The 141318-nt window shown below is 45.9% G+C and overlaps 8 protein-coding genes across 10 annotated transcripts in view; 5 read left to right on the forward strand and 3 right to left on the reverse strand.

Moving 5' to 3' along the window:
• Positions 1 to 11682: 11682 nt before the first annotated feature.
• C1H9orf43 (chromosome 1 C9orf43 homolog) lies at positions 11683 to 36031 on the reverse strand. The gene is made up of 14 exons (XM_032903220.1): positions 35332 to 36031; positions 28505 to 28657; positions 28249 to 28393; positions 21542 to 21596; positions 19789 to 19889; positions 18303 to 18363; positions 16816 to 16979; positions 16018 to 16165; positions 15624 to 15681; positions 15298 to 15341; positions 15058 to 15103; positions 13686 to 13840; positions 12490 to 12562; positions 11683 to 12153 (listed from the first exon to the last, which is right to left on the reverse strand). Exons 1-14 carry the CDS (start codon positions 35390 to 35392, stop codon positions 11924 to 11926), a joined length of 1494 nt encoding a protein of 497 aa, XP_032759111.1. The 5' UTR covers positions 35393 to 36031; the 3' UTR covers positions 11683 to 11923.
• A 70-nt stretch (positions 36032 to 36101) lies between these two features.
• Pole3 (DNA polymerase epsilon 3, accessory subunit) lies at positions 36102 to 39409 on the forward strand. The gene is made up of 4 exons (XM_032903208.1): positions 36102 to 36262; positions 36357 to 36442; positions 36754 to 36872; positions 37105 to 39409. Exons 1-4 carry the CDS (start codon positions 36197 to 36199, stop codon positions 37269 to 37271), a joined length of 438 nt encoding a protein of 145 aa, XP_032759099.1. The 5' UTR covers positions 36102 to 36196; the 3' UTR covers positions 37272 to 39409.
• Positions 39410 to 40880: 1471 nt separating this feature from the next.
• Positions 40881 to 51056, forward strand: Alad (aminolevulinate dehydratase). Its single transcript, XM_032903234.1, has 12 exons — positions 40881 to 41099; positions 46341 to 46528; positions 46985 to 47035; positions 47523 to 47619; positions 48278 to 48413; positions 48518 to 48601; positions 48691 to 48779; positions 49301 to 49356; positions 49439 to 49526; positions 49618 to 49704; positions 49995 to 50124; positions 50915 to 51056. Exons 2-12 carry the CDS (start codon positions 46416 to 46418, stop codon positions 50974 to 50976), a joined length of 993 nt encoding a protein of 330 aa, XP_032759125.1. The 5' UTR covers positions 40881 to 41099; positions 46341 to 46415; the 3' UTR covers positions 50977 to 51056.
• A 6866-nt stretch (positions 51057 to 57922) lies between these two features.
• Hdhd3 (haloacid dehalogenase like hydrolase domain containing 3) lies at positions 57923 to 61563 on the forward strand. Its single transcript, XM_032903244.1, has 2 exons — positions 57923 to 58368; positions 60613 to 61563. The coding sequence occupies exon 2, from the start codon at positions 60759 to 60761 to the stop codon at positions 61512 to 61514; it is 756 nt and encodes a 251-aa protein (XP_032759135.1). The 5' UTR covers positions 57923 to 58368; positions 60613 to 60758; the 3' UTR covers positions 61515 to 61563.
• Positions 61564 to 63371: 1808 nt separating this feature from the next.
• On the reverse strand, positions 63372 to 85204 carry Bspry (B-box and SPRY domain containing). The gene is made up of 6 exons (XM_032903255.1): positions 84813 to 85204; positions 81281 to 81379; positions 72454 to 72684; positions 70973 to 70998; positions 65810 to 65934; positions 63372 to 64698 (listed from the first exon to the last, which is right to left on the reverse strand). The coding sequence occupies exons 1-6, from the start codon at positions 85161 to 85163 to the stop codon at positions 64172 to 64174; spliced, it is 1359 nt and encodes a 452-aa protein (XP_032759146.1). The 5' UTR covers positions 85164 to 85204; the 3' UTR covers positions 63372 to 64171.
• A 12284-nt stretch (positions 85205 to 97488) lies between these two features.
• On the forward strand, positions 97489 to 115592 carry Wdr31 (WD repeat domain 31). 3 transcript variants are annotated; one of them, XM_032903266.1, is made up of 11 exons: positions 97489 to 97584; positions 100806 to 100902; positions 105356 to 105506; positions 105932 to 106064; positions 107102 to 107176; positions 108506 to 108650; positions 108751 to 108851; positions 110232 to 110299; positions 111566 to 111707; positions 113495 to 113657; positions 115389 to 115592. In XM_032903266.1, the coding sequence occupies exons 3-11, from the start codon at positions 105391 to 105393 to the stop codon at positions 115547 to 115549; spliced, it is 1104 nt and encodes a 367-aa protein (XP_032759157.1). In that variant the 5' UTR covers positions 97489 to 97584; positions 100806 to 100902; positions 105356 to 105390; the 3' UTR covers positions 115550 to 115592. The 3 variants fall into 3 exon arrangements, with proteins under 3 accessions (XP_032759157.1, XP_032759173.1, XP_032759165.1); XM_032903282.1 differs by having other exon boundaries at positions 105935 to 106064; XM_032903274.1 differs by having other exon boundaries at positions 97530 to 97588.
• An 18821-nt stretch (positions 115593 to 134413) lies between these two features.
• Positions 134414 to 135446, forward strand: Rnf183 (ring finger protein 183). The gene has a single exon (XM_032889686.1). The coding sequence runs from the start codon at positions 134414 to 134416 to the stop codon at positions 134984 to 134986; it is 573 nt and encodes a 190-aa protein (XP_032745577.1). The 3' UTR covers positions 134987 to 135446.
• A 3201-nt stretch (positions 135447 to 138647) lies between these two features.
• Positions 138648 to 141318, reverse strand: part of Prpf4 (pre-mRNA processing factor 4) — an 8077-nt gene continuing 5406 nt past the window's right edge. The window contains exons 5-8 of the mRNA XM_032903296.1: positions 140734 to 140856; positions 140511 to 140618; positions 140314 to 140432; positions 138648 to 139863 (exon numbers count right to left, since the gene is read on the reverse strand). Of these exons, the coding sequence (XP_032759187.1) occupies positions 139670 to 139863; positions 140314 to 140432; positions 140511 to 140618; positions 140734 to 140856 (544 nt within the window). The 3' untranslated portion in view covers positions 138648 to 139669. The remainder of the gene's footprint in view (positions 139864 to 140313; positions 140433 to 140510; positions 140619 to 140733; positions 140857 to 141318) is intronic.

Consider the following 141318-nt stretch of genomic DNA (forward strand, 5'->3'; position numbering starts at 1 on the left):
CCTGGATATTTGATATTAATCAATCAGTACTAATTTTTGTAGAATGGAATAAGTTTTTAGATTTTTAAAAAAATTTTTATTAGATATATTTCTTTACTTGCATTTCAAACGTTATTCCCCTTCCCGGTTTCCTGTCCATAAGCCTGCATCCCCTCCTTTCCCCCTCCCCTATATGGGTATTCTCCCATTACATCCCCCTTACTACCTCTCCCCATATCCCCTGCACTAGGGGTCCAACCTTTGCAGGACCAAGGGCCTCCCCTTCCACTGGTGCCCCAACAAGGATATTCTCTGCTACATATGCAGTTGGAGCCCTGGGTCAGTCCGTGTATAGTCTTTTGGTAGTGGTTTAGTCCCTGGAAGCTCTGGTTGGTTGGCATTGTTGTTCTTATGGGGTTGCAAGCTCCTTCGACTCTTTCAATCCTTCCTCTAATTCACCCTAAGGGGGTCCTGTTCTCAGTTCGGTGGTTTGCTGCTAGCATTGACCTTTGTATTGGACATGCTCTGGATGTGTCTCTCAGAAGAGATCTATATCTGGTCCCTTTCAGCATGCATTTTTTTAGCTTCATCAATCTTATCTAATTTTGGTGGCTGTATATATATGGGCCACATGTGGGGCAGGCTCTAAATGGCCGTTCCTTGAGTCACTGCTCTAAACTTTGCTTCCATATCCCCTCCTATGGATATCTTTCCCCTTTTAAGAAGGAGTGGGAGCATCCGCATTTTGGTCATCCTTCTTGAGCTTCCTGTGGTCTGTGGATTGCATCTTGGATAATTTGGGTTAATATCCACTTATCAATGAGTGCATACCAAGTGTGTTTTTCTGTGATTGGGTTACCTCACTCAGGATGATATTTTCTATTTTTTTTTCTTTTTTCTTTTTTCCGGAGCTGGGGACCGAACCCAGGGCCTTGTGCTTGCTAGGCAAGCGCTCTACCACTGAGCTAAATCCCCAACCCCAGGATGATATTTTCTAGTTCATTCCATTTGCCTATGAATTTCATGAAGTCATTGTTTTTGATAGCTGAGTAATATTCCATTGTGTAGATGTACCACATTTTCTGTATCCATTCCTCTGTTGAAGGGCATCTGGGTTCTTTCCAGCTTCTGGCTATTATAAATAAGGCTATGAACATAGTGGAGCATGTGTCTTTGTTATATGTTAGAGCATCTTTTCGGTATATGCCCAAGAGAGGTATAGCTGGGTCCTCAGGTAGTGCAATGTCCAATTGTCTGAGGAACTGCCATACTGATTTCCAGAATGGTTGTACCAGTCTGTAATCCCACCAACAATGGAGGAGTGTTCCTCTTTCTCCACATCCTTGCCAGCATTTGTTGTCACCTGAATTTTTTATCTTAGCCATTCTGACTGGTATGAGGTGGAATCTCAGGGTTGTTTTGATTTGCATTTCCCTGATGACTACGGTTGTTGAACATTTCTTTAGGTGCTTTTTGGCCATTCAATATTCCTCAGCTGAGAATGTTTTGTTTAGCTCTCTACCCTGTTTGGTTTTTTTGTTTGTTTGGTTGGTTGTTTTTTTTTTTTTTTGGTTCTTTTTTTTTTTCAGAGCTGGGGACCGAACCCAGGGCCTTGTGCTTAAGCGCTCTACCACTGAGCTAAATCCCCAATCCATCTACCCTGTTTTTAATAGGGTGATTTGGCTTGGATTTTTTAAAATGCTTTTCTTTTGGAAACACATATTGAAGTGCTTGTGATTAAAATGAACCTTTCTTCAGTAATCTACCTAAAGGAGGGATAGAAATGAGATGAGATTGACTCTAAACAGGGGCTGCCATCCCTGGGCCCACTCTGCTTGATCACAAAGGAAGTAGCCTACTGGGCAGAGGGACATGGTGATGAACAGTGGGTCATGGACTGGAGAATGAAGGATGAAAAGCGGAGGTGAAAAGATCTGACCTTGCGGGGTTTAGCTCAGCGGTAGAGCACTTGCCTAGCAAGCGCAAGGCCCTGGGTTTGGTCCCCAGCCCCGAAAAAAAGAAAAAAGAAAAAAAAAAAAAAAGATCTGACCTTGCGCTAGGAGACCCAGAGTCTTGCCCAGCTCCATCCCTCCCAGTTGACATTCTCATTCAAGTCACACCTACTCTTTCCACTCCAGGTCCTCACTGTGGATTTAAATTCCTCCTCCTTAAAATTACTACCAGACAACATGTGCAATCCAACTTTTTCTAAAATTTTATTTGTGTTTTGTAGATGTTCATGTAGGCAGATATGAGCCAGCTCATACACATGGAGGACAGTAGACAACCTTCAAAAGCCAGTTCCCTCCTTCCAATACGGGAACTGAGAATCAAACTTGGTCTTCAGACTTGCACTGCAGATATTTTCATACATTGATCCATTCCACCTGCCCCAAATCCTCATTATTACAACAGTTAAGAATTATAAATCGAGATGCCACATATTCTTCTCCTACTTGACCAGTAGTGGTTGTTTGAATGAGAATAACCCCTATAGGACCATACATTTGAATATCTGTCACCCAGTTGGTGGAACTGTTTGGGAAGGATTAGGAGGTGTGGCCTTGTTGGAGGAGGTCTGACTTTGAGGCTTCAAAGGACTTGCACTATTCCCACTGTTCTCTCCCTATCTGTCTCATACTCTCAGATCAAGATGTAAGCTCTCAGTGGTTCCTGCTGCCACATCTTCACTCCACCATCATGGATTCTAAGCCCCTGAAACTCTGAGAGGAAATTAAACACTTTGTTGTATAAATTGCCTTGGTCGTGGTGTCTTGTCACAGCAATAGACAAGTAATTAAGACACCAGTGTATCCTCATGAACTGGAAGTCTATCGTCATTCAGCCTCACAGATTCCTTGAGATACCACACCTGACATCCAGTATAAAAAAGAGCCAACCTAAGTCCACTGCTTATCCAGCTCCCACTGTCATCAGGTAAGTCACATCTGCAGATACCCCAATCCCCATGCCCAAGCTCTGGATGCATCCTCTCTAACTAGCCCTTTCTTAACCATCTCAAACCCAGCAGCACACACTTAGAGGACAGTCTCATGAAAGAGCCATACAGAGGCCATGGAGACAAATGTGAGAGACCATTTATTTAGCCAGGGAATTCTACAGTTCCAGATGTCAGTAGCCAAATACAAAAGAAGAAGTGAGACTTAAAGAAGGTATGCTTGGGAGACACAGGGGCTAATATGATCAGAATAAATTGTGTGCATTATGAAGTTCTCAAAGAATTACATTTTAAAAACAATGCTTATCCTTGGCTTTATAGACTTCTCCTTCCATTAGGAACAACATTAACTAGAAACGCAAAGCAAAACAACAGTAGGTCTCTTTCTAAACTATGTGATCCAACCCAATCGAGGGCCTTTCTTAACAATGCCCCGGGTAGTATGACCTTTAGAATTTTACTCTATTATATTATACAATATTATATTTATTGTTGGACCCTCCTGGGCCCTGTCAGTGTTTGACCCCTGCTGAGCCTTGCTGATGTATGTGGAAGCCTTTTGTTCCTAACAAAGGAATGCCCTGACCTTTCTGTTTGCCCTGGGTGGAACATCTGGGCAATAACGCTGTTAAATCGGTTCCTGTTTTTAGTTCCTTTTTATTTGTTCCTGAGGGCATAAGCCTGCTTTTCCACTGTGCTTTCTGGATTTCTGCACCCAATGAACTTGAGGGATATATTCGGTGAACCACAGTAAAAGCTTTGGCATTCACGTAACACGAATGACCCAGGTATGTGTTTTTTCTCAAACCTTACAGGCCTACACCCAGGTCTCAGTATCATGGCAGTACGGGCACCAACAAGTGAAGGTCCCACAAAGATCGGGAAAGTGAGGAATTCCTGATGGGGTCATCCCAGGTGCCAGCTGGCAAAGTGAAGGAACGTATTGGGTAAAATGGGCCACAAAGTTAGAGCCTGAGTAAGTGGGATACAGTGAAGGACACCTCGGGAATTGAAAGCACGTACAAAGGAAAGTAAAGATTTAGGCCAGCAGTGAGTAAACCTTGTAAACAAAGGGACAAGGTAATGGTAAAGTGTTTTTGTGTATGTGTTCTTTTAGACTTATATTAAAATCTAGAAAAACAAAGTCAATTCTCATAGATGCTTTTAGTCTTTGGACCCTGACTAGAGACAGTTTACACCCTAGACATGGCAGAGAATGGGTTTGAGGAAAAACAGCCCTCCCGGACTCTCTGGAGATGCTTTGGCAAAAGAGAAGGAAAATGAGCTTAAGCTTTTTCGGTGCTCTCCTAAGGACAGAAGGAAGGCGGGAGACACCCTGCCTTCTTGCTGGCTCCTATTGGATAAATACTTATTTCTAGGTCTGGGTCCCTTTGGTGGGACACCATCTAGTTTTTTCCCTCTATGTCTATTGTCTGTCCTTGGTGCACCAAACTGTCCATGTCTGTCAGTTTACGTTTTTGTTCCGTGTCTTGAATGTTGTTCTGAGTTTCATGTTTAAAAGAAAAAATGGTTAAAACTTTATCTGCTGGTCATTCACTCCTTGATTTAGTTTTAACTCGTTTCAAAAAGGGAACAAATAAATAAAAGCAGTTTCAATCGGCCTTTGGAGCCCTGCACCTGTAGCTAGGAGCCTAGGTCAGCCAGAGAAGCTCCCCGGGTGCTGAGTGTCAGCACAAACTGATCTTAAAGGCACCAGCAGCTTCTCAGCTTCTATGGTAATGGAGCTGATGGCTGTTTCTCTTAGAAAAATCTGACTGCAATTATTGGATTTAGCGGGTGAAAAGGTGCTTCTCCTAATATTATTACAGCTAGAAAAAGTAAAAATGGTGTTTGGTCTAAATATTAAAGATATGTGTAGCCACTTCATCTTTGTTTCTGATTGGTTTTAAATGTATAAATATGCTCTACATGTCTTGGTTATAGACTATTGGCTTTTAAGTATTGGGTATGGTTAAAAATTGGTACGGTATTGGGTATGGTAACATTGGTAACAGAAAGTTGGCTTAAAACCGGTAATTCAAATGGAGTCATTCTAGACAACATATGGCGTGAGCCAACCCAGGGAAAAAGGTCTAAATTGGGATATTTTTATGTAATTCTTATCCTAGAAACCAGACCTATAAAAGAATTTAGGGCAATGTCTCTTTGTTGAGGTGTAAGAGTCTACACCATCCTGCGTTCGTGTGCAGGAATTGGCAGCCCAACTTTCTAACATGGGAGTGATACACTTGGTGTTGATTCTGGAGAGACTGGATTTTGCAGGCTAGATTGTTTGTTGGAGGTTGACGTTTGCTTTCCAAAGATGTGGCTGTGCTCTGGTGTTACAGGGAAAACTTGAAGACTGTGGTTAAAGATTGCCAGTGTTACATTGGCTACAGTTCGCAGTTTGATCACAGACAGGCTCAGGGTTCTAACTCACACATATTTGTAATTAAGAAAAAATCAAACTGGTAGAGATTATTACAGGATTTTAAATGCCAGTCATTCACTCCTTGATTTAGTTTTAACACGTTTCACAAAAGGAACAAATAAATAAGAAGCAGTTTCCATTGGCCTTTGGAGCCCTGTACCTGTAGCTAGGAGTCTAGGTCAGCTGGACTATATTTATAGATGGTTCATCTAATGAGAAGGTAACATATATAATTGAACCACATGTTTATTCTCTTGAGTTTTCCCTTCCTTCAGCACAGATTATTAAATTACGTGCTGTAGTCGCTGTTTTTGAAATGTTGAAAAATCAAGCTTTCAATTCGCATACTGATTGCCTGGACCCCTTAGCTAAGGCAATGTCACAATAGAATTATGTACCAGGCAGATTGTGGGCCTTACATAGGAACAATTAGACAATCTCATTCTTTATATCATCAAAATAGTAATAGCTAGAGACAGTAATTTGATATTTTTAGATTTATTTGTGACTATTGACATGTTTTCAGACTTTCTGGTTGCAACTGCTTTAACAGGAGAAGCAACTAAAACTGTAATTAGTCAATACGTACTTTACAAGGAGCGGAGACAGCTACAGCTCCTCAAAAAAGCAACAAGATTCTTAAATGGAGAGATGAGAAGGACATGAGGGATGGTTTCAGCCTTTTGTTTTAGAACAAATACCTACCAACTTGTGGGGACGAGATGTACTCAATCGTTGGGAGCTATGCCCTTAAAACCCTCCATTATTGATGTTAATATTATAGTTAGCGTTAAGTATGACTGGGTTCATTAAGAGATCAGGACGATTGTTGTGCCCACCTCGTCCGGCAAGGAAGACGCAACACGGTTGGATTCTTCTCAACAGCCTTTACTGCAGGACACCTTCTTTGTTGATACAGGGAGGCGGCGGCAGCCAGCCCTAAGGGTTAAAGCTCCAAGTGTTACAGCTCCAAGTGTTACAGCTTTAAGTGTTACCGCGCCGAACGGCAAAGCTGCTTGCCTTATATACACAACAGTATGCTAATATTCTTTCAGGGATTGGTGGGGCATGAGTCACCCCACTGCCATCCCAGCTACTTGTCCTCCAGAGATTGGCCCGGCATGAACCTGCATGAACCTCCATTAACATAGTAACGCCCCAGCCAGACTGACGTCAGGTGCAAAACCCCACGCATGCTCAGTACTGTTGTTAGGAGGGTGCCAGATTCACCTCATTATCATACAGCTGCTGCGCCGCTCCCTACAGACGATGGACAATCCCTAGCGAGCTTCAGAAGGCTAATACAAATCTGATGGTCAGGTTGCCTAATGATTTGACAAACTTGTGACCTTTCTGACAAACAAACCAACATACTGTTGATGTCAGCCAATGGCCTGACCAAAGGAGCACAATGTCCCTGGCCTGCGTAAATGTTTCCCGCTTCCACCCTCTCTCTGTTAAACCTTCTATGGTATAAATTCAGCCTCGGGAAAAAATAAAATTTGTTGCCTTGTTCAGACTCTTGGCTTGGCATCCTTCTTTGAGTCTCTTGTCCCCCATTCTCTCCTAGGTGGTCCCCAACCTCCACTGACTGCCCTGCGGGCCAGGGCACTAAATGATGTGGGCACCCAGCCTGTACGAAACTTGATGTGGAAACAAGGCTTCATCCCAGGGAGAGGATTGAGCAAAAACTTACAAGGCAAACCTTATAGTGTAAGTGAAGAGCTGAAAATAATTAAACATCTTCATGATAAAACAGGCTTTGGAAATTTATCCTAAGGGTCACTGTTAATAAGCCTCCTTATGTTAAACCTTTGCCCATCACCTGGAAGTCAAATGATCAGGTGCGGACTCCACAGTGGCCCCTCTCCTAGGAAAAATTGGAGGCAGCTCATCAATTAGTGCAGGATATTGTCCCTTCCACTTCCCCTTGAAATACACCCATTTTTGTGATTAAAAAAGGGTCTAAAAGGTAGAGATTCTTATAAGATTTAAGAGAAATTAACGAAACTAAGATGCCAAGAGACCTACTCAGCCTGGTCTCCATTCTCCTGTAGCTATACCAAAATATTGGCATATGATAGTTATTGACTTACAGGACTGTTTCTTTACTATTCCATTAGATCCTAAAGATCGTGAGAGATTTGCTTTTAACATTCCTTCCATAGATTTTCAGGAGCCTTCTCCTCGCTATCATTGGGTTGTGTTACCTCAGGGGGATGGCCAATAGACCTACTATGTGTCAGATGTACATAGCCTCTGCCCTAAAGCCTTTGAAGCAGAGGTATCCAGTTATATATGATGCTGATGGTTCTTCCAATAGATAAATAGTACTGCCTATGACAAAACTCTACATCTTAATGCTAATTCTTGGAGGTTTCACAATAGAGTAACTAAAGAACAAGCAGCCCAAATAGTCAGTCAGCGTCCCCAGTGTGCCCCCATTTATTTCCTCTCTCAATTTGGGAGTTACCCCAGATGGTTACAGCCTAATGATATTCAACAAATAGATGTTACTCATATAACTGAGATTCCTTATAATTCTCAAGAACTAGACATTGTAGAACAGGTATTATTATAAAACTTTAAAATAATATCTTAATAAATAAAAAAGGAGTTATATCCCTATCTACCATAAAATTATTTAAATAATACTTTTTATTTTAAATTTTAAAATTCGGATGCCTAGGAACTCTGAGTGTTTATGGCACCCTATAACTAGGCAAACTTATGCCTAGGTGAATCTGAAGGATCCACATATTGGCACATGGCATGCTCCTGTTCGGGTATTTTATATGGGGAAGAGGGCATGTTTGTTTTTTCTGCAGGATGCTGCAGGTGTGCGCTAGCTGCCAGAGTGGCTGTCGAAACATGCTGTTGCTGGGACAAAGAATGATGCTGACCTGTGAGCTTGCTGAGTGTCCCGACAACAGAGACTGCAAAGCTGTTTTGGACGTATGTTCCTGACCCATCTTTACTTGCCTATATCCCAGATTGGACAAGCTGACTTGCTTCAAGCTTGAAGGACAGAGAACATAGAGACTATAGAAAATGCCTTCAGATAATCAAAGAGAAGTTATGATTCTTCTCTTTCCTTTAATATGACAAGTTATTCTGACTCAATCATGGATTGGTCAATCCAATATTGGAAATAACAGTTTTCATTTGGAAGACTGGTTCTGGACATTTTCAGAAACATTTAAAAAATTCACAATTGTCTTGTATGAAGTTACATTTACAGTGGAAAAAACTGATAAAGGATCTAGATTTCGTACAAATGTTAGTACATGTGCTAAAACTTCTAATCTTTTATTTATTGGTCATGTTAAAGTTACTTTTGTTTCTTCTACAATATTTAATGTAAGTTATATTGATTGCACACTGTCTAATTTTGTTACTATTGAAGCCTGGCATATACCAGCTTTTGTTTCATTGCTTGTGAGTATTGTAGGACCTTGATATTCTGGAAAAGGCTTACAAATATTGGAAGAAGTGAGTCAGGCTTTAAGCAGAAGCAATAGGATGGTGGGTTTGATTATTCCTGGTATAGTGGTATAGCTATTTAATTAATAACACTATTGTTTTGACCCAAGAAGTTAAGACAGTTACTTTTGTTATTCATTTAACAAATGTTAATGTTTTGAGTGTTCTAGAAGATTTGTGTGTTTGGAAAAATGGATTGATGATCTTTTGTGTTACCCAAATAGTACTATGCTGGAGATAGTCTTGACTGTTCTTCGCAGGAATGCCATCTGCATGAAGCCTCTGGGAACCAGGGAACTCTGCCCTGGCTGTGCGGATCTCAGGCATGGTTCTATTGCCTGCTGGTCATTCTGGAGAGAAAATCAGCTGATCCTGAACCGTCTATGAGAGAGACTTTGGCATTGTTTTTGCTATTGTACCACCCATTGCCACTGAGGCTGCAGTGTCTGGGATTGCCCTCTCCAAATCTGATGTTAAGGCAAGCACAGTGGATAAACTTTCAGAAGAAATTGCTGAATTCTAAATTTAAATCAACAGTCAGTGCTTTTACAAGAACAGCTTATGGCCCTCGGGTACCGCAGAAGTTGGCTTTGTGGGCAAACAGCAATCCCAGTCCTGGGCAGCAACTAAGCAGGTGTTCTCCTTGGCAGGAGACAATCCCTCTGCCCAAATCTGGCTCAGCCTTTAGGAGAAGTAGCCAAAGACAGGCAGCTCTTTAAGACCAATATGTTGGGCCCTACCTTGGTGTTTCCCTTCCCCCTCGCTGAGCCTTTTAGCCTGCTATAGCAAGAAGTTGTTTACACCCTTGGAAGCTGCTCTTAGCCCTGATTTGGGGCTGGGATTTTCCATGGCACCCTTCCTCCCCACGGAGCCTTCTAGCTTGTTGTTGGTTTTTTTGTTTTTTTGTTTGTTGTTGTTGTTGTTGTTGTTGTTTTGTTTTTTGAGCTGGGGACCGAACCCAGGGCCTTGCGCTTGCTAGGCACTCTACCGCTGAGCTAAATCCCCAACCCCAGCTTGTTGTTGTTAAGAAGTTGTTTTATGCCCCTGATTGGGCCTGGAACTTTCCACCACACAGACTTTTCCTGTTTTCCTGGTTGGGGATTTTCACCTGCCTTGTTGTTTTCTACGGCTTTTGCCTCTGGTATATAAGGAGATCTCAGTAAAGCGTTAGTGGCACTCGCTGAAAACGGGTGACCCGTGTACGTGTTTTCTTTCAATCCCACAGACCTACACCCGATATTCACACACTGGTGGCACAGGCGCCGACACCAATATCCACCTGAGACAGGGGCTCTGAAACTGGCAGAGATTCCCAGAGATGGACAAGTGGTTGGCACTCCAAAGTGTCCTAAGATAGGCGTTACTTAATAAAAAAATATAAAAGGGGAACTTGTCAGACCCTCCTGGGCCCCATCAGTGTTTGATCCCTGCTGAGCCTTGCTGATGCACGTGGAAGTCTTTTGTTCCTAACAAAGGAATGCTCTGACCTTTCTGTTTGCCCTGGGTGGTACACCTGGGCAAAAGAATTTAAAAAAAAAAAAAAAAAAAAAAGCTGTTAAATCCGTTTCTGTTTTTTGTTCCTCTTTCTTTGTTCCTGAGGGCGTAAGTCTGTTTTTCCACTATGCTTCCTGGATTTCTCCACTCAGTGAACTTGGGGTATATATTCAGTGAACCACAGTAAAAGCTTTGGCATTCACATAACACAAATAACTCGAGTATGTGTTTTTTCTTAAACCTCACAGGCCTTCGCTTGGATCTTGGTACCATGGCTGCGCAGACGCTGACAATTTATTATATTATATTCCCTTTACTTTTTATGCAACTTTGAATTTTTAACCAGTTAAAAGATTTCTGGGGTTTTTGGTTTTGGTTTGGTTTAGTTTTTTTGTTTTTGTTTTTTTGTTTTTTGGGGTTTTTTGTTTTGTTTTGTTTTGTTTTGTTTTTGTTGTTGTTGTTGGTTTTTTTTGTTTGTTTGTTTTTTGTTTTTTTCTTTGTTTTTTTGAGGCAGGGTTTCTCTGTGTAGTTCTGGCTGTCCTGGAACTCATTCTGTAGACCAGGCTGACCTCAGACTCAGAGATCCATGTGCCTCTGCCTCCTGAATGCTAGGATTAAAGGCATGTGCCACTACCCTGCTAAAAGTTTTTTTAAAAACTAAAACATGATAGGGGGAAATCCACCTAAAACCAAGTTAGAAAGCTCCTGAGACTCTGGGATTCTGGGTCTTTGTGGACGTTGGCATTTCCCTGCAGACTAGATTTCTTAAAAACTGGAAAGCTAAGGTCTTCAGAGTTGGTATGAATTCTAGGAAAAGAAGAAGAGGGGGTGAGATGTACAGATTAAAAGAGAACAGAGCATACTAAGCAAGTGCAACTTATGGGCCTTGTTTGGATTCTAATATAACTATCATTGGGTTGTGTTACCTCAGGGGCAAAACAACTTAGTGACACATGGAACTTTAAAGATGCTTGGATATTTGAAATCAAGCAATCAGTATTGATTCTGTAGAATGAAATAACTTTTAGATTTTTGGTGCTTTTCTTTTAGAGATAATATTGAATTGTTTGTGGATACGATAAACTTTTCTTCAAATAATGTACTTTTTGGTGGGAATACTACACAGTGATTATCACTCTATACCAGTGCAGGCCCCGCTGTCAAAAAGAACCTTCTCCAGGGACTGTGGAGCATTTAAGGATATTATGGACGTTCCCATAAACTGAACCCAACTTCCCAGCACTGCAAACACTTCTGACAAGAGATAAAGTAGACCCAAAAAAACCAGACATAATCAAGTGCTACCTCCTCTCTTCCTGGAAACAGAGAAAGAGTCTTTGCTAGAAGGGGTTGTGTTTAATCGTGGAAAAGCTGCCTCTATTCCATGGAATTAGACCTTTATCCCCACTCAATTTGGAAGTAAAACATAAATGAAGAATACAGGGTGTCTAGGGCCTGGTCCTTCTGGAGGATCCAAAGAACAATATTCTCTCTTTTCTTCCCTGTGTCCAAGGTTGTTGTCCTCAGAATACCAAGAACTCTTCTGGCTAAGGCTGCCCCCAAGTGATGGCTTGAGCCTAAGCTTCTAGAGATGCCTCACTCTGTGCCCTAGAAAGATGGCCTTCCTCATCTTCCTCCTCGGTGGCCTGAAGAATCCTCAGCAGTTTGAGCTCGGGGTTCCAGCTGATATTGTCCATAGCTGCAGAAAGGCTCTTGGGGTTATTGTCTTTGCTGAAAGACTCGACTTCCAACTCAGTCTCCTCCTCGTCATTAAGGTCCTGGTAAATTGTTTCATATAGTACAGCACCTAAAAGAAGACCCAACCGGGGTTGGGGATTTAGCTCAGTGGTAGAGCGCTTGCCTAGGAAGCGAAAGGCCCTGGGTTCGGTCCCCAGCTCCGAAAAAAAGAAAAAAAAAAAAAAAAGAAGACCCAACCATCAATTGTGTGGCAGATTTCTCCCAAATGACTGTATGTAACAAGTGGCATTTCAGGGAAGACTAGGGTCTCTTTAGGATCTCTCCAAAGGTTAAGAGCTGAGCTCACACCTGCAAACAAGACCCCATGCCTGAAAAGGCAGTCACACCGACTAGCACAGGGTCAGTTCTCCCACCCTCAGGCACTTACTAAGACTGCTCCACTTACTCTCAGGACTGGTGTAGTAGCTGGCACTGTAGTAGCTGCCGAACTCATATGCCATTGGCTCTTCTAAGGAAACCTGAAATTTATTGGGGTAAGCAGAGGAAATATGAATCTAGAGTTTATCGAATTAAAAGAGTTTTCTAAAACACACTTATCTTGGGGAGAAATTAACATCTAAGACAGGATAAAGATTCACTTCCTGGAACAGAAAGCAGCCCCATCTCACACATGCTCTGTTTTCCAGACCAACCAGATGAAGCCAGGGCCCACTTTACCCCATTTCCACTTCTCCCCATTTCCAGAAGTCAACTAAGGGAACCCTGCCTCCAGAGATGGATGCCAGAGCAGCCACTGCTCTCATCGAGAGACATATGTGGTCTATTTTTATGCCAAGGAATTTGAGTGAAATGGTGACTTCTTCAACCAATAAATGGTGTAAGAAGTAACACTGCTTTAACTCTAAGTCAATCACTTAAGGAGCAACTAGAAAAAAATGACTAAAAGTTAAAGAAAGAAAACTAAAGCAGGCTAGAGGGACGGCTCAGCAGTTAAGAGAAATTGTTGCTGTTGTGGAGTTTAGTTCCCAGCAACCACATCAGGAAGCAAACATCTATCCACAATTCCAATTCAAAGTCTGGGTGATCTGATGCTGTCTTGTGGTCCCTGTCAGCACTGCACATCCACAATACACATTCCCTTTCTCTTTTTCTCTCCTTTCCTGTCTGTCTCTGTCTGTCTCTCTGTTTCTCTGTCTCTGTCTCTCTCCTCTCTCTCCCCCTCTATCTCTAGCAATGCACTTATACATAAAATAAAATGTATTTTTAAAAGACAGAAAATGACTAGTTTGTCATTAAGCATCAATAAATCACTTAGAGAGAAATCATAGAAGAGAAAACAGGCAACGATGCTAATAACCCCTCCCAGTAGCACTGAATGACCTCACGTAGGAGAAAAATGACTGTCCAGTCAACTTATAGACTTATTAAAAGAAACAACACATCATGTACTAGGCATGGTGGCATGAAGCCTAGTCATCCTAGGCTACTAAGCAAGTTCTAGGCTAGCCTGGGCTACATAACAAGATCCTGGCTCAAGAAAAAAACTAAACAGATCATCTATGCTTGTACTTCAGGGTAGTTTGCTACACAGTAAGAGATGGGTGAAACTGGGCCCCAGCAGAGACCTTGGTGTATACTCACCTGTCTCTCTAGGGATGTTTTCTCCATTCCCACCTCCCCTTTCAACAGCTTTCGTTCAATTTCACGTCGTGATATTCTGAGTCCTACATGGTCACGGAAGGAATGGTCATGGAAGGAATGGTCATGGAAGGAATCGCTCGACGTGGTATCATCCCCTGGAACAGAACCTGCAGGGGCATGGGCCATCATGAGTGTTGAAAGTTGCTGGGTGTGAGGCTTGTTTGTAAAAAACGTGCGTGCGCGCACACGCGCACGCATACACACACACACACACACACACACACACACACACACACACACACACCTCCTTCAGGAAATATTCTCCCTGCCAAGGTTATCAGAAAATATTCTCCTTGACATGGTTATCAGGGAATATTCTCCTGCCAAGGTTAATGACTCCATGATGATCAGAGACAGCACGAGTCCAGGAAGTTAGGGTGTATCTATGTCCTAAGCAAAAATGGTAAATACTGTGATTTTCAGGAAAGTCCTTAAGGCTGTGGGAAAGAACTCCAAAAACATGAGTTTAAAAAATATATAATCAGATTTCTCAACTATGCAAAATATAAGGATACAATATGAATTATATGAGGAGCTTCATGGACCTCCATTAGGAGCCAATTTGCCAGAAATATATTAAGAAAGGAGAGGAAAAGATTTAGGGAGTTGTGATCGCAGGGTAAGATCCCACCCAGCTAAGTTTATTGTTTGTGCTTACAAAAGTGGGCAGATTCCAGAGTTCAAGGTCAGCCTGGGGCAGAGCTAATTTAAGGCCCATGTATGGTGGGAACAGTGATCTCACAGATGGATCCCACCCAGTTAGCTTTGTCTATGCTTACAAAGGCAGGCAGATCTCTGAATTCATTTGCAATGTTAAGAAAAATGTGCTTGCTGTCTTTTCCTAGGAGTCAAAGAACTAAGGTCAAGAAATTCTGATTAGTGAGATAATCAAAATGGAACCTGGGGTGAAGGGTTGAATTGATATATAAATAAAAGACTAGGCTTTGGTCTGTGAGAACTGAGCTATTTGGATGAGCTATCTGGAGATTTCCAGAGAAAGCTGTCTTGAGCAGAACAGAGGCTGTCAGCTTGTACCCATAATTTGACTTCGAGCCATTTCTTTTGCAGATCTCAAACACCCCCTTCCTCAGAACCCCTCTCCAAGCCAAGGCTGGTGCTTGGCACTGATGGACTTATGTGACTTAGTAACACAAAGCTAGTTCAATCTTCTTATTATTGGCACTTCGCGTCCCACTGTTGGAATTCTAGCTGACCCTAGAGTACCACCCTATTTGGGACATTGTATTTGTCACATTCCAGGACTCTACTTGACTAAGCAAAGGGAGGGTTATAAATGTCAACATATACATACCATACTGTTCCTCAACATCTTGCTTGGCTTTCTTTTTTTTAGCCTCCTGAAACCAACATGAGAAGGAACTGAATTAGGACTTTGGGAAGTAAAGAAAACTTTTTCAGAAAGAAAGAACTCTAGACGACTGTCTGCACAACGTCATATCCACAGCCGGCAGCCAGGGAGAAGCCTCCTCTTAGGTATCCCTTCCCAGCCCACGCCACAACCCCACCCCACAGGCTTCCCTCATGGCTCTACCTGTTTCTTAGTAGAGGTTTTCTCCTCCTGCTGCTTCCAGGAATCTGGTAACCAGAGAAGTTGGCTTAGTTCCCCTCCCCCTCCCCCGACAGCCCACACCTTCTGCTAGGCTACCTACAGTGACTGGCCCCACTACAGTGACCCTCACTCCCTGGCCAGGACCAAGCAAGAAGCTGCTCTGAAACTGGAGTCTCCTGAGTTCTTCACACGCCTCTGTGTGACTGTGGCAGGAGACAGAACTAAACAGGGACTACATGACATTAGAGAACTGTGCAGTGATGAAGGGAAGATGGTACCTGAGGATCCATGCCCAGCAGGGCCCTCACCTCGCTTCAGGTTGTGGCGCAGCTTCTTCAGGCAATCAGGATACCGCAGTGATGGTCTCTGCCAGGGGTGGGGGGGTCATTAACAAAAGGCCATTCTGTGGGTCTTTCTTTGCCCCAAACACACATATCTACCTAGTCTATAAACACGTTTGGCAGCAGGATTGTACCAATGTCCACGGACACAGGAATAGACATTAGAAACAGAGACCAGAAGAACCAGAGGCATCCCTCCCCTAGCCCATCTCCCTGTACTGACTTCCATTTCCATGCAATCCAGCCCTCTTGGGTCCAGAGAAGCAGGACAGAACAAAGCGTAAACGGAAAACCAATTCTGCCTTAAAGACAGATGGGCTTGATCTTGCCGTAGGCCTCCTCTGAGGTATGTAGCTCTTACTTGCAGGGTGAGGCGCTGGACAGTCAGATACATCTTAGATGAGATGGCACTGTCAGGCCGGCTCTTTTCCAGGGGAAGAGACTTTTTCATCTTAGACAACTCCATTTTCACCTCAGGGCAAGCTGTGGATTTCTCATGTGACAAGATGCTAAAGGGGACAAAGACACCCAGTCAGCAGCATCTCTTCCCGGAGAGTGGGGCCAAAGAGAAAGGCGAAAAGGGCTGACATCTGAAGACATTTCTGCCTTGGCTCTAGAAAGGCTTGTGTGGGCTCCCCAGTAACCCATTTCCCACATGACTGGCATGACCATAGATGAGTCTCTTAAAGGCCTGCTGTATACCGGGCTCCTGTGCTTTGTGCCACTAACTCCTTCTGGCACCCAAGGGCAGATGTCGTCACCCTCTTCAGTGTGCAAACAAGGGAGCTGAGCAGAAATGAGCTAAGTAAGCTACAGATATCCACAAGGCCAGCTAAGCTTCACTATACAATTCGAAGGTGTCACACTCCAAACCACACACACCATTCTGCCTCCCAGATGGACAAACATAACTAAAATAAAACAAAACAGAAGGAGAAGATTTTCAAGTGAAAGCACACATAGTAAGCACTGCCCAAGCCCAGTAAGTCAGCACTGGATGACAGTGGCAGTGGTGACTGTCACCCTGCCTGCCAGTAGACACAGACAAGCAGGGTCGGAGCTGGCTCCCTGTTCTCCGCAGAGCACATGGTTTTGCCTTTACTCAGTTTCAATGAAAAGCAGGGTTCCGGCTCTCTCCACATGGCTCTACAATGCTCACCATTCCTTCAGTAGATCCTGCGGAAGCATGTCGACTTGAGCCCATAGTGGTATGGCTTCAGAATGTAATTGCTCCAAGAAGTGTACTGGGGAGGGAGGAGGTACAAGCACTGCTGGGCTCCTCAAGTACCGCCTTCCACGGTAATACAGAGACGGCTTGCTTGTCTGGAACAGAAACAATGCAAAGGACTCTCGGAATCATCCTCACCTGGCCTGTCTCTTCCCGCCAATATCTCCCCCCAACCCCTGACAAATGAAGCTCCTTGATTCCAGACAGGGTCAATTTGATCAAACTAAAAACACTGAGGGCAGTGGGCAGCAAGACTCAGTGGTGAAAAGCCCCACTGCACAAACTGGAGCCCATGATAGAAGAAGAGAATCGACTCCCAAGAGTTGGATGTCTATAACCATAGCACGGCACACATGTGTTCACACACATACACACACACACACACACACACACACACACACACACACACTATGCTGATGCCGATGACAATAACAGCCACAATAAATAAAAACGTTAAAGAGATCAGTGAAGCACCCTCTGGATGTGCCTGTAAGGGCTCCGAGGCCCCTGATGTAGGAGTGGACTGTCCTTTAATGGAGCCAGAATATGATGGCGTATAACTGGGAAGCAGTCGGGGGAGTGGAGTCTGGCTGGCAGCAGTAGGCATCAGGACACATGGTCCTGGTGACCACAGCTCTCCCTAGCTGCTTTCTGAGCTGCCTTCTCTGCAGCCAATCTATCAAGACCTGAGCATCCTCTGCCACAAGCTCCTACCATCCCAACACTGTGCCAGGCACTCGAGGCCAAGCAGCCATGTGAGCTGACAGAAATCTCTTTTCCTGTGAAGTTTCTCTCTCAGGAATTTTGTCGACAGCCATGACAACAACAAATAACACACAGGCCTCCTTCGATTTTTCCCACCTCCTCTCTGACATGCAGGACACCCACCTTCTCCCTTGCTGGGCATCTGACATCCTATTCCATCGAGATCAAGCCAAGATCAATTTGCTTTTCTGGAGAGACCGCTCATTTATCCACCGAGCAAGCCAACCATAACCATGTAATCAGATGCCACACCAAACACTGAAGTGGGAATTGGATATAACAGGAATAGAGCAGACACTACTTGCAAGACACAAGTCACTTTTACCAGAAAGGCAGGTTTGGGTTGGGAACCAAGATTTACTAACACCTGGTCCATTGGAATACTGCCCCATCATATGGGGATTAGCTTTCAGCAGACAGAAGTCTTCCCTGGATGGTCAGTGTTTCCTGTCCTCTCTTCAGAGCATCCCTTCCCTTCCCACAGAGAGTAGGTAGGGAAGGGTTCTGAGGACGTCAGTGGCTGTTCTTAAAGACAAGGTTTCTTTTACCCTTGGGTAAAGGACTTTGTCCATTCTCATAAGAGGGTGAGTTAGGGATGGGAAAACCGTCAACCCTACAGAATCACTTCAGAAGGGATGAAGCGCGGCACTCACCTCTCCCCATTTCTTTCTCCTCTTCTTCACAGACCTGCTGGGAACACCAGCCTTTTCTTGTCTGGAAACAAGAAAAACCAGAACTCATTCCCAGGTATTTTAAACAGAGACACTAAGGATATCTGTGAGTGGCAAGCCTGGAGATGGCAGGCAGCTACAAGTTTTCTTCTCTCATATATCCACCAGTCTAGCCCTGGCCCACCTTCTTTTACATGAAAAACAAACAAACTTCTATGGCTCATGTTGGTGACAACGTAATGAACACACAGAAATGCATGTGTAAGGAGGGGCTATTTGGGTACAAACAGAAAATGGAAAAAAATCTCAAGGTTGCTAAAAATGAGGAGTCTGTTTGGTTATTACGGTTTTAATTTAGTCACTTAATGAGAATTGGAACGTCAGTGATTGTTAAAGAAAAGTCAACACCTTTCCTATAGTAGTCAATGCTAGCAAGCCTCTGGGCCTCCCCTCTGCTTACACACAAGTCTGATACACTGTTCATTCTGTATCGATGCCCTAGGTCTCAGGGTAGAGATCAGAACTTTATATACTGTACTAGGCTCTTTTCTCAGTTTTTGAGGGGAAACAAAACAAAATTTTTAAAAAAAAGTGTTTGTTTCTAAGTGAAAGTCTTCTTTTTCTTACATGTATTTATTGAGGGGACTTGAGGCCACACGTGCCACCGTGCAATGTGGGGATCAGAGAACAACTGTCTCAGTCACTTCTCTCAGTCTACCTCGTGTGTTCCAGGGGTCAAACGCAGGTCAGTGGGATTGGTGGGGAGTGTCCTTGCTTGCTAAGTGGTAAGTATGGGTCCAACACTTATTTCTTAAACCTTATAAACAAATTTAGCTTTGGGAGGAAGGACAGCAAGAGAGCTTAGCAGGTAAAGGTGTCTGTCACCAAGTCTGATGCTGGGTTTGGTCCCTGGAACCCACATGGTGAAAAGAAAGGCGAGTGCCAACTGCTGCAAGTTCTCCTCTGACTTCCTTTCATAGGTCATCCTCTGACTGCCTTGCAGGTTCCTTGGCATACCCCTGCCCCTTAGTAAATAAATGTAAAATAAAAGAAAGTGGAAAGCCATGCCCAACCACCTGAGTTTGGTCTCTGGACTCCATCCCACAGGGTAGAAGGAGAACCGACTTGAACAAATTGTCTTCTGACCACTACACCTGTGCTATGACACGCATGCATGCACATAGATATAAAGCAAACAAATGTAGTAGGTAACCTGGACCACCCTGTCTCTGCGCTATTGATTTCCGTATAGAATCTGAAGTAGAGAATTCCCACAGCATGTCTCTCACAGGACACCACAACAGGACTGCAGCGCAGTGAGCCTCGATCATGCCCTGTGTTTGGCCAGCTGCTGCTCACAATGAGATAGCTAAAAGGGAGATCACCAAGGGGAGGGAGTACACAGAAAACTCAGGGAATTTAAGGAGCATGGGCACCGAGGCCTCTAAGTTCTAGACAAGATACTCACATCATTTTCTTCGCCATTTCTTCTGGAACCCAGGTCACAACCATGTTTCTGTCATCTCCAGAGAAAGGAAGTTTTGCTTCATTCAGATTCAATACTGAAAGCTAGAAACAGATGAGCAATGAAACAGGCGATCTGAGGCCCCGCCTCTGCTGAAACTAAGTTCCGGGCCAAACACTGCCTTGTTATGTTCACCAAAACAAACTGGTGATTCAGAAAATGATTTAAAAAAAAAAAAAAAAAAAGATTTGTGGGGCTGGAGAGACGGCTCAGTGGTTACGAGCACTTGTTGCTCTTGCAGAGAATCTGGGTTTGGTTCCTAGCAGCTACATGGTAATACATAACCATTCATAACTCCAGTTACAGGGAATCTGACACCCTCTTCTGACCTCTACAGGCGTCGGGCAAAGACACAGCACACATACAAGCAGGCAAAACACTCGTACATGTAAAATAAAATACGTAGATTTTTAAAAATTGAATAGGAAAAAAAAAAGAGCCATTTCTAATCCCCCAAATGATCTTCAGAGTATCCCACTCTCCTGTATCAGATACCAACACACGTAATTCTCAAAGGGAAGAACTTTTAACAATAACCTTCCTGGCTTCTCCATGACATTAGTGTAGAATGCATCTCCCATGAGGACAGGGTGCTACCCCTTCTACCAGTCTACTGCAAAACCTTAGCTCCCCTACAGGGGATGCGGACTGAAGGCTGGAAGCAGAGATACACTGGGTACTGGTAACCAAGGTTTCCTCCTGTAGTTTCACCTTACCTATAATTGAAGACACCCAGAGGAGTTAGGGTGTTAATTTCTCCCACCCTTCAGACTGATCACACAGCACTAGGGTTCAAGGAAATCCTGTAGATCATCTAGCCCATATTTCATTTAAGACTTTTTTCAAAGTTATCAAGAAAAAAAGTTTCCTGTTGGTCAGAACTGACTTGGGAAGGCAGAGAGACAGATCTCTGTGGGTTCTAGGGCAGCCTGATCTACATAGTAAGTTCCAAGCCATCCAGGGATACATAGTGAGACCCTCTCTCAAAAAAAAAACCCAAAAAACTAAAAAAACAACAACAACAACAACAAAAAACAAAACAAACAAACAAACCAAGAAGGAAGAAAAAGAAATGAAGGGAGAAAACAGGATAGAAAGTATCAGCATACTTCCCCCATGGTGAAGGCGAAGATTACTCTATGCTGCTTTTGACTGTAAAACCTAACTTTTTACTATTTTTTTAGTTATATAAAATAATGAATTTCATTATTACATTATCATATATGTATATAAATCTCTGTCTGATCATGGATCACAGGTTTTAGAGCTAGAAAACCCAATACTAGACAGCTCTTACAGGCCTCCCCATTTACACCACATCTGTCATGTGAGGAGAAGACCCAGGTCTGGTTCCTAGCTCACAACCATTTATAACTCCAGCTCCAGGGGATCCAAGACCCTCTTCTGGCCTTGGAGGGCACTAGGTACACACATGGTATACACGCATGGTATACACACACACGCAGACAAAACAACCATACAGAGGAAAATAAAAATTTTTAAGAAGCAATAATATCAAAGGCAAAATATCCCCACGAACGAAGAGAAAATGTAGAGGAAGCAACTTTTTTTTTTTTTTTTTTGGTTTTTTTTCGGAGCTGGGGATCGAACCCAGGGCCTTGCGCTTCCTAGGCAAGCCCTCTCCCACTGAGCTAAATCCCCAACCCCAGGAAGCAACTTTTAAACTGTGACTTACTTTGGGAGGTCTAGAATGGCTAGTCGCATCTTTGTCATGTAAAGACTTCCAAGACCTGGAAAATATGAGTTCCAACCATAAAATGAGACAAAGGGTTTCCCCTTTGCCAATGGAACAACCAAGTTCATGCTCTGAAGAGAACCCATCCACTTACTATGAAGGCCCCAGATTTAATGCTGTCATATAAATACAGGTGCCCTACATGCACGTCATACATCGCACTTTATAAGTATTTATCTCCTCCAACTCAATCCATAGCCATACCTGCTCTTTGTAGCTCTACAGAACTAGACACAGTGCCCTAATTAACAGTGTACTAAGGGCCAGCAAGATGGCTCAGGGCAAAGCACTTGCTGTGCAAGCCTGGCAGCCTAACCTTGATCCTGGACACCCACACTGGAAACCTAGAACCCATTCCCAAAAGCTGTCCTCTAACTTCCACATGTGCAGGTCATGCCCAGATGTGTACACACACATACACACTCACACTCACACACACACACACACACACACTCACATACATACACACAGACTCACATACATACACACACACACATACACACACTTACATACACACCCTACACACATCACATACACTCACACACACACACTCACATACACACACCCTACACACATCACACACACTCACACAAACACTCACATATACACACACATCACACACACATACACTCACACACACACACACACTCCCACACACACACACACACACACACACACACACACACACACACACACACACACACACACACACACACACACACACACACACACACACACACACACACTCACACACACACACACACACACACACACACACACACACACACACACACACACACATACACACACACTCACACACATACATACACACACCCTACACACATCACACACATTCACACACACTCACATACACACACACACTCACACACACACTCTCACACACACATTCACACACACACACTCACACACACAAAGAGAAAAGACACCCTCTTATGTTTTTCTATCATTTGCTTCTTATTTTTTAAGACAACTTAATTTATGACTGAAAGAGTAACATGGAGGTATGTTAAAAAGGAAGATTCCACACATCCTGGTTTATGAAGTGTCCTGTGATGAAGATCTCAATTTCCACTCTTATTTCTATTGCTCAGCTTGGTCTGTGCTCACAGCATTCCTGCTCAATGTTCCTGAAGAATGTCCTCTCCTCGGCAGGCCCTGTATTGTTACTCCTATAGTTTAGAGTTTTCCTTCTGCCAGCTTCCCGCATGCAAGCCTCCTCTTCCTCATGCTGTTTTAAGTTCAGGCTGGAGTCTGAGGCTCACTGTGCAGATGGGGTGCCCTAGGCAGGAAGCATTTCCTGTGCTTCCACAGCTCTGGGTCAGCCCTCTTAGGATACTGCCTACTGGTTTTGCCTCCCCAGCCAGGATGAAAGCTTTTGGGCACAGACACCATCTTATTCCCATGCGATAAACAAAATCCTGTGGGATCCCAGCACCCAGCCTGGACCCCCATCACTGCAACTCTATCTGTGAACTGCATACATGACTAAACAAAGGATGCCAGGCCTCCTGCTTTCAAAGGGGTATAAATTCCAGGTGAGCAAATAGGATGTAGTGTGGGACATATCCACAAGCAGGGCAGGAGCCACCACTGCTGGATGACTTCAGCAGAATCAGCACTCAGGGAAAGGGAAGGGGTGAAACTCAGCATTGCGCGTGGAGGAGGACATATTCAGTCATTCAACAGGAACCTGAGCTTCACTCTGTGCCTTACACTGTCGGAGACACTGGAAGGGCTCTGTCCTGGGCCCTCTGATGCTCTTAACCATGAAGCCGTCTTTACATTCCTCAGCACTGACATTTTAGTGAAACGAGACTGTGAACTGATGTCCCCACTCCCAAAGCTGAAGCGACATGAAGGAGTCTATAAGGTTGGATGGCTGATTTTATGATTATGGAGAGTGAGGATGCTACAGGTCCACCGCCAAATTATCCCGGGCTATCTCTCATTCCCTTTATAGCCATTTGCTGTCTAGCCCTGTGTCTGACTTAACATGCTTGGACCCATCAGGTGTGAGCTCTTGAGATGTGTTAACACATCATTAGTTTTCACCCACCCAAAAGCTAAGTAAGAATGTCATCACACCAAGGCACAGTGGCGTATGCCTTTAATCCCAGCACGCAGAAGGTAGAGGCAGGCAGATCTCTGTGAGTTCAGGGCCAGCCTGTTCTACAAATCAAGTCCAGCAGAGCCAGAGCTCTGTTACACAGGAAAAATCCTTACATACCTTCATGCTGTAGTTGTTGTTTGAGACACAGACTCTCTCCATAGCTCTGGATATCCTGGAACTTTTTTTGTAAACTAGGCTGGCTTCAAGCTTTCAGAGCTCCACCTGTCTCAGCCTCCTGAATGCTGGCACTAAAAGTCTGTGCCACACACTTCCATTTTCTTTGAAGTGAGAGCTATGTTTTGTGGCAGCAAAGCAAACAAATCAATAAAAGGCCAAAAAAAAAAAAAAGGCCAAATTAAAAGATGGCAAAGGTATATCTGGGAAACTTTAAATAGGATGCTCACCTCTGTGAAAAAGCAAATCTTAAATTCAAACTAGCTGAGGGAGAATCTAAGTCAATTTCTCAGATGGGCAACTCTGCCCTCAAGGGACACTGGGCAATGCATGGGTGTGTCTTAGGTTGTCATGGCTGCAGGGAAGAGAGTGCTGGCATGCAGTGGATACAGACAAGAACGAAACTCAACATCCACTGACACACAGGCCAGACCCTAGTAACAACTCTCCAATCCAAAGTCATGCTGGATTGCAAAGCCCCAGTCTAGGGAGTGAACTGTAGGTGCCTGAGCTGCAGGGTGGGTATTGCAGAGTACGTGGCAGACAGAAAGGACAATATGGCTGGAACCTATGAACAAGGAAGGCAGACACGCAAGACAACACCCATCAAGAACGCAGGACGAGGGGTTGGGGATTTAGCTCAGTGGTAGAGCGCTTGCCTAGGAAGCGCAAGGCCCTGGGTTCGATCCCCAGCTCCGAAAAAAAAAATAAAATAAAATAAAAGAACGCAGGACGTCCGTGGCAGTATAAGCCACTCCAGGACATAATGAGGCAGAACAGAGGGTGGGAGGACTGCCTGGGTAAAATGTTGGAGACAGTAAGGCACCATCAGAAAAGCCAGTCTGGTTCTGGGAAAAAGTTGAAATCAGAGAGAAAGGACTGTGAGTAAAGCGGTCCTCTAGAGTAATACATAGGTGAAAGGATTGGTATCGACTGAGGACCCCAAGACCAAGTTGTCAGCACAAAGGAGATTTATTTGCACCAGAGGGACAAGAGCAGGTAATAAGAGATGAAGAGGTGATAGAGGACAAGTGAGAGGGGGAAGGGAACAAGGAAGTGGGGAGGAGTATTTGTTCCGGGGGACACAGGTCTGCCCCTGGATAGAGAGGAGACATTGGCATGTCTCCAGGCTTTTGGCTATTTTGTGGGTTCCTTTTCCTTCCACCCTTTTTCACTCCTCTTCTCCTTCCCTTCCAACATCCTAAAACTAGGTAGAAGAGAAAATAGGCTAGAGGGGCAACAGCATCATCAGACCATTTCCTGCCAATCAGGGTGTTGCGTTTCAGGCCAGTTTGATCTTTGCCATCAGGATATCTAATTTCTTCTTCCCATCTCTTTGCACACGGCTACTTGACAAACTACAACAAATGTCAGCCAGCCAACCAGCCAACCAGCCAACCAGCAACCAGCAACCAGCCAACCAGCCAACCAGCAACCAGCCAACCAGCAACCAGCAACCAGCAACCAGCCAACCAGCAACCAGCAACCAGCCAACCAGCCAACCAGCCAACCAGCCAACCAGAAACCAGCCAACCAGCCAACCAGCCAACCAGCCAACCAACCAGCAACCAGCCAGCCAACCAGCCAACCAGCCAACCAGCCAACCAGCAACCAGCCAGCCAACCAGCCAACCAGCCAACCAGCCAACCAGCAACCAGCCAACCAGCCAACCAGCAACCAGCCAACCAGCCAACCAGCCAACCAGCAACCAGCCAGCCAACCAGCCAACCAGCCAACCAGCAACCAGCCAACCAACCAGCAACCAGCCAGCCAACCAGCCAACCAGCCAACCAGCCAACCAGCAACCAGCCAGCCAACCAGCCAACCAGCAACCAGCCAGCCAACCAGCCAACCAGCAACCAGCCAACCAGCAACCAGCCAACCAGCCAACCAGTCAGCCAACCAGCAACCAGCCAGCCAACCAGCCAACCAGCCAACCAGCCAACCAGCCAACCAGCCAACCAGCAACCAGCCAACCAGCAACCAGCCAACCAGCCAACCTGCCAACCAGCAACCAGCCAACCAGCCAACCAGCCAACCAGCAACCAGCCAACCAGCCAACCAGCCAACCAGCCAGCCAACCAGCCAACCAGCCAACCAGCCAGCCAACCAGCAACCAGCCAACCAGCCAGCCAGCAACCAGCCAGCCAGCCACCTCTGTCAGGGATCTAGCATTTATAGATCCTCTGAAAAGAGCCCAGAATTCCAAACATCACACACTTGCAAAACAAAATATCTGCAGCTGGCAAAATCACATCCCTGCTAGGGGACAAGGCAAATCATAGTCGGCTGCTGTGGACAATCTGAAACAGCCCCATATCCCACACCTGGGATTAAAATGAAAACACATTCGTATAATGTCTCTGTGCTTTTAAAGAAACAAAAGTTCTCACTCCAGTGGCACCCAAGAAAATGGCTATGTATAAAGGTAAGAGGGGAGCACCGTGCCAGGATGAGGCCTTTAACTGAGCTTGCTCAGATGAGCGGAAGGGGGCTTCTGCTTGCTGAGCCCCAGTGCTCTGATAGCTGTGCCTCGGTAGTCAGCCTCAGGAGGAGCCAGTGGCCAAATAAGGGGACAGATCTTGCTGACTAACTGTAGGAATGTAATCTCATGGATTTTTTTTTTAGCAATGCAGAGGGAATGGGGGAGAGGGGCAAGGCTGCCAGAGCCAAATCTGCAAGCTGGCTGGAGTCCCTTCAGTAGGCTACAACTCCAGAGTGAGCAAATAAGAAGGAATGATTGAGTGAGGAGAAGGGCAGAGTGTATTCCCAGAAGCTTCCTCTGCTGGTCAGAAAGTAAGTGTTGGAGGAGAGAATGAAGAGCAGAAGCCCACACAAAATCATGTGGGAATAGTCTAGGACAAAGGCTGAGGCAGACAGCAAGAGCACAGAAGGAAACCAGATGCAGCCGGAGCTGACTGGTGAGGGGGCTCTCTGCAGTGCTGGCACATGGGACCCGACAGGAGCAGAAGTGTGTTCTGTGCCTATGTGCAGATGCGGGGCCCTGTGTAGGTCCTGGCTGAATGTGGAGGATGTTTTCCCAGGGCTCAGGTTCTAGCGAATCAGAGAGTAGTCTACCTTAAGCCTAAGAAAAACTACCAGATTGCCTTCATGGACTAGAGAGAAGAAACCACTTAAAAGGTGGCCACTAGTGCTTGGACTTTAGGTAGCAAGGTCTTTGAATTTTCAGTGCTGAGGTTTCCACAGATGCTTGCACTGCAATTTCATGATTCAGCAAAACTGGGTCCCTAGACTCCTGGACTCTGCAAGAGATTAAACCAAAAAACCCCCAGGAGCTTAGTGTTCCGTGCCCCTGGAACACGAGTTGGCAGTTTTCTTTTGGGTTCCTCTTCCCATTCACTACTTTGGATAGGTTCCACTTGGCTGTTTTGTTTTTAATACTACTAGAGATCAACCCCCCAAAAAAAAGAAAGGAAGGAAGGAAGGAAGGAAGGAAGGAAGGAAGGCAGGCAGGCAGGCAGGCAGGCAGGAAGGACAGCATGATCCAGGCCTGGTGGTGCATGCCTTTAACTCCAGTACTTAGGAGGCAAAGACAGGTAGATCTGTGAGTTCAGGATCAGCTTAATCTTCTTAGTGAGTTCCAGGTCAGTGGGGACTATAAAGAGACTTTGTCAAGAAAAGAGGGCTGGGGGGCAGGCAGGCAGGCAGACAGGCATGTGGATACTGCTCTCTGGTGACCTTCAAAGGCTGACAAGGTTGCCCTTGTAGTAGCTAACTTGTGTCCTGACACTTAAAAAATTCATTTGCCCAGTACTTCAAATTGTGACTATATTTGGAGACAAAATCTTTAAAGACATAACTAAGGTTAGATGAGGTCCTGTGGGTGGGTCCTTATCCAATAACACTAATATGTTTATAAAAGGAAATTAGGGTTAAGACACAGCAAGAGCAAGGGCCACAAGAAGACTGAGGGACATGATGCCATCTCTTAGGAGAGGGGCCCAGAAAGAAATAACTCTCTGACTCCCGATTTCAGACTTTGAGCCTTCAGAACTCTGGGACAATGAGTTTCATTAGCTATATCACCCAGCAACAGTACTTCACAATGGCAAACCAACGAAGCTCCAAACCCCCATGCCCCTGGAACACGAGTTGGCAGTTCCCTTTGGGTTCCTCTCCCCATTCACTACTTACTTGGCTGTTTTGTTTTTAATACTACTAGAGATCAAACCTAAAGCCTCGTGCGTGCTGAGCTACATCCCCAGGCCTTGGTGTTTTCTTCTCAGTGTAGCCTTCTCAGAGGCATCTGTGTGGATAAGAGAAATGCACACGTGGGATCTGGAAACACAGTGTGCTAAGGAAAGACTCTGTGATAATTTACCTTCCATGACATTTGGAGGCTGGTTTTGACAATAAAGAACGTTCCTTAGGGAAGGTAAATTCTGATGCTTGACGCTGAACCACCCTCTTCTTGGCCCACAAGCAGGTATCCATGATATTTACAACAGTGAGTGTCGGGAGTTTATCTGAGAAAGGAAGTCAGAGCAAAACATGTAAGCTGCTGCTTGGAGAAAAGAAACCAAACAGAAAGAGTGTAGGGACTTTGTGGAGGAGGAGACAGAGGTTAGCTAACTCACCTTCAATTTCCCAGGCAGATTTGCTGGATGTGTCTAGGATCCTAGGATGGCCCCTCTCAATCCGTCGGAGAGATGCCCAACATTGTGGATGCTGACAACCTGCTAAGGTACAGACGGCTTCATCCCACTGGGACTCGTCCACCACTCTCATAGCTATAAAAAGGTTAAGACAAAGTTCAACCTTGTAGCAGAGAATTAGCAGCCAGACACTAAGGGGTTGTTACTTTTACACATTAGACTGTCATGCCATCCAGACTTCAACTTAAAATAAAGCCATAGACTCTCTATCGAATCCATTTAAGTAAATGGTGGTCACACAAAAAGAAAACAAAGAGCTGAAAAGCAAATATGAAGGTAAAAGCAAATATGAAGGTACCATGAGCTCAAATGGCAAGTCTAGGAGACTGTCTGCAAAATCCCTTCTACATGGCCACATACAGTCGAGTGACATGAGACGGACCCATTCAGCCTCAGTGTCATCTAGAAGATGACAAGTCTGTTTCAGTAACTACAGCAAATACTTTACAGACATCTGAAAGCTTGCATAGTGCACACCTTTAGTCCCGTGCCTGAGCAGACAGAGAGGCAGGAAGACCTCTGAGTTGGAGGCCAGCCTTGTTTATAGAGACAGTTCCAGGACAGCCAGGGCTACACAGAGAAACCAAAGCTAGCCAGATGGTGGCATACACCTTTAATCCCAGCACTTGGTGGCAGAGGCTGGTGGATCTTAAGGTTAGACCAATCTACAGAGCGAGTTCAGACAGTTAGGCTGTATAGAGAAACCCTGTCTTGAAACAAACAAACAAACAAACATGCTTGATGCTCGATGGGTGGAGTGGGGTGGGGTGGGGTGAGGCACACCTTAATGTAAGGGGGAGAGGTTCTGTCGCTAAGGTCTGGTTCCCCAGTTGGTTCTTGACTTGTCAATAAAGAAGGCCAGGGGCCAACTGCTGGATGGAATGTACAGCTGGGTTTCCAGGTCCAATGAGAAAAAGGTGATGCAGGGGAAGAGAGAGGGGCTTTCTCTGTCATGCTTTGGAATGAGAGGCAAACAGCAAACATTTAAGATCTCTGGGCAGCTAAGGCCTGCGGTTTCTGCTACAGGCAGGTGGCCAAAGATGTTTAATTTAATTTAAACAAGGATATTTGATTTAATTGGAACAAGCCACTAAGTTTAGGTCAGAAGGAGAGATGGAGATTATAAATTGGTATGAGCATGCCTTTCCAGTTAGGAGGTATCTGTGTTCAGCAATTGTGCCATGATAGGGAAGCTGTAAAGTGACAGAGTGTGTGTCCTTTATCCAAGGATTCAAGGGTCCTTGGGTGGGGCTGGCAATGAGACCCCTCCCGGAGCAAGGGTCTGGGGGGTTGGGCTGGAGGAGCATAAGGTGAGTAGAAAAGGAGAGCTGGCAGTAGCTGATCCTGGAAATAAGCCAGGTGGAATGGAAGGGAGCCATGAGGGGCCAGAGCACAGCAGCTCTTGGGTAGAGGTGGTATTGTGATTTGTAAAACTACATGCAACACCTTCATCCTAGGATTTAGGGGGCAAAAGGAATTGGATCTCTGTGAGTTCAAGGGCCAGCCTGGTCTACATAGTTAGTTCCAAGACAACCAGAGCTACATGGTGAGACCCTGTCATCTCAAAAAAAAAAAATCATTTTTGATCCAATAATTTAAACTAACTGTCAGAGCCAAATGCTCATACAATCCCAGTGGCCAAGGAGACTGAGGTAAGATGATTAATAGGAGTTTGATGTCAGCCTAGGCTACATAATGTGTTATGAGCTATAGTGTGGGATCTCTGTCTCAAACAAAACAAAACAAACAAACACACACACACACACAAAACAAACAAAACAAACAAACAAACAAAAACCCACAAAAGCAGAGCCAGGAAATGGTTCGGTGAGTAAAAAGCATTTGCCAGCAAACCTGATAATATAACCAATGCACACGGTTGAAGGAGGCAACTGACTCCTGCAAGCTGTTCTTCTGGTTTATACACACACACACACACACACACACACACACACACACACACACACACACACATACACATATACACACACACATACACGCACATACACACATACACACATACACGCACATACACACACACATACACATACACACACATACACACACACACACAGGTAGGGAAGAGAGAGAGAAGGAGAGAAAGGGAGGGACAGGGAGGAGAAGAAGAGTGGGAGGAAGAGAGAGAGAAATATGAATTGATAATATTAAAAATGGGGAAAAACAACAGGACTGGGAGCTGGCTCAGTGGCTGTGCAAGTGCAAGCATGAGAACCTGACCCCAGCTCCCCAGCTGAACCCACATAAAAGCCAGGCATGGCATTGAACCTATAACCTCAGCACTGGAGAGACTGAGGGGGATCCCAGGGCTTGCTGGTCAGCTAGTCTAACCACACCGGCAATCTCACAGTTTAGTGAGAGACCCAGTTTCTTCAAGAAGTAAGATGGAGGGGCTGAAGAGCTGACTCAGCGATTAAGAGCACTGGCTACTCTAGCAGAGGAGTTCAATTCCTAGCACCCACATGGCAGCTCACAACTGTCTGTAACTCCAGTACAGGCAATCTGACACCTTCATACAGACCCACAGGCAGGCAAAAGTCTAACGCATTTAAAGTTGAAAGAATGAAAGAAAGACAGAGAGAGAGGGAGGGAGGGAAAGAGAGGAAGGGAGGAAGGGAGAGGGAGGGAGGGAGGGAGAGAGAAATGAAATACAGACAGTGGAGAAGGGATTAAGGAAGACACTCAGTGTTAATTTTATATAATATATAATATTAATAATATATGTATTTGCATGGTCAAAGGTACTTGCGCACACACATGTGCATTGCAAACACATACATGCACACATAAAATGAAAAAAAATAAATAATATGTATTTGCATGGTCAAAGGTACTTGCGCACACACATGTGCATTGCAAACACATACATGCACACATAAAATGAAAAAAAATAAAAAATAATATCAGCATCCTTTTACCCTTCATTTATCAATACAAAATGTTACCATCTTTGAAAAGTCTTACTAAATTACAACCAGTAGAGACAGGCACAGAACTTTAATTCCAGCATTCTAGGTGGCAGAAGCAGGCAGACCTCTATGAACTCAGAGCCAGTATAAATTTACATAGCAAGTTTCAGGCCAGACAAGGCTGTAGAGTGAGACCCCATCTCCAAAAGAAACCACCAACAAAAACTTAAAAGCAATGAAGTCACAGAAGGGCTATTTAGCTGGTCAAGCCTTTGAAGACTTTCCTCACTTTTCAAACACTGTAATCATCACAAAATGCCCATGCCCTGTGAGTGGGTTTGCTCAGACGGCCATTAACTTTTCATCTCCTGGCTGTTGGCCTTAAGTAACCTCACCCTCCTCAGCCTATTTCCTCATAGGGTCCTACATAAGATTGTAGGGAGCCTGGAGAGATGGCTCAGTAGTTAAGAGAACTAACTGGCTGCTCTCCCAGGGAACCTGGGTTTGATTCCCAGCACACACGTGGTGGTTCACAACCTTCTGTAATGTCAGTTCCGAAAGATTAGATACCCTCTTCTGACCTCCACAGGCACTGTATGTGTGGTACATATATGCAGACCAAACATAAAATAAATTTTATGTGATACCCATAAAATAAAATTTAAAAATTTAATTGTAGGAATACACAGACTAACACACATGCATGCACGCACACATGCACATATCAACAATTAAATGAAAAGAGAGGGGAATAGCAGGACACCAGGGATCTGAAGGAGAAAAATGGGAGAAATGTGGGGCCCTGATTAGGAAGGGAAGGAAAATAAATACAGGTGGAGGAAGGATAAAATAACAGAATGTCTAAAATAGTCACAAGGAATCATACTTTTACTATCTACCTAAAAATACCTATAATACACAGCCATCTGGGCTGAGAGTGCTCCCTGTAGGAGCCACAGACTGTCTAAGAAAAACACACCAATCATGAGAAGCTGTTGGTCAGGGTTGTCCAGGAGACTCCCAAAACATTATAGGCTATTACTATTGCCCTTGGTCACCCCCAAAGGAGGGAAGTAAGTCCCTATTACTTAAGACACAATACACTTCAGACGAGAGGTTCAGATTAACATGAAAGTCTCCTCCCCTGAGGACTGCCTATCATAGTACCAGAAGGCGTTACTCAGGCTTCCAAAGGAGGGAAGCAACCAACAGTACTACCCAGCTATGACGCCTACAAACCACATCAATGACCAGCATGGTGCCATAACTCTAAGGTTGCAACAGAGGCATGCATACCTGGTGGGAAACAAAAACTCTAAAAGATCTTAAGACCCTGCTCAGCACGTGGGAAATCATGCCTGGTACTGAAGTCTTGTCATCTAATCCGGGATAGTGAAGTCATGGATCTTAAAGGAGAACCTACAACCATGCATTTACTAAACCAGCGCAATCCCCAACTACACTCTAAGTATTCGTCCTTTTACCCACAGAAGTGCGGTCCTCACCCCTCATGAAGGAAACTTCTCTTTGCATTTGGCAGAGATCGTTACTGAGAACAACAGCCAATCAAACTGTGGTTATAAAGCCCTGTCCCGACGGGTACATTGACAACACATTTCCTACAGCCCAGGCTCAGGGACTACACTAGAAGATGATAAGGTGACAGGAGCCAGGGGAGCACGGGTTTTGCTGTGAGGCTGTAAACTTCAGAAGCTACGCCCACGAAGCCCCACCAACATAACTGCTTAAACATGAGCTGACCAAGGACAGCACCATCAGACATGCTCACAGGGAAGGAAAGCAGAGGAGGCCAACCCTAGATAAAGAACCACAGGAGATTGAGGAATGCCGGGATCTGAAGAAAGTTTGCCCAGGGAGAAGGGTCATACAAACTGATCATCCAATACCAAATGGTCAGCCCTGAAAACATACATACAAATAACATTATTCTGACTTAACAGTGTGTGTGTGTGTGTGTGTGTGTGTGTGTGTGTGTGTGTGTGTGTGTGTGTGTGTGAGAGAGAGAGAGAGAGAGAGAGAGAGAGAGAGAGAGAGAGAACAAAAAGGAAAAGAGGCAATGAATTTGAAAAAGAAGGGAGGGGTACATGAGAAGGGTATGGAGGAAGGAAAAGGAAGGGGAAATGATGTAATTATATTATGATCTCAAAAATGTTTTGATTATTTTTGTAAAAATTGTACACGCAGGCTGGAGAGATGGCTCAGCGGTTAAGAGCACTGACTGCTCTTCCAGAGGTCCTGAGTTCAGTCACTAGCAACCACATGGTGGCTCACAACCATCTGTAATGGGATCTGATGCCCTCTTCTGGTGTGTCTGAAGACAGCTACAGTGTACTCACATACATGAAATAAATCTTTAAAAATATATTTAAAAAACTGTAGACGCTGGGTTGGGGATTTAGCTCAGTGGTAGAGCGCTTGCCTAGTAAGCACAAGGCCCTGGGTTCAGTCCCCAGCTCCAAAAAAAAAAAAAAAAAAAAAAACTGTAGACGATCACCAACCCCTACATATGACATGTAACAAGTACCCAGTAAATATTACCAGGCTAGGGAGATGCCTTAGTAACTAAAGCATTTGGAAGGCAAAGCATGAGGCCCTGAGTTCAAATATCCAGAACCCACATAAAGCCAGGCACAGCGGACATCTGTGATCTCATTGCTCCTACTATAAAATAGAAAGCAGAGAATCCTCTGAAGCTTGTGGGCTAGCCTGCAATAAGATTCTGTAAACAGCCAAAAGGAGATCCTGTTTTAAGGTAGAAGGCAAAGAAAGACCAACTTCCAAAGTTGTCCTCTGACCTCCACATCAGCACCATGTGAATGTTCATGCTCACACATATCTATGTACACACATTATACATAGAGAGAGACAAGTAAATGAAATTATACTAAGCTATTATCAATCTCCCTTTTAAAGATGCTATGCAGTCACTACGACTACCTTATTGCTCCTAACATATAATTATATTTTATCCCTTTATTTGGTGGGCATGGGTGCCATGGTACACACAAGGAGGTTAACAGGAAGGCCATCCTGTAATGAACCCAGAGACTACACAGCTCACTGAGCCATCTCACCCTGTCCCCTTTTTAACTTTTAAGGACAGTGTCCTTTTCTTCTTCTATTTACACTTATTGACTGTCAAATATATGAGAGGACCTGTTTGGGACATAGAGAATAGCAATAAACAAACACTTGGTTCTAAACAGCTTCTAATTTAAATTAGAGATAGGAATCTAGTGGCCTGGGCTGCACCTGGCCTAGGAGTAATTTATCTTGGCAGGCACTTTTAGCCCATGTCTTAAAAACTGAAATGGTCCTATAATGTTAGATTTCTGGCTTTTCTCCTAGATCAAAATGCCTGACAGCACCAGTTCTAGCTAAATGGTGGCTGGAATTAAGGCTTATGACATCCTTAAGACAGGCCTGTTCTAAGTGCAGAATTCTCTCCATCAGAACAATCCCTTAGCATCATCACCCTAAAACTGTTGGATCGTTTTGTTTTGTTTCTCCAAATAGGAAAATGTTTCTTTGTAACGTCTCCATTAAAAATAGGAAAAAGTCTTGGAACATGTTTTAAGAAAAAAAAAAAAAAAAGAAAAATTAAGAAGGAAATAAGCATTAGTTCTCAGGAGTATTTTTTTTCTGTACTTAATATGAAAATTATACAACTTAAAGCGACATTGTAAATGTTAACTCAAGTGATGATGATTTTGATAAGAAAAATGTAAGATGACTCACTTAATGAATTAAAAAATACTTTAACACGGGTTTTTGAATGAGAATACAATGCATTATTCTTACAGTCAAATGCTTTTCGCCCTTTCATTACCGAACCAGTCCGAATTGAGCTGCGAAGTCTCATCAAGCTTTTGAGATTGCCCAGGTTACTGCTGTCCGAATAATAGCATTTTTTTAAACGAAATTTTAGATAAAACTTATTCTTAATACAATTATCACAAAGTTGTGAAGGGAATGAAATTAAAGATGGACAATTCTAATGCATAATTCGGTGTAGTAGAATTGAATGAAAAGCTACACTGAGTTCCGGAAAAAAAAGGGGTGGGGAGGGCCACTCAAGTGTCCGTAGTCCGCGATTTCGCGGGATCAAAGCAGATTCCAAAGGGCTGTGTTCTGAGCCTCTGGGGGCGGACAATACTGAGATTGCGAAAGCACTCCCAAGTTTTGGCCCCGCCCACTTCTTCTAGAGGCCCCGCCCACTCGTCGGTCCCAGTCCTGCCTTGTCCGGCTTAGTCTACGCCTACCCCTTCCAAACTAAGCACCAGGCCGCACGGTTGCCTAGCAGCGGCACATGGCACGATGGGAGAATAGACGGAAACCTCAGAGAGTCAAACTTAGTTTAGTCCGAAAGCTCCAGCGATGTGTAGTAAGAAACAAGCCTGGAGTGGAACGTCCAGGATGCGGTGGAAGCGGATGGAAACCTCAATGGTCCGAAACAACTGCGACATGGAAAAGCTGGGCTACTCTGGAGACTTGTGGCGGGGTTGATGTAGCAGAGAAGTTGTGGTGCGCAAAGCACTGTGGGACACTGGCAACGTAGGGTAGGACGGAAGCTTCCGAGGGTCATATCTTAGCGACGCGGGAAGTCCAGACACCAGAACTGTCTGCGAGGAGACCTGAGGAGGAGGGTAGGGCCCAAGCGGAGGCAATGGCGGAGAGGCCTGAGGACCTAAATCTGCCCAACGCCGTCATTACCAGGATCATCAAGGAGGCGGTGAGCTGCTCGGGCTGGAGAATGGGTCGAGGGCGGACGTGTGCCAGAAGGTTAACAGAATCCGCATGTGTGTTCATCTCCACTCTCCCTGCAGCTACCGGACGGTGTCAACATCTCCAAGGAGGCCCGAAGCGCCATCTCCCGCGCGGCCAGTGTTTTCGTTTTGTATGCCACATCCTGGTAAGCCGAGCAGAGGCGAAAGGGAGGCGCAGCGGGATCCTAACCCTGCGTTCGTGTCCTGGAACCCACAGGCCCCAGTTCCCTGCTTCACTAGAGAGCGACTCACAGCTCTCCTCCAGGCCTCACAAATTCTGAGGCAGGTTAAACAAGACGGTTGTCGTAGCCCTTTGTACGGGGAAGGGATGAATTGAGCTGTGCCATACAAAAACCCATTCATCTAAGATAAATGTGGCTTTTCCCACCCCATCTCTGGCTGTCTCATGTCCCCACCACTTTGACAAGCTTCTGAAGGGCTTTGCTCTTTCTTCCAGTGCCAATAACTTTGCAATGAAAGGAAAGCGCAAGACTCTCAATGCCAGTGATGTACTGTCAGCCATGGAAGAGATGGAGTTCCAACGGTTCGTAACGCCATTGAAAGAAGCGCTAGAAGGTATCCATGTGCTCTTCTGCTTCTTAAACCACGTGAAAGATGTTCATCCTTTGTTCCCTGATCACCTGATTTCAATACTACTGCCATTAGGTCCCATTCACTGGTCCAGGACTGGTCATGATTCCACTCTGTTGAGTTGGTACCATTTCGAATATGTGATATGGGCCTGTTTATTCCTCTGGTGCCTCACTCAGTTTGTCTAATTAAACAATAATCCCCTGCTTCCTTACAGCATACAGGCGGGAGCAGAAAGGCAAGAAGGAAGCCTCAGAGCAAAAGAAGAAGGACAAAGACAAAAAAGATTTCGAAGAGCAGGACAAAAGCAGAGAGGAGGAGGATGAAGATGAAGAAAGACTGGATGAGGAAGAACAGAACGAAGAGGAGGAGGTAGACAACTGACTGGAGAGAGTGGGCAGACTCTGACACGGTGGAAGGGACCCTCAGATACTGAGATGTATTTATGTGAAGCCTCTCCCTGCAAGGCAGAGCCATCTTCCGCAACGGTGCCTGAGATCAAAATAAAAACTGACCAGAAAGATCAAAGCTAGCTAGCTCTTCCCAAACTCAGAGCGTCTGAGTTACAGAAACCAGCTTTGCTTCATCAGTCTGCAGGTTATGCCTTATTAGTGTAAGGGATTCCGAATGACTACATAGTTTGGCTTGTTTACTTAAAGTGTATAGCTAGCTAGTTTTTGATCCTATTTCCCTGCTCCTCCAAAAAGTAATAACATGTTTCTTGCTGTGTTCCAAGTTGCAGAGTCGCTAACGGGTCGGGGGGGAAATGGGGCTTGGACCATGGTCACCCTGTTTGACTGTACAGTAATTGACAATAGGTATTAATGCTCAGAATGGTTGCTCTTTAGGAAATGACTAAAAAGCTGTGAGAGAATAAGGAAATCTCCTCACTCGATGGTAGCATTGCTTGGCTTCTGGCTTTCTACACTTAGCTTTGTAGTCCTTTAGTGACTGTAGATGCCCAGTGCTCTGGTGTGGCTGCACTCCTAAGACATATACTCTTAAATTCTGAGTGTTGGTTAGAATCTGTCAAAAAAGGGTGCCAACTCCCCACCCCCACCCCCCCAGAGATGAGGATTGAACTCAGGGCCTTGCTAGGCAAGTGCTCAACCACTGAGCTAAATCCTCAACCCCAAGGGTGCCAATTCTTAAAAGCAGGTGGCTTAAACTTGGCAGTAACTCAGTGCCTGCCACTGTAGAACCTAGTGTCACCTCTTGGAAGGTATAAAATCCCAGATTGTCTCTTCTTTAGTCCACCTCTCAGACTATGGCTGCTGCTTTTCATCCCCTGAACTCATAGCAAGTTCCAGAGACTTTATCTCCTCCAGGCACAGCCTTTTTGTCTCCATCTCTCCCGCCTCTGCTTCCCAGCCCTGCTTTCTCCTCCTCTTATTCATTTCATCTTCTAGTCTAGGGACTCTGATAAAGTGCAAGGTCCTCAGATTGTTTCCTCATCTCCTGTCTTTTAAAGAGACTTGAGAAGCACCTCTGACCCTGAAGATGAGAGAAACAGTGCTCAGGAATGTGGCACCACTGCTGCAGCTTTGAGCGTGCCTGTTGGCCTTTCTTTTCCCCATTTAGTGCTCCAAGCACTTTCTCTGTCTTAGTTGTGCACATGAGGCTGACAGGTGATGTAATATAGTTGAACACTGTTTCACTAGTCAGGGAAATACAGGGAAGAGTTTGTTGAAAGTGACTGGAGACTGTTGAGAAGATTTTAATGCTTTCTACAAATAAAGAAATTCTTGTTTAAAATGATGACCCACACAATGTACTTTTGGAGAGGACTCACCAAGACACCCCTCTTTTACCCCCTGACCTCAGCACACATACAGAGTCCTGTGTCTTCTTGGATTACCAGCAGGTGAATGAGTAATCACAATTTAAGGGCACTGCTCTTCCTGAGATTCTCCTGGTTACTTTGTATATCTCACTAGCTCCCACTTCCTAAGCTCTCCCCTTGTCTAGCATTGTTCTAAGTGCTTTCAAGTATCAATTCCTATTCATAGATGTTGCCTCTATTAGCTCTCAACCACAGCTCTGTATCTCCAGTACACACAATTCTCAAGTCATATTCACAAAGAACCCCAGTGGTCCTTTGGTTTATAGGCTTTTTCCTTCACAGCAGAAACATTGTTTAATTCCCATAAGCACAGTGCTAGACCTACTCTTCAAGTCCCATTTATAATCCTGTGACTTCCTTTGAACTCAATTTCAAATGTATAACTATATGCCAAGTAGATCTTCCTAGAATATACCTTTGCTTTCAGTGAGATCAAATCCATAGTTAAACCTGTTATTCAAGGCTTGTGTAAGAAGGGCTTACCCTACCATCTAATCTCCACTCTAAGGCTGTCAAGAATGGAAGGGGCTCAGTCACAGCGTGTTCAAACAAAACAAAAACCAAACTCTTCCATGTGGGGTTTGTCCTGCCCAATCGCTTAACTATAACATTCTAAGAGAAACCTTTTCTGGGAATGGAGGTTTGGATTTAAAAGTAAAGAATTCAACATCTGGAAAGACTCTGAGGTCATCCATCAGTTTTTTCTCAATCACACCTACATCATCCCATAATGGCATCTGGACTCTGAAGGTTTTCCATCAGACTTTCTCATCTCTTTAAACAACGTGCTTCATGAACAGAGACTAACCTGGATCTGGGCCATGGAAGAGCTCTTGTTCTAATCCATTCGAAACTACTTGGAGGCTATGAAGAGATGGCTCAGCAGTTAAAAGCAATGACTGCTCTCCCAGGGGACCAGGGTTTGGTTCCCAGCACCCACATGGCAGCTCACAACTTCTATAGCTACATGCCCTCCTGTCACTGCAGGAGGTTGGTACAGAGCCATGCATGCAGGCAAACACATCTGTACACATAAAGACAAATCCTTTAAAATTGTTTTGTGCCCTAGCCCCCTACTTTTACCTATGGGAAGTTAACACTGTTTAAAGAGAAAGTCTGTAAGGTATTAGAGCTAATCTATGATCACTGAGATGATCCAGTGGGCTTTGGCCTTCTGTTTGTGTTTTAGTAAATGTTGTAAACGGTTAGGATAACTTTAGACTTACAGAAAAATTACAAGGAATGTGGTTCTTATACCCTTCACCCAACTTCGCATGTTAACAACTTGAAGTCCAATTTTCCTAGTGAATTATTAAAAACCAAAATGAGATTCACAAATCTTAAACTTTTTAAAATGAAGGTTGGATGGTACTTAGGACATTTACAGTATTTATCGCACGACTACTCACTTACACCTTCAAACTGATTTTACCACCTCCCCAGTAACCAGTCACTCCCCAAGTCTCCCTCCACTTAGGCCCCTTATCACCCACCACAAGTCTTTGTGGGAGCCCCATGAACCTCACTAGTCCCCATGCTCCAGTCCCCAGACCTTTGATCAGGATGTTTGTTTATTAACTGTTTGCTTTGTGGTTTTGCTTTTTTGGTTGGGCAAACAACTGTCACCTAGTGTCGAGATTAAAGGCATGCACCACCAAATCTACTCCCTTTGGTTAGACTTTAATATACCCATTATATATATAATCCTGATAGCCTATCACACTTGGATAGTTAGTTTTCTTGGCTTTTTTTTTCCAATGTTTTTCACATCTCTTAACCCATGACAGATAGGGGCTGGATAGTCAATTATGTAGACTAAATCTGGACAGTCAGTCTGCTGCTGAACTCAAATTTAAAGCACTCAGTCAGCCAACATGGATTTATCATCTGTATTAGGCATTACCGAGGTGTTTTAATGCCTTTGACATCCAATCGTTCTTTTTACCAGTGAGCAACGCAGTGAATATTTGCTGGAGGCTAAGAAAAGACCTTCAAGTGAACTTTGGGATGAGTTCTGGATTGCAAGCCAGGGCCCTTCCCAGAGGCTCCGACTGCCCACGTGGACCCCCTAGGGCCTTCCCACTTCTAGTGAGGCCGGAGCTGGGGGCGGGGGAATGGGCGGGCTCTCAGGCTCTCCGGAAACTGTGGATTGGCCAAGATTCCAGCCCGCTAATCATGGATCTGACCACGCGAGCTGATCAAGGATCCTACTGCCCCGAAGGGAGTGTAGGCTGCGTTCCCGTAGGGGCGGGCGGTATGGGAGCCGCTTCCGGGTGAGCCGCCCCGCCCCCACGTGGGCTTGCGCTTTTAGAGCGGGAGAGCGCTGTGTCAAGAATCCGGGCTCGGAGCGGTGGTCAGCAGCGTCTCTGGTAGGTGAACGGGTGCCGGCCTCTAGGAAGTGGGGACTGGGAGGACGACCCCAGAACAAAGCGAGGTGCACCCCAATGGCGCTGTGTTCCCGAAGCGCTAACGCTGCAGCGGAGACGCTGTCCCTATGCACCCACTGGAGGGGGCGGGATTCTTGCGGCTACACGGTCTTGCTGTATCCAGGTTTAGGGACTCAAAGCTGGGCTCTACCCGCCCCCTTTCTTGGAGGCCGCAGGGCTAGTCCCGGTTTCTGCATAGCGTGAAGTGTCTGGCAGGCTGGAGAAGTGGGGAAAACAATAAGGGTCACTTGTGCTAGGTCTCTCCTGCCTCTGCTCAGTCATTACAACAGCCGATTGAGATCCGCTTAAGCCCCAGACCACATGAGAAGACAAGAGGTCATGCAGCTTAAAAGAAGAATTTGTCCCCATGCCTTTTAAATCCCCAAGTCACACACTTAACCACCCTGCTACTAGCCGTGGTCAGTTCTTTCTTCCCCAACTCTCACCTTGACTCTCTCTCGGCTCCTCCATTATTGTAGATATATGTGAACTCTACCCTTCTAATGTCAAACGTCAAAGTGAGAATTGAGGGCTGCTAGACTCCAGAATTTTAGATCACATTTATAGGTGACCTGCTGTGTGATACCTGCCCGTCTCAGAATTCAGTTTACAGTTGTTTGATATAGAAGGTCTCCGCCAGAATTTTTTAGCAGTCTGCGGAAAGGTAGCTCCTTGAGATGGCTAAACCCGGGGCAGCGCAGCGCGGGGTGACTTTGGGGGGCGTGTTAAGCCTGCACAAGGTCTAGTTCTAATCCCTCCTAACCCTTGTGGCAGGTGGCAGCAGGAGTATGCAGGAAATGCAAATGGGTCGTAGGGCAGTCCGTTTTCAGAACTGCCACAGGTGCCTTTGTTGGGCCTCTGGGGCTTCAGATTTCCTGGCTTTAAACCTTCTACCTAGCTGGCCCTTCTGAAGAGGCTCCTCCCTAGCCAGTGCAGAGCCTGGCTCAACCTCACTCCTGTTTATGCCAAGAGCACAGCCTCTGAAATCCTTGCAGGGGGGCACAACCTGGGAACCCAGGCCCTGAAGCTGTTTCTCAGCTGCTCCCAGTGGCGGTCTCACCTCCGGGTTGGGGGATGTTGCCTCCTAAGGAGCGTGAGACCTTTACAGTCTTTCAGAAAAGCAACCTTCCAGTGTCTCTAAGAAACTACCCTCTCTACAGTGTTGCTTTCCTCCTTGTCTAGCACATGCTGCCGGAGGGCCCTCTCCTCTCCTCGGGCAGTGGGTGGACCGTAAGTCCTTCCCTGGGTGTGGCGAAGGGTCACACAGTAAGGTGTGCTCAGCTCAGCTGGGGGTTAGACATACATTTAGCATTCCTGTGCTGCTCCTGTGGTGTGAGACACACCTCATCGTGAATCTGATCTTCTCTACAGCATGCAGGCTTGATAATATCAGCACATTTTAATTTTTCAAAAAAGGGGGAGGGCATCTGAAAGGCCTTGCCCAAAGTTAGAGAGTCAACTCTGGGATTGTTTGGCCCAGAAACAGTTCTTTCTGCAATACCTTGTACAGCTTGCTAGCAAAGTGAACCTGTTTTAAAATGGGAGAGAAGGTGGTCTGGGCCCCTGTGGTCCTGTGTTCCTAAAGACACAGGCTTTAAGGTCAAGTTTACAAACCCTCTTAATTTGAGAAAAATGCCCTGTCCGTGTTTGGGAATCTTCCAGACTCTGAAGGACTTCTCTCAAAGAAAAATCCTGATCTAGAATTGGTTCTATCAAACAGAAGCAACTCTGGGCACCTTTCCACTCTGTGGACATTCATTAAACATCTGCTATCATACACTGTGTAGTAGAGGGCACTGGGCTAGAAGTTAGGAGCCTCGGGTCAGTCCCTGCCTGTGCCTCACTACCTTCGTGAGCTCTAATCCTGTGGCCTTCCATCCCATCATTTCTCCTATCAAACTGTAAGGAATTGAATAGAATTTTTTTCCTTTAAATTTTGCACCAACATCTCAGTTTTATCTAAAAGCCAAAATAAAAACCCAAATAAAATATCCAGACAGGGAGTATCTCAGTGATGAAGAACACGTGTTGCTCTTACTGAGGACCTGGGTTTGGTTGACTCAACCACCATAAGCAACTCTAGTTCTGGGGGATCGGACAACCTCTTCTGAACTCTGTGGGTGCTGCCGACATGTGACGCATATACATGCATGTAAGCAGAACTCTCCTAGCCATAAAATAAGCCTTTGAAAGTTCAAAACCAAACCAAACAAACTAACAAAGCCTAACTCAAAGTTGGGCTGTTCTGGTGGTGGAGCTTCAGGGTCCAGGGGTTCTGTCCCACCACAGGAAAACAGGAACTGCTGTAGTGCACCTCCTCACACACCTCTCCACTCTTCCCCTCCCTCCCCTCCCAGCTACCTTGAAGTAGAATTTGGGTAGCGCAGCTCTTAGGCAGCCCTCCAAGTTTTACTTTTAGCCAGATGGCCTATCAGTGTCGCTACCGTAAGCTCTTCAAGGAGATGATCGAGTGCCAGGGAATGCAGGTGTGGATTCCAGAAGCCAGGGCCTGCTACAGGGTTGATTCTTGGGCAGATGAATCCAAATGTGGGTCTGGTTTCAAAATCTGACTCCAATCCAAAGTGGCATTGAGCAAGTTCCATAACCTCTCTGAGCCTCTGTTTCATAATTGCTAAGAGTTATGTTGATTTTGCAATGTAACCCACACGAGATAAAATACTACCTTCAATGCCTTGCACCTAACAAGACTCAGCATAGGTAGAGGGAGATCAACTGGAGTCCAGCACAAATTCAGACTCTGACTTTGTCTTTAACCAGCTGTGTTGTTTTGAGCAGAGAGTTCTACATCTCTGGGCTACCTCCTGGCAGATGTCAGAGCCAAATTCTGCACGTGGTGTATAGATAAACCCTCGATTGTGTCCAGTGTGTTATTTAAGAGTCAGAGCATCTCTAAGGAGGCCTGGCCCCTCTCGTGCCCTGTGATGAGGCTGGCCCACCCAGGGGTGTGGTGGCAGGGTTGGTCCTTGTGTGGCTCCTGATAACCTCAACCCCAGCAAGGAGGGAAATGGGATAAGACAGGCCCTTGAGCTGCTTTGGAGGAAGCTGAAGGAGCCTGAGAGAGTGGACGCACAGCCAGGCACACTGAAGGATCCCTTGGGTTCTGGGCTTGTTTTCACTTTTAATTTGCTGTCGTTGGGTAAGTGCCTGCCCCCTCTAGTCCTTGATGTCCCCTTTGTTGAAAGAGCAGATTTAAGCCTTCCAGCCTCTACTATCTGTGGCTTTTTCTTTTCTTTTCTTTTTCTTTACTACTTGGCTGCTTAGTAGCCAAAAGGTTATCTCCATAAGGAAATGTCTAAAATGGAGCTGGCTCTCCAACTCTGAGTCCCACCACCCTCTTCCTGCCTCGTCTCTGTCTCAGCTGTCCCCTGGGTCAGAGCATCCGCCCTAAAAGCTGCCTCAAGATGGCCCTTCCTTCTCCGCCTCCTGACCTCCCACTGCTCCTGTGCTCCTCTGCTTCCTTCCTGTCTGCTCTCTACAGCCACAGAGTTCTCCCAAAGCCAGGCTCTGGCCAGGTCAGTGCCTTATTTGTGCTCAGAACTCATCCCTGTCAAAATCCCTCTGCCCCTTCTGTTTGTCCCCTGCTACATCCTCAAGGTTTCAGAACGGTCCACAATCATCCTCACTTCTGTGAGGGAGCACTGTCTCTTTACCCCAGCCAGATCCATACATCTTGCAGAACAGAGCCCCAGCCCTGTCTTCTACAAGCTCCTCTGCCCTCCTTTCTGGGCCCATGGATCATGTAGGCCCGGGCTGCCTGGTTCTACAATACACTTAACAGCCTTGCCTCCAGGGACTGGCATGTGACTTCCAGAAAGCACCTATGAGGGTGCTATGGTGGGCTACAGTAGCTGCTCCTGAAATCATGTGACACCCAGGTTTCCTTCAGTCTTCTATCACTTACTTTGCAGTTACTGTCTTTTCTCGATGTGATGAAATAGTTCCTCTATGCTAGAGTCAGTGTATATGGAGAGCTGGTGTGGGAGGCATGAACTCAGCATAACCTGCCCCGCAGAAGCTCTGTAACTGGCCACAAGATAAGCCGGTGCCACAAGGAACTATTATATAAGAGGGACTGTGAGGTGGGCAAGAAAGGAGCACAGTGGAGAAGTTGGTGGCATGCTTACTTGAGGGAAAACCGTGCACAATGGAGACCTAGGGAAAGGGAATAGCGGGGCATCACAAAACAAGTGCTTGCTGAACATGCGTAAGAGTCTGGGATTCCTGTCTCGGTAGCACATCATCCCGCACTTGGGAGGTAGGCGCAGGAGGATCAGGAGTCCATGATCATCCTTAGCTACATAGGAAATTCAGAGCCAGCCCTGTCTAAAAAGAAAAATCAACAAAATGGGGGAAGGAGGGGAGACAAGAAAGCACAGTGTGGGGCACGGATTGGCCAGCGCAGAAGGCTCCTTGGTTGCAAGAACTCTTTAGAGACCTCCATACAGGGAAGGTGCATGTGCGGGTCCCTCCGTTGGTCATGCATGCAGTGCTCCATCTTCTTGGAACACACTGAGCCTAGTGCCTCAGCCCATGCACCAGGGTCTCAGCAGTGCTTTGCACCAACAGCAGGATTCCAGGGCATTTTACTTGCTGCTTATCTAAAATTATCTTCCAGCAAGGCCAGCCTGAATTACAAAGTAAAACTGTCTCAGAATCAAAACAAAACACTCAGGCTGGGGCTGTAACTCAGTAGTTGAATGCTTGCCTGATAGAAACAAAGCCCCTGGGTTCAAGCCATCACAAAAAAAGTTGTAACATCTGAATCTGCTACGTGGTGGGCGTTTTTCATGGAATAACTGAAGTTTCAATGTTGCAGAGATCAGTGCTTCTCAGAATGACGGCAAGGAAGAGTCGGTTCTATTCTTTTATTCCTAATTTCTGATTCTTGGCTGAGACACAATCTAAAGTTACTAGAGAACTAGTTTTGTTTTTTAACTAGCAGTCCTGTGAACCGTGTCCCAATGCTATTACTATGTTGAAGTTGCCCTGAAGGTTCTACAGGTCTCCCTTCCTTACCTGGTTCTGGAGGGGCAGCAGTTGGTAAAACCACACCATGAGTAGCCGAGGCTGGAGAAGTGGGAGGCAGGACTGTGGAAGAGCTGTCTTCTAGATGGGACCCTGGGTACAGGGACTGTGTCTTTTGTCTCCTGATTCCCCCTACAGAGCTGAGGCTGCAGCACACACCCCAGGAGCCTAGACTCCATCTTAGCAGACCGCTGTGTCCCGCCGGCCCCCACCATGCACCATCAGTCTGTTCTGCACAGTGGCTACTTTCACCCACTGCTTCGGGCCTGGCAGACCACCCCCTCCACCGTCAGTGCCACCAACCTCATCTATCCCATCTTTGTCACGTGAGTCCCCCCCAGAAAACGGACCAGGCCATGGAGTTGCCTAGGGTCGGAGGAGGTGTATGACTGGAACAGGCATCAGGGTTGTTGGGAGGAGGGGGCCTTAAAGCGGGCTTTAGGTGAAACGAAAGGTTTTCCAAGTGACCTATGAGGTTAAGGAGAGTGGTCTTTGGAACCTACAAGCCCTGAAGAAGATGCTGTGCCTTGGCCAAGCTCACTTAGGTCCTTCCTGTGGCTGCTGTTCTTGTAGTGCAGCTGCTCTTACTGCCCCACCATTCCTGTTTCTGTTGTTATTTCAGGCCCTGGGTTTGTCCAGGCAGGGGAGCCACACATAGGATCCTACCCCCTCCCTCCATCTCCACTTCCACATCCCTCCCAGCTTCCGTTCCACTCTTCCCAGACACTCACCACGGGCCCTTCCCATAGTCACCAAACCATAGCCCTCCCCTGATCTTACAGGGATGTTCCTGATGATGTCCAGCCCATTGCCAGCCTCCCGGGAGTGGCCAGGTAGGAGGCATGGTGGCCGTCAGGGGGTGGAGGAGGAGAGATTGCATGGGTGTACCAGGAAATAGGAGCAGGTAGCAGATCGGAAAGGCACCGTGGAAGGGATTTCTTGGGAGATTAAGCTGTTAGCCAGTACAGAAGGCGACCTCGTAAAGTGACAAGCATTCTGTCATGGGGGACATTGTGGCAGAAGCTGCCACAGGCAGAAACTGGGCTCAAGATGGGACTTGAGTAAAAGCCACGGAGGAGTCTGCCACAACTAACTCCATAGCTCTGTGGTTTGTGACCCTGCTTGTCTTGCACCCTCCTGGTTCCTGTGCTTGGCTCTTCACTGAGGAATTCTCACAGGCTAGCAAGCGTGTTACCACAGAGTTGTAGCCTCAGCCTGCAGCTTGGCTTTTAGCAGAAGCATTGTTTGAAGGGGGTGGAGGCCTGGGCAAGGAACCTGTTACCTTAGTGCTTTGCACTTCCCTAACCCCCTCCCCCTCAGGTATGGCGTAAACCAGCTAGAGGAGATGCTGAGACCTCTGGTGGAAGCCGGCCTGCGCTGTGTCCTGATCTTTGGCGTCCCTAGCAGAGTTCCCAAGGTAAAAAATGGAGGAGTTGAAGAGGGAAGATGAGGACTGGGCGGATGCTCAATTTGTAAAGTACTTGCTGCTCCAGCTTGAGGACCTAGGTTCAGTCCTCAGACCCATGTTGAAAAGCTGAGCAAAGCAGTGCAGCCTGTGATCCCAGTGCTGAGAAGGCCGAAGCACGTGGGTCCCTGGGGTTTGCTGGACAGTTCGTATGCCTCAATTGGGGAGCTCCAGGGACAATGAGAATCTGTGGCATGGTGGTACATATCTTTAATCCCAACATGGGACTGCGTGTGGGGTGGGCATATCTCTCTGGTTTCTATGCACCCGTGCACACGCTCTCTCTCTCTCACACACACACACACACACAGAAGGAAGGACTGCAGTGCCACTCACTGTGCCCTTGCTCTGCCTGTGCAGGCTTTGGGGCCACAGTTGCGCTGCAGTATTGCCATAAGTAGGACTGTGACACCTTAACTGGGGTGAGTCAAGCCCCTCCCCCTCTAGGCATCTGCTGTCCTCTCTACAAATGGGGCCAGTCCAGTGCATCCTCATCCAGAGTCTGATAGGACGAAAGGAGAAGGTTGGGCCTGGTCTTCCATGGCAACCACCACACCTTCTGAAAAGCATCTATGATAGACATACCACCTGGTCCTTCCCCTGCCTCCAGGATGAACAGGGCTCCGCAGCTGACTCAGAGGATTCCCCAACTATTGAGGCTGTCCGCCTGCTGAGGAAGACCTTCCCTACCCTCCTAGTGGCCTGTGATGTCTGCTTGTGTCCCTACACCTCCCATGGCCACTGTGGTGAGCTCCCACATCCCCTCTTATCCAAGCCCAGCTTTCCTCCGGGGTAGGCACATGCAAGGACTCAAGGCGCACTCCCAAGTCTGTCTGTCTTGTCCCCCCAGGCCTCCTGAGTGAAAATGGAGCCTTCCTAGCAGAGGAAAGCCGACAGCGGTTGGCAGAGGTGGCACTGGCCTATGCCAAGGCAGGTGAGTGCGCCCTCTAGCAGCGGGGACAGGAAGGTGGCATAATGGGCCAGAGAGATGCAGAATTGTGAAGGCCAACCTTTGTTTTTCAGGTTGTCAGGTTGTAGCTCCATCAGACATGATGGATGGACGCGTTGAAGCCATCAAGGCTGCCCTGCTAAAACATGGACTTGGCAACAGGGTATAGGCTGAGGGCAGGGAGGGGTGTGGGGGTGGATGGGAGGAGAGAGCCTGGGCCAGCCCTAGGAGTATGGCTCAGTCATCAAAGCACTTGCTTGCAAAGGTGGAGACCTGAGTTTGGATCCCCCAACCCATGTAAAAAGCAGGCATGGTGGTGTGTGCTTGCTGGCTAGCTAGCCTACCCTTGGGAAACTTCTAGGCCAGTGAGAGAAACCTGTCTCAAACAAAAGGTGGGTGGCAGCTGAGGAAGGATGCTGAAGTAGTTCTCTGAGCTCCACATGCATATGCACACACATGCATCCTCACATGGACCTACATAGACACAGTGAATCATAAAATTGAGAGCAATGCTGGGTGAGGACTTTAGGACCCACTTCAACCTCAGATAGAGAGATTATGCCTAGTGTTGGATGAGACTGGATTGTAAGTCCTCTACTTCCAGCCTAAGGACCTTCCCTGTCACTTTACCCCTGGGATTTGGGAGGAGCTGGCTTGGCCTAGACCTCGCTGTCTTCCCTACAGGTCTCTGTGATGAGCTATAGTGCCAAATTTGCCTCCTGTTTCTATGGTCCTTTTCGGTGAGTGGCACCAGCTGTAGTCTGTTAAATTCCTGGTCCGCTCGCCTGAAGCTGGCCCCAGCATTGTGCTATTCTCTTGCAGGGATGCAGCTCAGTCAAGCCCAGCTTTCGGAGACCGACGCTGTTATCAGCTGCCTCCTGGAGCCCGTGGCCTGGCCCTCCGAGCAGTGGTGAGTGATCAGAACTTAAGCCCCATATCCACCCACCCTGCCCTGTCCTGTCCCTGTCTCAGGCACTGCCCATACTTCACCTCATCCCTAGGCCCGGGACATTCAAGAGGGAGCTGACATACTCATGGTGAAGCCGGGATTGCCCTACCTGGATATGGTGCAGGAGGTGAAGGACAAGGTGAGCTGAGACTGGAGATGGGAGAGCTTTTCCCTACAGTGGACCCTGAATGGAGGAGCTTTTGAGTCAGTCTCTGAGCCGGAAGCAGCAGTTTGCCTCCGATCAGGAGCCCTCTCCTCCCTTCCCTGCCTAGGTACAGGCTTGTCTCCTCTGCCATGGCTCACAGGAGCCTTCGGACAGGTCTGGCTGGACAGTTTCTGAATGAGCTGGGCTATCAGCAGGGAGCGGTGCATCCGAATGGGGCAGGGAGGAAGGGACGGTCGCTTGAGCCCACGTGTCCTCCTCTGCAGCACCCCGAGCTCCCCCTCGCAGTATACCAGGTGTCCGGAGAGTTTGCCATGTTGTGGCACGGAGCCAAGGCTGGGGCCTTTGATCTCAGGACTGCTGTACTGGAGTCCATGACGGCCTTCCGCAGAGCCGGTAAGCAGGGGTGGGGTTTGTGACCTGTGTCACAGGGACTGATGGGCACTCTGCCCAAGGTCTGAGAAGCCTTGATTCTTGGCCTGAAAGTTCTGATCCCTAGACACGGGTAGAAAAGCGAATGTAGAATGGTGGAACAGCTGTGCAGTGGTCACAGACACAAGACCTCCATATAGCTCTTTGGTTATGAGAAGCTGGGCAAGCCACTTCTGTAAATCTCAGGGTCCTTGTCTATACCCAGTACAGATTTGTCCTGAGGAGTACCTAGATAATATGCAGTGTATGCTTATTACCCCGGTAATGGGAGCAGCTTTGGTTAATGCACTCACCATCCTGATCATTCAGGCCCCACAGCTAGGGATTTAACAGCAGACTCACCAGAGGTCCACAGAAAGCAAATTGGGCAGTGTAGCTCGTCACTGAAACCTGTGGGGTGACAAAGGGTCTGAGCTAAGTCAGCCCGGGCTGGGCGACTAGGCAGGAGGAGGAAGGACCTCAGCTCAGAAGTGGAGGCTGTAGTGTGGTCTCAGTGCTGCACTGGACCTTGGTTTCCCCAGGCTTCCACTTGCCTTGCCTGCTTCTTCCTCTGCGAGTGCCACCTATCAGCAAATCAAGGCCCAGAGCAAGAGAATGACTCGTTCAATGTCTGGAGCTGGCTCCGGCCAGACTCAGCCACAGGCTGTGACACCAGGCTGTGCCTCTCCCTGGTGGTCTCCCTCTGCCTGCCTCTCATCTCTCAACTGTGCTGGTAGCTGGTGTCCCATCCGTCCCATTTCTGTTTCCCGTATAGGTGCCGACATTATCATCACCTACTTTGCACCCCAGCTGTTGAAGTGGCTGAAGGAAGAGTGAAGGAAAGTGAAGGACTTGGTCTTGACAGAGCTCCCTGGGCCTTACAGAAGGGAAAAAGTAAATGCGCTGTTAGAACTGTGCCCTGTGCCCTCTTCTTGCCCACGTTGCTGGCAGGGTGCAGCACCCTGGGTGGTTTGCCAGCACGCTAGACACCCACTCACAGCTGCATCTTTCCAGGCCCTCCGAGTTTCCCACTCTGGCTCAGCCCAGAGACCCACCTCCCTACTCCGCTGAGGTGTGGCTTCAGCTTGGCAGGACACAAGAGCCTTAGGCACAGGCTTGGGGCTTTGAGACAAGAGGAGAACAGTTGGATCTTGAAACCTAGAGAGTTATTCCTTAATGAGGGTTATTCAAAACCCCGAAGCAGCAGGAATTCCTGGCCGCAGGAGATGCCAGCATCAAAGAGTCTTTATGCACAAGATAGTTTCTGAGAACCTCTGCCCAGAGCAATTTGGACATAGCAGGACGTGCAGCAGCGTGCCTCTGCAGAATTTATGCAGAGGAAGGGGAGTCAGATAAGACATAACAAAGTCGTTCTACATGTTCAGAAGGGAAGCTCCAAGACAGAAGCTGTCCCTGAGTTGAAACCTTAGAGAGACAAAGAGAACCAGCAGACAACATGCTCAGAGACCTGTTTGGTGGGCAGAGCTTTGGGGGCCGGGGGGCAGTCAAGGAAGATGACATTGACTGGAGGTTGGAATAGTTAGTTCCCCTACCTAGCAGGGACCCGAGGTTTTGTTTTGCATCTGAGGGCAGTCCTAGTCCTCTTACACATTTTGGGTTAGTTGGTTTAGTTTTCTCCACTAAGTACCCCCAGCCCCACCCATCTAGGCAAGCACCCTGCCGCTGAGCCATCCCTCTAGCCCTTCAAGAGACGCTCTGGAGACCAGACTTGAGATTTTGCAGAAGGAAGATAATGGCACAAGAGAAGGTCAGGTTGTCTTTTGTGGGTTTCTGAAGCTGCCCGGCCGGTTTCAGTTCATTTATCTGACATGACACCCATACTACCTCTAAATAGCAGGCGTACCCGACCTCAGAGCTGAGACGCTACTCTAGCTCCAAAGCAAGTTCAGCCTGGCGCTAAAGTGATGTCCTTTCTAGTTGCAGTTATTAACTGGCAACTCCTGCAATCAGGCTGGTCCAACACTTGGTGGCTTTCCTTTAGAGCTGTCACTAACTCACCTTAAGAGCTGACCTTCCTATTTCTCAGCCTTTTCTGGAAGGTAGCCACCAAAATCAGATCAGCCCTAAACTCTCCCTTTCTTGGATCCTGAGCATAGATTTACCATCTAGAAACCAAATCACTAATTTAAAGCATGCCATCCTCGGGCCAGGGGCATACCAGACTAGACATGTACTCTCTTGGCTGTTCCACAGCCTCTGAGCTCTGTGGTTAAGATGGTTTGTGTGTTAGAGAATGGCTTTCCTAGCCATCCCAGAGCCGTCCTCACCAAGCTATTCCGAGAGCCAGAAGGCGTGCTACCCTGCAAGTGCCACAAATGTGTCCAGGAGCGGTGGCAGAGGGGAAGGTCACCAGATCAGACCTTCAAAGGATCAGAAAGCCGTTCCCTGAAGAACTGACGTTTGGATGAACTACTAAGCCAAGACATAAGTGACCAAGAGCCTTCCACGGAAAGAACCACTGTGCAGAGTCCCTAGAGCCAAAATGGAGCCCGGGAGAGCACAGAGCTGGTGTGGCTGGCAACACCAGGAAGGAAGCAAGACTGGTTGACCTGAAGAGCAGAGGCTCAGTCCCAACCACCTTTCTCTAACTTTATCCCAAGGTCAAAGGGCACTCCCAAGGATGTCAGCAGGAGAAGGGCCATGTTGTGTTTTTCTCTTAGTAACACCATGGCATCGTGCAGACAAGATGTTTGAATTGCATGGTGAGCACAGGTGCAAAAATGGAAGTGTATCAGAATATTAGTTAAATTAGACGTGAGGGATGAACCTACTTGGCTGACTGGCAGGTGGCCCAACCATTTAGCGGAGAACAGATCCAAGGTAGAATGCTAAGTTTAGCCTGGGGTCCTTGGCAATGAGGAAGGTCTGTTTAAGAGACATTGATGACACTCCCCTGAGGCTACTCACATTTGTGGCAGAACTGGGTTAAAGACTACAAAGAAAATCAGATGTAACATTCCAGCCCTGCCCCAAAGCCCCTACCCTTAACCACTCATGACACCTCCCAGTAAGCGGCATCGAGAAGTATGGTTGGCCCCTCCTGTATGACTAACTGGTATGGGAGGAAGACCTTGGAGCCCATTTTCCTTCATCATAGTCTGAGTAGTGCCCCCTGGAGTCAGGTCTTGTAACCGGAAGTGTCCACTTGGCAGCCACCCACTTTTTTTTTTTTTTTTTTTTTTTTTTTTTTTAGCCACCCACTTTTTACAAACAAAGCAGGCACAGACAGCCGTGGCTTGCACCTGGGGGATTGAAACAGGACAGAAGGACTTCCAAGACTTGGAGACTTAGCTCAAGCTTCAGAGTAAGGTCCTTTAAAATCAGGAAGGGACCGTGTCATCTGAAACGGTTGTAGTTGGCCTGTGGATCTGCACCCCATCCCTAGATACAGAACTAGATTTGCAGTCTGGCGAGGCACATTAGCCCTCCAGATGTCTGGTGGTGGGCATCCAGAGACTGCGTGAGACTTGGTTTTCGCCTTCCCTCTCAAAGGTGCCAGTTTAGGCTGTAGTTTGTCCCTTTGGCAGCCATCATAATCAGACTCCCAAAGAGTGGAGAACACCCAGTTTTCAGCTTGCCCTCCCATATAGACTGCCAGTCCTGCACAGGAAGGGCCTGTGATTGTGGCAAGCCTGATTTTGGGCATTCTTGGTTGCAGGGGCTGAAACTCAGTTCAACAGAAAAGCTGAACTGGTTTGCATGCCCGAATCCTGCTAATGCCAGATGAGTGTGTCCCCAGGTCACAGGCCTTTATCCATGGCCCCGGGGAGACTTTGTTAGATGAGCCTTTCCAGCCAACAGCATGATCCCTCACTGAAACAACCCCTAAGATTTGTAATCCCGGAGAAACTCATTCTTCCCATCCCTGCCATAACTCTGGAGATCTGTGATTGTTCTGCATGGGTCACGTGTTCACCATTTGGCTCACTATGAACTGGACAGAGATGGGTGACATGGTTGGCCTGTCCCATTAAATAAAAGGCTGACCAGACCTTGGCTCTGGTGCCAATGGCCCACTGTCGGGAATGCCTTCCCCTAAATCTGTGTGTGTGTCGCCTTTTATGTTGAGTCAGCTGACCTGTCACTTCCTCGAACCTGACCCAACAATTTCTAAACTCACCCTCTCTATTCGGATTAGTGAGTACAACAAGTTGAAATAACAGTAGTTTTAAAGGTTTTCGTCTTGGGGCTGCTGAGATGACTCAGCCAGTGTAAGTGCTTGCATTGCAAGCCTGACCTAAAGTCAACCCCTGGAACCCACGGTGGGAAGAGTGGTCAAGTCCAAAACTTGACCCCTGACCACTGCACATCCATTCTGGTACTCACATATTTATTACTTAGTTCTCTAAGCAATCTGGGGCTTAGTTGAGTGTGGAGGCACAGTCTTACAATTCCAGCTCTAGACGGTTGGGGGCAGAATCCTGAGTGACATCCTAGGCAATGTAGCAACAACTTTGATGAAGTCACATGCCTGAGCACCACTGGGGTGGAAGCATCGAGATCTCATAAATCCATCAGAGTCCTAATACTGAAAGGTAGATGATATGTGTTCAGAATGGGGAGCACTTGAACGCTATTTACTAGTACGGCCATTTCAGAAACTAACACTGCTGAGGTGAAACACACTTGACTGAAGGTGTCTGAATGACCTAGTTACTCGTCAATAATGTACACTGATGTCTCTGGGACACATTCACAAGGTTCACACAGGCTTGCTGTCCTCAGCTACTTAGGTGGGAGGATCATGAGCGCAGAGGTTGGAGACCAATCCAAGAGAAAAGCAGTCATAATGTTTTCTAACATGGGTGACCATCCCAAACTAGAGCTAACCCAAATGTCTTGTCAGCAGTGAGATGTACTCCATTCACATTATGAATGAACGAACGAGACAGCCACCACACAGTGTGATGTGGGTTAACCTTAATAAAACAGACACAAAAGAAGATTCAAGAACGCGGTGGCTGCTATGCTGCTACATTATCTCAGCTCACAAACAAGTGAGACTACAATTGAGCCCAGCAGAGGGCTGGGGACAGGTCAGTGGTAGAAGGTGCTTGCCTTGTCCAGGTCCAATCCCAGCACCACACACACACACACACATACAAAGAAGTGGGCCATGGCGGCTCATGCTTGTATCTCAGCACTTAGAGACTGAAGCAGGAGGATTGCTGTGGATGAAATAAGGCAACCCCATATTACTGGGCCACTATATGAGATCCTATATTAAAAAGAAGGGGTAAGGGGTTGGGGATTTAGCTCAGTGGTAGAGCGCTTGCCTAGCAAGCACAAGGCCCTGGGTTCGGTCCCCAGCTCCGAAAAAAAAACAAAAAACAAACAAAAAAAAGAAGGGGCAAAATGGGGGTTCTTACTGTTTGGGAGATAAACTACTGAAAACAGATGCTCTAGGCATCTAGATTGGAGGGGGTCTGGGTAGCAGTTGCAAGAGTATATATTCACATCATGAAAATTCAAAACGTGGCTCTACTATGTAGCCCTGGCTAGCCTCAAACTCACAGATATCCTCCTGTCCTCTGCCTCTTGATTACTAAGATTAAAGACATGTACCACCACACCCAGTGTATACTTTTTTTCTGTGCGTTTTAACTGAGAAAAAAAATTTTAAAGTAAATGAAAAAAGTAATGAGAGATGTGTGGCTTGGAATCCTGCCTGGATTTCATTGTCTTCAACAGGAAACTCAAGGAAGGAAAAAAAAAAAATGCTTCATATAAGAAACTTGATTTCCAGGCAGGTGGCAGTGGTGCATGCCTTTAATCCCAGCACTTGGATCTTTGAGTTTAAGGCCAGCATGTTCTACAGAGTAAGTTCCAGGACATCCAGGGCTACACAGAGAAACTATCTTGTAAAAAACAAACAAGGGCTGGAGAGATGGCTCAGCAGTTAAGAGCCCTGACTGCTCTTCCAGAGGTCCTGAGTTCAATTCCCAGCACCCACATGGTGGCTCACAACCATCTGTAATGGGATCCGATGCCTTCTCCTGGTGTGTCTGAAGACAGCGGCAGCATACTCACATGCATAAAGTAAATAAATATATTTAAAAAAAAACAAAAAACAAACTAACAAAAAAAAGAGGTAGGGTGATTAGATATCCCAGAGAGGAAAACACCACAGGCTAGCATCGGCATAGTAAGAAACCAGGGGGCATAAGATGGACCAAGGGGTGAAACTGTCAGGGGATTTTTGTAATTTAATTATGGGATGAAAACATCCATTAAAGGGTACACATGTGTTTTTCTGTTTGAAATGGGCTCATGCTCCATAGCCCAGGCTGGTCTGAGACTTGGAGTGATCTTCCTGCCTTGGCTTCCTAACTGGGCTTGCAGGTAGACCACCATATCTGGCTAAGTGTACCCACCTTTGAAGTGGCAAAAAGAAGCTAGATTCTGAATCTAATATCAAAGACCACCACCATCTCTCCTGTGATATCCCCGGCTACTAATTTACTTATTATTCCTTGCTACTGATAACCTAGAGACAATAAAAAGCAAGAGGCCCAACACTTAAGATCATTACGCCCGTGAGCCAATACGCACTGGCAAACCCTCTTGGGAGATGTGCAGTGTGGTAGCCCTGTGCTGTGAGGCATGTGACCTGAAACAGGACTCAAAGGAACCTACAGGTCTGTTTTCATCTGAAAAGAATCTTCTTAAATGCTCAAAGAGATTTCCTATGTGGTCTGCCTTGACATCAATCATCTGTCACTATGCCAACGTCATATGGAGAGACATATGAAATGGCAGGTGACATTAATTATCTTGGAAATCCACTTAAAGCCAGCCTAGATTCTGTTGGAAGTTACCTTATCTATTGGAAGTTACTTTATCTATCCAAGGTGGCAGACTCTGAATCAGAACCTAAAAGGTTAGGTTTGAGGTGAGCCTGGAAAGAGATACAGTCAGGGATCTGAGATTCTCTGAAAGACAGGTGGGACTCTGATGTCCTCCTGGCCACCCTTCCTACCTCCATTTCTGAGAATTAAGACTGTGCTGCAAAACCAGTCTGGCAGGTGAGCCGGCTGGTCTGTGACTTTGCACTTTGTTTTCTGAGGCCCAGTGAGTGGGAGTTGAGTCAATCTAAAGTCCACAGAGCCCGGAGATAACAGATTTTTTAAGAGAGTGTTGGTGGGGGAGGGGAAGAAAAGAGCAGAGGGAAGCTCCTGCCCCTGCCTCCCAGCCAACTCCTGGGCAGCACTTACAGCTCATTTCAGTTATTTACTTGGTTTTTGCTTGTCCCTCCCATGTTCGAATAGGCAGGAAACTCATTTTCCTGCTGTATCCTCAGCAAAGAACAGGTCAGACACAGAACACAGGTGTTTACTTGGCACTTCACGAATCAATCGGGTTGAGAGGACAGCTTTGCTTGTTTGCTTTCGACAGTATTTTTTGAAGATGAACGCGTATGAAAACCGACTCTTCTTCCCCTTAAATGTTTTTTTTTTGTTGTTGTTGGTGGTGGTGGTGGTGGTGGTGGTTTTTGGTTTTTTGTTTGTTTGTTTGTTTGTTTACAGAGTACCTAGGGTAGACAAACACGGTGGTGCCTCGCCCACAAAACCAGCACTTGGGAGGCTGAGGCAGGAAGATGTTCGTGGCCCGCTTACCTGCATAGTGGGACCCTGTCTTAAGACCAAGTGTCTAGGTTATTGCCGTGAACAAACTGTGTGGGTGTGACAGCAGTTCCCTTCTAGAACCAATAGGGGTCTCTCCGAACAGAGAGGGACAGAGAGCCTTTCTGGAGTCCTCACTGCACTTAGGGGAGCCAGGCTGAGCCCTAACTCCCCGCACCCCATCCCCAAGTCAATCTAGGTACGTCCTTCCCCAAGTGTCCCCATCCCAGGGAGGCGAAGCGGGGGATAGAGATGAGAAGCAGAGAGAAATCACCCGGGTTGTGATAATCAGGATAAGGGAAGTGGGGAGGAACATGATGAGGGGTGAGACAGTAACCTGAGAAGACTGGTGGCTGTGAGAGGGCGTGGGACAGGGAGCAGGGAAGCTACGGAGTAACGAAAGAGACAGGAGGCCCAAGACTCGCGGCGTGGCGGGTGACCGGCGCGAGGGAGGAGCTCCGTGACGCCTAAAGCAGGGCGGGGCGAGAAGCAATGGCAAGGCCGAGGGTCTCGAGCTTCTGACCGCCTACGTGGAGTCACTGGTAGAGCAGCCGCTGCCTCTCTCTGGTCGCTTTCCCGGAGCCAGGTAGGTGCGGAGGCCTGGGGCTGGGTCGGGGACGCTGAGCCGTGGGAACCCCGTGCAGCTAAGCTGGGGACACTGGAGACCAGTCAGCAGTGGACCTAGCTCAGGAGGCTCCCATCTCTGGGGGCTCCTTAAAAGCTCGGGTCCCGCTGCTTTTAAGGAGCCCCCAGCCCGGCTATGACTTTTGTCCTGGGACATAGCTGAGCCTGAGACATCACGAGAACTTTCGGATACTGTCTGGTTCCTGGACCAGCCTACCCACCTCAGCCTACCCAACCTCCGTAATGAGAGTTTTTATAAGGTTGTCTCGCTGTGCCTCTTGTCACATTTTTTTTTTTTTTATGCGCTCCGGCCCCACACCCCTCCTCACCTGTTTTGTTTGGCTGCATTCTAAATGAACCCCGGGCCCCACAGATTAAAAGACACAGCTTTGCATTCTGCTCTGTCTGGGGACAAACCTGCAATCAGTCTCTGACTCCATGGGTCAGTCGCCCTCCTGAGTTGGTCTCCTTAGCACTCCAGGGAGGATGGAGAACTTGCAAGAGTCAGCCATCCTGTCCCAGGTTCAACATAATCCAACTTGTAAAAGAATATAAATATAGGTAGCAAAGGCCATTGGAAGGGAGCCCAAGTTGAGTCTGGACATTTGGGTTCTAATCCAGGCTGTTGCAGGCTCACTGTGACCTTAGGCAGTAACTTCAAACCCTTACTGGTTCCATCAGTCCCTCACCAGTTATGTTGTTGTTCAGTCTCCAGGAACCTTTCTCCTTTTTGACATTACTAGTAATCTTTTTTTTTTTTTAAATGAAGCCAAGTTGGAGATTTTATTAATAATATTTTAATGCAGGCTTAAGTGTGAGGGTTAGGAGGAAAAGAAGAACTTTGAAGAAAGTCAGGCAGACTCAAATGTGAATATGGATTTCTTAAAGAAGGGCAGTGTTTTCTAATGATTGTGAAAGGGTCATGGACTGGAGAGATGGCTCAGAGGTTAAGAGCACTGCTGCTCTTCCAGAGGACCAGGTTCAGTTCCCATGTGACAGCTCACAACCGTCTGTTATTCCAGTTCCAGGGCATTTGACACCTTCTTCTGGCTTCACAGGCACCAGACATGACTGAGGTACACTTACATACAAAGAGGCAAAACACCACATACAGATAATAGCAGTCATAACTGCTTCCTGACTTTGACCTACAAGGTGTGCCCCTCAGCCTGGCCCTACACAAAGCACTCGACTTTGTCCAGCCTCAAGGAAGTTCACACACAGACACACACAGACACACAGACACACAGACACACAGACACACACACACACACACACACAAGGAAATTCCCTGAGTTCAAAGACTAACTTTGGTTCCAGATCTATAGCCCCATGGCACATACTGACTTCATGATGCGTGTTTCAGAGTTTTTTGTCTACAGAGAAACCCTTATTATTTAATATCTAGAAATGCCACACAGCATGGAAACCTGACTTCTTTCCCAATATCTGGCTCACAGGATGCCCAGAAATGTGGTTTCCTTTTTTTTTTTAATATTTATTTTTATCTATATGAGTACACTGTAGCTGTCTTCAGACACACACCAGAAGAGGGCACAGGATCCCATTACAGATGGTTGTGAGCCACCATGTGGTTGCTGGAAATTGAACTCAGGACCTCTGGAAGAGCAGTCAGTGCTCTTAACCGCTGAGCCATCTCTCCAGCCCCAGAAATGGGTTTTGAAACAAATGCATGAATTATTTCACTTAGTCCAAAAATCTTCATTAGGTGTTCTTTTAGTGATTTGGGTTCTCACCTGCGTGTGTATCTATGTGAGGCACTGTCCACTGGAACTGGAGTTACAGACAGTTGTGAGCTGCCATGTGGGCGCTGGGAATTGAACCCAGGTCCTCTGGAAGAGTAGCCAATGCTCTTCACCACTAAGCCATCGATCTAGCCTTGGGTTTTATTTTTTGAGCCAGATTTAGCCCATCTGGTCTCAGACGTGCTGAGTATCCAAGGATGACTTTGAACTTCTGACTCTCCCGCCTCCTCCTCCCAGTCACTGGGGTTATAGGTGTGTGCCACTATGCCTACTTTATTCAGTCTGGGGATCAAATCTAGGCTTTACGTATACTAGGCAAGCACTCTAACCAGCTGAGCCGCAGCTCTAGCTCCAGCCCCAAGATCTTGTGAGGGGGAACCTTCATGTTTCTCTTCCAGATGGACATGGCATCCACCTCACGTACTGGTTTTTCATTCCAGGATCTTGTGCTGAAAGACATTTCCAAAGTGCCTTGTGACAGCCTACTACTCCGACCCACACAGCTTAGAAAGGAGCCACTGTTCACTCGTGGAGGGGTGGCTTGGTATCTCCTTTGATTCTGGCATCTGCACTGAACTTGACCTCCATGGCGCACAGGCTCCAGATGCGTCTACTGACGTGGGATGTGAAGGACACCCTGATCAAGGTCCGCAGCCCTGTTGGGGAGGAGTATGCCAGCAAGGCCCGGGCCCATGGAGTGCTGGTGGAAGCCACAGCCGTGGAACAAGCCTTCAGGCAGGCATTTAGAGCTCAGAGCCACAGCTTTCCCAACTATGGGCTGAGCCGCGGCCTTACTTCCCGTCAGTGGTGGATGGACGTGGTCCTACACACCTTCCGCCTGGCAGGCGTCCCAGACGCCCAGGCCATGGCTCCTGTTGCTGACCAGCTATATGAGGACTTCAGCAGTCCTTTTGCATGGCGGGTGTTGGAGGGGGCTGAGACCACCCTAAAGGGGTGCCGTAAGCGGGGTATGAAGCTGGCAGTGGTCTCCAACTTTGACCGACGACTAGAGGATATCCTAACAGGCCTTGGCCTGAGAGAACATTTTGATTTTGTTTTGACTTCTGAGGCTGTGGGCTGTCCTAAGCCGGATCCACGGATTTTCCGTGAGGCTTTGCAACTCGCTTGTGTAGAGCCTTCGGCGGCAGCTCACGTTGGGGATAGTTACCGCTGTGATTACCAGGGGGCTCGGGCTGTGGGTATGCACAGCTTCCTGGTGGTAGGTGCAGAGCCTCTGGACTCCTCAGTGAGAGATGCTGTACCTAAAGAACATATTCTACCCTCCCTATCCCATCTCCTGCCTGCCCTTGACCTTCTGGAGGCCTCGAGCCCTGTGTCATGAATCTGGTGAGGGAAGTAGCTGGGACCAAATAAACACTGAAGGCAGAGAGTCCCTTCTTTCTCGCCTCTCCTGTGGAGGGCGGTGTCTTGGCCCTCCTGCTGCGGCAGCAACATCTATAACCTATTCTGATCATAGAACTGTGAGGGCTTGGTGGCAGTAGTCTGGTCTCTGAGCTCATTAATTACTCGCACCCATGTCCCTTTTTATGTATTATTACATGGTGGGCATGTGTGTGTGAATGTGTGGGATGTGTATCTCGTGTGTGTGTGTGTGTGTGTGTGTGTGTGTGTGTGTGTGTGTGTGTGTGTGTGTGAGGCAGAAGATGATTTTGTAGACTCTGGTTTCTCATCTTTACCTGGCTTCTAGGGATGAAACTCAGATCATAGAGTTTGTGCCACAAGTGCTATTGTCCACTCAGCTATCTCAATAGCTCCCTCTATCCCTTTTCTAGCCTGATCCCAACTCCAGATCCATCAAGGGTCCATCCAGTCACAACCAGGTACTTTTGGGCTTTTTGAGATGGGTTCTCTCTCTACCCCAGATTGATGTGAACTTACTCTAGTCCACACTGGCCTGGGAACTCATGATGACCTTCCTCCTGAATCAGCCTTCTGAATGCTAGGAGCACAGGTGTGAGCCACTTTCAAAAGCTAGGGAGGTCGATCAGTGGTAGAGCACTTGCCTAATTTGTAAGGTCCTGGTTTCAACTGTCGGCATGAGTGGGCACACAATTGACAAATACTGTTTTTTACAGTAAGGGCTTTTTGTCACTGGAGATCCGAAACCCCACTATGCAAAACAAAAGATCAAAAAAGCTTCAGTGGTGGCAGGGCACTTGGCTCGCATGCCCTGTTGAATAGAAATCCCCTCCTCAACCTGGGAACCTCAGGGTCAGGTGAGTCTAAAGTCAGGTTGCTGGGCTATTCAGTAGAAATACTGTCTGTTAGTATCCTTGAGTGGAGGACACTGTAATTAGTCCTAAAAAAGAATACTGTTGACTTGTGGCTGTCCTACATCACATACCCTGCTCAATTCTCTACCTTAAATCTCTCTAGTGGGCAGAGGTGGTGTGACCCCTCCCACCAACTTTACATAGGAGCACGGTAGCACATGTCTGTAAACCAAGCATTCTACAGATGGAGACTCACAGTGAGTTCAAGGCCAGAGTGGGCTATGTGAAACAATGTCTTTTAAAAAAAACAGAAATGGGGGCCTGGTAAGATGGCCCAGGGAGGGGCATAGGGAGGCACACTGGAGAGATGGCCCAATGGTTAAGAGCACTAACTGCTCTTCCATAGTACCTAGATCTGATTCTCAGCACCTACATGGCAGCTCACAATTGCAGTTCCAGGGGATTGATGCCTTCTGCATACAAGTGGACAAAACACCCATACGTATAAACAGAAATCACTTGTCAAAATGTGATGACTCACATTTAACCTGGGACTCCATGGTTGGAAGGAAAGAACACACACACACACACACACACAGAGAGAGAGAGAGAGAGAGAGAGAGAGAGAGAGAGAGAGAGAGAGAGAGAGAGAGAGAGAGAGAGAGTGAGTTAGAAGAGTTAGAATTCTCCAAAGATCTCCCAGTCATCCTGGGACCACGTTCTGCAAGTCAATAAGGGGCTGAAGTAAAGCTTTGGGCATGCGAGCCAAGTGCCCTGCCACCAAGCTTTCATTCCAAGTCCTGGCAAGAAGACCATTATTCTCAGATGAACTCCTTATGGTGGAAATGGCCAAAGGATTTGCCCTTGGTTCCAGTAACATCTCCAGCCTCTTGATGCTGGGTGGGTCATAAGCATATACCCAAGGCTACCAATCAGCATGGAGCCAGTTACTAGCGAAGACATCATTACATCTTTAGAACCCTTTAATAATGCTCACATTCATTTATTAAGGCCAGCCCTCCTTTCCCCTCAGCTATTCTTGCTTGCTGCTCTCCACCCTAAGGAAGAGTCGTGATGTGGGGTGCTCACCAGGGGGAATGTTTATCACCCTTCTCTCACACATGTAGGCCATGCTAGAGCTCAGCCTCTGGGCCTGGGACAGATGTCAAAAAGTGTGCTGCAAGCAGGTTTCCTGGAGACGGGATACTGGTGCCTCAATAGAATGTGGGAGGAGGGCACAGTGTTCTGGCCAACAGTAGCCTGGCAGGTTGTCCTTTGTATGCTAGGAAAACATCCTCTTCACATGGTGTATCATGAAAAAGACCAAGAAATACTGAACTGAGAGGCTAGGGAAAGTTCGGCACAAGCTTCTCCGCAGCAAGGCACTTTCAGGGACTGCGGTGCTTTTCCGGAAACTGCCACACAACTGGTCACCTGTTTGATCAACCATTTGTTCCCTCACTGTACCTTGCTGTATACTCGCCATGCACAAGGTACTATGCTGGATGCCAGAGACACAGGTTAATGAGACCCTTGGAAGGGCACAAGTGTGGTGGGAGACTAAGGCCAAGAGGGAAGAAACAGGATCCCCACAGATGACCAGCATTGAAAAGTTATGTCTAAGTCTGAAGCAGATGCCCATCTCTCCAAAAGTTGCCCATGGGGAACACCAGTCACATCATCAAGGAAAAGGACACTAGCTAGAAGCATGGCCTGACCTGCAAGGGTGATGGGGAGGTGGATCTGGTCTCACGGTGGTCACAGGTCAGCAAACGATGGAGATGACCTGGTCGGCCACAGCAAAGACTGGGAAGAGCCTGTGCGGGAAGGACTCACGGTGGATGTAAAGCACTGTCCCTGAGGCAGGCTCGTAGAAGATCAGCTCTCCTGCCTGCAGGTCCAGCAGCAGGCCCAGCTGTGTTGGGCACCGGAGGAGCGCCAGAGGTTCATGGTTCCCGTTGTGTGAGAAACAGAACTCTTGATCATAGCGGGAGAAGACCCAGGAGAAGGCATTGTGGCCCAGGCGGCAGTCACTGCCAGAACCCTTTCGGGGCAGCTGAGCTGAGGCCACACCCACTTTGTAAGCACAGCTGTGTTTAACATTCACTGCCCAGGCATGGAGCCCAGTCTGGAAGGCATTGACAGCCAGGGCATTGGGCCAGTGGTCAAAGCGCTCTGGGTCATCTGAGCAGACCTTGGACTTCTTGGCATTGAAGGTCAGGGTCTTTCGATCTTCGGACAAATTCAATAAGGGGCCGACAGTCCTTTCATCAATAATCACATCCTCCATGCCTGCCAGAAAGAGTTCTCAGGGTTGTACCAGGTCCTCCTCAGCCCCATTCCTAATCTGGTCCTACTAGATAGTCAAAGGCTTTCTTGCCACTTGCTGAGACCTCAGACAAGCCATTCACTCTCTCTGAGCCTCAGTTTCTTCATCTTTAAATAGGACAACACTTAGAGGACTTATAGGGTATTTTTGGGGACTAGATGATATGTGTTAAGTGCCTCATATAAAATACTTGATGAGGAACTTATCCAGGAGAACAATAGTTATTGGTCTAAAATCTTCATCTACAAACTCTGGTAGAAATAAGGCCCAGAAAGAAGTGCCAAGTTGGTGGTGTCAAATGAAGACCCAATGTTTTAGTATTGCCATATCGTACTGCTTTCTAGCTGCTCCTTCCTACCTGTGGCTTCCAGAGCTGATATCCTGAGGGCAGAGCACAAAACTAGGAAACATGATAGCCAAACCGAGGACCATCAGATACCAGAATCTACAACATACAACCTGAGCTAGTAATTAATGTCTATATTCTCAGGAGAGACAGTCACTTCTGATAATCACTTCTGATGCCCCAGTCTGCAGTACAGGGCCAGGCCCACATTCACCACCAGTCAATGTTTTGTTGTTCTTTTGTTCTTGAGACTGGGTCTCAGATAAGGTGAATGTCAGACTAGCCTTGAACCCAGAATCTTCCTGCCTGAGCCACCCAAGTGCTGGGCTTACGAGCGCGGATCACCTCACTCAACCATTTATTCTGATGGTTGTTAAATGGATGAGTGAAGCAAATCTAGGCAGCTTCCGTGCGGACTCTGGTGGATGCCATTCGACTTTTAGAAGGCGAGATGTAAGGAGGACATGACTTAAAGGAACATAATTAATCCTATGCCTAACCGTAGAGAAATGGGAATGCCTTAGACAGGGGAAAGCAGGCTGGTCAAGCTGTACAGCCTTGGCCCTACTGAGCAGCCTGCTTCCAACATCACTGGCTACCAAAGCAGTTACCATCACACCTGTGCCGATGCCCAGTGTGACCCAGCAGCACTCCCACCCCCATCACACACAGGCAGGCAGGCAAGCAGGCAGACAGACAGACAATGCTGGACTCTTGCAGCTCCTAACCTGAGAGAGACCCGAGAACCGATGTTGCCCACAGTTGAGTCAGTAGAGGGCTCCAAGCACACTTCTCATTAAAGCTTAATTTCTCCGACTCCTGGGGCTCCAAAATGCCCTCTGCTTCCTCGGCCCTTATGCAGGGGGGAAAAAAAGAGAGAGAGAGAGAAAGAGACAGAGATTCAGGAAGATTCTGGAAACTTGTATAGCTCCACATGGGTGAGGGGAGAAAAACCAAAGGAAATTCATCCTTTGGTAGGGCAATACCATGATTGTATTAGCCAGAAGGGAAAGTAGATTTTCCTGAAGGCCCCTGAAGCAGACAGACAGCCTATAGGGGAGTGTACTCTCGGGGCTGGTATAGAAAGTGGTGGCAGGGGCTGGAGAGAACTCAGCTGTTAAGAGTGCCTGCTGTTTTAGCAGAGGTTCCCAGCACCGACATGACCACCCATTACTCCAGTTCCAGGGTTCAGAAAACTCTGTGAGTGCTTGCAGCCACCTGTACACACAGACACACAAGCATGCAAACAAAGATAAAAATAAGTAAATCTTGGAGAGTGGAAACTGAAGGCAGTGCGCTCTGGAGTGTGAGTGACTCAGGAGTGCCCTGGGGAAGCTGACAGCAGAGCCGGAAGAGGATCTGGGCCTCGGGATCTGCTGTGTGAGAACATTTCTCTATTAAACGCTCAAGAAATTGTTTCACGTCCTTCAAAACCCAATGCATCGGTAAATGTTTCTCTGGTTTAGTCCAAGGATCCAGTCACTCCTCAGCCCTTCTTGAGGACTGCACAGCACTAGGACATTTCTTCATCAAGGGGAGCGGCTGGAAGCTGGGGAGTTGACTCAACAGGTAAGGCACCTGCAGTGCAAGCTGTGCACCAGAGGCTGAATCTACAGAACCCATGAAAACTTGGTGTGATAGTGCACACCAACAGTCCCTGTGCTTCTAGGAAAGATGGAGATAGGAAGCTCGAGGACCAACTAGCCTGGTATAGCCGAGGCTAACGACAAAGAGACCCTATCTCAGTCAAGAAAAGAGGCAAGAACCAGCATCTGAGAGTGTTCTCTGACATGCTATGGCACATGCACAATGGCATTCACACACACATAAAACATGCAAACATACATGTAGACAACACACACACACACACACACACACACACACACACACACACACACACACACAGAAAAACCCAAGTAGGGCTGAAAAGATGGTTCAGCAGTCATAAGGACTTGTTGCCCTTGTAGGAGACTTTGGTTCAATTCCTAGAACCCATGTGGCAGCTCACAACCTTCTGTTACTTCAATCCAGGGGATTCAATGTTCTCTTCCGATATCTTCATATGTACACACACACACACACACACACACACACACACACACACACACACACACACACACAATCAGGTATACACACATATATAAAATAAGATAAATAAATATTAAAAACAAACAAAAAATTAAAGAAGGGAATGCCTTAGGACGGGTTGCCATTTATTTAGCTGTTTGGCCTCTGTGTTTACTGTTTTTATACATGGTCACTTAAACTTTGTTGTGATGGGAAGGTAGTGGTTATCCCATCTGACATGAGATCAGACTTTATACAAGGCACTTAGCAGGAACTCAAGTCCTGCTTCCTTGTAAAAATAGAACAAATTCGGGTCGGAGCCCCAGCACCATTCAAGACATTTTTTTCCCTTGGCATGAAATGAAATCTCAAAGGGACAAAAAAGTGAAGTGGAAATGTGTCCAACACTTTGCTCTCCTCCAACCTGGCTTCTCAGAAAGAACTTTCCTACTACCTCTAATTCTGGAGATGGCCTGAGGTCATTCAGCAGTACTTGTGTGATGCACACAAGGTCTCTGAGAGACTGTCACTGACTGTCCTGGGATGACAAGGGCCTTACAAACTCTGACAATGGGCCCTGGTGACAAAGGCTCTTTGTGGTCAGAACAAGAGAGAGCCTATGCTCTCAAACCACAGCAGCTCTATGTGGAGAAGCCCCAGCTAACAGGTGGAGACAATGTCAGCAACTAGGTTGCCATTCTAGGACAGACCTGAACCCACACATGGACTGAAATCAACAGCAAGCCACTTGGCCCAGCCACTGCATGGTGTAGAACACAAAAGTCCTGGTCCTGAGGTATAGTGGGGCCTGAATATAGCAAAGCCTTGTTGGAATCAGAACACTCCATCTATGCAGTGGGGACTTGATGACACTCTTAGGCAAGAGCTGAGCCCAGCCACCATGGATGTAGAAACATCAGAGACAGCAAAGGCATTTCTCATTAGATAAGTGAGACTCTACCTATTGTCCCTTCTAACGGTACTTGGGCAAGAGTGACCTCGGTCAGAGCACAAGGCACTACACGCAAATCTTCAGTGGAAGAAGCATGGACTCAGCAATCCAATGGTGTGTGTGCTAGAGGACTGAGCAAACGAATGCAGGCAGCTATTGGCCTCCTGGGAGCTGGGGTTCTTTTTTATTTTATTTTTATTTTATTATTGTTGGTGGTGGTAGTAGTGGTAGTGTTTTTGAGACAGGGTTTCTCTATGTAGCCCTGTCCTGGAGCTCTCTGTGTAGGTTAGGCTGGTCTTGAACTCACAGAGATCTGTTTGTCTCTGCCTCCAAAGTGCTGGGATTAAAGTTGTGCACCACCAAGCCCAGCCTGAGAGCCAGGGTTATTTAAATATGGATTCAAATATGGAATAGGAGACAGGCAAAGGCTAAACACTGCTATGCTAGGCCAGAATTGGAAGTTGGATACAGATCATGCATAGGAAGTTCCATGTATGCCCAAGCTCTGGCTGAAGGCCGGGTACAATGACATGTCAGTAATGGGGAACACTGATGCCTCATCTTAGATTTCGTGATGGTTTGCATTTGCTATTGTTTTTAGGAGCTATATTAAAGTATTTAGAGACAAAAAGTTATGTTCTCCGCAACATATCATAAAATAAGTCAGAAAAAAAGTTTGTCTATAAACACTATGAAAGAGGAGACGCCGAGGGATGGTAAAGGAGAGCCACACGGATAGGCAGAACAACAGTGTGAGAGATTCTGTGGCAGGACACTGCTTCTAGCAAAGCTCATTATGCCATTTTTACAACTTTTCTGTAAGTTTGAGGTAGTTCAAAAATTTAAAAATTAGAGATGACGTTTTATTAAAATCCCAGTCAAGCTTGCTTCGTACTAAGGAAATGCAGTGTTAAAGGAAGAAAATGATAAAGATGAGCAGACTGAGAAAATGACCAGAGTGTGGGAAACTATGAGGGAATCAGTCAAACTTGCCTTAAAGGTGTAGGTGGCTAGCCTGGGCTACATGAAATTATATTTCAAAAGCAAAAACAAAAGACAAAACTCCTACCTAACATGTGTGAGGCTCTTGAGTTGGACACCCAGCACCATAAACAAAATAACATTCGGAGAGAGCAAGCTGGAGAGATGGCTCAGAGGTTAGAGCACTTGTTAATCTTGTAGAGGAACCAGGTTTGATTCCCAGCACTCACAAGATGGTTCACCACCCATAATTCCAGTTCCAGGGGATCTGATGTCCTCTTCCGATATTCATAGGCACCAGGCACGAGTGCCTATGAAAGCATTCATACACAAAAAATAGAATAACTAATAGAATCTATTTTTATCAGAGAGAGAGAGAGTTTGGTGTAAGGATTGACATCCTTACAATGGAATACTTCACAGACTTTCAAAAAAGTGAGGTCCTTGAATGTTGTGGGCATGCCTATAATCTCAGCATACGGGAGGCAGAGGCAGGTGACCTCTGTGAATCTGAGGCCAGTCTGGTCTACACAGGGAGTTCAAAGCCAGTCAGTATTAGATAGTGAGATTCTTCTTAAAGATTAAAAAAAAATAATAAAAAGGAAGGAGGGGAGGGAGAAAGGAAGAAAGAAAGGAAGGAAGAAAAGAAGGAACTCTAAAAGTACTGATGTTGAATTTTTTTCTAAAATAGCTACTAAGAAGTAGAACAACGGGTGTAAAATAATTAAAATAATCCCATCTGTGTTCATTTAAAAATAGATATTGTTAAAAGAAAGCAAAAAAGGAAACACACACACAGACACAGATACATACACACAGACACACATACACACAGACACACACACATACACGGAAAACCACACACACATACACACACACAGAGAACCACACACACACATACACACACACACACACACACACACAGAAGCACACACACGGAGAACCACACACAGACACACACACACATATATACACACACACAGACACACACAGACACACACACACACACACACACACACACACATTTGAAATTCCACATCTAAGACTGGTGAGCAGACTCACTGGATAAAGGTACTTGCAACAAAGCTCGCCAACCTGAGTTCAATGTGGTAGAGAGAATCAACTCCCACAAGTTGTCTCTGACCTCCACACATGAGCCATGGCAAACCCACATACATACATGCACCCAAAATAATTAAGTAACTAAACAAATACATTTAAAAAAAATCTACAAATTTGAAACCAACCATATCTCTAGGGAAATGAGACTGGGAAGAGTTGATGAAGATTCCCCTTTAACTTTCAGCTTTTCTTTTTAGAGGGTCAGGAATTGAACCAGGACCTTGTACAAGCTAGGCAAAGCACTGAAGTACCAAGCAGCAACCATAGAGAGATCGCTAATCACCTTGCCTGGCAAATTCTATCCACTTGGTCATTTCCTCAGGCCCCAGCCTCTCAACCTTTTAGTACACAGGAGGGACCTGTTGAAATTCCTCTACTGAACGACTAGATAGGACATTGGAGTGTGAATGCAAACTTGAGTCTTGAAGTCCTTTCACTGCAGAAAGGAAGGTAGAGGAGTCAAGGGGACAAGTATCAGGTGAGTCCAGGCTCCAGTTCTGGGTCTTAGCAAATTTTCTGCCCCTTTTGGGCCTCAGCATTCTTAACCACAATGACCCTAGTTAAGTAGGGTAAGATTAGAAAGCCCAAGGCAAGACTCCGAGTAATAAATACTTGTTTCACTGCCTTTCCAAATGTATCTAACCAAACATGGTGGGGTAAGGCTCAGGAGATGACCTTGGAGCCAGCCTCTAGGATGTTGCTCAGCTACACTGCATAGGAAGAACTGGGAGTCTCAGTAACTGCCTGAGGAAATCATATGGCCACTTACCTCTCAAGAATCTCCTGCTCCGTCTGCTGTAAGAGAAAAAAGCAAGGTCAGGCTGGCAGCACTCCCAGCAAATGGACAAGACCTGAAGACACTTCAGTGCATACACTGTGAGTAGACACAGACTGTACAACAAAGACCAAGCACAAACCTTTCTGGGCTGAATCTCACACACGCACAGGCTCCCCTGCCCTCCCTGCACACACGAAGAATGAATCACCCATTGCCACCTACCCTGAGGCATCCCTGGTTCCCCTCAACTCCATTTCAGGACCATCCTCTATAGACCCAGATCCTCACTGCCCGCTGCCACGGAGACTATCAGTCAGCTCCTAGATGGCTGTTGACTGAGTATTTTATTGTGACCATTCCTGTGGCCAGGACAGAATTGCCTGCGCCTGGGAGCTGTGCTGAAGGAACGCACAATCTAGGACAGTCTCCATGACTGCCCTACTTGAAAGGGAGGAGGCTGGCCTGCTGATTCTGCATCTCTCTGTTCTCCAGTGATACTCCAATGTCTTCCATCCCCTCAAACCTGGAGGCATCTTCATATCTATAAAGTACTTTGAAAAGCAACAAACTGAATATTAACCGTGCTTATGTCTGGGCATACCAAGAGTGTATTTTTTTACATTGGTGCCCTTGCACAGCCTTCTTCCTGTGCACTTTCGAACTTTCTTCACCGCCCCAATTCCCTGTACCTGAGTACTTTTCTTTTTACTTCATCCAGGAAGCTGTCTATGATCCACTCCAACTGCCTTGGGGATGTCCTGACCTCCGAGGCACTCCTCTGCTACAGTGACTTGTCAGTGTTTGTCTTGGGTACGGTTGGGAGCAACTGCAGCTGTGTCCTATAACTCTGCCCCATTGCACAACACTTAGGCCCTCAATACACGTTTGACATTGAAAGTATGTTGTTATAAGGGGCCAAAACTCTCAATATTATATTCCCCGTCTCATATTAAAATGGAATGAGCCAATGATATGTACTTAAACATATAGTAAATATAGATACAGGGGCCACTGCGCGGGGATCTTGCAGTGAATGAGAGGGACACTGGGTTCAGCTCCAAATACAGCCTGGGAATTGATGGCCATGGAGCAGGATGGGATTGGTGAGTGGAAAACTCTGAGGGGGAGGAAGGATCCTGGTTAACCCTACCTAACAGGATTCCTGCTGAAGACAGACCAGGATGATCAAACAACACTTAGGGATAGTGGAGATGTAGATCTGATCAATGCCAAAGGCTATGAGATGTCAGTGGTGAGGGCTTTTGGTCAACCTGACTTAGCTGGGTTCTTTGCTGAGGAAGTATATAGATGGGCCTAGATGGAAGGAGCTCCAGAATCTGGTTTGAAATCATCGTCACCCATCCCTGTCCCAAAGGCTCACTGTCTCTCACCATCCCACCCACAGGCATTCTCAAGCTCTTCACATCAAGGGAACCTGGCCCACCTCTCATGCTCACCCTCTCCTGACTTACAATCAGCTGGAGGTCATTCAGATTGGTGAGTATGTCCACCATGCTGGTGCGGAGGGAGTCCAGTTTCCGGAGTTTGTCATCCCAGTGTGCCCTCTGAGTCAGGATGCACTGGTGGGCCCGCTCCTCTTCGCTGTGCACCTGGTCCAGTAATCGCTGTTCCTCACTCTCACACAGGCACCTCACCAGACTCAACCTCTGGATGATCACTTCCCTCGTTGCATTAGCCATGATCTGGGAAGGAATAAGGTGAAGGGTCAGGCTCTAGCAAAGCCCCACTCACGAGTAAGGGTGGGGGGTGTATATGGGCCGCTGCCTTTTGGCAGTTTGGGCCTTCTTTTAGGACACAGTAGTGCCCTCTTGAAGGGAATCAGAATACTGCCCGGGGTCGTCGATGCCGATTACACAGGAGAAATTAAAATCATGGTCTCTGTCGAAAGGGGTGTGATAGTTACCCCCCAGGGAGACTGTATAGCTCAGCTTATATTATTCCCTCAATTCAACACTGATAATCTAGTAAGGAAATTCAGCAGAGGGAATCAAGGATTTGGCTCCACTGGTATTAGCGCCTTTTGGGCTTCCTCTTTGGCAGAGCGGCCCATACTGACCTTGTGGATTGAAGGCAAGGCCTTCAAGGGAATATTAGATACTGGAGCAGACTCCACAGTCATTTCTAAGAGTTTCTGGCCTAAGGCATGGCCACTGGACACTACGCAGTTACTCCTGCAGGGAATTGGCACTGCTTCAGCCCCCTTTAGGAGTAGTAAAATACTTAAATGGAAAGACAAGGAAGGACATATGGGATATTTTCAACCCTTTATCATCGATGATATTCCTGTTACTCTATGGGGAAGGGATGTTCTTCATGATATGGGAGCTGTCTTGAGTACACAACCTGCTCAAACAATGATGAAAAGTATGGGGAGGAGCCCAGGTAGGGGACTGGAAAAAAATTTTTTATAGGAAAAATCCTACAGTATTAATGAGGAAAAACAGATTATACACCATCCTTGGGACAAGAGTAGCCTGGGAAATTTATCTTAAGGGCCACTGCTAAACAGCCTCCAAGCATTCAACCTTTACCCATTACATGGAATTCTAATAAACCAGTGTGGGTTAGGCAGTGGTCCTTATCCAAAGAGAAATTGAAGGCTGCTCATCTTTTAGTGTAGGAACAACTTGAAGCAGGACATATAGTTCCATCTACATCTCCCTGGAATACTCCTATCTTTGTGATCAAGAAAAAAATCAGGAAAATGGCGTCTTTTGCACGATCTTAGAGAAGTCAATAAGACTATGGAACCTATGGGGGCCACACAACCTGGCCTTCCCTCCCCTGTAGCAATTTCTAAATCTTGGTTCATGTTAATTATTGATTTAAAAGATTGCTTTTTTACTATCCCTTTGCACCCTAAAGATTGTAAAAGATTTGCCTTTAGTGTGCCTTCAACTAATTTCAAGGAACCGGCCCATCGCTTTCATTGGGTAGTATTACCTCAGGGTATGGCTAATAGCCCCACCCTTTGTCAAATTTGTGTTGCTGTTGCCCTAAGGCTCCTTAGGGATAGATGTCCTCAGTTGTATATTGTTCATTACATGGATGATATCTTACTGTCAGGGCCCAATAAAACTGAGGTACTAGAGGCCTTTGCAGACCTTCAGGAGGATTTGCAATCAGCGGGATTGGTCCTTACCCCTGAGAAAATACAACAGAATTTCCCTTATCAATATTTAGGACATCAATTACTGCAAAAGGGAACAAAACCATTACAATTACAAATTAGATTAGATAAATTGAAAACCTTATATGATTTCCAAAAATTCTAGGAGATATAAATTGGCTTCGCCCCTCATTACATCTTGGTACAGGACAGCTAAAACCGTTATTTGAAATTTTGAAGGGAGAACCTTCTCCAACTTCCTTAAGAACTTTAACACCTGAAGGCTGTAAGTGTTTAGAACTAGTACAAGATGCTTTGGAGAAAGCTCATCTTAATTATATTGATTATAACAAGCCCTTCTCCTTGATTATTTTTGCATCCTCACATTCCCCAACTGGACTTTTTTGGCAGGATGGTCCCCTATTATGGGTCCATTCTCAGGTCTCTCCAGCCAAGGTGGTGATAGCCTATTACCAGGCAGTGGTGCAATTACTTTTTAAGGCTCAAAAAATGAGTATTCAGGTCTTTGGGGTAGAGCCTAAATTTATTATTCTACCTTACGATCAAGAACAGGTAAATAATTTGATTAGAACTTTTGATGATTGGTCTATTTTTTCATGTTCCACTACTAGTCAATTTGATAACCATTATCCTGAAAATAAAATTTGTCAATTTTTTAAGTTACATCCTGTGATCTTTCCCTCTATAGTCAAAAATCAGCCTTTAAGTAAAGCTAGATTAGTTTTCATTGATGGTTCTTCTAAGGGATACGCTGTGGTTCTTTCAGAGGGCAAAGTGGAGAAAATGATGCTTGATTCCACCTCAGCACAATTGGCCGAATTAAAGGCCCTTCTTTTAGCGCTATCCTTGTTTCCTGAAAGGCCGTGCAATATTTATACCGATAGTGTTTATGTATCTAATATTATTTTACCTTTGGAAACTGCTGCACATGTTGCTCCTGTGTTCCCCACCTGCTCTTGTCTTTTGCAAGTGTGCAGGCATTATTGTGGCAACGCAAAGAGCCATTTATGTAGGGCATATCAGAGGTCATCTGAATTGCCTGGCCCCTTGGCAGGAGGCAATGCTGCTGCTGATCTGTATACTAGGCCACAATTTATAGCTGTAGCCCTTGATTCTTATGATTTGGCCCTTCAATTACATAGAAAATTTCATATAAATTCACAACCTTTTAAACATAGTACAGGATGCACCAAGGAGCAAGCTGTTCAGATAGTTACTCAGTGTCCTTCGTGTGCTCCGTTAATGCCTTCACTCAGTCTGGGCGTCAATCCTAGAGGATTGATGCCCAATGATATTTGGCAAATGGATGTCACACATGTATCTTCTTTTGGGAAATTGAAATATGTCCATGTGTCCATAGATACCTATTCAGGATTGATCTTTGCGTCTGCTCACAGTGGAGAAAAGATCAAAGATGTGAAAAGCCATTGTTTACAAGCCTTTGCCTTTATGAATGTGCCTAGGCAAATAAAAACTGATAATGGACCAGCATATACCAGCAAAACATTTCAACAATTTTGTGCTTATTTCGATGTCCTTCATAAAACCGGTATCCCTTACAAATCTCAAGGTCAAGCAATTGTAGAGCGAGCCCATTTAACCATAAAAAACCAACTTGGAAGACTAAAAGAGGGAGAATATACAGCCCCTCCTACTAAATTATCAACTATCCTTTATATCTTAAATTTTTTAATTGTGGACAAGACTGGTCTCTCCGCGGCTGACAGGCACTGGAGGAAGGACAGAGCACAGAATGGTTTAGTTAAATGGAAAGATCTGGCTTCAGGAGCCTGGAAGGGGCCTGACCCCATCTTAGTCAGGGTGAGAGGATCAGCTCGAATCTTTCCCAAGGATGCTGAGGCCCCTGTCTGGGTTCCTGAGCATTGTGTGCGTCCGGTGGATGACAGTCCACCCAGGGATATACTAAAACTTCATGAAGAATCTCCCGATCCTGACGCCAGTGGGAATGCATAACAGAACACAGCCCGCTGTTACCACAACAGACCGCACATCAGGTAAAATGGCAGCTCGCACAAGGGTAAAACGAATGATTCTCAACCTTACTTTTATCTTAAAGGATAATCTATGTTTTGTTAAAATTTTTATAAAGCCTCGTTAAATAGCTCCATTTTTTCATTCATGTTTACTTTTGGTAATGTTTCCATAGCTGATTTAAGTATTACTGTTACCAATGCTAGTGTTAATAGGTTTGAGAGATATTTTGTACCCCATTAGTCTTCTTAGAAATGGTAGTTATCTGCCTCCTAGACCAGCGCACATAGATGCTGGCCTAAAACCTCTAAGTACTGCCTCTTGAAGTGTATCTGATATTTTTTAAACCTCACATTTTTGCCCAAATGAGAAGAGTAAACATTTTCTAAAATCTGTGCCATGTGTGTTGGTACCCCTTTTTCCTTTTTGGTTCGGAATGGGGCTGGGATGGTGTAAGGGGAGGAGATTCTCAATTGTTCTCCTAGGTCCATTCCTACCGACCAGTTGCTGGGAACAAAAGGATTCTACATGGATTGTTCGAGTTCCTGGTGTGATCCCCATACCTCTGGATAAAGGCTGATTCCCAGTGGTACTCTACAGGCATAAAAGAGACTTTGGCATTACTGTGACAGTCATTGCTACCATCACCATTTCAGCCACTGCTGCTACAGTGGCCAGTGTAGCCATATATCAATTGGCAGCTGTCGTTGGGACTGTGGGACTATGGATACATTCTGGAGAAGTCACCATGGCATTGGCTGTGAAGAATAGCGTTAATATTCAGATTCAGTTGGTCATTCTTCATCTCAACCAACAAACTGTTCTCAATTGGACTTCCTCTGTGAAACCCATGTTATATCTTGTTCTGACTTTTATCATTTTATGTGTGTAACCCCTGTTAAGGTCCTTAATAGCATCAAGGCTCTTGGGGATGAATGCTTATCTTGATTGCTCGCCCTTAGCAGCTGCCCTTGGGCTGTTCTAGAGTACCAACAGATCCAGTCTCAGGCTGAAACCAAACAGGTTTGATTTTCATTGGCCGAGAATAATCCATTGGCCCAAATTAGGCTCAGTTTGTATGACAAGTAGTTAGCCAAAGACGGGCAACCTTCTGGGACCATACTCTCCTAAGACAGAAAATCCTGAGGCTGGCAGGATTTTCAGAGACAGGAAAGAGTTTTGGAACCCCAGATTGATCCTAAGACAGGCGCTACTTAAAAAAAATAATAAAAGAGGGGGAATTGTTGGGCCCTACCTTGGTGTTTCCCTCCCCCCGTCGATGAGCCTTTTTAGCCTGCTATAGCAAGAAATTGTTTACACCCTTGGCAGCTGCTCTTAGCCCCTGATTTGGGGCTGGGATTCTCCATGGCACCCTTCCTCCCCACCCAGCCTTCCTGCTTTTTGTTGTTAAGAAGTTGTTTATGCCCTTGATTGGGCCAGAACTTTTACCACACAGACTTTTCCTGGGCCGGATTTTCACCTCACAGACTTTTCCTGTTTTCCTGGTTGGGGATTTTCACCTGGTATATAAGGAGATCTCAGTAAAGCCTTGCTGGCACTTGCTGAAAACGGATGACCTGTGTACTTGATTTATTTCAATCCCGCAGACCTACACCAGATATTCACACACTGTTGGTGCAGGCGCCGACAAGTGAACTATAGCGATCAACAGAGCAGAAGGACCTTAAAGAGACACTCTTATCAACTAGAACCAACCAGGCTTCAGTTAAAATTGACCCCACCTGAGGCAAAAATCATATCACCTCTAAGGCTTGTTCATTCCAGTTAGCCCCAAAGGAGGGTTTTTCTGTTCCCTGGATGGCTCTGAAGAAAATTCTCAGCTCAGCAAGGTTATGAACATCACCTTCTAACTCTCAGTGGTCAGGGCCTGGCATGCAGTGGGTACCTCAAAACATGGACTCAGTGACTGGGTGGGGAACTGTCCTAGGGAAGATCTCTTCTAACTAACACAGGGAGCCAGCGGCAGAAGTGGAACCAGAAGCCCATTCCCCTGGCTGTCAGTCTAGCGCCACGCCAGGTGACCAATCCTCCATTTGTGGCATAAAGCACCTGCACTCCGACTCTTGCCAGATGAGTCAGAGTAGAGCTGCCTTCTTTGTGTCAGAAGGCCAAGGACAGCCAGTTGCTTCCCTGAGCCCTGTCTCTGGAAACCTGCTCTGTACAGTACAAGGAGCAGTCACATCTGTTTAAATTGAGACCCATGATCTACCCAGTGCAGAGGGGAGACCAGCTTAGAATATCAAGGAGACTCACTTGAATCTGAAGCACACGGGCTTCATTTGTTTTATTCTAACTGCTTCCTATTTGGTCTCCTGGCTTCATTCTAGCAGCCTACGGTTACTTCCTACTACAGTTGAAAGGGAGCTTTTTTAAAAATGGAAGCCTCCATCTTTCTGCCCCCCACTGTGTGTGTGTGTGTGTGTGTGTGTGTGTGTGTGTGTGTGTGTGTGTGCACACACATGCGTCTCATACATGCTGGCTCTCCAGCTGCCCCAAGTAGGCACTAGCAACCAAACTAAGATTCTCTAGAACAGCAGGAAGTGCTCTTAACTCTTAACTGCTGAGCTACCCCCATTCCTTAAACTTAAGTCTTTCACTTACTCTGTTTATGAAAAAAAAAGAAAAAAGCCTTTCAACAGCTTCTCTTTATCTGAAATGAAGTAAACCCTTCTGTGGCTAAGAGGGTGGGACCCAGCTCCTCTCTGAGCCTGTTGCTTCTCTGGCCCAGGTTCTCCCTGAACCTCTTGCTTCTCTGATTTGACTTCTTCCTACATCTGACCCGTTCACACAGCTTCAGCCTTGCAGGACTCTACTGCTCCAGCAGGTCAGGCACCCTTCTGCCCAGGGCATCTGCACTCGGTAACTTCTCTGCATACTCTTCCCCCGCTGTGGGGTTCACTACCCCACTTCTTAGATTTCCGTGCAAATATAAACCTTCTTTCTTCGAACTTTTACTTACTGTGTTGTGTATGTGTATGTGCATACAGATGGGTGTGCACGCCATGGTGCATGTGTGCAGGTGAGAGGACAACTTTATCGAGTAGTTCTCTCCTTCTATCTTTTTGTGGGTTACAGGGAACAAAGTCAGGGCAGCAGGCCCCTGCAGCAAGCAGTTTATCTGCTGAGCCGTATGCCAGCCCCAAATAGCAACCTTTCCTATTGAGAGCATTCTTTAGCATAGCATGAGTAAACCGAACCCCTGGCCTCAGACGTGTTGTCCGCCTTCCTCTTTACGTCTCCCTCAAAGAGCGGATTACTTCTGACATGACATAAACCTCATCCTTTATTGTCCATCTCTACTGACAGAACGGAGCATTGAAGAAAACAGGCAGTTTCATGTTTGTTCACTGCAGAAGGCCCAGCACGCAGGCCAGTGGAAGTGCTCAGTAAGGATTTGTAAAATAAATAGTGAAATGTCAGAAGTCTCCCACTCACAGCCAGCATCTGTTACTTGTAGCTTCCCGTCTATATTGTACTGAAGCTTTAGCCAGTGCAGGGGACAAGAAAATAAGGAAAAATAAATAAAGAAAGTGAAAGGCAGATGGAGTAGAGAAATCAACATCATCCTGCAAACAGAAGTGGTGATGAACACAGACTAGGTGGACGGCTCACTGCCTCCTGGTTCCTAGTCCTGGTCTCTTTAGCTTCTGAGAAACCCCTGTGCCCTGCTATGATGTTCCCTGTTTGTGGTGGATTGCCCTGGTACTGTTTGTATTTTGACACTAATTCCGCTTCCCCAAGGGGGGCTGCCTCGAAGAGGAGTAAATCACGTACTCAGGTGACTTCATGTGAACCATCTCCCCATTTTAACTTGTAAAATTAAGGCTAGAGCTGGTGATTGGGCAGTGGAAAGGAAAGGTGGAACTGAAGGTGAATTGGAGTGGAACTGAAGAGAGAGAGGGAGAGAAAGGAGCAGGGGAGATGAGGAGAGGAAGGAGAGAGGAAGACAGAAGGAGAGCAGGTGGAAGGAAGATGGAGCTGAAGCCTGTGGCCTGGAGAAGCCACAGTTCTAAGGGATCTTCTAGCTGGGAACAGAGCAGTGTAGTGGTGGATCTGCACAACGTAGGTGCAGCTTGTGTTCATATTAACTGAGGTGTGTTTTCCTTGCACGGCCTTATTAGGGTTGGAGATTTACCCCAACACATATTTGTTTATGCCAGTTCCCTGGCCTTAAGGGCACACTTGAGAGTAGAGGGACTATAGCCATTCTGGAAGAAGGACCAGCAGTGCAGTGCAGCAGCTCCAGTGGCTGGAGAGCCAGAGGCTCCAGGGCATAGAACTGAGTCTACAGTGAGGCAGCAGGGCCGTGGGCAAGCCAACTAACTTCCCTAGGATTTATTTCCCCATCCCAAGTAGGGGTGCTGACTGTCACCTGCTGCATAATACTGTTGCAAGGACACTTCAAAGAATCCTGGCATAGAGGCACCTGCCTGTGATCTCACCCCCTGAAGGTGGAAGCAGATCAGAAGTTCCTGGCTCTATAGCAAGTTTGAGGTCAGTCTAGGGTATATGAAACACTGTTTCAATAAACAAAAGAAATACCTCAAAAGAATTGGAGATGTAGCTCAATGATAGAGCATTTTCCTAGCATATACATGATCCTGGCTTCAATGCTTCAGACTGGTTTTTAAAAGAAGAAGAAGAAGACACCATGTAAAAGTGCCCAAATTCGTAATTCTAGGGATGTACCCAAAATAATTCCACAGTGAAAGATTCAAGTATGGGGCTGGAGAGATGGCTTGGAGATTAAGAGTACTTGTTGATCTTGCAGAAGATCTGAGTTCATTTCCCAGCACCCACATGGTAGCTCACAGCTCTCTGTAACTCCAGTTCTAAGTGATACAACGCCCTCTTCTGGTTTCCAAGGGTGCCAGGCACACACATAGCCCGCATACATACATGCAAGCAAAATAATCATACACGTAAAATAAATAAGTCTAAAATTTTTGAGTAAAGGAAGGTACTAATCTTTTTGACGGTCTAACCCAACGTTACCGAAAACGCTGCTTTCTAGAGTATAGCCTGTGTAGTAAAGGAGAGAATCCGCCACCTCTGCCAGTAGTACAAGGCTGTGGACTAGGCTCTTATCCTAGGAGGAGACACAGTGTGGAGAGGAGAGAGGAAGAATTAATTACCATTGCTTTCTGGTTCTTCCCCTGCAGGACCTCGGCCACATACTTGGTGATGCCAGCACTCTGTAACTGCAGCTTCTCACAGTGTTCCACAATCTTGTTCTACAACACAAATGACACCACAGCGTCTTTATTCATGCATATGGGCCACTCGCTCACTGATTTTTCCTTTTTACTCTGCTCTTAATCACACACTCCTAAGGCCCAAACCCAGATATCATCGTTATCAAAGACAATGCTACCCCCACATATGCCTATCATGTCTTTTCTTCAGATCACTAATGCTGGACTTCCCACTCCAGTAACTCATTTGGGGCCATCAAGACACTTGGGTCTTGGGGTTGGGGATTTAGCTCGGTGGTAGAGCGCTTGCCTAGCAAGCGCAAGACCCTGGTTCGGTCCCCAGCTCGAAAAAAAAAAAAAAAAAAAAAAAGACACTTGGTCTTAGCCAGGTACTGGTGGTACTGCTTCAATCTCAGTACTTAAGAGGCAGAGGCAGGCAGATCTCTGTGAGTTTGAGGCCAGCCTGATCTACACAGAGAAAACCTGCTTCAAAGATACTTGGGTCTTTATGGGTTTGTCCCTAACCCTCTTCCTCCTCTGTCTTCACCGATGACTACTTCCACTTGTTACTCTATCCAGTCTGAACCCAAAGTTGGGCCTCCTTTGTCAACCTTCAAGCCTCCCATTAGCACAGCCATTTTTCCTGAGGCCATCAGTACAGGCTGTGTCGGCTCAAAACCTCCCAGTCATTTTTCAATACAGTCACAGTGAGAACCAGTCTCTTGGCCAACAGGTCCTACCTGGCACAACTCTTTGTCTCCTATGTCACCTCCTGCTTCCCACTAACCTTCCACTAACCTTCCGATCCTCAAAAGCAACAGCTTTACCCAGGCTCGGGCCCTGGCCTTCTTCCTTCTTCCTTCAGTTATCTCCCTGACTGTCTATTCACTCACAAACTACCTCCTCAGAGAGGGCCTCCCTGACTCACCTCCACCTTTGCCCTGCTTTATTTCTCTCACAACCGACAACCTATGGTATATTGACTTTCGTATGGGTTTCTGTCTCTTGCTACTGGAGCATAAACACCGCTCTGACCTCTGACTTACCATCCAGAGGGGAGTTCCTGCTCATAAATGTAATTTAATGTTGGTAAATATTACACTACAATAAATTATAATTACAATAATAACATGTATTTATTAACGATGAACGCTTGTGGCCTTGACCACAAGTGAGTCTCGGTTCTCAGTTCCCAAAGTCACTAGTGTCAACTGTAAAGGAACAGACAACGGTTTAGAAATGAGGAAGCTAAGGCAGATAGTAAAGTGGATCACTCCAGGAGACATGGTTAGGCAGCAGGAAATAGGTGGCACTCTTCCAAGCAGCAACCCCTCCATTACTGCCCCCTAACAACGGGCCTCAGTACCAACTGCCCCAAGGCAATCCAGCTACCTCTTCCAGAAAACTCTCCCAAACGCTCCCGCCAGTCAGCTATCCTAACTGTGGCACTGTGACCGTGTACGCAGGGACTGAGAGAATTGAGCTTAGCATTTTCCCTTTTTCCTTTAACAAATGTTTTATGAGTGTGTACTAATCCTATAGACTGTGTCACTGTAACTCTTCTTCAATCACACCCTTCATTCATTCATTAATTCCCCCTCCCCCAACCCTGATCCTCTCTTCTTTAGTGCCCCGTCTTCTAAGTTTCATCTCTCTCTTTTTTGACACAGGGTTTTTCTGTACAGCTCTGACTGTCCCAGAATTCACTTTGCACACCAGGTTGGCCTTGAACTCACAGAAATCTTCCTCCTAAGTGTTCAGACTAAAGCTGTCACAGCTGGCTTTGTTTGTTTGTTTGTTTGTTTGTTTATGGCAAGGCCTCATTGTAAAATCCAAACTGGCCTCGAACTCGCCATCTCTTTACCTTCCTAGTACAGGAGTGTGCCACCACACCCAGCTCATGCCGTCCTGTTACAGCTTGTGTCTAGGTTCCACATACGTGAGAAAATGTGTGACAATTGTCTTTCAGAGTCGGGCTTGTTTCACTTAATGTGGAGGTGTCCATTCTACCCAGCTTCCTGCCAATCACATAATCTTATTCTGTATTATGAAATAATGCTCTAGTGGGTGGATATCCGTGAAAATGTTCACATTTTTCGTATCCATTCATCCACTAATGGGCACCTAGGCCGGTTCCTACCATGAGCCTACCTTCTAACTAGCTTTCAAGGCATGAATCCAGAAGCTAAGAGCAGTTGAACTGGTCCTATTTTGTCCAGGTCAGTAGTGATTATGCTCCAGAGACATTTTCACTACAGGATGGAGGGACAGGAAGAGTGTGCTGAAGGCATTGCAAACTCTAGGGCTGGACATACAGCTCAGGGGTCTAAAATACATGAGGCTCAAAAAACCCAGCATGGAAAAAAAAACGAACAAACAACAACAAAAACAACTCTAAAGTAGAAAGAAAGACGGCAAGACTCACTTTCCTTATGCCAGGGCTGCATGTAAGTGTAAGGTCTTGGGGTGGCCCAGGGAAGGCACCTGAGGCAGAGTACCAAGCTTACTATCCTGTCCTGGCCTTCACCCCTCCCACCACTCATATAGTCGTGATGGTTGCTTTTCAAGATTTTCCACTAGGTCATTTCCTCTTCGTAACCGCTGAGATCAAAAAGTGGTTTCCTCTTGTCAATGAATCTCCCCCTCTTAAACCCGGAATACTAAGAGTCTGGGAGGAGTTACCATCCTCCCGTGGGCCCCTTTTCCTCCTCTGAAAAGCCCTAGTTAGAACCCAGGCATATCTAAGTCCTTGGGAATTTGTAAAACCCTTACCCATGATGAAAGCTGATTTACATCAACTTTACTCAAGTTTATTTTCACCATCCCTGAGTAACTGATCTCCACTGGCTCCAGTTTCCCTGAAGGTGTGTTTATTACAATCTGGTTTGAGGAGGTGATGTCCCCAGCGACCCGCTCTCAGTGCGCAGCAGGGCTCAATGCCAGGGTGGGGTTGGGAAAATTAAGCCATTTAATCAAATTGCAAGGAGTTCCCCAGGGGCCACAGCTAGAATGAAAGGTAGACTGCGGCACCAAGGTGACTTGGCCTCCAATCTCAGCGCTCAGGGAAAAGGGTGGGGGTGTAATAGGAAAATGACCAGCCTAGAGCCACACTGAACGAGGAGGCCTTAGAAGAGAGAGTGCCCTGCCATTCTTCCACCCCCATCCACCACCTCCATCACAGTCAAGACCAGGTTTCCGGGGGTGGGGGGTACTAAGTTTTTATGAGGTCAGCTATAACAAACACGTGAATGCCCCGAAACTACTGATGAAAGACACCAAGCTAGGATCTGTGACTCACAGGGAGGGGGCAGGATTCAAACTTGGATTCAGTTTACTTCAGAGATCACACCTTTATCACCTCGTTCTGCAAGGAAAGCCACAGAGAAGCCACTCTCTCCCAAGGTCCCTGGTTCCTGCCAGTTACCCTTGCCCCAAGAGAGCTGCCCTAGTTCCCGGCCCCGTGCCCGCTCACTCTCAGCTCCTCAGCGTGCTCCTCCGCTCGGCGGATGCGGTGCCGGTGACATCGGCCGCCAAACCCGGCGCAGGTGGCGCATACCGGTCGTCGCTCCGAGAGGCAGAACCAGCTCAGAGGCTTCCCGTGCTCGGGGCACAACTGGCACGGCTGGTACCTCTGCCCGGGTTCCCGCCCCACTCCGGTCCTGGCCCCGGCGCGGCCCCGGCCCCAGCTCCAGGCGCCGGCCCTGGCCCCTGGCTCCGGCTCCGGCTCCGGCCCCGGCCCCGGCCCGGGCTCCGGCACCGGCTCCGGAGCCGACTCCGGCCCGGACTCGGACCCGGACTCCGTCCCGGAGACATCCGAGGACATGGCCGGTGCCGGAGGCCGCGCGCTCCACCTGTCGCAGGTGCCGGGGGCGTGGTTTTTCCAGGCCCCGCCTTCTCTGGCTTCGCCCCTCCCAGGCTGCGCCCGCGCGCTGACCCACGCCACACTGGTCCCGCCTGCATCAGTAGGCTGTGATTCTTTGTTTCAAGTTGTGTTGTGAGAGTTTTTTAAACAACTGACAACTGACATTCTAGTGGCTATTATGAATCTTTAGTGAGCAGTTAGAAGTGTCGGATTTCTTTGCTAAGTGCATTATTTAACAGCATGTTTGAGAGGCAGCTTTAGACATTCGTCTAAAATACAGACTCATCTCTCAGCTGTGATTGACTGTTAAAGGGGATTGAGACGATCTCCCTCACATACTTGGGTTGAAGAGTAGATAAATGAAAGCACATAAAATGAGTCAGTTATGGTGACACAAATCCATAAGCCCAGCATTTGGGAGATGGATGTGGGAAGATCAGGAGTTCAAGCATTCAAAGTTTGAGTCCTGCCTGGGCTACATAAGACTTTGTCTTAAAGACACATAAAATCAAAATACAAGGGCTGGAGAGATGGGTCAGTAGTTAAGAGCACTGACTGCTCTTCCAGAGGTCCTGAGTTCAATTCCCAGCAACCACATGGTGGCTCACAACCATCTGTAATGGGTTCTGGTGCCCTTTTCTGGTGTCTGAAGACAGCTAGAGTATACTTCTATACATAAAATAATCTTTTTTAAAAAATCAAAATACAAGCTGTAAGTGGTGGCATATGCCTTTAGTCTGAGCACTCAAGAGGCAGAAGCAAACGGATTTCTGTCAGTTAGAGGTAGCCTGGTTTATGTAGCAAGTTCCAGGCCAGCCAGAACTACAGAAGGAGACAATCTTAAAACAAAACAAAGCAAAAAATCAGGAAAGTATGAACAGTGTCAGGCACACAGCAGCTGCTTACTGCTAACGGCAAAAGAAAAAGCACGATTATGACACTTTTTTTTTTTTACCACATCTATTCAGAGAGAGAGAGAGAGAGAGAGAGAGAGAGAGAGAGAGAGAGAGAATAGAGAATATTTGGAAGTGTATGTACCACAGTGCATTTGTAAACCAGAGGACATGTGGGTTCACTTCCAACATGTGGGCTCTGGAAATTGGACCTAGGTCACCGGACTCTGCAGCAAGTACCTTTGCCCTCTGAGCAGCCCTATCCCTGATTACTATTTTTTTTGGAAATTAAGTAACTTGAAGTCTCAGTTGCTGATTGGTGGCAATGATACCAAAATCCAAGCCGTTTAACTTCAGGTTACCTGGATGAGTAATTTTTAAGTTACAACATATTGAGACGCATTGAAAGGCTGATTTTTCCAAGTACTGTATTTGCATTCAAATTTCCTGAATTTGATTACTTGGGATTTTCCTTTTTTTAAATTAACATTGAGGAAAAAGTAACGAACATCTATTTTGAAGACAATGGAATATGCAAAGAAGCATGGAAAGGATTTAAAAATCCAAAATATCCATTCCAAGAACAACCTACTTCAGAGGCTCCCTCTGCCTCTTTGAGGGCGAATCAAAGTAAACCCAGAGGGAGCCTTCTGCAGGGCATGCAGCTCCGTATCCCTGACAGGTGGGGAAAACTGCTCCTAGCCCAAAGTGGGCCTTTTGGGGGCTTGCACATCTCTATGCTGAAAAGCCTCAAAGCTAGTACTACATAAAGAGGATAAAATGTTTCCTTTGTAGTCCTGGCTTAACCCCAGACTTCCACTCAGAGTTGTACTGAGTGGAGTCATCCTTCCAGTATGGACACAGGCCACTCAAACACACAAATACTATATACCAAGTGACTAGGGGGGAACACAGGAATGCAGGGCTATTGGTTATACAGCTCCTGGCTGTAGGTCTTGGTCAGATTGCCTGGTTCTTCTGGTTTCCCTTTTCTCCTCAATACAGTAAAGTAGTAATAGTATTTAGAGGCCTGCCTCAAGAATTAAATGCAGTCTTGTCGGTGAAGTGCTTAGTTTGGGGGTTTAACACATACGAGGCATGAGAAATGCCTTTATTACACATGAGGACCTGAAATGTACTCATAGCAAGTTTCAAAATGCAAAAGATATGAGGTTCTTGGAGGGATGGGTACTGTGGTCCTGGTACTAAAAAAATAAATCAATAAATAAAAGGAAAAGGAAAGAAAAAACTGGTGTAACAAGCCGGAGAGATGGTTCAGTAGTTAACAATGCATTCTGTTCTTGTGGAGGACCTGAGTTCTGTTCTCAACATACAACTACATATAATTCCAGCTCTAGGGGATCCAGTGACCTCAATAATCACCTGTACTCATAAGCGCATGCCCATGTGGAAACTCATAATTAAAAAATAAATCTTAAAAATAAATAGGTAAAAGTTATTTTTTTAAAAAAAAATGTGGTCCTGTGCATTCCAGGGCAGATACTTCAAAGTATTCATCCTCCTTTGAAATAGAGATGGAGACAGGTAAATAGATACAGTAAATAGGAACTGTAGTTAGATTTTTTTGTTTTTGCTACTGTTCAAAAGAAGAAGCCATGGGAGACAGAGAAAGGTACTCCATGAGGCCCTTGAGGGAAACTGCACACCTTCACTGGGAATGCCCTTGAGAGGCCCCTACAAAGCTACAGGTAGGCCACCAGACAGAGGGACTTCTGGGCAGATTTACAAGCACATGCAGATAGCTAAGTGGTGAGTGGATTTATGTTTAGAAAGCTGGGTTCTTCTGTCTCACTGCCAACCATAAGGGAAGACCACACAAACTTTCTGAGGTCAGGGTTAGCATGTTACCCTCCAGATGATGTTGACCTGAACTAAGTTGGTAGCTAGAGAGATACAGACAGGCTTTTGTTTTTAGGACAAACAGGAGGCGGAACTGAGAAACCTTGGGTGATGATTGTTCTTGAACAAGGAAGAGAGGGAGATGTTACAAATCACCCCTCTCCCCTGGGAAGTGCAGTGGGCTCTGCAAGACACCAGGCCTACCACACCCAAAAATTCCCAGACTTTAGGCAGGTTTGGAATCACTGTGGGGATAGGAAATGGGGCAGTGAGAGATGAATTTCTAACAGGAGGCAAATCACAAAGTCTGTGGTAGAACCAAGAATCTGTGTTTTTAGCAGTCGAGCCATGATTAGGACCCAAATGAACCCTCTGAACTAAAAGAGGCTTTAGGCAGCAGCAACTCTTTTATTAGGCAGGGCTAACAAGTCAAGGAAGGAGGAAGGAGGAAGGGAAGAATATGAGCATAGTAAAGTTTGTTGCCTCTCGGTTATGTACTGTGAGAGACCATCATTTGGACTAGCTTCCATACAGGACCCAAACAGACCCAAACGGAAATCAAAATGGAATCACTTTAGCTCAAGTTCACTCTCAAACTGAAACAAACTTGTCTGGAACTTCCCAGAAAACAATCGACAAGGGGGAGAAGAAGAGATCATGTGACAGAGAGAGAGAGAGAGAGAGAGAGAGAGAGAGAGAGATTGATTATTAACCAAACAAACCAGATTTAGCTCAGTTAAGTAGGAATTCCCCCTCTGTACTGACTCTACAGAGAAAGCAACTTTGAGATGATTCTATTTCTGCTTTCTGTAATCCTCAGGGCTAACCTCTTCTACTCAGTCCATTCATTTTATAAAGTGGGATTTTTGTCCTGTTCTAGAACTGTTAATTAAAACCAATCAGATCATGTACATAAATGTATAGTAATTTAATCTTTGGGCTATATGTTAGGAGAAAGTGGGGACCCTATTTCTTTCTGTGGTGATTAAAAAAAAAAAAAAAACAAACTGAAAACTACTCGGTGGCAGAGATTTCCGGGGCCTTGGAGGGCTTGAGGTGGGTGGCACTTGAACTTGAGGGCTCATAAAGGCAGGGAATGCTGTGGAACCAGAGAAGAAAGGATACCATTGTCACCACACAGTCATTCAACAGATTTATTGGGTTAACTACCTGTGGACCTGCCCTGTTTAAGACATTGGAGTTCCAACGGTCAAGAGGAATGAAGTCATCTCCATAGACAAATGTAAGTCCACACTAAGAGCCATGGAAAAGACTCAAAGTTGCTGGGCCTGGTGGCACAGGTCCCTGGTGCGAGCTGAGGAAGATTCCAAATTCGAGGCCTGTCTGGGCCACGGGGGTGGGTTCCAATCCAACACAAGCAACCTGGCAAGGCCCTATCTTGATCAATTAAACGTTATGTAATACAAGGGGAAAGTGACCAAAATTTAATTTCAAGTGTTGGACAACAGAGGGGGAAGGGAGATGAAGAGGTTGATTAGATTCCAAACGAGGCCAAGAACAAAAACTGCTCTCTCTATGTCTCTTCCACACAGCCGAAGCGGATCCAATAAGAACTTAAGCCCTCCGACTCACTCTTAGCTACTGTGTAGAACAGACTGTTCAGTGTCACCTGGTTCTGCTGCGTGCGGTTGCGGGGTTGTGTCCTCCCAGGGTCTGCTACTTTGGGGTCTGACCTCTAACTACTTAATGAATCCTTTGATTTCGGAGACCCCTTGGCTTGACAGTGAGCTTGAACAGGAGGAACTTGAGCCTGTGGTGCTGGTCCAGGAGGGATGACCTAAGAAGGCTCTGGGAAAAGCAAGCCAGGAGAACCCTTGGGAGAAGCTGGCTTTGGGGCATAGGGACAATGAAAATTTCCGGTTTTTTTTTTTTTTTCCTTCAGTACTAGGGACTGAACTTAGTATCTCACACATTCTAGACAAATACTCTGTCACTAAGCTATATCCTCAGTCTCTTAAATAAAATGGGTGTTAGTGGCACATGCCCTTAATCCCAGCACTCAGGAGGCAGAGGCAGACAGATCTCTTAGTTTGATCTACAGAGCAAGTTCCAAGACAGCCAGGGATACCCAGAGAAATCCTGTTCCAAAAACAAAACAAAACAAAACAAAACAAAAACCCAAAAAACAGAAAAACTAACTACAAAAATAAATAAATCTGGAGCTGGAGAAATGGCTTAGTAGTTAAGAGCACTGACTGCTCTTCCAGGGGTCCTGAGTTCAATTCCCAACAACCACATGGTGGCTCACAACCATCTATAGTAGGATCTGATGCCCTCTTCTGGTGTATCTAAAGACAGTAACAGCGTACTCACATAAAATAAATTAAATCTTTAAAATAAAAATAAATAAATCAAATTTAAAAAAAAACTTTAGCCCAGGCTGGCCTTTTTAAACTTGTGATCCTCCTGCCTCATCCTCCAACAAGCTCAGATTACAGCTCGGATTATGTACCGTCATGTCCAGTGCAAGACTTCTTCTCTTTTTTTCTTTTTTTTTTTTTTTTTTTTTTTGGTTCTTTTTTTTTGAGCTGGGGACCAACCCAGGGGCCTTGTGCTTGCTAGGGCAAGCGCTCTACCACTGAGCTAAATCCCCAACCCCCAGTGCAAGACTTCTTATGATATCTGTTTCCCCTTAGCAATGAATTTACATGCAATTTACATGTGCACAAACCTACAACACACATATCTACAGCATGATAAAGAATTCTAAGGCCATTCCATATGACACAGGAAGGAGCGCTGAATGTACAAATTGAGGTTAGGTGTACATCCTGCTCTACAACCTACCCCTTTGCTTCTGTTCATGGCTTCTTTTCAGTTTTAAGGGACTGAACTAAGGTTCTGAGTATGTCAGGCTCACTCTGTCGCTGAGCTCTACCCCATGCCCTTGAGCTTGTTCTTAGTAAACATTTTGGAAAGTATTTTAGGGAGCACTTCCTTGGTGCTCCGTAACATCGGCCTTCACTATCTGCCTGGCAAGGCTCTGTGCCCATCCCTCCACACTGTCCACACTCTGATCCAGAGTTGTTGTCTGTCTGGAAGTCACCCAACATATTCTGGGAGTAACGACAAGGCTATCAACATCATGGCTTGAGTTCCTCCTGTGATGTTTTCACAGAACAACCAGCTTCAACTGTCACCTTTAAGAGGGTTTGGCAGCCTGCCAGTGCCAACAAACTCTCACACATAGGTCCCCGTGACAAGGTCAGGGCCTGGGGAAAGAGGCCTCTCCACTTGGGGCACACCAGATGAGCCCAGAGCTCCTCCCTAGAGGGCTTTTATGACCAGTTCACTCCATAGGAAGGTCACAACCAAACTGCCACATCTAGAGAAAACAAAACACCTCAGGCAATAAAGACCCAAGAGCCGGGATTGTATTTATGTAAAGTGTAAAGGTGGAGTCAGAGGCACTAGTGACATAGGTGTTGGGGGGTAAGAAATGAGGGCATGAGATCATGCTGCTTCTGACTGACAGCATTCCAGCATCTATTCCAATTCTCACCAAGACTCCATCTTTCATTCTTTTATCGAAATGCTCAGCAAGTAAGGCTGGAGAGGTGGCTCAGTGGTTAAGAGCACTGACTGCTCTTCCAGAGTTCAAATCCCAGCAACCACATGGTGGCTCACAACCTTATCTGTAATGAGATCTGATGCCCTCTTCTGGTATGTCTGAAGACAGCTACAGTGTACTCTTTAAAAAAGATAAAATATATCTTTTTTTTTTTTTTTTTTTAAAAAGAGTACCTGTTCCTCTAGCAAAGGACTCTGTTTCAGTTCCCAGCACCCATAGGGTGGCTTGTAACCATCTATAACCCTAGTGCTGGGAGATGTAGCAGATACATACATGCCTGCAGGCTAAATATCCATACGTATAAAGTAAGATAAATCTAAAAAAAAATATAACAACATTTATTTACCATCAAGTGGCTGGAGACATAGCTCAGTTTGCCTAGCATGTCTGAAGTCTTGGGTCCCATCCCCCCCCCCAAAACAGAAAACCAGGTATGGGTAGTACATTTCAGTAACCTCAGCACTCGGTAGATGGGGGTAGGAGGGTCAAAGGATCAAGGCTTGGTAATTATTAAAAAATGGTTTCTTTTATCCTGCACTAGTGCTGGCACCGTAGGGCTGTGTGGCATCTGTGGGATATTTTCATCTCAGTCAGCAAAGCGTCTCACCCACTAAGCTCCATCCCATCTCACACTGCCGATGGCTACTCTCTGAGCCTGGCAGCCATCTCTCTACCCATCTAGTTCCAAAGGTGGGTCACTGCCATGCCAGTTTCATACAAAGACCACCTATCTTGTGGCTCTCTTACTGTGGACTCTGCTTACATTCCCAGCATCTACCCCCTGATCCCAGCAGTCGTAACTTCCTGCCGCTGCTGTTTGCACTCCCAGCATCCACCCCCTAATAGTTATGGTATAAACTCCCAACAACCCATTAAAATCAAGACTCAATAAACTGTAATTTAGCAATCAGATTTATATGCTAAATTTTCAATCCACAACCCACAATAAACTCACAACCAATTGATAAATATATAAACTGCCCACTTAGATAAGATAAATTCACTTATAGAAATCCATTCCTTAAAAAATATTCGGGGTTGGGGATTTAGCTCAGTGGTAGAGCGCTTGCCTAGGAAGCGCAAGGCCCTGGGTTCGGTCCCCAGCTCCGAAAAAAAGAACCAAAAAAAAAAAAAAATATTCAAAACTACTTCCATTTAAGGCCACACGGATCTGGGCTGTCCTTCTCTGCCTCCATCTTGATCCTTCTCTCTTTTCTTCTTCTTCCCCCCCTTACAAAAACTTTCTCCCCACCTTACTTTTTACTGTCTAATTACAGGCATAGCCTTTACTTGTGCCAACTCTGACCTGCGTATAGACATCAACATACAAAGGCTAAAAACTCAGATACATGAGATCCTGCTTTTAAAAGAGTTTTAAACTCTTTTAAATATCTAAGAAAGATTTCTGTGAGTTCAAGGCCTACATAGTTCAAGGTCTACAGAGCAAATTCCAGGCTAGAATAGACTATATAGTGAGACCCTGCCTCACAAAATAAAAACAAAAAGGAAGGAGGAGGAATGAAAATGTCCACTATGGGGAAAGGACAAGAGCTTTGAAAGCACAAAGTAGGACCACTAGCCTGGTCTGGAAGAGGAGAAGAGAGGTTCAATGGAACTTGAGGGTAGACAGGAAGGTGGCCTCTAAGCTGATGATTTACAGTCAAAGTGGGTAGAGGGGTATGCATTCGTTACTCTATACATTTCTGGGACAACATACTTAACAAAAGCAACATTATATTCCTTCCAGCTTGAGGGATATAATCTACATGCTGTTTAAGCTTTTGTCAGCTTGACATAAGCTAGAGTTTTCCAGGAAGAGGAAACCTCAAATGAGAGATTGTCCTCACTGGCCTGTAGGCAAGCCCGTGTGGTATTTTGCTTTTTTTAATGAATGGGATGTGGGAGGACCCAACCCACTATGGGTGGTGCCACATCTATAAGAAAGCCAACTGAGCAAGCCAGAGGGAGCAAGGATAGTTCTTGCCTTCAGATTCCCTGACTTCCCTTCATGACTGTAAGTGTAAGCTGAAATAAATCCTTTTCTTCTCTAGTTGCTTTAAGTCCTGGTGTTTTATCACAACAACATGAAGCTAACTGATATGGTTTATCATGACTGCAGAAGGAGGAGGCAGCTGATCACACTATGTCCACAGTCAACAAGCAGAGAGTACTGGATAACCCCAGACAGGATCCTATCTAGAAATCCACCTCAGTTGATCTATCACAGATAATGCCCAGAGGTCTTTATGTTTTCTTTTTATGGTTCTAGGTCCTGTCCAGGGATGGTACTGTCACAGAGTATGAGAATGATTTGCAAAGACTCCAAGGTTAACGGCTAACGTAAGTAGTTCATAGTGTTGAATTGCGTAGTATGGGTGTGCAGAGAGGATAAAGAGATAAAAACAAAACCTAAGAGACCGTATGAAGAATTCGGGTTCTATCTTGGATGGTCACTGGTTACTGGGCCCAACAGACCACCAAGCAGCTTAAAGTGTTAGGTGCTTATGTGCTCCTAACTTAGAAGATTGGCAAACTGGGTCGTCTCACCTGGACAACCTGATGACTCATTCTCCTTGTGGTTTCTACCATGTGACAGCTTGAGAGTATAAAACAGTCTCACTCATGCTCGACATTTGGGGCTGTTGGATGTGTTGTGCCTTCCAGGTGAGCTGGCTAGGATTTCCCAATGTAACAGCAGCGGTTCAAAATGATGAAAGGAGAAACCAAGTCCTGTTGAGGCTTAAACCCAGAAGTTCCACAATGTTACTTCTGCTACATTCAAATGAAAAAAAAATGTATAATTGCCAGCCCTAATGGAAGAACCAGCGATGAATTTATGGTTATTTTTAACCTATCATATCCTAGATGGTGTTGGCCTGAACCAAAACAGTGGCTAGAGAGAATTAAGGAGATTTAGAAAGCAGAATTGGAAACCTTGGGGGAAAAGATTGTTAAAGTAATTTTATTCACCTGATGTAATTGTCATTTCTGAGGTTTACTGCCTCCGTACAATCTAATCTAGGCTTAGAATGTTTTTAGCCTCTGAAACTTAATGCTGAATAGCTCACCCTTTGAGTTCTTTCTGAACTTTGCTTGGGCCAATTCAACTCAGCTGTTCTGACTCAAACTGCTCTCCAAGCTGACTGATTCGATCTGGCAATCTGGCTTCTCTCTCTCTCTCTCTCTCTCTCTCTCTCTCTCTCTCTCTCTCTCTCTCTCTCTCCCCTAAATTGCTCTGCTTGGTCTTATACTAACTTTGGCGATCTGTTCTAATCTTCTGGCCCCTTCTCATTCTCTGGCTCATTCTGTCTTCACTCATGTCAAGTTCATTCTCTTTTTAACCTGTCTCTTTAAAAGTCTTCCAGTAAAACTGCCTCCTTTCTCTCTCTTGCTCTCTCTCTATGCTGTTCTAAGTAGCTTCCTTTTCCCTCCCTTCTCCTGAGAGCTGGACATATCCTATTCTGTCAAATCTTTCTCTGATTCATCTCTTTGTTTGTCACTCAGACATCACTTTCTAACATGGGTGCTTCTACAAACTAACTCTACCTTTATTGTTTGGGATTAAAGGTGTGTACTAAGGGTGTGTCTATATTCTGGGTATAAGGATTAACGATGTGTGCTAATGGTTAGCCACACCACAACTAGAAACTGATTTTTCCAGTAAACAACACTATCTCGGGTTTCGCAGTGTGATCAAATATCCTGCAACAGAGGACTGTTCTTGGGAGGAAGTTACAAATGACTCCTAGGTCTGTGGCTTGGGTAATTAATGAGTGGGAATGCCCAGTATTTAGAAAAAGAAGAGAACAGGTTTAGATAGAAGATGATTTCTGTGAGTCACATCAAGGAAGAGGTGTCTTTTAGATAGCCAGGTGGAGATGAGCAGGAAGTAGGAGGAAGACGGGTGAGGCTCAGGGACAAGTCTGACTGTAGTTACCAGTTTGGAAGTGTCAGATGCCAGAAGCCTAAGGCATTTCTCAGAGGTTGCATCCCAGAGCAGGGTGCATTAGGAGTAGGATTCTAATAACATGGTTTGTAGCTGTACTTGAACCTACTGGAGTCTCCACCCGAAATCAGTAGAAGTCTATTCTTCTGTCGGTATTTTGTCATAGCAATGTGAAAAGCAACGTTACATGCACTGACTCCAAATTTCACGTAATTTAACTATTTTTTAAGATTTATTTGTTTTATGTATATGAGTGTTCTATCTGTACCCATAGAACATGTATACCTGTGTGCCAAAAGAAGGCAATGTTAGCATTTTGTCTAGGCTCCGCCCCACAGCTACCTGGCAACAGGTGTGCCTGACTCACTATAAAAGGGACTGCTTGGCCCCTCCTCTCTTCCTTCCCCAACACTTGACTGCACCTCCACCAAACATATTCCTTCTCTCCTTTTTATAAAACACAACAGGCATCAGCTCCCACAGGGTTATGAACCACCTTGTGGATGCTGGGAATTAAACTCAGAACCTCTAGAAGAGCAGCCAGTCCTTGTAACTGCTGAGTCATCTCCTGCCCAGCTTGACTGTTTTTTGAAGTCACATATTTTGCCACTAGGTTAGGTGGCAGTATTGCTCTGGTGCAAAATGAGGTGATGGATAACATGAATTAAAAATGCAGGAAGAGTCTTCAGTTCTTACCTTGTAAAGACTTGTAGTTGATGTAGAGTTAGAGCTTAGCTCCTGCCCGAAAAATATCTCCCAACAGTCCACTAGTTGCAAAATAATGAGTTCTTTATCAACCTAAAAGACAGTGAGGGCCCAAAGAGCCCCAATCAGGAATGAGGCTGAGAAAAGTCTCTTCTTAAATGGGAAGATAAACCTAGTGGCCAATGCTGATTCTTTGAGGGCAAACTTCTCTGGTTACACCTATAAACACTCAACTTCCAGAATCTCCACAAATTTCCTTTGAATGGTAATTCTACTGGGATACCTGATCCTTAGAAGGAGCACCCACTAGGGTATAGAAGACCCGTTGGTTAGGAACTCATCCACTCATTCATTAATTCATTCTTTCAATAAACCCCATGCTGTACACCAGAATATAGATAAACAGATGTTAGTTTGAAGCTACAAATTTTTTTTGTAGCTGCTTTTAGACGTATCTTCCCATTTGAATCTGAAGAAGGTACTGAGAAGTCTTTTTGTTTATAGTGCTGACCAATCCCAGTTTGATGAAAGACAAAGTGAAAAGTTTTCAGTTTGGCAGCACATATGTTAAAATTGAAACAATACTGGAGAGATGACACAGCAATTAAGAGTATTTATTGTACCTACAGAAGACTCAGGTTCAGTTCCCAGCACCCACAGGGTCGTTTACAACCATCTGTAACTCGTTCTACAGGATTAGAACTCAATTGGCATCAGGTACACAGGTCATGTATATAGACACATGCAGACAAAGCATTCACACATAAAAAAGAAGTTATTCTCAAACCGTTTTTTAAAAAAAAATGGAATGACGCAGAAAACAAATTAGCATGGTCCCCACATAGGATGAAAGGCAAAATCAAAATGTTCCATATATTTGAAACTCATTACTTTATCTGTTTATTAAATTAGTAAAAATAAACACACACATGCCAAATGAGAGGAATAGATAAAGATGTTCAGGAAATGTTCAATGGAAAAAAATCTCTGTCTATATTCAGGGAAATTTTAAACAAATTTTCTGGGTGAATAATAATTACAAAGTGACACTTATTAATCGCCTTCTCTCTGGCTATGACAGATATCACCGTTTCTCATGGACGACACAGGTTCTTCATGCAGCGTGGTTAAGCACAAGCCTCCTCTACAGAGAATATTCATATGTCATTAAGTTAGAAAAGGAAAATAAGCTCTCTTGGCTCAGCCCCTGAGGGACTTCCGGCACGTGGAACCTCGGTTACCAGGCTGCCGTGCACGGCCGGAGCGTTTAAGTAGAACTCCCACCCTAACGACGCGCGCCTGGTTGCTAGGGGCGGAGGCGCGGGAACCTGTGGAAGCTGCGGATGCCAGCTACCCGTGCTTGCGGGCCTCAGTGCCAGCCCGCCGGTGGGTATGGAGCCCGAGGAGGGAGAGGGGAGCATCGGAGAGGTGGGAGTCCTTGCGCTGTCCTCTGCGGTAGCCACCCATCCACCGAAAGCGAGGTGGAGGTCGGGAAGGGTATTGTTGTACCGGGTGTCACCTGCTTCCATCTTGGTGTAATCCTCCCCGGGCACATGCACATCAAGAGTAAACTTTAGCAGCTCAGATAATGGACAGGGGTAGGAATATTTTTAATCTGAAGGACCAGAAAGAAAACAAACAAACAAACAAACAAAAACAACTGCGCACCGTTGTTCCTCAACCTTGGGAGTTCTGATCTAGCACTGACCCTCAGTGAGACTGGGTGTCTGTAAATCCCCTTACTGTCTGAACCTTTTCCTTTACATTATCATTAGAGTCAAACCAGACCACCTCCTATGAGCTCTGCGTGTAGTTTGTAAATCTTTGAACACTGTAGATGACTTGGTCTCGGAGGTTTAGGTACACATGTGAAAGATTTGGGAAGAGAGCATGGATTTAAAAAAAAAGATCACTTATACCAGTTGGGCAGTGGTGGTGCATGTCTTTAATTTATTCCCAGAGCTCAGGAGGTAGAGGTAGGTGGATTTCTGAGTACAAGGACAACCTGCTTGGTCTACAGACTGAGTTCCATGACCACCAGGACTACACAGTGAAACCCTGTCTCAAAAAAAAAAAAAAAAATCATTTACACAAATAGGGCCATGTTAAGTCTCAGGGATAGTATTTGCCGGGCCAGAACAAACATAGAAGATTTATTAAAAGGAATGAGACAGGCCTAGTGGGCACATTTTCAGAATAAACCCCTGAATAGAACTATTTCATATATATATATATATATATATATATATATATATATATATATATATATATATCAAGTTACAGGGAACTTGCTCAGTCTTGTGTGGTCCATATTTAGGTAAAAAGGTAAGAGGGCATCTCACTACCTTGTTAAATAGTAAATTTTACAGCATCATGTTTTCTTCCATATCTGAGTTAAGGTACCCCTGTGTTACTAGGAGTCAGACTCTAAATGTTTGTGTAAGACATCTCACATCACTAGGGTCATGCGAGAGGTTTTTTTGTTTTGAATCTTTGTGGTGTGTGTGTGTGTATCTACAAAGAGGATCAGGAAAGTCCAGGGGAATAAGATTCAGTTCACTCAGCTCTGTCCCTGTGACAGCAAGTTAACTCTATGGATTTCAGTTGTATCAAAGGCTATAAAGGAATTTTGTACTATATAACTGAAAGAGAATTTTCTGAGCTGTATTTAAAGTGACCTGTAGGCCTTTGGAAAGCAGATTTGGACAGAGATAGGTCCGGAATTCATGTGTGGACCTGCTTCCCCCAGAAACCCACAGGGACATCCAGAGCCATAACAACATTAAGGACCTTTCCAAGCCCTTCCAGCCTTTGTGGGTTGAAGCGGGGTGATGTCCCTTCACAGACAGTTTTGGATGGTCTTGTTGGTCAGTTTAAAAAGACCATTGGTTTAAGGTCTGGTCGCATGTGCCTGTGAGGCAAGAGGATTTTGAGTTGGATGCCAGCTTGGGCTATACAGAAAGATTTTTGTCCCCCCAAAAACACTAAAAAACCAGAGGATGTTGGGTTGTACCCTTTAAAGAACTTCTGGCTAATCTTACTCTTTAAGTTAGTATGTGGCTTTCTCATTCAAGTCCATTCTCCCAGACCAAGCTGGCAGTACAGATACAGAAATGAACAAGACATTATCCCTCCTCTCAAGTCTGTTGTTATACAATAGGTTAGTCGACATAATGAATATTGCCCACCAACTGCATATATTTTTTGGTTCTCAAAAATTTAGACTGGCTTAGTGCATAACCTACTTTTTAGCTTGATTGTGATCTGTTACTCTAGTTAGGTGACATGAATGACTTGATTAACACCCTCCAGGCTCATAAATCCATCTATATAGGTTGTCTGTCTTCAGACACTAGCTTTTACAAAGACACAGCACAGTATTCTTCCTGGTCATGAGCAGGGCCTCTGAAGTACTTGCTGGATTCAGGTCTCAGCACTGCCACTTGTTTTGATATAAATGAGTAAATTGTTTGTTCCTCTCTCTTCTCATCTGCAAAATGGCTGTAAGCTCTTTTGGAGGCTTGTGGAGTAGAGTAAGTGACTTAAGAAACATAAAACACTTAGAGACTTTTAGGACACATGGTAAGTGCTATCTTTAGTTTTCAAAGAGCTAATAATAGAATTACTGTCTCGTTTGCATATAGGAAGTGCAAATCCACAGAAATCCAGGAACTTGTCTAAGGACAAGTACATAACTGTATTGGAGGCCCAGTCCAATCTAGTTCATGTAATCAAATATTAGTACACTGGACCATTCTGTGCTGCACTTAGTACAGAATAAATAATTAATAAATAAAAATAAAAAAATTAATTTAATTAATAAATTAAATTTAATTTAATTTAATAATTAATAAAAAAATTGTGCAAATCCTTTAAACAGAGAGGAAGTAGACTTAAACTAAAAAAACACTGCCAAGTTTTTGGTTGTGTTGACTTTTTGTTTTGTTTTGTTTTTCCAAGAGAGGGTTTCACTGTGTAGCCTGGCTGTCCTGGAACTCACCGTATAGACCAGGCTGGCCCTAAGAACTCAGAGATCCGCCTGCCTCCTAAGCACTGGGATTACAGGTATGCACCACCTGTTTGATGGACAGAAGGACTATACTATGAGCTTAATGGTGTAGTTCACTGTTTCTACATTGCACATTTAAAAGCAGATGCATAGTGGCTGGGATGGTGGTGCCTTGGTTAGCAGAGTGCTTGCCTGGCGTTTATGAGGCTCTGGGTTCCACCCCCAGCATTGAGAAGCCATGCTCAAGAGCAAGTCAGTGCCTGTTATCTTAGCACTCAGAGGGCAGGGCCAGGAGAACCAGAAGCTGAGGGTCATCCTTGGCTACATTGTGAGCTTGAGGCCAGGCTGGGCTACATGAGACCCTATCTCAAAACAAATAACGAAAACCCAAATAGACTCGTACGTAGTTAACATCACGGTATTACTCTATTGATAGAAATTCGATGTTTCTTGGAAATTTGCCTATTAATGAGGAAAAACTACACTAATTAATCTTTTCAATTGAACAAGGCTCCTACCTACACTTGTAAATCTCTCTGATGCAAGCATGTGCTTAGACAGGGGGAGATTAACTTAAGCCTCCTCTCATTAACTACAGAGATTAGGAGGTGGCTGTCTGACTTGTTTCCGGAGGCTGAATGAACTACAGATCATCAAATACAGTAGCTCACCAAGAAGACCCAGTTGCTTTAGGGGTAAGTCATGGCAAGTTAGTTACCCTTCCTTAGGCTCCCCACCGAAGACGCCCACTAAGAATCCAATTGATTTTGAAAATATTTGCAGCTTCCGTGGTTTCCGTGACCTAGATCTGTGGGAGTACCTGTTGGTAGTTTGATGACCGTATTAGACATGGATTAAGTTGGCAGATGGGCAGCTCTGTACCTCTGCACATCTATAAACAGTACATACTCCAGATTTTCTGGATGCTATCCTAGGACTTTTCTTTTTAGTCCATCACATGGCCTATTATAGACCATTCTAGAATATTTCAATTAGAAGAAACTACAGGTTCAGGAGCTTGCAACAAGTATTTTTGTTGTACTGTTTAAGCCACTTGGGGTTTAAAGAGACCTTGGGGCTGGAGAGATGGCTCAGCGGTTAAGAGCATTGTCTGCTCTCCTAGAGGTCCTGAGCAATCCCCAGCAACCACATGGTGGCCCAGCCATCTATAATGGAATCTGATGCCCTCTTCTGGCACACAGGTATACAGATATAGTACTCATATACATATATACATACATACGTACATATATACATCTGTTTTTTAAAAGTCCTTATGGAAACATAATATATATGTGTAATATGTGTAATAGGTCCTTTAGTAGAGTGCTGCTGCCTTAGATAGGGAGGCTGGGGCAGGAATGGGCCACTCAAGGACACAGTGAGCTGCGAGTGAGCTGAAGCAGAGCCCAGAACTCTAGGGCACACCCTACATTCTCGGCTGTTCGCAGTGTCTATGAGCTGTTTGTCTCTTCTTTCCAGGATGCCAGCTCAAGTATTTCCTCAAACAGTGATGGAGTTCTCTGGGAAACTGTGTTTTTAGTGGAGAGGGTATGAATAAGAACATGTACCTGTCGGCTTTTAGTTGGTTTTCTTTCTGTGGACCGCTCTTCCTGGAGCTGGGCTGGTGTGTCTGTAAAACTTTAGAACTTTAAGCAGAAATCTGGAGGAAATTAGAACTGGCTTCTCTCACCACCACTTTTACTTCCTTCAAGTCTTCAGCATCTCGGGGAACAGCTAGTTTGAAGGACACGGGACCTGGGGTAGCTGAAATTGGCTCCTGGTCTGATCCTGCAAATATTGGTGCTGGCCACCTCTTATTCTTTGAGGCGCCAGCAACTCATGCAGGAGCATCGTGTGCTCAGGAGGTACTCCCAGAGTGAGTGAGGAGATAAGGCGGATGCCCTCGGTTTTGTTTGTGGTGGTGGTGGGTTTTTCTTTTTTGTTTGTCTGGTTTTTTTTTTTTTCTTTTATTTCTTATTTTGCAGCACTGGGCACCAAACCCATGTGTGATCATGCTAGACAAGTCTCATGCATGCCAGGCAAGCACTCTGCCACCATGCAGCTCCAACATCTTTGAATGCACGTTTACTCTTTCTTTTTAGTTCTAGCATTGCGAGCTGATGAGGAAAAATATAAGTCTGAAAAAAATACTCTATTCTTGTTCTGATATGGCATCCAGTAGTAACATGATGCAGTTTCTAGGGCAGTTGTTTTCAAACAGTTCTCAGGGCTGCTTCTCATACATGAAAGTACTGAGGAAACCTTTTACATATTGGGTTTAGATTCCTGCTCACTGGTTCCTATATAACAATAGCGCTGAGACGTTTAAAAGACATTTCCTTACCTAAAGCTAAAAGTAATAAAGCTCTTGCAAGTAGACTGTGGTAGCGCCTGATCATATTAACAGTACTTGGGAAGCAGAAACAGGAGGATTACAAGTTCAAGACCAGTCTGGAATACTCATAAGCTTTTACGCCAGACTGTGAGATCCCATCTCTAAAAACAAACAAAGCCTACTGTGGACCAAGTGTGGTGGTACATGGTTTTAATCCCAGTACTTGAGAGACAAAGGCAGGCAGATTTCTGTGAGTTTTAAACCAGCCTGGTCGTCTTTTGATCTTAAACTCTAGGCCAGCTAAGGCTACATAAATGACATGATTTATTAAAAATTCCAAAACATCTTACTTGGAAAAGATGGTACTCAGTTCTTGAAAGTCTCTTTTGATGTGTGATTTAAAGAGAAGACAGATGGATTCCCATACCTGCTTTTTCATTCTGTCTATCCCTGGTATGCCACAAAATGTATAGAAAGAAAAGTAGGCTTGCACCGAGATAGAGGTGAAGGGAGGCCTTAGGACTCCTTGAGAGACTCAGAATGGCTGCTAGTGTCTCTGCTTTGAGAACTGCTGGTCTCAGTCGTTAGTTCCATGACCTCATTACAGTTGTCATCTCTAGCATCTTGTTCTTGTCGCATAATAACCTCTTGATGTTGGCATGCTGCATTAGGGAAGCGATCCAAAGAAATTGCTAAAGACGAGTTAGAAAGGTTAGAGCTCTTAGAGTAACCCAGACTCTTCTCTTTTAAGAAGCTTTTCTAAGATTAGTGTGATGGCTCAGCAGGTAAAGATACTTGCTGCTTAAACCTGTAACCTGAGTTCAGTCTCCAGAACCCATGTGAAAGTGGAAGGAAGAAGTGATCCCACAAAGTCGTTCTCTGACCTCTGAGCTTGTATGTGGTGCATGTGTACATGCGTGCACATACACAGAGACAATAATAATGACTTTTTAATTGCAAAAGAAGCCTGGCTAATACAGATTATATTTTATTCTCGCCTATAGGCTCGTAATAATTTATTATGGTAGAGCACATGTAACATAAAATTTACCATGCATGACATGTTATGCATAAATGGTATTATGTAGTGGCTGCCCAGTCCCTAGATACATGACATTTTTATCACTCCCAAAGTTACCTTTGTCTTTAGTAAGCAGTCTGCCACACCCCCAATTCTCCACCTCTGCTCAGCTCCTGACAGCCACTAACCAATCTACTTACTGTCACTATAGACTTTGAAACTGGGTATTTCACATGATATATATCATAGCTTAGTATGTCTAGCCTTTTTACTTAGCATGCTGCTTTCTAGGTTCAGTCATATTCATGACTGTTTAGTATACGGGTAGGCCACACTTCGTTTGTGTATTCTTTTCTTTCTTTCTTCCTTCTTTTTCTTTTTTTCTTTTGAGACAGTTTTGCTGTGTAGCTCTGGCTGGAAATCTCTATGTAGACCAGGTTGGCCTCAAACTCTCAGAGATCTGCCTACACCTGTCTCTAACTGCTGAAAACAGTTATTAAAACAGTTATATTAAAAACATGTATCATTATACCTTGCTTGATGACATTTTTTCATCTCTTGGCTGCTGCGAGCAATGCCTGGTGAGCGTGTGTGTACCAGCATTTGTTTTAATACCTGTCTTCATTTTTTAAGATTTATTTATTGTGTATAAATGTTTTGTATATATGTATATATACCGTGTGTGCCTAGCATCTACAGAGGTCAGAAACAAGTATCAGATCTCTTGGAACTGGAGTTTTGTTTTGTTTTGTTTTTTTCCTTTGCGTGTGTGTGGGTGTGTTGTTACTAGGAATCAAACCCAGCATTGTTGTGTATGATAGACAAGCTCTCTTTTCTACCACTGAACCACATATCCAGACCTGAGTTTAATGTTTTTAGAAAAAAGTATATATCTTTTTAACCAGATAGAACATTATGTATCATTCATACATATTTACATTGTGTAATATTTAAATCAGCTGAAAAATAATTGCTAGGCTGTGGAAATAGCTCAGTTGGTCAGTGCTTGACACACAAGCATGAGGACCTTAGTTCAATCTGTAGCACCTACATAAAAAGCTATACGGCGGCATTTGCATGTAATCCCAGCACTGGGGAGATGAACATAAGCTGGTCTCTGTGGCTCACTGTCCAGCCAACCTAGGCTAATTAGCCCTAAGTCTCAGTAAGAGATCCTGTCTCAAACAACAAAGTAGATAGCTCCTGAGAAAAGACACTTAAGGCTGGGTTGTCATACTGGCTTCCACATACATACACACATATGCACATGTATCTGCACACACAAATACATACATACATATATATATATAAACATGCACATATAAAATAATTCTTAGTAATTTTTTTTTGAGACAGGGTTTATCTGTATAGACCAGGCTGGCTTTGAACTCAGAACCCATCTGCCTCCACCTCCAAACATGCCTGGCTATTCTTAGTATTTTTTAAACATTAGCCTACCAGACTTACCTGCTGGACCTGTATTGACAGCTACAGTCCCAGACTGAAGAGAATGAAGCAGAAGGAAAAAAGTCAAATGCACATAGTTAATCTCCTTTCTAAAAAGAATTATATCTTACGAAGGAAGGAAGGAAGGAAGGGAAGGAGGGAGGAAAGGAGGAGAAAGGGAGGGAGGGAGGAAGGAAGGATGGGGAGAAAGGAAGGAAGGAAGGAAGAAAAAAAGGAAGGAACGAAAGAAGGAAGGAAGGAAGGAGGGAGGGAAAGAATTAGTCTAATCAAATTACTAATGCTGGACCTAATGAATTCAGTGTGACCTCTCCCCATTCCACAGGGAATACCACCCCCCCCCCCCAGCGCCTGTGAGGGATGTTGGCACTTGACTGCCAACTGAAACCAGCTCTTCCTCAGAAGGTCTTCTGCAGGCTCTGGGCTTCGATGGGGAAACTGCAGAGCAAACTCAGATACAGCACTTATCTGTACAGGTAGATCAACCTCCTGGGGTCCCCAGTTTTATCATGCTCCTTTAAACTGAGGAATGAAGGCAAGGATTGGTAAACTTTCCTGCACACTTCATTTGGTATCCTGTTTTAGATGTAATTGCAGCTTGGGGAGGTGAACACAGGCAAATGGTCACCTCACCATCTAGCACCTGAAGTGCACGTTCAGAGGCCCTGTATCTTTTGGAGTCATTTCTAATGAGAGTAAACCCTCCTGGCCTTAGGATTCCCTTCATCAGATTTCAATAACTCAGTCATTCTGGGTGTTTCCCAAATAAACAGCACCATTTTCCAAACAAACCGAGGGTCTCCTTCCCCTCATCCTGGCCTGATTTGGTATCACTGCCACATTCTTCTGCCCCCTTCTCCCCTGTCCACTCCGGTGGACCTCATTCCCATCCTCTGTGTAGCAGGCCTGATGGAATTATAGAAGAGAGAGTCCAGACTAAAGCTTCCCAGGAGTACATCCCTGCTCACGTGGATACCGTCTCTGTGGTTGCTGCTCTGAACTCAGACCTTTGTATCTCTGGAGGAAAAGACAAGGTGAGGTTTCCAGAGCTTTCCACTCACAGCTCACTGCAGGAAAGGGAAGATGTTCTGAGAGTCTAACCAACTATATCACAACAGGGCCCAAAGTTCAAAGACTGGAGCTTAAGGCCAGCTCTGCCACTTCCCATTACAGTAGGCCCGTCTTTACATTTTCCCATTACAGTAGGCCCGTCTTTACATTTTCCCATTACAGTAGGCCCATCTTTACATTTTCCCATTACAGTAGGCACGTCTTTACATTTTCTGAGCTCGGCTTTCCTAGTCTGTTACATGCATGTAGAATAACAGCCGTGCCCTAAGACAGTCATGAAGATTCAGTGAGGCCCTCACCCTGTGCCAGGCTACCTACCTGCTTTATAAATGAGGTGTTACTGTGCCACCCACCTTGTTCTTAACAGTAGCACTCAGACCCTGGAGCAACAGAAAGACTATTCTCATTGCTTTATGTTTTGATTTGTAGAATTCACACTGGTAAGCACTGACCCTTTATACTTTGGCCTGTCCTCTTGCCGTCACTCCGCATTATCAGCTTTCTGTCCTTACACGAGGAGCTGTCTTGGCAGCCACTGTGATAAGCGGCAGCAGCAATACACCACTGCTTCTTCCTGAAGGGAGTAACACTAATGAGTGCCTCTTACTCCCAATAGGCTTCCAGCACTGTCAAACTCCACTTGCAAACTGCATTTGATTTGTAAGATGCATTTACTTTAGATGTCATTCCTTCCAGTGAGATACACTTGAGGATCAAGACTTAAGTAGCAATGTCTTGTCTTAATGTCTGTATTATTTTAGACTAAGAAATTGTATTTATGTGACCCTTTCTCACACGTGTGAGAGGTAGGCAGGGCAAGGACTCTCCACTTTGTTTTGTAGACTGGGGAACCAGCCAGTCAATTGTCACAGAAACTGGGCTCACAGCGCCTGCTCCTTTCTCTACAGCAATGAGCTGCAGACGCTCAGCAAGACAATGCTCTGAGGTCCTGCTCAGGAGCCATTGCTGCAGTAACCCTTGTAATCCTGTTTCTCTGCAGACTGCTGTGGTCTATAACTGGAAAACCGGCCACGTGGTGGGAAGGTTCATAGGACATGAGCGGGAAATCACGAAGGTAACTGTCAAACGTTCACTCTGAAGGGAATTGGGGACAATAAAGGAAATAGAAACAGCTACAGATATTAGAGGGCTTCTTCATTGAGATGCCAGGAAGAGCAGAGCAAATAATTTAAAACATGGAATTAATCCAAATACCTGGCAGAGATGTGGGTAAAAACATGTACACACACAGAAGAATATTATAAGCCATGTAGTCTTTAGTATTTTCTTATAAAGACTTGAACTGACTGAACTAATAGCTTTCTTTTTTGAAGAAAACATTGAAGGCTTTAAAAACTAAAAAACTTTCTGGAGTGTCTGAAACATCACAACTTTTTAGGGGATGCTTATTAAGTCTTTTTTGTTTTTTGGGACAGGGTTTTACTGTGTAGCCCTTACTGTCCTGGAACTCAATCTGTAGACCAGGCTGGCCTGGAACTCACAGACATTCTCCCTGCCTGTCTTCTGGGTGCTGAGATTAAAGGTGTGCACTACTATGCCCAGCTTATTCAGTTTTTTTTTTTTTTTTTTTTTTTTTTTCTTTTTTTTTTTTCTGTGCTGGGGACCGAACCCAGGGCCTTTCGCTTGCTAGGGCAAGCGCTCTACCACTGGGCTAAATCCCCAACCCCAGCTTATTCAGTCTTAAAAAGGAACAAAAGGAAAGAGATTAAAAAAAAAGAAAAAAAAAAAAGAAAAAGGGAACAAAAGGGCTGGAGAGAAGGCTCAGCAGTTAAGAGCACTGCCTGCTCTTCCAGAGGAACTGGGGTTCTGTTCCCAGTACCCACATAATGCTTGCAACCATCTGTAACTCAAGTTTTGGCTTCCAAGGTCACTAGGCACTGGAGAGGTGCACAGACGCATGTGTAGCAAAGACACCCCACTCATACACATAAAATAGTAATGATAAAGCAATTTAACACTGCTCTAAAGGATGAAGTTCTGGGGTTGGGTACATGGCTCAGTAAAGCCTGGCATGGCGAGGCCCTGGCTGAAAAGAAAAAGTGATGCTCTGGTACGTGTTTCAGAAAGGCAAGTGTTAGAAGCTAGAAAAAGAAGAGTGCGGCTTCACCTACTGACATGGTGGGACAGTGCTGGGGTGGGGCTGTGTCGGGGAAAATGGGGGAGTTACCCTTGGGGTGATGAAAGTTCTACAGGGGGAGACTGGGGAAGTCTGTATAATGGTATGAGTGTGCTTGCTGCCGCTGAGCTGTACACTCAGAATGGTTAAGGTGGTGCATCATTTCAGCAGTGCATGCATATGTGTATGTGGAGGAGCACGCAAGCTCTGAAGTCCTGTCTAGCGTGCACCCTGAGCTCTCTCTCTTCTCATTTGTTCTCTGAGCAGATAGCCTGTATTCCCAAATCAAACCAGTTCTTCAGCGCCTCTCGAGATAAGACAGTCCTGATGTGGGACCTGCAGGGCTCCTCACAGCCCAGGCAGCAGCTGTCTGGCCATGCCATGGTTGTCACTGGCTTGGCCGTGAGTCCAGGTAAAGTGCAGCTGATCCCTTGCCAGCATATAGTGGATTCCCAGAACCCTTGTTCACATCCCAACTTATGGCCGTTGTGGCTTCTCACTTTGTTTTTCAGACTCGTCACAGCTGTGTACTGGCTCTCGAGACAACAGCCTGCTTCTGTGGGATGTGGGTACTGGACAGTGTGTGGAGAGAGCATCTGTCTCCAGGAACCTGGTACAAATTCAGACTTGGTGTAGAGCAGGGTGATGGAAAGGAGCATGGGTGAGGGAGAGTGTGGGGCGAGCTCATGGGAGATGTGTGTAGCATGATGGGACATGGGTTCGGTCGTGAGGTGGCAGCTGGGAGAAAAAAGGAGAGCTCTGTCCTCACTCAGGTCTTCAAAGCACACTTTTTTTTTTTTAAAGGAGAGGGAAGTTTGTGCCCTTCCACCTTTTTTGAAGATTTATTTTATGTATATGGTACACTGTCGCTGTCTTCAGACACACCAAAAGAGGGCATCAGATCCCATTATAGATGGTTGTGAGCCACCATGTGGTTGCTGGGAATTAAACCCTGGTCTTCTGGAAGAATAGCCAGTACTCTTAACCATCTCTTCAACTCCTTTAAAGCATATTTTTAGCATAATTTTAGTGTGACAGACACTGCTAGGAATAGAAATATAACAAAGGACATGCTGTTTACAACTTTTGTGTACAGTGTGATGCAAGATGGCTGCCCCTCATACACAAATAAGTGTGTCCTTTACTTGATGTAATTCACTCTGTGGCAGCTAACTCCTTTAGGCTTTGCACAGACTTTGGACTCTGTCACACCTGGCTTCCAAACATGTGTTTGTGTGCGTGTGTATGTGTGTGTGGGGGGGCGTCTTTTTCTCTTTATTCCCATGCTGGGGATTGAACCTTGAGCCTTGTACATGCTAAGCAAACACTCCCAGCTCTGTTCAAACTTCATCACTTCTTAGTTGTAAATGCTATTTAAGTGTAGATTCTAGGTATCTTTATTTATAAAATGGAGAGTTATGTCACTAGGCAAGAGTCTTTGAGTGACTAAGTATATTGTAAAACACCGATCATTGTTCTTGGCAGGTGGCAGATGTTCTTCAGAGTTTTGTCATCTACTACCCTAGTTTTGAAATCAGCTGTAGATTGTAGGATGCGCTTGCCTAATGCCCTCCACATTTGTGAGGATACTGTGCTGAGAAAAGGAAAAATCTGTTAGCCTGGGTTGCTTTTAAAACTGTTTTGTCTGTTCAGATGGGACTGCAGGCCAGGATTACTGTTACTCTTATGAGCCCCTGAGGTGTTAGAGCAGAGTGGGGCCTCACTAGCACAGGGGCTGCTCTTCTGGCTGACACCTGCTCACCGTCACCAGCTGGGGTTCAAGTCTCCAAGGCTAACCAGAAGGCTCTGCCCCTGAGCACTGAGATAGAGGTGGGGAAGGACTGACTGAGGGCTGTGGGACAATGACCCTGCTAACTCGAGCTTACTAGCCCAGGGTCTCTGAGAGGAGATGAGGCACGAGGTTAGCCAGCTCATGGAATTGCAGCAGAGGAATGACCAGATGTGGAGACCTGTTAATGGCTGTTTTCTCCAGGTCACGCACCTGTGCTGGGTCCCGAGAGAGCCATACGTCGTCCAGACCTCCGAGGATAAGACCATCAGGTGGGCTACTGGCCGCTGTGGAGGTGTTTCTGGTGAAGGTCTGTGGCTCCCATGCTTCCATGACTGTCTCCATTCTGCTTCTCCATGCTGCTGAGCCCTTCCTAGGGCTCCCTTGTCCTTTACTCCACTGCCCCTGGGGACTCTCTGACCTGTAACTTATGGGAACACAACGAATGAACAGGATCAGTCAGGCTAAGGTTCTGCTGAGAGGTTTGAAGCAGCTGACCTCATTCGTTCCCAGTGTGACCAGATCAGTCTTAGCCTTGCTTGTTCAACCACTCGGTCAGGCAGCCTGGCTGTGCGGTCATGCCCCTGGGGGTCCTGGGTATTCTAGGCACTTAGCCCTCAGTCAGAGCCTCTCTTGGAAAGAAGGATCAGAGTCTGTGTTGGGGAAGTCAGATAGTTGGCAGTTCACAGACTGGGGAGCGTGACTCAGAATTGGAGTTCTCAGAGGAGGCTTCTATGAAGTGGAGGAATGAGACGAGAGGGAATACAGAACTCCACTGAACTCAAGGCCAGAGCTGGCTTTGGCCATTCACAGACTGATCCGGTGCTGGAGTGCTGAGGATGATGTAGTGAGTATCCTTTAGCTGTGGCAGGGACCTGGACTGCAGTCTCAGCACTTGAGAGACAAAACATTGCAGCCTGGACTACATAGCAAGACCTGCTTCAAAACAGCAACGATGTATCTTAAAAAAATTAGCCTCTTGTTTATTGAAAGCAGTGTCCTAAAGGACCACTTTAACTTGTACAATTAAGATGTGTGTTCCAACCAGGTAGTGGGCCTGCAGGTCTGTGATCCCAGCACTTGGGAGGCAAAGCTCTAAGTTCAGTCCAGCCTAGTGCACAGATTGAGTTCTAGGAGAGCCAGGGCTACACAGGGAAAGCCTGTTTCGGAAAACCAATAAAAAAAGAGGTGTGTTCTAAAGTCTCCATGAAAGGTGGGGAGATGGCTCAGCCAATAAAGGCAGCTGCTGCCAAGCCCAGGGCATCCACTTCCTGGGACCCCACACATGTGTAGTGTGTGCACCTCCTCTCTCCAAACAAAGGTAATCTTTTAAAACATCCATAAGGTTTGATTTCAAAGCAGAAAGACTCAAGATGGCATTGGTTTGGTTCCTTCCTGTCAGCTTTAGAGTCTGTTAGGCTGTGACATTCCATTCTGATTGGTGGCAAAGAGTCAGGCCCTTCATGTTAGTGGGATATCACAAGTGTGTTTCAGTTCCATTTACTGCAAAGTCACATTGGGCTTCTAATTCCTTTCAGATTATGGGACTGTCGGGGGCTTCAGATGGCTCATGTGTTTCCCACAAAGCAGCACATCCAGACCCATTGTGAAGTCAGCGTGGATGGACATACCTGTGTCTCCTGCAGCAGTGGCTTTGGGGGTGAAGGCTGTGAAGCCACGGTGAGAGGCTCCCAGATGAGCAGGCTGCTCTGCTCTCTCCCCTCACCAGGCTGTGCAGACAGGCTCTGCGACAGCACTGGCCTGCTTCAAACGCAAGCTGTAACTCACCCTTGCACTCCAGTGGCTTCCTTTGAGCAACATTTATTAGCCTGGATCTGTTTGAACTGATAATAGACAAGAGGGACAGGATGGAAGTCAGGATAGAGACGGCTAAAGAGAGCAGCCTGCTGATGTTCTTGCCCCTAGAGTAGCCTAAACAGGTAGGGACTTGTTGAGGAGACAGATGTACGGCCATAAGTGCCCATGCTAAGGAAAGCTCAGCTCGTTAGGGGAACAGTGGAGCGCCACAGTTGGTCCAGGGTCCACCTCACCCTTATCCAGATATACACCTTCCTTGCAGGAATTTCAGGATATACGGATATACTCTTTAGGCCCCTCCGAAGTTTCTGGTTTCATAACTGCAGGTTATCAGTTAAAAGATTATCTAGTCTCTAAGTAAAAGAGTTGGGTTTCTGAGTTATCAGACATGTGTGCCATGGCAGGCATTGAGCTAAACAATCATGGTTTCGTTTAATTCCTAATATGAGGCTTGAGTTCGGTGTTGTTTTAATGTCTACTTTACAGTTGAGGGGATGGAGACACAACAAGTTGGAATCTGTGGCTGGTCTTAGCTACCCTATGGGTTCTTTTTCTCACCCTTTATCTGCCTGGTTTCACCCCCTATCACTAGATAGGAGAGAAAGAAGGATAGAGGGAGAGGGGCAGAGAGAGATCTGTGAATCTAATTTCTTCCCTTTTGTATCTTCTTTGAGCATGACTACTAATGAGCCGTAACCAACACCCCCATATGACCAGCAATCACTGACCCGACACAGGGCCCTAGAATTTATACCCCTTCTGAGAAGTTCCAAATGCCACAATTCACAAAAACTATCTGCAGCTGGCAAAACCATGTCTCTGCTGGAGCACAAGTCATAGTCAGTGCTGTGAAAAACATTCTTATAATATTTCTGTGTCTTTTTTAAAAATATTTTATTTATTTATTATATATGAGTACACTGTAGCTGTCTTCAGACACACCAGAAGAGGGCATCAGATCCCATTACAGATGGTTGTGAGCCACCATGTGGTTGCTGGGATTTGAACTCAGGACCTCAGGAAGAGCAGTCGGTGCTCTTAACCACTGAGCCATCTCTCCAGCCCCCTTTCTGTGTCTTTTAAAGAACCCCAAATTCCAGTATTCTCAGTATAGGGGTCTACTACTCAGGACATGTTCTTAGAAGGGTAGATTAGGGTATTGCAGACTTTGCATGTGACATCTCTTATCTACCTAATGGATAACAGAGTGTCCTGGGCCCCCACTGTTGGCTGATGGATGACAGGTTGTCCTGGGCCCCCACTGTTTTAGACACTGTTCAATTTCCTCTCATATCTGAATGGTTTCTTACAGGTATGATTTGATATAGGCCAGTACAGCTGGGACCAATGGGGCCATCACTTCCTTTGTCAGAGGCACTAGGTATCACATCAGAATGTGTGCACTTACAAAGAAGATATCCCTTACTGTGGGGTCCCCACAGCCATAGCTAGTGTTGTTTGAGACATAGTTGGTGCTGTAATAGTTACTGGATGGGTGGGTGGTTAGATATGGTGGATGAGATAAGAGCTTCACCTGGCTTTCTGATTCCATGAGAAGAGGCAATCAGCGGGTCATGGGGAATGGGAGGGTAGGTATTAGTGACATGAGCATCTGTGTGCATGAGCTAGCTTGTGTCATTACTTTGCAGTTGTGGGACCTAAGACAGACAAGAGAAAGAATGTGTGAGTATAAGGGTCATTTCCAGACAGTTGCGTCCTGTGTCTTTCTACCAAAGTCCACGGCCTTGATGCCTATGATTGCTACCTCTGCACATGACTCCAAGGTGAAGATTTGGAACCAGGACACTGGAGGTAAGCAGTCTGCTCTCAGCACTGCTCAGGAGCTGAATGCAGCCTTAAGACTCTTTGCATTGCTCACCGTATGCAAGGCCACCTGTGTCCTGCCATCATACAGTTCCCTTATGGGAAGAGGCAAGACACCACAGTGCCCACATCTTTCTGTTCAAGCTCTGGCTATAAGCCAGCTTCATGCTTCCCTCATACCATGATGTACAAAGTTATTCCTGAGACCCTAGAGAGAATATGTTTGGCTTTTATTTTCTTCTCATCAGCAGTTCCTCATCAGATTTTAACTTGTGGTGCTCAGAATGTCTGGAAAGGGGAAAAGAATGCCATTTTTTAGTTCTTATTTCAAGGATACAGTTAGAACTTCAGCTCTTGTTGGGACTATGATAAAATAAGAACAGACTCAGAAAGGCTCCACCTGTGGGGACTCGGAAACTGTGTCTGAGATCACAGTAAAGTCAAGGCCACTCAGCACCAGAGAAAACTGTCTTGTGGGCCATAGCTTTCCAGAGGCTTCCAAGTGCAGAGCCATAGAGGTGAAATGGTAGATACCTGGGAATTTTGTGAGCCATAGTTTAATATTTTGGTAGCATGGGATTCAGTCATGATGGACAAGTGCTGTGAGCAAATGTTGGATTTTCTTCTAGAAGTCTGATTTCCTAGCACTGCCTCTCTGCTGTTTCAATCCTGGCAGGATTTGGCTAGAGACAAAAACGGTGTTATTTTAGAGCTCTTCAAAATCTTCTCAGTCAGTCTGCAGAAACTCAGTTCTCCTCAGGGAGAGAAAACTGCCCTTCCCACTACAGCCCCCAGAGAAAAGAGGTAGGCGTGTTTAATATTCTGTAAAGAGCTGTGGCCATAAGCCAGACTGACACAGTGAAGAGGGCCTGCCACACCCTCACCTGGAGCTGGATTCCCCACCTGCCCCAGGGCAGCGTCTGTAGGCAAGGGAAAGTGGAGTCTCAGATGAAGTGACCACAAGTCTCAACGAGGGGAGCGATGTCGAGAGCACTGACCTGAACAGGGGCCACCCCTGCCCTGCACATGCTCCTCACATTCCTAGAAAAGCTGCCCCGGAAATACAGATGGAGAGAAGCTGACTGAGTTAAAAATGAATTCCAGCCATTAGTCCCAGCACTTGGAAGGCAGAGGCAGGTGCATCTCTGTGAGTTCGAGGCCAGCCTGGTCTATATATAGAGAGAGTTCCAGGACAGCCAAGGCTATAAAGGAAAACCCTGTCTTTAAATCACAACAAAAAAAGCAAAGGCCAAACCTGACCTCCATCACACCCTCTCCTTCGTGAAAAGAGCTGGCAGCCTCAGATAAGTGTCCTTGTCTGTTTCCCCTGACTTAGCTTGTCTCTTCCCTGCTCCTTTTAATATGGCTCTAGTTTCTGAAATACTGCTCAGGTGCCTACATCCTGTTAGTCCTGGGTTGTGGTCATGGAGGTGACCCCGAGTCTCCCTACTCAGGTGCGCTGCCCCTTGATGAGAGGCAGAACCTCATGGCTTGGATGGCACGGAGCCTGTTCTAGTTCCTGTTCTCATGATAGAGTCCCACAGTTCATAATGATGCTTCAGTGACCAACAGACCACATCTGATAGTTTAGACATGCAGTCGTAGGCTGTGCCATCTACACGTGCGTAAGCACACTCCTCAGTGCTTACAGAGGGCAGAACTGCATTTTCCTAGTGTGCTTCCATCATAAGCACACGCCCCTTCCCCTTCCTCCCGCAGCTTGCCTTTCTACCTTGTCTCTGGATGGATCAGGACCCCTGACCTCACTGGCTGTTGGTGACATCACCTCCTTGTTATGCGCAAGTTTCTACAGAGGAGTTCACTTACTCAGAATGGACCACAGCCGAGGGCTGGAACTGCAGGAAGTGGCAGCCTTCTAAAACTAAGAGATATTGATTGGATAATATCAAACCATGGCCCCTCTTTTCTGTGTGGCTTTGCGTTTTTCCACATGATCTTGGGGGGCTGGGGGGTTAGAGTTGGTGTTCTTTTCTTAGCTTTACTTAGAAGACATATCATTGTCAGGTGATTCAAACACTCAGGGTGTTTGTTTGCTTGTACAAGTGCCACTCTGTAGCCCAGGCTGGCCTTGAACTTGCAATTCCCCTGTCTCAGTCTCCTGACTCCTGGAATTACAGGTGTGAGCCAGCATTCCCAGAAATATAGAAGTTTTGAAGCATGGACTAGCTAGGCATGGTAGTTAACACCTTTAATCCCAGCACTCAGGAAGCAGAGGCAGGGGGAGTCTCTGGGCTACAGAGTTCCAGGACAGCCAGGGCTACACAGAGAAACTGTCTCAAAAACAAAACAAAAAAAATCAATAAATAAAAATAAAAGAAAGAGAAATATAAGATAAATTCAAGTACAAGTTTTAGTGAGAAATATATTTATTTATTGCCCAAGATAATGTCTTGGAATCGTAAGAGTGGCAGGCGTCCCTGAGAATGAAAACATGTGTGACATTCCCCATGTCTCCATAAAGGAGAAATGTCTCGACACATCAAGCTGGGTAAGGATAGTGATGTTCCATAGAGAGAGTGGAGGGAACACAGTGAGTAAGCCCAGTCCTCAAGGTCACTTCAGGCAAGAGAGCAAAAGCCCTGGCTCTGTCCTGAGGAGTAGGAAACAGGAACTCTTGTCATTTACCTTCCTGAGCCAGTGCTGCCGGAGTGGGGGGGTGGGGATCGGGATGGCCTGTAGACAGGTACAAGGACACAGACCCAAGTTACCGAAGTTATTAAGCCTGTTCCATGTACCAAAAGTAGAGATCAGAGACTAGGCCTAAGAAATATGCATTTATAATCTGAATATTTTTATTTATATAAAAAACACTACACACTGTACCTCCTCCCTTTCTCCCTTCTCCTGGGTATGGCCAGAGGCCTAGGAGCCATCTGGAACATAGACTGTAGAACACAGAAGGATGGAGGCCACCGAACCTGGCCACTGAGCACCCTCAGCAAGGAGGGTCAAGATGTTTAGAAGATCCTGTGTGGCCCCCACAACTCAGTCCTCAGCCTGGAGTTCAGAAGCCCATTTTCCTTAAGAGAAAATGGCTTTTAGATGAGTTCTAAAAGTGAAGCCTCGCCAGAGAATGGCGGCAGCATGGCTGGCTGCTGGCTGCTGGCTGCTGGCTGCTGGCTGCTGGCTGTCCGTAGTTCAGGGCTTGCTCCATTTCCTCTCCCTCCTGCTGCTGTCTCCAGGATCAGGGGGAAAGCATGTTTGGGGGGTGGGGTGGACATGCAGAGTCTGGCCCGAGGGAAGTTCCATGGAGCTAGCCTTGGGAACATTATCAGATAGCTCTTGGCTTCCTCAAAGGTAATATGGCACTCAGGGCCGTACTCCCTCTCAGAGCAAGCTGTAGTTCCTGAGGGCAAGCTGAAAAACAGCAAACAGCAGGCACTCTCCTGTGTGGACTGAATGGCCTGCCACAATAAACACCACACCTTTATCTGCTGTCTGACCTTACTTTCTAACCTTTAGCCAGTGGATTCCCTAATTTTTGGATCTTTGAGCTCTGGAGGGACAAAGGAGTAGTGTGAGAGTGGGCTAAGTAGATTTTCCCTAAACATCCCAATGATGTTCCCATTCCACAGATGGGAAAGCCAAGGCCCAGAGGCATGTATTATTTTGTCCACACAGGAAGGAGAGGGCTGAGATTTGAATTGGGTCTACCTGACTTGAAGCTGGGAAGTCTTCCTCTGCAACCTTTGCCTTTGTTGTGTTAGACACTTACAGATCATAGCACTGCTTATTGATTTCCAAGACTAGTTATTAATCTAGTTCTGGAGGTTAAATTTAGGATGTCGTTTCTGCAGGCCAGGAGCTCTGCCACTGAGCTGTCCCCTAGCCCTGAATTAACTGTTGGCTCTAGGGAAACTGGAGGCTGTCGACAGGTCTCCTCTTAGGGTGGTGGAATGCCTAGTGTGTGCTGGATGCTTGTGGGGTTGCGACTGATAGTTTCTTCTAGAAGGAGACAGTAAGATAAATAGAGGAATAGGGAGGGAGGGGTCCCACTGGTGAGTTAGAGGGTTCTGCACCAATCTCACTCCTTCCTGAGTTCTCCATGTGCTCTGGGCCAGATTTACTTGTCTATGCCTGGGAAGCAGAAAGACCAGCAAGCGTGCAAGTTTCCGGAGCCTTTTAAAAGCTATCTTTGCCTGGTCTACGAAGTGAATCCCAGGACAGCCAGAGCTACACGGAAAAACTCTCAAAACAAAAAGTTATTTTAGAGCCAGGCAGTGGTGTTGCATGCTTTTAATCCCCACATTCAGGAGGCAGAGACAGGCAGATCTCTGAGTTCGAGGCCAGCCTGGTGTACAAAGAGAGTTCAAGGACAGTGACAGCTGCACAGAGAAACCTTGTCTTGAAAAAGAAGGCCGAAGGAAGAAGAGGAAAGAAGAGGGAAGAGGAAGAAGAAAGAGAGAGAGGGAGGGAGGGAGGGAGGGAGGGAGGGAGACAGAGACAGACAGAGATAGAGAGAGACAGAGACAGACAGACAGACAGAAAGGAAAGAAGGAAAGAAAGAAAGAAAGAAAGAAAGAAAGAAAGAAAGAAAGAAAGAAAGAAACTAAGAGAGAAAGAAACTAAGAGAGAAAGAAAGAAAGGAATGAATGAATGAATGAATTTCTTGTAGGCCCTAAGTAGGATACTCTTAGTGTTCAAGATTCTGGCTGCTGAGGTCATGAACTCTTCATTTTTGAGCTTCCTTCTACGTTCATATAAAGGAATTTTCCAGGCAGTTTTTTTCCTTGTAAGCCCTTACAATCTTGTCAATTACATATTTAAAGTTTAATCATATCCCTATTTATTAACATGTATCATTAGGATAAATATAAACTAGGGAAAATGAGTGGTGTTTATTAATGCTCTCCATTTAGACTTGGTTAGACTTGAGAGGTAGAGCAGGAGAATGAGTTCACGGTCACCCTGACCTATATACTGAACTCAAGACCAAGTGAGGCTTCCACACCCTGCCACATGCTCCTCCAAAAAAAAAAGTTTCCCTAAGGTTGGCAGATTTTGTCATGGGTAGCCCAGCTAATTCTACATTCCAGCCAGGCATGTCATGGAATAGCATTGGGATGATCTGTTACTTTTACCCAAGTAGCTTCAAAGAAATATGATTTGTGTGTGTGTGTGTGTGTGTGTGTGTGTGTGTGTGTGTGTGTGTGTCCAGGATGAGCCCTCAGGCTCACCCCAATTAGTGTAGTGAGGCATTTGGTAACTGCTTTAGCGGCTCAGAACAGGTCAGGATGATGGGGTTGCAAGACAGACAGAAGCCAAGGCTCTAAGTCACCTTCAGTTAAGCTACTTGGCCAGCCTGGCTGCACTGTTGCTGAAAGAGAAATGAGCCTCTTTAGTCTACTATATAATTATTTTACTAGGTTTAGTAAACATGAAAATTTCAGATGTCTATGCTTAAAGCTCTAAATTTTCATAAATTGAAAAAAAAAAACAAACTCTAGAAACCAAGACCTGAATGCAGATGTGTGCAGAACTGAGAACCAATAGGTTGCTGTGTTCCAGATCAAGTCAAGCAGACCCAAAATAAAGTTTCAGCCCATCCCCTTCCTCTGTAACGATGGGCAAAGTGCTGCGTGTCTCCAGGCCTCAGAGTTCCCACTTGTGAAGTGGGAGCATCACTGGGAGTTTATGTGAGAACGCGGATGCAGCTCGCAGCATGCCTTCATCTTCACAGACTTCTGCACTGACAGGAGAACAAGGAGAATCTGACCTGCAGGACTGAGCTCTCAGGAGTGACATCATGGTGAGCCTCCAGGCCCAGCCAACCTCAGCTCAACACAGCCTGCTCCAGGAACTCGCAGCCAGCCCGTGGTTCCTGAGTCACAGCATATCACTCTTGCTTTAAGACAGTATTCTGAGTGGTGTGTGATGTTACAAGAGATGTGAGTGACTCGAGCAGGCATTGGTTGGGCTGCATTTGCTCAGTGTGTTTGACCCAGTGTCACTTGTAGTATGGAGAACTGATCTGTGCATGGAGTTGGTACTTGGGTAGCTTCTCGATTGGGACTCAATGATTGCTCCTAGAACCTTCTCGTAACAGGTCCTTTGGTGAACAGATGTGTAAATTTGTGCTCATTCTATAACAAGAAGAGAATTTGTCAGACCGCTGTAATTTACACAACCAGCTTTAGTAGCTACTGCCAGACACTTCCAAAGAATTTGTGCCACGTTGCTCTCGAGCAGATATGCAGGAAGAGTCAGAGTTCCGGCTCTTCACCTTTGGCCACTCTCGGGGCTTTTGAACTTTACAACCCTCCATTGTAGAAATAAAAGTGCTGATGCTGAAGACTGCTCCGCCAGAGTGAGCTCCAGGGGCCAAAAATAGAACAAGGCTGGGCCAGCTAGCTTGGCCATCTACTCTTCCCTACCAACTCCAGTGAAGAGGTCAATTTCATCACACAGCCCGGCGTGTAGACGGGGCCCTGTATTTTTACACACTCACATTTCCATCTCCCAAGAGAATATCTCAGAGGTGGACAGCATGGAGATCAGCATCTCCATTTCACAGCAGGACGGCATGCCTGGGGTCCAAAGGCATGTGGTCGTACCGGCAGGAGTAGGGTCTTGGACACTCATCGTGGTTTTTCCTGGCAAGGCCCTCTGCTTTTAATGGTTTTATGGTGGTTTCAAGTGAAGGCTGAAGAGACTGGGGACAGGTAGGAAGTGTTTGTGCTCATGGAAATAAGTACCATTAAGTCTAAATATTACACACAGAACACCCAATTCATTCCCTACGTTAATTCTTCCAGATCTGGAACACAGCAACCTGCAGGTTCTAAGTCCTGCACAGAGACAAGTGAAAAGCCCGGCCTCGGGTAATGGTGACTGAAACCACTTAGCACTGCATGTCCAGGGCTGAGCCCCCACCCCCACCCCTCTTCATCTGGAAACCTTCTAGCAATTGGCTGGGTTTTGTGATTAAAATGCATGTAGCTGTTTAAAATGAGGCCACACAGAATGTTGCCCATGCTTCACCCTAAGTAAGAAACAGACAATGGAATACCACACATAGTGACACTCCACTGTGGAAAAAATAAATCCATAAATCTGTACACCAATGAAGGCATGGAGGAAAGACAGGTGGGGCTAGAGAGATGGTTTAGTTAGGAGCACTTGCTGCTCATTTAAAAGACCCAGGTTCAGTTCCCAGCACCCACTTCAGGTAGCTCACAGCTGGCTGGAACTCCATCTATATGGAACCTGATGCTCCCTTTTGCTCTCCATGAGCATCTGCACTCGTGCACATAAGGCCATTTACACACACACAGACACACGCACACACACACTTAAAAAATAAAATCTGCAGGGTGTGACCGGTGCCTTTAATCCCAGCAGGTAGGTCTCTGTTGTTCGAAGCTGGTCTACATAGTGGTTCTAGGAGTATGTTGACAGACTCTGTCTCACAAAGCTAAAATAAAATCTTTAAAACGTGTTGACTGTGGTTTATCTGGTGGGGAATGTGAAGGTGAACACACTGCTGGCTTCTGCCTTCACTTGCTTTGCAGTTGGGATAGATCAGCTTTATTTTGTAAACTTACTTTAGAAATAGATGCTACAGTCACAAGCGTGCAGGGAATTGAGCCATGAGAACTGTCCCTGTCCTCTCTGCCTACCATCCACTTGGCTCCCTCTGGAGGTGACAACATGGCCCGCATTTCTGCATCCTATTTTATGTACAGGTCAGCAAATACATATTTTCAGTTTTGTTGTTTTGTTTTGTTTGGACAGGGTTTCTCTGTGAAGCCCTGGCCATCCTGGAACTCACTCTGTAGAGCAGGCTGGCCTCAAATTCAGAGATCCACCTGCCTCTGCTTCCTGAATGCTAGGATTAAAGGCGTGTGCCACCTGGCTGACTTTTCTCTTTTCCCTTTATTTCTTCCTTCCTTTTTTTTCTTTAAGACATAGCTTTTACAGTGAAAAGATTGACCTAATGGGATAGTATGGAAAGACTAGGTCACAAGACCTTTGTTTGTTTTTAAGGTTAATGTTCTGTTTGCATGTATGTTAAATGTTTGCATGTATGTTAAATGTACTGCACTCACGCAGTGCCCACGAAGGCCGGAAAGGTGGCGTCAGAACCCCTGGAACTGGAGTTACCCATAGTTGTCAGCCAGCGTGTGGGTCCTGGGAACTGGACAACGGTCTCCTGGAAGAGCAGCAGTGCTTTTAACTGTTGAGCTATCTCTCCAGCCTCTTCAGGGCCTGTTTGTTTTTTAAGTAAAGGCTTTCCAGCCTGCATGATTTTATGATACAGAGAATGGCAACGTGAGAAAAATGGCCACAAAATGGTGCTTAGATGCGATGGAGGCAGTGGATTGCGAAACACATTTCCATATTTAAATACAAAGAAAAGACACAGGGCTACGCACCCCCGGTGTGTGGACAGCTCTGCACCTAGGATTCGGGGCGACCTTATTTCCTTCTTCCAGGAGGCAGTGTAGCTTTGAAAGTCGATGGGTGGCTTAATCTACACATTAATGTCCTCCTCTACAGAATGGAGAAGATGGTGATAGGGTTGTCCTTGGGGCCAGGTTATGAAATTCACCGCCCCTGGAGAGTGTGCTTGCCATAGCTGGTAATTGTCAACAATTATACTCACCTGAGTTTCGTCATTTCTCAGTCCCAGATGTATATTACAGTAAGAGTTAAGCTTCATTGATAGAGTGGAGAACAAATGAGAGGGGGTGTGGCCACAGAGAGGTGACATCCAGAAGGCCCTAGAGAGAGGCAGTGAGCATGCACACCCAGAGATGTAGGAAACATGATGTCATGACTTCAGGCCTGGGAAAGACTCCCCACTGTTTACTCTCGCTATAATGGCATGCCCATGACCAGTGGTTTATAGTTTAAGGATTTCCAGATAATGGTTCAAGCTGCCAGTGACTTTCTGATGCTTCAGTGCATAGTGGAGAGAAGATGGGCAGCTGGGACTTGTCAGTGACACAGAGGAAGCCTTACTCCTCTTACTGATCTAATCCCTTCCTAATGTGACATCACCTCTCAGCGCTGTCACAAGCAATGGCAAAGACTGTCTTGAGAGGGGACAAGCCGTACCTAAAGCACAGCATTCCACACCTGCCCCTCACAACATAAAATACAACCACTGCACCCCTAAATCCTGTTCCAAAGTCCATCCCAACGTCTTCATTTATTCCTGAGCCAACTGCAAAGTCCAAGGTCCCACTTATCAGCCTGTGAAATCAAAATAAGTTCTCCACATCCAAAACACATCAAGACCAGCATAAGATAGATACGCTCCTGTTCCCGAGGGGTGACTCAAGCCAGCCGCCCACTAGGTCCCGAGTATCTAGCAGAACTGCCAGCATGTTCAACAGGCATTGCGTTCTTCTTGGCTTGGCTGGATCCCATGTTCTGCCCACACAGCACAACCACTGAGAGAGCACAGCATGTGCCCGAATGCTCAGATCCACTGTCCTCTGGGAAGAGAGGGAAACTCAAGGCCTGTTTCATCCTCAGCTCTGACAATTAGTATCCATATTAGCTGGACTAAACGGCTTGCCGTCTGGATCAGCCTGACATCAGCAAAGGCTTGAAGATAGAACTGTGTAAGTTCCCAACTTTTGTTCAATTGACACAGTCTAAGTAAAATAGCAACATTGGAAGTCTCCAACCCTTACCTTTAATTCCTATATCCTCTGCTCTGAAAAAAAAAAAAGGTTTTTTTTCATTAAATTTCATGCCAAAACTGTTATGTTGTCTATTCTTCTGGTGTCAGTGTTTATAATAAACTGTAAATTATTGTCTAAGATTTTTGGGGGGTGCATAAACTGACAACATGTCTGGTTATGTTATATTAACTGGTATGGTTAAGTGGAAGGTTTTTTATTGTAGATGAGAGAGTGTACACCCAGAGGCATCTGGCATAGTCCAAAGCAGAGGGGGAAAAACAATAGACTGAACATGGCCAACAGACTGGACTGGGACAGGAGAGCAAAAGAGAAAGAGAGAGACTAGAACCAAGGGAGAGGACCCAAAATGGAGGAGCTCCTCTGAGGTAGCAGGTGGGAGGAGCTGGGACCTGTGGAACCTGTGAGTCTGGAGACCAGCATGCTCTTTGGTGTGCTAACAGCAACCACAGCCATTTGTCCTTTCTGACAGTGATAAGGAATCGGCTCCTTTGGTAAATGGGAACCTGCTTCACAAGTTCCAGAGGACTACTGGCTTTGTCTAATGGCCAGAACTTGAACCTAACAGGAAATATTTACACGAATAGGGAAAAGCCAGGCTTCGATTCAAGTGTCTACAAGGGTGACTGGCCAATCAGAACTTCCTGATGAGAAGTTTAAGTTTGCAGACCCAGAATCAAAATTATCTTATTAGTCATCTGTTACCCAACTGTGTGTCTGATCAAACAGTAAACATTTAAAATGCATTTTTGGGAGACCACTTTTACCAATTCAAAAGTCTAAAAATGCCACAAATTAACATCTGAAACCTACTCTCCTGTGGCCCATCTACCCATGGCTCTCACCTATCAATTTAGTAAATGTGTTGGTTTACGGCTTTTTTCTGTTTTGTAACTAATAAAAGTGTGTGTGTGTGTGTGTGTGTGTGTGTGTGTGTGTGTGTGTGTGTCTGTATGGGTATGTAGTATATCAGAGGTTAAGAGCACTTTCTGCTCTTGAAGAGGACCTAGATTCAGTTCCCAGTATCTACATGGTGGCTCATAATGACCTGTAACTCTGGTTCCAGGAGATCCAGACCCTCTTCTGGTTTTCATAGGTTCTGGAATACGCGCGCGCGCGCGCGCGCACACACACACACACACACACAAACACACACACACACACACACACACCCCCCGCACATATCGTGAGCTTATGGAATCACTTCAATGGCAGACCATGCCATTTCAGGACAACGAGAATCTGTGTTCCTGGGTTGTGATATTTGTCTCACAATAACTACCTCGTGCTTTGGAGCAAGGCTTTAACGCCAGGGATGATCCACTTTCTCTAGAGCACTCGCCAAGATCAGGGTCAAGTACTATCTTGGGATTATCATCGAAGGCTACTCAAGCCGAACTGTCCACGTTGTGTTTCAGTCAGTGGCCACTGGTTTATTCTGCCCATCACCGTGCGTTCTTCCCCTTTATTTCAGAGCATTCCTGTTATTTGTTTACAGCGTATTTGTCAGAATATTTATTTGCTAGCATTCAGTCTTTTCTCCCGCCATTTCTTCATGTCGTATGACTGAGGAGATGTGAACAAATGTCTATTCACTCCAGTGAGCTGGCTCCTTTTATGTCAATGTGACACAAGCTAGACTTCTTGAAGAGGAAGGAACCTCAAATAGAGAAAATGCCTCCATGTGATCAGGCTACAGGCAGGCCTGTAGGATGTTTTCTCAGTGACTGATGGGGAAGGCTCAGCTCATTGTGTGTGGTGCCATCCCTGGCCTGGTGCTTCCAGGTTCTGTAAGAAAGCAGGTGAGCAAGACATGAAGAGAAAGTCTGGAAGCAGCGCCCCAACTCTCATGGCCTCTGCATCAGCTCCTGCCTCCAGGTTGCTGCCCTGCTTGAGTTCCTGTCCTGACTTCCTTCAGCGATGAACAGTTTAGTGAAAGCTTAACTCAAATAATCTCTTTCCTCCCCAAGTTGCTTTGGGCATGACTAAGACACCCCAGATAAGACCCAGATGACTGACTAGAGAGAAATGGTTGCTGCTGAGCCTGTCTTGGAGGACCATTGAGCTTCTTAGGGTCACTTACAGACTTCTGCTCACCTTAGAGTGACTATGGCCCCACTGGCTTTTGTCAGTAGTGATCCTTGAAGATTTGGCCTTGATTCTTTTTATCAAAATGATACAGAACAACTCATCTCCAGTTACAACAGTTGTGGTGTTTTACCCTCTTGCCTGTTTCCTTCCTCCTATCCCTTCCCAGAAGGCCTATCCCTCCTCAGCCCCCACCCTGCCTCTTGGCTGTGCTCCACCAAGTCTCATGACTCTTGGTTCAAAGGTTCCAAGGTACTGCCTAGGCCAGGTACTTTTCCAGCTGGCTGCTCTGCTCCCCCCAAGCATGAACTAAATTAATTTAACTCTCAAATTCCTGACACGCCCCACCCTCTCTTCTGAGTATGTCTCAGATAAAAAAAATTCCACTGTTTACAAAGGACTTCTTAGCCTGGCCACCCACAGACACGGAGATGACGGACTGACTCTCAGGATGACGAGTGACCCAGAGAAGAGTGGCCAAGAGAAGAGTGTCCCAGAGAAGTGTGACCCAGAGAAGAGCCGGGGCATATTTTATGCTTACTTCGCTTCTTGCAATGTCCTGACTAATTTCTTACCTTCACTATCTTCATTAACTTAAAGCCTTTAAAAATTATTTATTTTTATATTTATGGGTGTTTTGCTTGCATGCATGTCTGTGCACCATGCGCAAGTCTTCAGAGGCCAGAAGAGGTAGTTGGATTTCCTGAGACTGGAGCTAGAAGCAGTTGTGAGCCACCATGGGGTACTGGTTATCAAACCTGGGTCCTCTGGAACAAGTAACCAATGCTCTTAAACACCGAGCCATCCCTCCAGCACTAATGCTTAAAGTCTTTAAGAGGGCTAAAATATTCCAAAGTCCACAGTTTCATTTTATACAACTCTAGGCTAACCTAACATCTATAATTTCCTTTGCATGTATTTTTCCATTGAGTATTTACATATTTAAGATTAAAGGTTTCTGCCAGCCATGCCTGTAGTTCCAGCCAGCACTTAGGAAGTAGAGTTGGGAGGGTTACCAGGTGGGGGCTAGCCTTGGCATCAATAGTGAGTTTCACACCAGCCTAGGTTGCCAGAACATTCTGTCTCAAACATAAAACAACAATGAAACTTAAAGGATGAGGCTCTTGGTAGATTAATTAGTTAATTAATTGATGTTGCAGCCATTATGAAAATAAAAACAATCGGTCTGGTGAAGCTCAGTAAGCGTGGGCATTTGCAGGAAGATTCAGAACAGTCTGTAGAATTTGCACATTTGGATAAAAGGATGAGAAGAAACAAGGAACCCAGCCGTTGTACTTGTGCACACACAAGACATCTTTGGAAAGATACACTAAAAATATATGGCATAATATTTTAATTTTGAGTACAACGAAGCTGCTGGGAAAAGGAAATTTTTACTGCACAGTCATGCTTTCCATATACTAAAGCACATGAATGACCCTGTTCAAATCTCTGATTTATCCTCCATTATATACAGCTATACATATAGCTACATATGTGAGTACATGTATGTATATATGTATGTGTGTATATACATACATATGTGTCTATATACATTTATTTCTACTTATTCAAAAGCCATTGAAAGAACATTAGAAGAATATGGGGACTATAACTACAAAAAATGACACGAGTTAAAAATAAATTTAACTTAAAAATTTTAAATGTGAGCAAAAAGATGGCCATGTGAACTATATTTTTGAAAGATAATTAGGCCATAGGACAGATTCAGAGACACTTCCAGTCTTCCCTTGAACTTCTGTGTGTGGTTCATTTTCATTTTCCGTTATTTGCCTGGTCATGTTATAGTGGTAATAATAATATAGTTCTAACTCACACCTACTGTGTTTCTGTGTGCCATTTACTGTATGTTAACATTTCTAGATATTATTTAATCTGCAGCCTGAGTAGGTGTGTGTGTGTGTGTGTGTACACATATAGCAGCCGAGGAGACTATCAGATGTTTCTGCTGTATTTCTTTGAGGCAGAGTCTTTCGTCAAACCGGAAGCTTGCTGTTTGGCTAGCATGGCTGGCAGGCTCCCAGGTCCTGTCAGCGTCCACTCTTCACCCTCTCCAATGCTGGAGCTACAGGCATGTGCAGGTTTTTTCATGAATGTTTGGGATTTGAATTCAGGTCCTTGTGCTTGCATAACGAATACTCTTACCCACTGAACCGGCTCCCTAGTGCACCCCACAAGGAAGGTGGACCCCCCATCCCCTGAGCTGCAGGTGAGGAACCCAAGGCTTGGAGAAGTGATGTCCTGTGCTCATTGCCTGTATTTATTCAGAAGCCACTGACCCTGAATTCCTAATGGGTTGGCGGCTGGCTTGTTGAAGAATTCAGGTACTTCCTGCTCATGCTTCTCCAGTTCTCTCTCTCTCTCTCTCTCTCTCTCTCTCTCTCTCTCTCTCTCTCTCTCTCTCTCTCTCTCTCTCTCTCTGCCTCTTGCTGGGGTGCTGGGTTATGTGTATTTTGCAAGAGCTTTGGTGTGACTTCATTGCAAGGGCTCAGAGCAGTCATGTATCTGGCTTCAGGGATCTCCTACCTTCCCATCAAAGCCAGGCTGAGTGTGAGTCCAGACAGGTCAGCCCAGGGTAAAAAGGCTTGAGCTCCTCCCTTTCTGAAAAAGACGCTTGCAAGGATGAGTGAACTTCCTCCTGCCAACTCAGAGAAAGCAAGGGTGACTCACAAAAGCAAATGTCCAGTCTCCTGTAAATGCAGAGGTCCAAAGTCATCTGAGGAGGGAAGAGGAAAGCCAGCCAGAGAGTGGATCAAGAGCTGGATGACCCATGCCAACAAGGCTGGCCCCCAGCGACCTGGAAGCCAGTGAGGAAGCCAAAGCACCTGCCTGAAGGCTGGGCTGAGGAGGAGACTGGCCGAAGCTGGTAAGGATGGGTGAGGGTGCAGCAGGTGCTGCTTTTTGGTGTGAACTCTGACATAGGAGGGCAGGCTCTTGGGTCAGTTTTCAAACTTGGCCACTCTGGCTCTGCAGCTAGTGGTCAAGTTACCTTACATCCTGAGCCCTGGTTTCCCCACCCACCATATGGGCATTTACAGAATCATGCTAACTTCTGTACTGACTGCCCTGGGTAGCACACTCAGGATGATTCTTTCCCCACAGAAACAATAGGAAGGGGTCCTGGGCTTCCTCAACAGAGGAAAGTGGAGTTCAGAGAAGCCATTGATTCAGATCAGCAAGAGTCTTGTTTCAAATTGGTGAGACTTTTTTACTCCCTAGTCTATTCTTGTTTCTGGGTTTAGTCAATCAAATGGTCTCTGGAAAATGGAAACAGTTTGTAAAAGACAATGACTTCTCTAAATGTGTTACCACACACAGCTTCTAGCAAGAACCAGTCCCCTTGGAAAGCCATCAAGTGCCATCAGAATACCAGTTCTCCGTGCCTGCTGTCAGGAGGTTGAAAACACAGGGGTGGGCGGAGGCTGCAGAGAAGTTTCTGTTCATGAAGACTGCAGGGTGGTGTTTAGAATTTACTGTTGCTGAGCGGTTCTGCAGGAAGCTGGGGCCCATAAATCACTGGTGTCTCCTAGAGACACTGAACTGTGCGGTGGGTGCCTGAGAGAAAGACCTCAGATAAGAACCCCAGCAACAGTTGCCATCTTTTTTTTTTTTTTTTTTTTTTTTTTTTTTTTTTTTAAATTGGGCATCCATTTAGAGCTAAGGTCATGGAACTTCAGAGAATGTAGGCCTGATCTAGGGTGATGGAGGGAGATCTTTAGGGAAAGCAAGACAAGTTTACCAGAATAAAGTTAACATTTTCTTAAAAAAAAAGATTTATTTTATTTGTGCATTGGTGCTTTGCCTGCACACTTATCTGTGTGAGGATGTTGAACACCCTGGAGCTGGAGTTACAGACAGATGTGCGCTGCAGTGTGAATTGTACCCAGGTCCTCTGGAAGGGCAGCCAGTGCTCTTAACCGCTGAGCCACCTTTCCAGCCCTACAGTTAACATTTTCAAGTAACAGAATTAAAAGCAAAAGCTCTAGCAATAATCTAAATTGACAGTTTTGCACACATTGATAACCATTACTGACATTTAGTGCTAGCACACACCTTTAAGCCTAGAACTTGGAAAGCAGAGGATGGCAGATCGCTGTGAGTTTGAGGTCAACCTGGTCTACGTAGAGTTTCAGACTAGTCAGGGCTACTTAGTGAGATCCTACCTCAAGCAAGCAAGCAGCAAAGAAACAACAGAAAACATTTGGTTGTGTATCTTAAGGGAGATATTTATCCATAGTGCAATGTGTTTTTCAAAGTAGATCTTGTTGTGATTGTCTTGACACTGATTCTTTAATTCTGAATATTATTATATTGTAGACACACTCCATAATAAGAAATGTTCTACCACACCGTTTTGAAGGCTGCGGAATGTCTCTGTCTTACACCCATCGTCTATAATAATACAAACCACCTTCTAGAGAGCTGTATGTGCATGTCCGTCTCTGAAGGTGTTTTTCATGCCGCTCCCACCATCTCTTTCTTTCTGTTTAAGTTAAAGATTTACAGTTAGTTTATGAAGCACACGCTTCACCATGCCATGCTCACATATGCATAGCATTGGGCTTTGCTGACTCATCACCTCACTGCCCTCCTCCCCTCCCCGCATCTCTGTTGTGGGTCCCCTTCCTATATTCCACAGATGAGAAGCATGTGACATTTCCTTCTCCTCCAGTGATCCTCTCTAGTTACCTCTCATCCTCCATATACACAGGTACATTTAAATCTAGACTCTGAATCTGGCTTATTTTGCTTAACATGGCAACTTCCAGTTCCATCCATTTTTCCATGGATGAAATGGTATAATTTAAGCTCCATCATGTACACCTAGCACTCGTTCTACAAATCCACTGATCTGATGATGGGCATCGAGGCTGGTTCCGCATCGCTTGGTTGATTTGCATAGTGCAGCAATGAACAGATGTCTCCGTGGTGTGCGTGTCTGGGCTGCTGCTGATCGAGCCCCCTGTGGGTTTACACCCAGGAGTGTGGATGGGTCAGAGAGTAGTTCCAGTTGGTCTAGGATAGCGGTTTTCACAATGGCTCCCCAGTTTACACTCCCACCTGCAGAGTACAAAGTTTCCTCCATATCCGTACCGATGCTTATTTTCCTTTTCATTTATTTATTTATTTTTTTTACAGTTGTTTATTTTGGGGGAGCTTGCCCCACTGTGCACACATGGAGGTCAGAGAACAATTTATAGAAGTTGGTTCTTTCCTTCTATATGGGTCCAGGGACTGGAACTCAGGCCATCAGGCTTGGTGGCAAGTTTCTCACGGAGCACCTGAATGGACACCTTGTCACTGTTCGTTCTTCTTTGTTTTATTGATAGCTGTTCAGAGTAGGCAAGGCGCAATCTCAACATAGTGTTAATTTACATTCCCCTGAGGCTAAGGATGCTGGACATTTTTTCACTATGTATCATAATCTTCCCGAGACACTCTCATATGACCTACATCAGACATCACCTTTATACACTTTTTTTTTTTAAAGAGATTTATTTATTTATTTATTTATTATCTATACAGCGTTCTGCCTGCACATACACCAGCAGGTCAGAAGAGGGCACCAGATCCCATTACAGATGGTTGTAAGCCACCATGTGGTTGTTGGGAATTGAACTCAGGACCTCTGGAAGAGCAGACACTGCTCTTAACCACTGAGCCATCTCTCCAGCCCACCTTTATACATTTGAACTAACTGCTGTAGCTATAACTGACCTTCATTTCCACTGTCGGCCCTTCCAGTGCATCCTCTGGACTGTAGATGGAATGCCATTTTAAATAGGGGACTGGAGAGATGGCTCAGCAGTTAGGAGTACCTGCTGCTTTTCTACGGGATCCAGACTCAGTTCCTAGCACCCACACAACATCTCATAACCATTTGTAACTCCAATCTCAGGACTCATAACCTCTGCTGGCTTCCACTGGCATCAAGCATATACTTGGTGAACTGACATATAGGCAATACCAAAAAATTAAACTAAACATAAAATGGATATAAGAACCCCATGTTGGCTCACACCTGTGAGCTCAGCACTAGGGACTCAGAGCCCAGAGGACCGGGAGTGTAAGCCCAGACTGGACAACTATCAGGTTCAAGGCAGCCTGAGGGGTAGCATAAGACCCTATCTCAAATAAAGCCTCCAAACAAGTGAAAATAAGTCAAGGATTAGTTATACCCCATCAATAAAGCTCAAATGAGTTCTGGGATTAATAGACTTTGCCTCCTGCCTTTGCCGTGAGCACTTGGGACTCTTGCTTACCCCAGCCATCTGCCCCTTCACTTCCTCACACTGGCAGAACCTACCTGAGAACTCTGAGCTTGGAGATGTGATGTTCCCGGGACCTGGCATGCTCTTCCTCCACTCTGGCTGGCTGATTATTTTCTTTCAACCCTGAGTTAGCAATCACGTCATCTCTTTGGAGAAAGCTTCCATTCCAAGCCCATTTTCTTCTTAGTTCTTTATGGCATTCATTAAAGTCATGCATTTCCGTGGGAGTGGTGGCACATGCTTTAACTAATATAGAGGCATACAATATATATGATATATTATAATGGAAGATATAGATGTATGATATACATTAGATGAGATCTGTATTATTTCTGTTTCTCATTATTTCATGAGATATTGTTTTTGCCTCCACAGCCTATGGACGTCATGAGAGAAAAGAGAAGGTCAGTTTCATTCCCCTTTATATAGCTCAGTATAGGATATATGTACCTGGTACAGCGCCTGGCATGGGGAAGCATTCAGTTAGTTATTGGGTAGGTGAATAGCTCGTTGCATGGGGCATCCACATAGATCCTAGTGGCTCTCCCTGTTTCGGTCATGGCTGTGCCACCTCTCCCTGAATGTCATCTCCTTAAAGATGAAGCATTTTCGGAGCTTTGTCTTTGGAGCAGAGACTTAGATCTAGATAAAGCCAGGAGGCCCCGGGTCAAAGTGGACACAGGTTTTGCTTCAGGCATCCGTTTGGTCAGGGAATAGAGCATCACGTCAGTTCTCTAAGGAAGTCGGGCTGCCCCAAATTCTTCCCCTACACAGCTCCTGCATTCCCACCTGGAGTCTTCACCAACCCGAGGAATCTCAGAGGAAACAAGAACACTTCCTATTTGGCTCTTTCCACATATCCTGCAGATAGACTGAATGGACACAGCTTCTGTGTTTGTGGCTGTGAGTGGTAGAATAGAATTTCAAAGTCATGTCCCAGTGCCATCGTAACTAGCTAGGGTCACTTCTCATTTCCATGGAGAGTGAGTGGTTTCGATAGAGAAGTAGTTTTCTTAAATACACCACCCCACCCCTGACCCCACTCCCTCGGACAGCAGCTCAGCTCCTCAAATCATTTATATGACCAACATAGGCAAGAGATTAAAAATCAAGTGCTTCCGCTTGAAATGAGGAAGCAGGGCCAGGACGCTTCTCTTCTAGACTGTCTGAATGTCCCTCTTTGGGACTGTTGACTGTCCCTGTCCTAAAGGGTTGCCTATTTTGGCTGCAGCTACCAGGTTAAAAGATGAGGCGATGGGCTGGAGAGATGGCTCAGAGTTTAAGAGCACTGTCTGCTCTTCCAGAGGTCCTGAGTTCAATTCCCAGAAACCACATCATGGCTCACAACCATCTATAATCAGATCTGGTGCCCTCTTCTGGCCTGCAGGAATACATGCAGGCAGAAAGCTGTATGATGTATACATAATAAATAAATAAATGTTAAAAAAAAAAAAAAAGAAAGAAAATTTGTAAAAAAAAAAAAAAGATGAGGTGATGAAGAGGCTTTGGGGAGTTTGATGGTCAGATCTCTTAGGTGTATGCAGCAAGTGGAAGATACAGCAGGCAACTCCTGTGTGCAAGGAGAAGATGCCAGCCTTTTAGAAAAAAAACGAGGGCCCAAGAGAGAGGAAACCCAGAAGACTTGCCCTCATGGTGATCTAGAAAGAGGAAACTGTCACCCTTCCCTTCCCAGGCTGATGATTTCAGGTATGAAAGGGGCCCCCTGGACCTGTGTCTGCTCTACATTCAACTGCTAGCCACACCCCTTGTGTGTGTGTGTGTTCACGAATGCTTCTCTGTGTGTCATTTGGGTCTCCCAGGCACCACTCTGGCCTTGATTCCAGGCAAGTGTGCTGAGGCTGCAGCCAAGGCTACCTGGCAGCTCCAGGTGCTGTGAGCATGCTGTCATGGAAACGGCCCTGGGGTTGGTGGCAAGGCGGCAGTTTCCCAAAGCAGAACAGGAGAGGGAGAGCCGGGGAAACTCGGACCCTTCAGAGTGGTCGCTCCGATTCCCCTCCTACAATTCACAAAACCCAGGTGGGTGCTGGGAGAAAGTGGGAGGAGCCAGGAGAGGCAGAGAACGGAGAAGAGACACACAGCCGATCTGGGGGCGGAGTAGGGGAGTCTTCTCAGGAACTGTTCACTAGGACCAGGACTAGTCAGTTGTGAAAGTGTGAAGAGCTGGCTGCTGGCCCAAAGGAAGGAGCAGAAAGGGGTCTGGCATTGTCCCTAGAGGAGGGACAGAGCCAGTCTCTGCTCTAGTCAGGGAATTGAGTTTGCAAGAAGCACCTTTTCTTTAGCAAAACTCACTGAATACGCCTCTCTTGCTCCATAGAGCCAAGGCAGCCTAGAACAAATGTAGGGAGCATAGGCTACACCCTTAGCCATCTCCACAGCCAGTTCATTCTGGTGCCTCTGGAAGTGTGGCCCATAGGGTTGCTCAATCCTTCACCCTGGGCAATGGGCAGCTGTGTAGCTGGAGTCTGTGACCCCAGGACTGGATGCTCTTGGACAAAATGCTTTCAGACATACATTCCTCCACCTGTGAAATGTGGGTGGATAGCTTTTGTCCTCTCAGAGCCGTGAGCTGTAGACCAAGTTCAGGGACAGTGCCCCATCGGTGTATTTTATCTTTCTCCCCTTCCAGGGCATCCCCGTGAGGTTCCGGCTCCCTGTATGTGATCAGAGGATGAGTGAACCACAGGTCCAGGAGCTCAAAGCCGAGTGCCCTGTCTGCTGGAACCCTTTCAACAACACGTTCCACACCCCCAAAGTGCTAGACTGCTGTCACTCCTTCTGCGTGGAATGCCTGGCCCACCTCAGCCTGGTGAGCCCAGCCAGGCGCCGCTTGCTCTGCCCACTCTGTCGTCAGCCCACCGTGCTGGCTTCAGGGCAACCAGTCACTGACTTACCTACAGACACTGCCATGCTGACCCTGCTCCGCCTAGAGCCCCACCATGTCATCCTCGAGGGCCACCAGCTCTGTCTCAAGGACCAGCCCAAGAGCCGCTACTTCCTGCGTCAGCCTCGGGTCTACACCCTGGACCTCGGCCCTGAGCCAGGGAGCCAGACTGGGCTTCCTCAGGACACAGCCCCTGACACCAGGCCGGTGCCCATCCCCAGTCACTACTCTCTCAGAGAGTGTGTCCGAAACCCTCACTTCCGGATCTTTGCCTATCTGATGGCTGTCATCCTCAGCGTCACTCTGCTTCTCATCTTCTCCATCTTTTGGACTAAGCAGCTCTTTTGGGGCATGGGATGAGCACATTGTGTTCCAGGACAAGGAGCAGAGCCGTTCACAGTGGCTGCTGGACCGAGGACTACTGAACTGCCTTTGGTGTTACCTTTCTTGTAGTATTGCTCATTTCACAGCTCGGGGATCAGCTAGATCTGCGTTGGAGAACAGATGCCCGACAGGAAGAGAAGAGCTGAAGGGTCAGAGACCTGATCTTAAACTAGGAGGGTCATGGAGAGTAGAGAGGCAGTTCTATGGCTACATAGCCACATAGTGAGTTGTGCCAAAGGGCTGGACAGCACCACCCAGTCATCCAACTGGCTGAGATAGCTTGTAGCATCTTTCACTGGACCGGAGTTGAGCTGTTCGTGGGTTGCTGAAATTCTGGAAAGTGTTTCGATTCTGTGAGCCCCTGTGCCTCCCCTCCTCCCCCATTTCAGCTTTTTCTGATCCTTGCCACTGTTCCCAGTAAAGGTAGTCTGCATTCTCTAAGTCATTGATTTTTTTCCCCCCTTCCACAACCTTTACTGGGCAGACAGAGAGGGAAGAAAAGACAGGATGATCCAGAGGTAGTAGCTGACCCTCAGGGGAAGGGAGGGTGTGCAGGGGGACGTCTTCAGATGGAGTGAAGAAATGAATCTAAGGTGAAGGATGCAAGGCTGACTGGGAAGGACTTGGGGTTCCTCCTGGTCAGTGCTTGCGGGACAGACGGAGCCTAGCTCAGCACTGTAACTCGGGCCTCCAAGAGGTAAGGCTGACACCTGGACAGAGGTAGTGCTTCAGGTGCGCCTCAGGTTGGAGTAGTGTGGGGCGCAGGAAGTGACCTTGGTTTTCTCTTCAGAGGACAGAATCTAAAATTTAGCCCAGTCAGCTGCTGCCTGATACTGTGCCACATAAATGCTACTTCTTTGGTTTGAACATGTCCTTCTGGCTCCCAACTTTGAAGCAATCTCAAAGTGTCTAATACACAATCAGGAAAAGACATCTTATTTTTTTGTTGTTGTTTTGGTTTTTTTGGATTTATAGAATAAGCTGTCAGAGGTAACTTGAGTCAGTTTTATTTGCACTAAATAATATTTACACAGAAGTATAGTTTATTTGCAACTTCCTTAGGATTACAAAGGTATAAGATACTAAAAAATCAAGATGTAAACTGTATTTTGATTTAGTAAAACCAGACAGTTTTAAGCTCTGACGTGATTTCTCCATTATGAAACAAGTTCCTCCTGAGACAATCAGCCTGTGTCTCTGTTGACCTCATCAGGTAATTGCACTGATAGTGAAACGCACATTTCCCACTGACTTCACTTCTCTATAGAAGTGCTTAACTTTGCAGCAAGTACATTTGGCAACCATCCCTCCATATTCTATGAACCAGTAAGAGCGACAGGGGCAGAGAAGAGCTGGTAGAAGCCCAAGAAGGAACACTTCTCCTCCAGAGTCCCTAGTCCAAGGAAGCAGACGATGGAGCTGAGGCTCAGCCCAGGGTTATCCTTGAAGTCCTTTCCTTAAGAATACAACTTACGGCTGGGGATTTAGCTCAGCGGTAGAGCGCTTACCTAGGAAGCGCAAGGCCCTGGGTTCGGTCCCCAGCTCCGAAAAAAAGAACAACAACAAAAAAAAGAATACAACTTACATTCTTAGGGTGCTGGGGATACCAAATGAATCTAAGGGTGAAGGGTGCAAGGCTGACTAGTAGTTTGTCACCCTTAACAGCTTTCTTTCTTTGAGACAGAGGGTTAGGATGTTAGCTCCTAATTTGTATTTGTGAGGTCTAACCTTGGGGCAGTGTTAGTCACTTTTATGTCATTGTGACCACAATACCTGTTAAGAGACAACTGGAGGGGAGGTTGCTTTGGGCTCCTGGTGTCAGAGGGTACAGAGCATGTGGAGGAGCTTGTGACAAATCATGGCATACCAGGAAGCAGAGGGCAGCTGGAAATAGAAGCTAGTCCAATAACTTTCTTTTTAAAAATTTGTTTATTTAATGTATGTGAGTACACTGTCGCTGTCTTCAGACACACCAGGAGAGGGCATCGGATCCCATTACAGATGGTTGCTAGGAATTGAACTCAGGACCTCTGGAAGAGCAGTCAGTGCCCTTAACCCTGAGCCATCTCTCCAGCCCAAGGCTAATAACTTTCAGTGACCCTTTGTTGGTGACTCATTTGCACCAGCTAGGTTCTACATCCTTAAGGTTTAATGGCGCAACAGTGCTGGATATTTCCGAATCAAGTCCTAGCAGTCTCAGTCACTCATAGGGCATCTAGAAACACGTGGCAGAACCTTCACGGGTGCTAAGGCTAGGGATAGACCTGCCGCTGTGCCTAAGAAGCTATCACCTAAGATTCAAATCTACTAGGCAGCAACAACAGGCCCCAAGTCAAGACACAGGAGTGGGAAAAGTCCACTGTTCATAAAGTCAGTGATTTGTCCATGGCACCCATGGGTGGAAAGACTGACTTGTCAGCAACCAGGCAGAGTCCTGTCCTGGTCTGGACAATGGCCAACATTCTCCATAAAGCACTGTGAAACTGCTTCACAGATTCACATGGTTCCACTGCTTACAGCTGGGTAATTTAAGTTTCTTAAGTCCACCCAGCAGTCTTAACAGAATGAGCTGTCTCAATGTGCCTGACGCACCACCTAGGGAGGGTTAAGTGACAGTGGTCCTGCCATTCAGAATCCACTATTTTCTTAAGGTGGTTGAAGAAATGGACTATTTCCCAAAACTTGCTCTGCTTAAGGCAACTCAAATGCTCTCTTGGATCAACCAAAAATTAAGTTCCTAGTGAGGGTTAGACCAGAGAAACCAAAACCCCGTGGTGTGCCAGACCCTGAATGCAGAATACTATGCCAGTCTCATTCTACCAACACAAGAAGTCAAGAAGGTACGTTTGTAGTAGAGTAGGATAAGGGTGGTCAAGTGCCAAATGAAGGGTGGGCCTGAGTGGCCTAATGGCTACATAGGGAATATAGTTGGCTATAGCTGGATTCGGATGTTTACCTGGGTGCGGTGAGCATACTCTTGACTTGGGAAGCAGAAGCAGACAGATCTCTGAGTTTGAGGCTAGCCCACAGCAAGTTCTAGAACGGCCAAGACTAAAAAGAGAAACCCTGTTTTGAATCCCCATCCCCCAAATGTTTTGTTATACACCACATATCCATGATCTCCAGAAGAGCAGGGCAGAACAGGAAACTGATGGGAGTTTCGAACACTGGAGAGGAGCTAATTTTACACGATACACAACCTTCTTTGAAATTACTGCTGTGCGGTTTACTGTGCAGTTCTGGAGTGTAGGGGCTGTGTACCTGCAGTGAGGTGCACACACCCACTGACAGATGAGGAAGAACTATGAAGCCCAGACGCCTGGTAACGTGCTCTCTAGGCCACTCTATGTAAAAAAAGCTATTAATGCCTAGATGTGATTGCTTACACCTGCAGTAACAGAACCTGAGATGCAGAGGCAGGAGGATTAAAGTCTCAGGCCAATCTGGGCTACGTAACAGAACCCTGTCTCACAAAAACCCACACCCCTCTCCCCAAACCCACTACAAAGTTTTGAATAGAGTAATAGGAATTGGAACAACTCACAGGCCTAGAATTACACTAGATCTCAAAACTAAAGACAGGGATCTCTTTGGACCAATGGCTAGGTTCACAAAATGCTGAAATAGATAATAATGCTTGGAGGTTTTATAGTAAGAGTTTACTCTCAGCAAGTGTGTATGTGTGTGTATACACAAAAGAGTTTATGTTTGGGAACACCCAAACATAAATTAGAATTTTTTCCAGTTACTTTGACATGAAGTGTTCTTTAATACATAAAGTACACCCATTAAATAACCAACAGGAAGGAGGTTGTACAACACATACATCATGTTTGTTTTAAAAAACTCCTTTGAATCTGGATACAATGGCCAGACTGTTTTATCACGAAGGATGCCAAACTTCAAAGCCAAAAGGAAGAGCTCTCACAAGGCCCAGTGTGCAGTTCTGAGTTCCTGATGCAGTGAACATCCTCTGTGGATGCCACCAAAGAGGGACAGCTTTACAGTGGAGCCATCGCACAGACGCAGTCTATGGCTCCAGTCCTATTCTTGGGAACAGGAAAGGAGCTGCTGCCAGGCACATGCCCTCGGAACTGGGGAGATTTCATACAGTTCAGCCATCTTGCTTGCTGAATCACACGTAGTCCCAAGCACACGCCGTGTTATAGAGAGCCAAGTTCAAGCATAAAATACACAACTGCCAGGCACAACAGCACATTTCTGTAACACCATCACTTGAACAGCAGGGGCGGGGGGATCACTTACAATGTGAAGCTTCCAGACACATATACCAAGTTCCAGGACAGTCAGGGCTATACATAGACTCTGTCTCAAAATGCCAAATAAAAAAACAATTAAAAATGAAAGAATAGTCACAATCCTGAGTGCTGAGGGAGGCCATTCAAATGTGTTGAAGTTTTGCAGACACCTACATAATGTCTATAGTTTACGGCAGAACCTGAGATGAGAACTGCGTTCTAACCACGAAGGGCTTGCTACTGCCTAAGGACTGGCTTACTCAGAAGTGGGGCTGGCGTGAAAATCCAATCCTACACACGGTATTTGGCAGGAAACATGATAGACACAACACAATTCTTTTCCTCTGAGGAAGATGGCTCCTTAGTGAGACACAAGGTCAGAGTCCTCCCATGGTCTTGCCTACTCTGCCATCCAGAGCTTGAAGGTTCTGTCATATGAGCAAGTGGCTATGAGCTGCCCATCAGAAGAAATGTCTAGGCCCATCACTTTGCCCTCATGCCCAGCCAGAGTCTTCAGTGGGGACCAGCCTGGGTGGGTCCAGATCTTGGCTGTGTTGTCATAGGCACCCGTGAGCAAGAAGTCCCCATGGATAGCTGCAGGAGACACAAAGCAAATGTGAGGAACTCCAGGGTTCAGAAACAGCCTAGGAAAAAGACAACGATCTTCCAGACAGACTGACCACATGCATTCTACATTCCTAGGGGGCCTCCAAGATGAGGGACAGTCATGAGGAGACGGAGGACAACCAAGTAACAGATGAAGGCTGTGTGGCTGCTCTTCCCCTGGTGGACAGTTTGTTCAGTACCATCAAGCATCTAGTTAGTGCCTGACCACCCATGGAGCACAAAACGAAACGGAGCCTTCGCAGAACTCCCACCTCAAGCGCGCTCTGCACAGTGCTGTCTAAAGGTGTGGCAGAGGGAAGGACACTGAAATTTGCTTCTTTAACAAGGCTCCATGTCTAAGTTAGTCTACTGCCCAGGATGTATTTCATGAAGCAAAGGGTGTCTGATATTAAGGCTGAGAACAAGAGAAAAGCTTACGCTCAAACTTGACACCAGTCACTAAGTTCTGATGGGCGGGGATGGTGTAGACACAGCGTCGCTGTCGAAGATCCCACACCTTGCAGGTGTTGTCACCACTGCCAGTGGCAATGTGGTAGCTGTGGATCAGATGCATCAGTTAGAAACATAGAGTGCTGTCTGACCTGGACCCTTCCCACTCACTGAGTCTGCTTTACCCATTGGGGGAGAAACTTATTCCGTAGATCTCCTTCAGGTGGCCTTCTAGGAACATAATGCAGCGTCCTGTGCGTAGGTCCCAAACTCGGCCAAAGGCATCCAGTCCCCTGAGGAGACAACATTTGTGTGAACATATGGAATACAGTGTGACAAGAAAGCGGGGTTGCCTAAGAGGTGAGACTACTAAGCTGCCCTTCCCTTGCTTTGTGGAGGAAATCTTACCCAGTGCCAGCCAAAGAGCCATCTTGATGGAAGGCAATGTCATACACACCCATGCTGTGGCCTTCCTGGTGTAGGATCTCCTCTTGAGCCTCTAAATCCCATAAGCGCCATGAACGGTCATAACTTAAAAATAAATAAGAATAAATTTTCCAACTTACCAAAATTACACCAACGATAAATCAGCAGATTAAGTGTCTATGACAAGGAACTATAGATAACCATAGCTTAGCTCACTGCTGCTCAACCATACTAACAAGAGCTGCCAGGCTGGAGGGGGACAGCTGAGGACAAAAGCAGACCGCTCTTCCAAAGGTCCTGAGCATGATTTCCAGCAACCACATGGTGGCTCACAACCATCTATAATGAAATCTGGTGCCCTCTTCTGGTGTGCAGGCATATATGCACATAGAACACTACTAAATAAATCTAAAGGCGGGGCAATTCTATCCTAAAAAAAGGAAAGAAAGGAAGGAAGGAAGGAAGGAAGGAAGGAAGGAAGGAAGGGAAGAAGGAAGGTAGGTGGTCTTTCTGACATGAGCAATGCCTCACTGTCCAAGCGTCTGTTTTAGTTGACAGTTGGGAGAC

Source organism: Rattus rattus, chromosome 1, assembly GCF_011064425.1.
Source record: "Rattus rattus isolate New Zealand chromosome 1, Rrattus_CSIRO_v1, whole genome shotgun sequence".
NCBI lineage: Eukaryota > Metazoa > Chordata > Mammalia > Rodentia > Muridae > Rattus > Rattus rattus.

Bases quoted from the DNA above. Each gene is read 5' to 3' on its own strand.
- Bspry (XM_032903255.1), bottom strand. From the start codon at position 85,163: ATGTCCTCGGATGTCTCCGGGACGGAGTCCGGGTCCGAGTCCGGGCCG. The intron at 70,999-72,453 runs GTAAGTCAGGAG...TTTCTCTTACAG, and splicing joins TGAATGACCTCCAGCTGATT to CAGACGGAGCAGGAGATTCT. The intron at 65,935-70,972 runs GTAAGTGGCCAT...CCCCTGCATAAG, and splicing joins GAGCAGGAGATTCTTGAGAG to GGCCGAGGAAGCAGAGGGCA.
- Rnf183 (XM_032889686.1), top strand. From the start codon at position 134,414: ATGAGTGAACCACAGGTCCAGGAGCTCAAAGCCGAGTGCCCTGTCTGC.
- Wdr31 (XM_032903266.1), top strand. From the start codon at position 105,391: ATGTTGGCACTTGACTGCCAACTGAAACCAGCTCTTCCTCAGAAGGTC. The intron at 110,300-111,565 runs GTGGGCTACTGG...AATTCCTTTCAG, and splicing joins TCCGAGGATAAGACCATCAG to ATTATGGGACTGTCGGGGGC. The intron at 111,708-113,494 runs GTGAGAGGCTCC...ATTACTTTGCAG, and splicing joins GTGAAGGCTGTGAAGCCACG to TTGTGGGACCTAAGACAGAC.
- Pole3 (XM_032903208.1), top strand. From the start codon at position 36,197: ATGGCGGAGAGGCCTGAGGACCTAAATCTGCCCAACGCCGTCATTACC. The intron at 36,443-36,753 runs GTAAGCCGAGCA...TCTTTCTTCCAG, and splicing joins GTTTTGTATGCCACATCCTG to TGCCAATAACTTTGCAATGA. The intron at 36,873-37,104 runs GTATCCATGTGC...GCTTCCTTACAG, and splicing joins ATTGAAAGAAGCGCTAGAAG to CATACAGGCGGGAGCAGAAA.
- C1H9orf43 (XM_032903220.1), bottom strand. From the start codon at position 35,392: ATGAGACTTCGCAGCTCAATTCGGACTGGTTCGGTAATGAAAGGGCGA. The intron at 28,658-35,331 runs GTAAGAATAATG...ACCTTTTTATAG, and splicing joins AGGGCGAAAAGCATTTGACT to CTATGAGAGTGGTGGACGAG. The intron at 13,841-15,057 runs GTATGTATATGT...GTTCTGTTCCAG, and splicing joins AGATGTTGAGGAACAGTATG to GGGATGATACCACGTCGAGC.
- Alad (XM_032903234.1), top strand. From the start codon at position 46,416: ATGCACCATCAGTCTGTTCTGCACAGTGGCTACTTTCACCCACTGCTT. The intron at 46,529-46,984 runs GTGAGTCCCCCC...CTGATCTTACAG, and splicing joins ATCTATCCCATCTTTGTCAC to GGATGTTCCTGATGATGTCC. The intron at 49,705-49,994 runs GTGAGCTGAGAC...CCTCCTCTGCAG, and splicing joins TGCAGGAGGTGAAGGACAAG to CACCCCGAGCTCCCCCTCGC.
- Hdhd3 (XM_032903244.1), top strand. From the start codon at position 60,759: ATGGCGCACAGGCTCCAGATGCGTCTACTGACGTGGGATGTGAAGGAC.